This window comes from Nicotiana sylvestris, chromosome 1 (assembly GCF_000393655.2).
Source record: "Nicotiana sylvestris chromosome 1, ASM39365v2, whole genome shotgun sequence".
Taxonomy (NCBI): Eukaryota; Viridiplantae; Streptophyta; class Magnoliopsida; order Solanales; family Solanaceae; genus Nicotiana; species Nicotiana sylvestris.
In genome coordinates this window covers 20,454,342-20,598,520 of record NC_091057.1, presented here as the reverse complement: position 1 = coordinate 20,598,520, position 144,179 = coordinate 20,454,342, and the positions used below count along the sequence as shown (strand labels likewise).

Sequence of the window (144,179 nt, the reverse complement as noted above, 5' to 3'; positions counted from 1 at the left end):
TTTGCTAAAACGGCTCCTCCCTAATTCTAAGCAATTAACTGTACATTTATTGAGGGCCCCGAAATCTATACATTTCATTAAGCGAGGCTCATCTCATTTATTTTAAATGGACAAATCTTAAAGCGACTACATTTTTTCTATAAAAATTAGTCTCTAAAATAAAGAAAGAAAAATCCTAATTAATTACTAGCTTTTATAATTTTAAGAAAACATGACATGCTAATTGCTTGGTTAATACAAATATTGATGAAAAAAAAATTACTCTTAATTTCGAAATTTAAAATAAAATAAAAATTCAACAACTAATATTCAAAATAAACAAATATAGCTAGATTAAAACTCAGCATTGTTATTATTATTTTTTTTAAAAAAAAATATTATTGAGATTAATTATTCACAATCATTTGAAACTAGATTTAACCATAATTACTAAAGCTTATTAGAAAGTTTATTAGACTTAAACGTTCTTCTAATCTTGCTTAAGCTCAAGTCATGCCTTAATGCCTAATTTACGATGTTTAATTTAAATTCATGTTTTAACTAAATTTAGCTACTTGTTCATGATCAACCTACAATCTTGAAGCCTTCATAGCTAGTGAATTAACCTGTTTTGCCGAACTGATTTATTACAGACTAACTTATGATATTATTTTCTTATTCCAGCTATTATTTAGTAATTCATGAAATAGCTTAAATACAATCAACAAAAGAAACAAAGAAAAAAAACGAAATTAAAACTTCAAATTTTCATTCTTCATATGTATTCATGCTTCATATTTCGGATTACAATAACCAGCTTTTCAGTTGTGTACCTGATATTGGAAGCAAAAGAAAATGAATATGAGAATCAGCAGCAGCAGTAAAATCAGTACAACACAGCAACAATAGCCCAGCAACAGTAACAAACCAGTGGAGTAGTAATCCAAAAAAAAAACAAAATCTTCCAGCTTTGATGAAACAACAATTAATTCTGATTTCAAACAACAAAAGAAAGCAGAATATTTTTTTTTAGTTTTTATTTTTATTTTTTGAAAGCTTAAATATTTTTCGGAATTTTCTATCTCTTAAATGTTCAGCCCTTTTCTCTCTCTTATTTTCAGATTTGTTTCTCTCTCTCGTATCTGTGTATTTTTTCTCTATCTCTCTGTCTATATTTTTTGATTTCAAGACCTCACATATATAACCCATCCCATAAACCTTTCAATTAATTAAAATCCATACTTTTCTCTACCCAACCCATTATCTTTCCACTCATCCCCATTACATTAAATAAACATATCACACCACCCCATTTCATTTTGTCCCCCATGCTTCATTTAAAATAATGCAAGATTCCCCTTTAAATTAAATCTTGTCCCCCCTTTATATTAAATAATCATATCACAACCCACCCCATTTCATTTTGTCCCCCATGCTTCAAATAAACAATTACAAAATGTACAATTCCTAAACTACCCCTTCCGACCTTACTGAAATTACCAAACTACCCCTGAACGTATTACAAATTTACCAAACTACCCATCAGCTATAACACATCAATTAATCAAACTTAACCAAAATATAGACAATATGATCAATTTCTAACAATGTTCAAACAACAATATGAACACGGATGAACATCATAACAACAATATCACATGAACATGATTTTAACAACATTTCAACAACAAATCACATGAACACAAATTGAACAACCAAGAACAACTAAAATTTGATTGAACAATATTTTTAGCAACAACAAACCTATTTTTCGGATTTAAACAACAACAATCAAACAAGTATATTTAGATTCTTAAATTCAATAATATTGAACTTAAAATCAACTCTAACAACATTACAACAAACAATTCTTATATTAAACTTTAAACAAGATTATGAGACCAATTCAAGAAATAATCACAAATGATAAACAAGAAATAAGAAAATCAAACTATACAAATTTCGGATTCAAGATCAATCAAATAAAGTATGAACATGAATGAAAAGATTCAACCACAATAACAAACTTTATTCAAATTTCGAATTGAACTTAAACAAAACAAATAAACATATTCAAATCACTAATCTTCAAATAATCAATTAATCTTTCTTAATTAAATCCAACAAAAAAAAATATAACAAAGATACATGATCATGAATGAAATCTATATTAAACAAACAATGGATTCAAGCGATTTAAACTAAATCTAACAATATTAAACCTAAACTAACAATTCCTTTTTTTGCAAAAATTAAATTAACATGAAATAAACTGAAAATCAATTAATTAAATTTTCATTTGAATCTGAAAATTAAACCAACCAAACATATAAACAAACTAAAAAAAAATTATTTCAATGATGAACAAACAAAACAAGAATTGAATCATTTATCGATTTTGGATCCGAAAAATATCAAACAAATTACGGGCAAAAAATGAAACTCAAAAACCCACTAACCGGATCGAAACAATGACGAACTTGAACGGAAACAAATCTGCCCGGAAACAAATATCGCACCAAAATCATTTGACGCCGAAGACGATCACGAACGGACAAACGAAGAGCTTGAAGGAGAGGTAGCAGACAACCGTGAAAGCGATGCCGGACGGGGCAGCAGCAATGCAAAACGTGAGCAGCAGTAGATGCTGGACGAAGCAGTCACGCAGCATCATGAAGTGAGGAAGAAGAAGAAGCAACGATCAACGTGAACTTGAAGAAGAAGAAACACTCGCGATCTTGAAGAAGAAGAAGAAACACGGGCGGCGGGTGTGTGTGTGTTGTGTTGCCGTGGTTGTGTGTGTGTATGTGAAGGAGAAGAGGTGGGGGAAGGGAAGCCATGGATGGGGTGTTTGGATGCTTGAAGAAGAAGAAGAAAATAGAGAAAGAGAAGGGGGGGGGATGAGAGAGAGGGATTTTTTAGGGTTTTCTTCCTTTTCTTTTTTTTTTGTTTTGTTTTGTTTTGCTTTGTTTTTTTTTTTGAAATGCAAGATAGGGGGTGTTGGGTTATGGACCGGGTTGACCCGGTTTGAAATGGACTGGGTCGTTTGGGAAGATTGGGCCATTTTTTGGGCCTGTGGCTTGAAATCGAAGAAGAGGCCCAATTCCGACTTTCTTTATATTTTCGCTCTCTTTTCTTCTTTTTATTTCTCTAAAACTAAATTATAAAAATACTTAAATTATTATTAAGAACTAAATTAAGTTATAAAAGTGCAAATTAACTTCCAATAACAATTAACGCACAATTAAGTAATAATTAAGCATAAAATTGTATATTTGGACATTAAATGCTAAAAATGCAAACGATGCCTATTTTTGTAAATTTTTATTTTTTTGTAAACAAACTTAATTACTAACAAATTATAGAATTAAATCCTACATACAAAATGCGATATATTTTTGTATTTTTTATTAATTTAGCAAATAAACATGCACAGACAAATACAAATAATTATTCAAAATATCACAAAATATCACAAAATTGCACACCAAGGAAAATTATTTTATTTTTGAATTTTTGGGGAGTAATTCTCATATTGGGCAAAAATCACGTGCTTACAGCTGCCCCTCTTTGCCCGAAGACACGTAGGGTTTTCGTGCAAAGATAAAGCGAGCGATTTTTGCCCATCCGAGTACTCCGTGTGAAGCATTTTTGAAAAAGATTTGACCGAACCTTTGCTTCAAAGGTTTCCTACATATCCTGGGCTAAACAGGAATCAGGTCAATGTAGTTCGGGAAGTTTTTGGTAGCTGGGACTACCGTGGGACTGCATTGTTACTGTTGTTGCATGCTATTACTACTGCTTACCGATCTCCTTGTTACACCTTGCTTAAAAGAAAACAAGAAGCTAGGCTATACTGCAATTTTTCTTGTTGCCTTGCTTTCTTGTCTGCTTGCATTTTTTCCGGTGCTTTTCTTCCGATGCTTTTCTTCCTTTCGACACATGCACTTGAGTTTTTGCTGGGACCTCTTATTGCAACCTTCTGCTTCCTGATGCTGGGGATTTTTATTGTTTTCTGCTGGGGATTCCTGTTGTAACCCTCTGTTTTATTGTCCTGTGACTTGATCTTGAAATGTATGCCTCTGTTCGATGGGCGGGCTCCCAACTTTAATACTTGAAAATTAATGCTGAATGTGTTCCTCTGTTATATGGGCGGGCTCCCAACTTCAACACTTGAAATGAAAAGACTGAAATGTATGCCTCTGTTATCTGGGTGGGCTCCCAACTTCAACGCTTGAAATATAAAGACTGAAATGTATTCCTCTGTTCTATGGGCGGGCTCCCAACTTCAACACTTGAAATAAAAAGACTGAATGTATGCCTCTGCTATCTGGGCGGGCTCCCAACTTCAACGCTTGGAATGTAAAGACTGAAATATATGCCTCTGTTATCTGGGCGGGCTCCCAACTTCAATGCTTGAAATGAAAAGACTGAAATGTATGCCTCTGTTCTATGGGCGGGCTCCCAACTTCAACTCCTGAAATGTAATATCTCTATTCTCCAGGCAGACTTCTGACTTTTAAAATTTAAACTATGTGTCTCTGTTCTTCAGGCGGACTCCTTACACCAAACTTGAAAAGTATGTCTCTGTTCTCCAGGCGGACTCCTGACTTTTAAAATTTAAGCTGTATGTCTCCGTTCTTCAGGCGGACTCCTGACGTCAAACTTGAAAAGTACGTCTCTGTTCTCCAGGCGGACTCCTGATTGCTAAATTTGAAATGAATGTCTCTATTCTCCAGGCGGACTCCTGACTTTTAAAATTTAAACTGTATGTCTCTGTTCTTCAGGCGGACTCCTGACGTCAAACTTGAAAAATATGTCTCCGTTCTTCAGGCGGACTCCTGACGTCAAACTTGAAAAATACGTCTCTGTTCTCCAGGCGGACTCCTGACGTCAAACTTGAAAAATACGTCTCTGTTCTCCAGGCGGACTCCTGACAACTTGCATTTATCCTAATTAGTGCTTGTTTTTCCCTCCTGGAGAATTCCTCTTCAACAACTAATTTTTCTCCCCCTGCTTAATCAAAGAAAATTTCGTCAGTTTAAAACAGTGGTTAGTTGATGGCATTCTTGCTGAAAAATCCTTCCACTGCCTTGCTTTGTGTTGACTAATTTCCACACACTGACCCTGAACTGCTTGACTTTCTGACCAACTTTTAAATTTCCCAACCTCTGGCGACCTAAATGCTTTACACCCCTGCTGTTATTTCACTTTTCTGACCTTTTATTTGAGCTTTCGCCTTTCCCACGACATTTCCCAATCATTTCACCGATGAAACTTCCGTTAATTCCCTGTATTCCACTTGACATTAAGTTGTTTTTGACATGCTCTGACCACGTTGTGCTTTACAATTCTAGAAGCTGGTAGTGAACTTTGAAGTCCTTTCTGCTTGCATCGAACAAAACTGGCACTGAAACATCTCAGCTAGATAAAAACCCTCAAAAGAAAAATGAAATGATTTTTGAGTTAAGGATAAGAAGAATCCAAAACCAGATGACTGTTTGAAAAGAGAAAGAAAAGAAACTTATCTGAACGAGACAACTAGTACCAATGGTCAAGACATGCATTTTGGATTAATCAGCCCAATCTGTCCAAACAAACAACTCTCAATTGCCGTACCTCATTGCCCAGAACTTCCATCACTTGTTTGATTTATCTAGACCTTAACCTTGTTTCCCTGCGGTACCGCGAAACGGTTTCTATCAACATACCTTTCTCAGTTTTCCATTTCTTATCTCACCTTCGCCTTGAGGTGCCCGTAAAGGTTTTCACCAACAAGACTCTCTCATTTATTTTTCTCTCAGCTCCCGTCGCCTTACGGTGCCCGTGAGGGTTTTCACCCATAAGACTCTCTCATTTATTTTTGTTCTTCTTGCTCGAACCAGAGTGTTGCCCCTATCGTGGGTTATTCCTACCTGTTCATCTTGGCATTTCTCAAAACTGATCATAAGGTCTTTCTTCGGTCCGTAATGTAGGCTTTTGGATTGATTTAGAAAGAAAGGTATAAAAGGCTCAAAACAATTCCAATGGGTTCAAATTACAACTTTCGGAATCCAACTTTCATAACAATCACCACTTCTGCCCCAGTTTCTTGCTTGGGGATTTTTGGATTTCTATTTGGTATGACTGAACCTTGGAGTAAGGCTGCCTACGTACCCTTTCGGGATCAAGTCAAACGTAGTTCACTTCATAGAGACTACGTTGTTATGTTTTCTCTTCTTTCCCTTTTTTTCATTTTTCCTTCTTTTCTTTTCTTCTTTTCTTTTTTTTTCTTTTCTCTTTTTTTTCTTTTCTTTCCTTTTTTTTCCTTTATGTTCGACACTTGTGTTCTCTGATAATGCCGATGATTCCGAAAGAGGTGCATGAAAAATAAGTAAGGCTCGAAGGGGATAACAAGGGATATGAGTGTTTGGATAGCAGAACAAAATGCCTTCATCATTTCAATCTTTAAGATATGCCAAATACGAACAGATACATTTAGAAAAATAAAGAAATCATACATAATATCTCTTGACCGCATCGGAATTGATGGTCATTTCTACACATTTTCCTTCCGCATCTGTCAAATACAATGCTCCATTAGACAACACTCTGGTTACTACAAATGGTCCTTGCCAGTTTGGGGCAAATTTTCCTTTTGCCTCAGACCAATGAGGCAAGATCCGCCTCAGTACTAATTGCCCTACTTCAAATTTCCTTGGACGTACTTTTTTGTTGTATGCTCTTGCCATTCTTCGTTGGTACAGTTGGCCATGACACACTGATGCCAATCTTTTCTCATCGATCAAACTCAACTGTTCAAAACGGCTTTTCACACATTCATCATCATTGATTTCAGCCTCTGCAATGATTCGCAGAGATGGGATTTCCACTTCTGCGGGTATTACCGCCTCGGTACCATATACCAATGAGTAAGGAGTCGCCCCTACCGAGGTACGCATGGTGGTGCGATATCCTAACAATGCAAAAGGCAATTTCTCGTGCCATTGTCTAGATCCTTCAACCATCTTCCGGAGTATTTTCTTTATGTTCTTATTGGCCGCTTCAACCGCACCATTTGCCTTGGGACGGTACGGAGTAGAGTGCCTGTGAGCAATCTTAAACTGCTCACATGTCTCCTTCATCAAATGACTATTAAGATTAGCCCCATTATCTGTGATGATTACCTTTGGGATCCCAAACCGACATATGATATTTGCATGCACGAAGTCAACTACAGCCTTCTTGGTCACAGACTTGAATGTCTTCGCTTCCACCCATTTGGTAAAATAATCTATAGCTACCAAGATAAATCTGTGCCCATTTGATGCTGCTGGATCAATTGGCCCAATAACATCCATGCCCCATGCAACAAAAGGCCATGGCGCGGACATCGTATGTAATTCTGATGGTGGAGCATGAATCAAATCTCCATGTATTTGGCATTGATGACACTTACGCACAAAACTTATACAATCTCGCTCCATCGTGAGCCAATAATAACCTGCTCGAAGAATTTTCTTTGCTAGAACATACCCACTCATATGCGGTCCGCAAACTCCGGAATGCACCTCAGTCATGATAGTTGTGGCCTGCCGTGCATCTATACATCTCAACAAACCGAGCTCTGGCGTTCTTTTGTACAGTACTCCTCCACTAAGGAAAAACCCACTTGCCAACCGTCGAATTGTTCTTTTCTGATCACCGGTGGCCTGCGTTGGATACACTCCCGCTTTGATGTACTCTTTGATATCATGGAACCATGGCTCTCCATCGATTTCCTCTTCTATCATATTGCAGTAAGCATGTTGATCACGGACTTGAATCTGCAATGGATCAACATAGGCCTTATCTGGATGGTGCAACATTGATGCCAAAGTAGCCAAAGCGTCAGCAACCTCATTATGAATCCTTGGAATGTGTCTGAATTCTATGGCCTGAAAACGCTGGCAAAGCTCATGCAGACATTGTCGATACGGTATAAGCTTCAAGTCCCGTGTTTCCCATTCCCCTTGAATCTGGTGTACCAGTAAGTCCGAGTCACCCATGACCAAGACTTCCTGTACACCCATATCCACAGCTAATCTCAATCCCAATATACACGCCTCATATTCTGCCATGTTGTTTGTACAGTAGAAACGAAGCCGAGCTGTAACAGGGTAATGCTGACCTGTTTCCGAAATAAGTACTGCTCCTATTCCCACACCCTTCATATTTGCAGCCCCATCAAAGAAAAGTTTCCATCCCGACTTCTCAGCTTGTTCTAATTCTTCAATGTGCATTATCTCTTCATCAGGGAAATAAGTTTTCAAAGGCTCATAATCTTCATCAACGGGGTTCTCAGCCAAGTGATCGGCTAATGCCTGTGCTTTCATGGCAGTCCGTGTCACATAGACAATGTCGAACTCTGTAAGTAAGATCTGCCACTTTGCAAGCCTTCCTGTGGGCATGGGTTTCTGGAAAATATACTTCAACGGGTCCAAGCGAGATATAAGGTAAGTGGTGTAAGATGACAAGTAATGTTTCAATTTCTGTGCCACCCAAGTTAGGGCACAACATGTCCTTTCCAGATGAGTATACTTGACCTCGTAAGATGTGAACTTCTTACTGAGATAGTAGATAGCCTGCTCCTTTCTGCCCGTAACATCATGCTGCCCCAGTACACAGCCGAATGAACTGTCCACAACTGTCAGATATAGAATCAAAGGTCTCCCTGGTTCTGGTGGGACCAGCACGGGTGGGTTTGACAAATACCTCTTTATCTTATCAAAAGCCTCCTGGCATTCATCAGTCCATTTGACCGCGACATCTTTCTTTAACAATTTGAAAATTGGTTCACACGTTGCCGTGAGCTGAGCAATGAACCTGCTGATATAGTTCAGTCTTCCCAACAAACTCATCACCTCGGTTTTGTTTCTTGGAGGTGTCAACTCCTGAATAGCTTTGATCTTTGACGGGTCTAATTCAATACCCCTCCGGCTAACTATAAATCCCAACAACTTCCCAGATGGCACCCCGAAAGCACATTTCGCAGGATTGAGCTTAAGATTGTATCTACGAAGCCTTTGAAAGAATTTTCTCAAATCTCTGGCATGGTCAGATTGCTGTCTAGACTTAACGATCACATCATCCACGTATACCTCAATTTCTTTATGTATCATATCATGGAAGATAGTTGTCATGGCCCTCATATAAGTTGCCCCAGCATTTTTCAAACCAAACGGCATGACCCGATAACAATACGTTCCCCACGGCGTGATGAATGCCGTCTTTTCTGCATCTTCCTTATCCATTAGAATCTGATGATAACCCGCATAACAATCCACAAAAGAGCCAATATCATGTTTGGCACAATTGTCGATCAGTATATGGATGTTGGGCAGTGGGAAATTATCTTTTGGGCTTGCTTTGTTAAGGTCTCGATAATCGACGCACACCCTGGTCTTGCCATCTTTCTTTGGCACAGGCACGACATTGGCTAACCAAGTGGGGTACCGTGTAACCTGAATGACCCTTGCCTCAAACTGCTTGGAGATCTCTTCTTTGATCTTCACACTTATGTCTGTTTTGAACTTTCTCAACTTCTGCTTGACAGGGAGGAGTGCTGGATCAGTGGGCAATTTATGAACCACCAAATCGGTGCTTAGACCCGGCATATCATCATATGACCATGCAAAAACGTCTTTGTACTCATGCAATACTTTAATTATCTCCTCCTTGAGTTGTGGATCCAAATGAACACTTATTTTAGTTTCCCGTACGTTATCTTGGTCCCCTAGATTAACTGCTTCTGTGTCATTTAGGTTAGGTTTGGGTTTTTCTTCAAAGTGGCTTAATTCTTTACTAATTTCCTCATAAGCTTCATCATTATTACAATCCATCCCATCATCACACTCGACCTCTTGTATTATTACTTCTGAATTAGATTGGCTTTTAAAGCTGGGCCGAAGATTCCTCATGCATGTCATGTCATTGATATCAGCATAAAGAGAACTGTACAAAGAAAAGAAACGAAAATGGAAAGAGAATTAGGGACGAAGAAAATTGCATTTCATTAAACGTAAAGACAACAAGGTTTTAACTCATCCAAACGGACGGAACATAACAACTGGATTACAAACCCTGGAATAATCCAGGTGACAAAAAGGAAAACAAAACCCACTACCACGACTCCCTCCGAACTGGAAGAGGAGTAGCTTCCCAATTGCTGATGTTAGCACGTGGTCCGATGTACTGTATGTCTGCTCTGCTTGACCCTTCCCCGGCCTCAACCATGTTTACTTCAACAAATACTTTCTCAAACACCTTATCCAAATTCCCATCCGCCTCAACTAACGAACCCGATATCTTTGCCAATGACTGTTTCTTGATATTCGGCCTGACGAAGGACCTGGACAATCGAGGAATTGGTTTAGGGAGCACCCAAGCTTTCTTCTTCAATTTACGGGCCTTTCTGATATCTGCCGCTGTTGGTTTGAACCCTAACCCGAAGGTGTCCAAATTTTTGGGCAAAGACACAGGTTGAGTAATGCCCTGCAGTTCAACCCCCAAACCCTTCCCGGGCACGAACCCGTTATTCAACATTTCTGACACTACCATGACGGTCGTAGCTGACACCCTAGGACATGGCATGCTTTTACCCTCAAGCAACCTGCTCACCGGAACCGTGTCGAGAATCTGATACACCCATGGCCCCTTATCATCTTCGGTCTCTATAAAGGGTACAATGGCATCATTCACGGCGCATGTGGGATCTTCCCCATGTAACACAATTTCTTGTCTGTCCCACTCGAATTTGATCATTTGGTGCAGTGTGGAGGGCACGACTTTTGCCGCATGAATCCACGGTCGACCCAACAAAAGATTATAGGATACTGCAGCATCCAACACCTGAAATTCCATCGTGAACTCGACTGGGCCAATAGTCAATTCGAGTACAATATCCCCTACTGTGTTTGTTCCCCCTCCATCGAACCCTCGAACACAAATGCTATTTTTGCGGATTCTATCCTCATCAATCTTTAACTTGTTCAATGTGGATAACGTGCAAATATTAGCGCTCGACCCGTTATCGATTAGTGCCCGAGTAACCATTGAACCTTCACATTTGACCGTCAAATAGAGAGCCTTGTTGTGTTCTGTGCCTTCCATAGGCAATTCATCATCAGAAAATGCTATCCTGTTCACTTCAAAGATCTTGTTGGCAATTGTCTCTAAATGGTTTACTGAGATTTTGTCAGGCACATGAGCCTCATTCAATATCTTCATTAAAGCTCGGCAATGCTCATCAGAGTGAATTAATAATGACAACAACGAGATTTGGGCCGGTGTTTTTCTCAGTTGATCAACAATGGAATAATCTTGTCCTTTCATCTTTTTCAGAAACTCTTCTGCTTCCTCTTCCGTTACAGCTTTTTTAACTGGCACTGGATTGTCTTTTGCGCCCTTAGCTTTTCTCAACTCTTCAGGGGCGAAACAACGTCCTGACCGGGTCAGTCCCTGTGCTTCACAACTTTCTTCCTCAATTTCCTTTCCTTTGTATGTCACCACTACTTTGTCATATTTCCAGGGTACGGCTTTGCTATCAACCATGGGTAACTGGACTACCGGTTTTATGACAACCGGCTCTATATAGACTCCCTTCACGACCACCACGGGCATGGATACTGACCTTGGTACCACTATCTTGACTGGCTCCTGCTTTTTCTCGGCCACAAACGATCCCTTTCCCATTACTAGCACTGGCTTGTCTTCTACTGCTTTTAACTGAACCACTGGCCTTGCACTCACTGTCTTTTCTTTGGTTTCCGTAGAACGAATCACCATAACCACCTGCGAAGGTTTCTTAGGCTCTTCCCCCTTATGTATCAGTTCGATCATGTTGGCCTCATAATGCGCTGGTAACGGATTTTGATTGATGTTCGGGGCCTCTGGAGCCTGTACCTCAATACGACGATTATCAATGAGCTCTTGGATTGCGTTTTTCAACTTCCAACATTTTTCAGTATCGTGCCCCGGCATCCCTGAGCAATACTCGCAGCTAACAGAGTGGTCCAGGTTTCTGGGAAGAGGATTTGGTGCTTTGGATTCAACTGGGGTCAACATCCCCAACTGTTTCAATCTGTGGAAAAGAGAAGTGTAAGATTCTCCCAGCGGGGTAAATGTTTTTTTGTTTGGGGCCTTCTCATTTCTAAAAGCTTGGTTTGGGCGGAAGCTGGTTCCTGGTCTGTTAGCCCTGGGAGGTGGATAGGTGTTTTGTGGGTGTGGCTGTGTATTTTGGGGACTTGGTGTACGCCATTGCGAGTGCACTGGGGGTTGAGTGTAGGTCTGGGCATGGTGAATAGAAAATTGTGGTTCTGGTGGTGGATAATAGTGTTGCGGTGGACCATATGAGGTATATTGATAGTTTGGGTGATGGGGTCTGGGTTGGTTGTAGTAGAGTGGACGGTTATTGTGCCTGGACCAAACATTAGCTTCAACTGCAGCAACTTCTTCTTTCTTCTTCTTTCCCAGCACACCACCAGTACCGCTTTGGATGGCCTGGGTGGTTGCTTTCAAAGCCGAGTAGCTCAAGATCTTGTTAGATTTCAATCCTTCTTCAATCATGGCTCCCATCTTTACCACTTCATTAAACGACTTCCCGACAGATGTCACTAGATGACCAAAATAGGTAGGTTCCAATGTTTGCAAGAAGTAATCTACCATCTCACTTTCCCGCATGGGAGGATCAACCCTTGCAGCTTGTTCCCTCCAGCGGAAACCAAACTCTCTAAAACTTTCCCCAGGCTTCTTTTCTAGTTTCAACAATGACAGACGATCAGGGACTATTTCGAGGTTATATTGAAAATGGCCGATGAATGCCTGGGCCAAATCATCCCATGTATACCATCGGCCGGGGTCTTGCCTCGTGTACCATTCTAGCGCTGACCCGCTCAGGCTTTGCCCGAAATATGCTATCAACAACTCATCTTTTCCCCCAGCCCCTCTCATTTTGCTACAAAAACCACGCAGATGGGCTACTGGGTCACCGTGCCCCTCATATAAGTCAAACTTTGGCATTTTAAACCCCGCAGGCAACTGTACATCAGGAAAAGGGCACAAATCTTTGTATGCGACACTAACTTGGTTTCCTAAACCATGCATGTTCCTGAAGGATTGCTCCAGGCTTTTGACTTTACGAATCACCTCCTCTTGTTCTGCATTCTTAACCGGTTTCTCAACTTCTCCCGGGATTTCAAAATGGGGAGAGGAGGTATATGGCTCAGGCGCTTTGAAAGTGGGTTCGGGAGGGTAATATTGGGTGTCGTGAGCTTGGAATAGCGGCTCACTGGATGATCTATGTAGTGGAGCTGGGGGAGGTGCCACAAAGACGGGAACATTTGGTGGAGGAGGGTTTTGAGTGGGAGGTGGAGCTTGGGAATCATAAGCCTCTCTTCCCTGATAATAGTGATGGCTTGGGAAACTTGTTGAAGGACCGGGAGAGGGGTATTCCGGCGTGTGTACTGGTTGGAGGGTAGGAGTAACGGGTAGTTCTTGCCCCTTCTGGGCTCTAGCTAAGGCTATCTGCATTTCATTCATTTCTAGCCTCATTTTTTCCATTTTCTCCAGGGCTTCCTTCAGCATCTGATTGGCCGTTTTTTCTGACTCAACGCTGTTGTCTGACCCAGTCATGCTTTCTGGTATAGGACCTTTTGATCTTGTTTGATAATGGTACGGTGCCAGTACGCTCTAACAACTAACTGATATTGGAAAAACAACAAACTTGTCAGTGTTAGAGTCTTAACAGATATTGTAATTGCACGTTAATCATTTCTAACATGCTTTTGCTCTGACCTCATGCATCATCCCAGCTTATTTTTGCTCGCATATATTCTTTTTTTTTTTTTAAATTACGGTCGAATCTTATAGAGATTGCCTACGTATCGTGACCCCGCACGAATCAGACCAAGCGTAGTTCGTGCAGATAAATGTAAAAATATGGGTGGAAATAAAATGCTCAACTTTCATTAATAAACAGACTCTTACAAACTCGACATCTTTTGTTTTGGAAAGAAACTAACAAACGTAATCTGAAAGCAAACAAAAACTCTAAGCTGCAAACATACTCAATCCGGACGTACAAAAGACTGACTCGACATGGTAGACACTCAAAGACACGGACTATGCATATTCTAGTGCTTCAAACTTAGGTATCCGCGGGGCGTCGTTCGGCCTCGCCGCGGGTCTAGGATCCAAATCCCTTTCAAGCTGCTCTAACTCATTCATGGTTCGCTTCACATAGATCATCACTGCTGAGATAAAAGTAGTACGGGTCATGTCTTCACAAACCCGACATCTCCTGACAATAGCATGAGCAATGGCTCTAATCCTGTCTTTTGTTTGCTTCTTTTCTATGAGCAAGCGTCTTATCTGATCGCTGCACGTCTTTAAAGCTCGGGAGTCTTGCAAGTGCTGGTCTTGCAGCTGTTGCACTTCTGCCTCCATTTGGGCTAACAAGTTGTAACAATGTCCGCTCTCAGTTTCGAAGTCTCTAGCCTGCCTAACCGCTCTACCTTCAAGGGCAACTACTTTTCTCTTTAAATTGGCAACAATTTTCTCATGGTCCCTCTTCAACTGATTCAAGTATTGGCGACGCTCTTCGGTTCTTGTCGCCCATTGTGCTTTGAGTTCTGCCATGACATTTTCAGCTTTTCCTAGCTCATCCCGCCATTCTCTGACTTCGCTTTCCAATCTTTTTACCAATTGTTCATCGGATCGGCTCCTCGGTTGCTTATCGATGGTTATCTTCAACTGTCGGACTTGGGCTTTAAGAGCGTCATTTTCTCTGGCTAGTCTATTCATTTCACCTTGATCCTCGGCAACCTGTACACTGCTCTCGAATTTCAGACTCTCGACTTGTTGCTTTAATTTACCAATCTCAACCCGATAGCTTTCTTCCTTTGCTAACCAATCCCACTGCTCTTGGGACGACTTGGCGAAATCTTCGAGATGAGGTCTTTTAGCCGGTCTTCCATATGCCACGTCACCTCTGAACCATTCGTGATACCCTGGAGCAATTTCCCCTCTGACCCTATCAGACACACAAGTGTTTGCCATCAGATATTGACACTCACTCCAAATTTGACGAACCTCTTCCTCGGGGAATCGACCGTCAGGACTAATTTCGATCACTTGGGTACTTAAATCTTCATCTCTCGGTATTACTTGATATCTACCGAGTTGCCTCAGAACCCGATATGGTGCATAAGGTTGTATGCTTTTGAGTCCCATTAACAAAAAATGCGGTCGGGCTGCTGGCATATATATGACTTCCTCGACAGACAACCATCCAAGCACCCACTGTATCTGGCTAGCCTCGAGGTTCCGAAATAATAATGCCCAAGCTGTGACTCCTTCAGGTAGACCAACCCCTTTGATTCTCGTACAAAATTCCCCTATACAAGTTTTCTCAGCCGAGCCATAACTCAATAACTGAGAGCGCGGGCACAAATGCTCAATCATCCATATTTGCAACAATAAGTTACATCCCTCAAAAAATTTGCCCCCAGCTTTGCACGCAGTGAGAGCTCTGAAGATATCAGCCACAATCATAGGTGCTAAAGTGCTTTTCCCCATGGTTTGCAAAGTACTGACGACGCCTGCTATTTTCAAATCAATATTACCATCTTTCCTTGGGAATATTACGAGACCCAAAAAAGCTACCATAAATGCCACTCGCCTGTGTTTCTCCCATTTTTGTCGGCTATTTCTGCTGCAAAGCTTAAAGTCTGGATTATTGAACCCGCCCACATGTCCATATCTATCATACACGAAGCGGAAACTGCAGAAACCCTTTGCAAAATCTGGGTGATGAACTGTCCGGGGTACTTTCAAGGAATCCAGGAATCGATGTATGGTAATGGCTCTAGGAGCAATCAAGTATTTGAATCTCAATGGAGCTTGGTCACTTCCAATGTACCCCGCTATTTCTTCTATTGTTGGGGTGAGTTCAAAGTCTGAAAAATGAAACACATTATGTGCCGAATCCCAATGGGCGACCAATGCCCTGATGATATCCCCCCGAGGCTGAATGTCTAATAAATCCGGAAGGTCTTTCAAATATTTTCTCACTTCGTCTTGCCCTTCTTTGCCCAAATCATTCCACCACAATTGCAGCTCAAAAGGGATTTTGGTCATTATTGAAAAAGGCTCATTTATTGTTGTGCTCATCCTGCACATTTATTAAAGCGTTTAAGCAAAAGAAAACTTTTATTTAACTCCAAAAACTACTATCTATATTATCGACTCAAAATTAACCCTATATTTTAAATGAAGAACTCAATTCTTAATTCTAATATTTTTAGATAAAAGACCCGATATTGCGACACGGCCTTCCTGCGCCTCAGGGGCAAAAATTTTAAGGCTGTGAAGGTCAAAAATCAAAATACGACCAAAGGTGGTTGTTTATGCAAAGTCAGCCCTTCGGTGCCCCGTTTGGGAATATTTGGCTATTTATGACATAACAACATCACCTGACTTATTTATGACTCTTTTTTTATCGTTTTTCAAATTAGGAAACTCACTATTGCAAACACAGCCTTTCAACGTCTCGGGGACGAAGATTTTTAAGGCTGTGTGGGTCAACTGGACCAAATCTTAAATATGACCCAAATGTGGCTGTTTATGCAAAGTCAGCCTTCCGGCGTCCCCTTCGGGAACATTCAGCTATGTCTTCATAAAACAGCGTCACCCGACTTCTTAGAAATTTGACATATATATTTTGCTATTATTAGCAAAAGGGGAGGTTGGACACCACCCGACTTATTTATGGCAAAATTAAAATTCTTGACATGTTTTTTTTTTTATTTATTTATTTGTTTTTTGGCTTTTTTTTAGCAAAAAGGGGGTTGGACCCGATGAGGGTTGCCTACGTATCTCACATCCGGTGAGAATCAAACCCGCGTAGTTCGGTCAAATTAACCGAACTATTTTAAAACATGACTCTTTTTCATTTTTATTTTTTTCCTGGCAAGACAATCTATTTTCCTTTTCTATTTTTGAAAAAGACAAAATAACGATTTTTTTTTCATTTTCAACAAACAATAAAACAATCTATTTTTCCGAAAAAAAAATAATAAAAGACTTTTTTTTATATATTTTTTAGTAAAACAAAATAAAATATTTTCCCTTTTTTTTTTCAAAATTTCGGCAGAGTTTCGCCAGTAACTGGTCATTGATTTTTTCTATAATAATCAATTAACTCCCTAACTGATATATTCTTTTTCCCTTTTTTTCTTTTTTTTTCAATTTTCCAACATTCCCGAGATTCAGAAACCGGTCAACATGCAAGTTCGGAACAAATATATGTACAGAGCAAGTAGGATGCATCAGAATGGTCTTTTCATTTCAGGTTGCTAGTCCTAGACGGACCCAACCCCTGTGTTGAGTCCCCTAAGTCATATGTAACGTGATGCAAATAATCGTTCCTATTAGGGATCCGGCATGAGGTTTCGTTATACTAGGTTTATAACCTGGGTATATGTTCTAGACTGTGTACCCGAGCGGACAACTCGAGTCGAGGAGGGGGCAACTTACCGGGAACCAAAAGGCCATCCGGCTTCGTAACTTATCCGTCCTCTTTCTTATTTCAGGTATTGACACTAACAGAATAGGGAGCCTCGACCAGCGAGCTTCTCCCCGGAGGTAAGAAGAGAAGGGTTTCGGCACAGTTTATATACAGTTCAGATAATATCAAAGCGGTAAAAGACAACATTTAGTATGTTATGTCAGAACATGCAATATATATCAGATAATAAAGCCAAATATAACAATTATTCTAAGCTCGAATTCTTGAACCCTGAACTAGTGGTTCTGGGTCGTTATCCTCAGCAGAGTCGCCAGAGCTGTCACACCTCCTTTTTCCGCCCTCGCGAGGGTACAGGAGTTTTTTCCAATTAAAGGACAGTCGAAACGGGATTTATTTCTTTATTTCAGAGTCGCCACTTGGGAGATTTAGGGTGTCCCAAGTCACCTATTTTAATCCCGAATCGAGGAAAAGAATGACTCTGTATTACAGTCTGCGCACCAGAAATCCAGATAAGGAATTCTGTTAACCCGGGAGAAGGTGTTAGGCATTCCCGAGTTCCGTGGTTCTAGCACGGTCGCTTAACTGTTATATTCGGCTTGATTATCTAATATAATACGTATTATAAACTTATGTGCAAATTTTATCCCTTAGCCGCTTTTATTATTCTTTTTATTTATTGTTAGTATTTTACGAAAAATTGCAACATTGTGAAAACGTATTTCAAATCACGTCGCAATCAATTGCACCCGTGGTTATCGACACATTTCGACTCCGTTGAGATTTAGATTTGGGTTACATAAATGCACACCCGTATTTAAGGAAATAACATTATTAAATACGCGTCTAGAGCGACTAGCGTGTCATTATTTTGGGTAGGGCCGTGAAATTTGCTAAAACGGCTCCTCCCTAATTCTAAGCAATTAACTGTACATTTATTGAGGGCCCCGAAATCTATACATTTCATTAAGCGAGGCTCATCTCATTTATTTTAAATGGACAAATCTTAAAGCGACTACATTTTTTCTATAAAAATTAGTCTCTAAAATAAAGAAAGAAAAATCCTAATTAATTACTAGCTTTTATAATTTTAAGAAAACATGACATGCTAATTGCTTGGTTAATACAAATATTGATGAAAAAAAATTACTCTTAATTTCGAAATTTAAAATAAAATAAAAATTCAACAACTAATATTCAAAATAAACAAATATAGCTAGATTAAAACTCAGCATTGTTATTATTATTTTTTTCAAAAAAAAATATTATTGAGATTAATTATTCACAATCATTTGAAACTAGATTTAACCATAATTACTAAAGCTTATTAGAAAGTTTATTAGACTTAAACGTTCTTCTAATCTTGCTTAAGCTCAAGTCATGCCTTAATGCCTAATTTACGATGTTTAATTTAAATTCATGTTTTAACTAAATTTAGCTACTTGTTCATGATCAACCTACAATCTTGAAGCCTTCATAGCTAGTGAATTAACCTGTTTTGCCGAACTGATTTATTACAGACTAACTTATGATATTATTTTCTTATTCCAGCTATTATTTAGTAATTCATGAAATAGCTTAAATACAATCAACAAAAGAAACAAAGAAAAAAAACGAAATTAAAACTTCAAATTTTCATTCTTCATATGTATTCATGCTTCATATTTCGGATTACAATAACCAGCTTTTCAGTTGTGTACCTGATATTGGAAGCAAAAGAAAATGAATATGAGAATCAGCAGCAGCAGTAAAATCAGTACAACACAGCAACAATAGCCCAGCAACAGTAACAAACCAGTGGAGTAGTAATCCAAAAAAAAAACAAAATCTTCCAGCTTTGATGAAACAACAATTAATTCTGATTTCAAACAACAAAAGAAAGCAGAATATTTTTTTTAGTTTTTATTTTTATTTTTTGAAAGCTTAAATATTTTTCGGAATTTTCTATCTCTTAAATGTTCAGCCCTTTTCTCTCTCTTATTTTCAGATTTGTTTCTCTCTCTCGTATCTGTGTATTTTTTCTCTATCTCTCTGTCTATATTTTTTGATTTCAAGACCTCACATATATAACCCATCCCATAAACCTTTCAATTAATTAAAATCCATACTTTTCTCTACCCAACCCATTATCTTTCCACTCATCCCCATTACATTAAATAAACATATCACACCACCCCATTTCATTTTGTCCCCCATGCTTCATTTAAAATAATGCAAGATTCCCCTTTAAATTAAATCTTGTCCCCCCTTTATATTAAATAATCATATCACAACCCACCCCATTTCATTTTGTCCCCCATGCTTCAAATAAACAATTACAAAATGTACAATTCCTAAACTACCCCTTCCGACCTTACTGAAATTACCAAACTACCCCTGAACGTATTACAAATTTACCAAACTACCCATCAGCTATAACACATCAATTAATCAAACTTAACCAAAATATAGACAATATGATCAATTTCTAACAATGTTCAAACAACAATATGAACACGGATGAACATCATAACAACAATATCACATGAACATGATTTTAACAACATTTCAACAACAAATCACATGAACACAAATTGAACAACCAAGAACAACTAAAATTTGATTGAACAATATTTTTAGCAACAACAAACCTATTTTTCGGATTTAAACAACAACAATCAAACAAGTATATTTAGATTCTTAAATTCAATAATATTGAACTTAAAATCAACTCTAACAACATTACAACAAACAATTCTTATATTAAACTTTAAACAAGATTATGAGACCAATTCAAGAAATAATCACAAATGATAAACAAGAAATAAGAAAATCAAACTATACAAATTTCGGATTCAAGATCAATCAAATAAAGTATGAACATGAATGAAAAGATTCAACCACAATAACAAACTTTATTCAAATTTCGAATTGAACTTAAACAAAACAAATAAACATATTCAAATCACTAATCTTCAAATAATCAATTAATCTTTCTTAATTAAATCCAACAAAAAAAATATAACAAAGATACATGATCATGAATGAAATCTATATTAAACAAACAACGGATTCAAGCGATTTAAACTAAATCTAACAATATTAAACCTAAACTAACAATTCCTTTTTTTTGCAAAAATTAAATTAACATGAAATAAACTGAAAATCAATTAATTAAATTTTCATTTGAATCTGAAAATTAAACCAACCAAACATATAAACAAACTAAAAAAAATTATTTCAATGATGAACAAACAAAACAAGAATTGAATCATTTATCGATTTTGGATCCGAAAAATATCAAACAAATTACGGGCAAAAAATGAAACTCAAAAACCCACTAACCGGATCGAAACAATGACGAACTTGAACGGAAACAAATCTGCCCGGAAACAAATATCGCACCAAAATCATTTGACGCCGAAGACGATCACGAACGGACAAACGAAGAGCTTGAAGGAGAGGTAGCAGACAACCGTGAAAGCGATGCCGGACGGGGCAGCAGCAATGCAAAACGTGAGCAGCAGTAGATGCTGGACGAAGCAGTCACGCAGCATCATGAAGTGAGGAAGAAGAAGAAGCAACGATCAACGTGAACTTGAAGAAGAAGAAACACTCGCGATCTTGAAGAAGAAGAAGAAACACGGGCGGCGGGTGTGTGTGTGTTGTGTTGCCGTGGTTGTGTGTGTGTATGTGAAGGAGAAGAGGTGGGGGAAGGGCAGCCATGGATGGGGTGTTTGGATGCTTGAAGAAGAAGAAGAAAAGAGAGAAAGAGAAGGGGGGGGGGGGCGGATGAGAGAGAGGGATTTTTTAGGGTTTTCTTCCTTTTCTTCTTTTTTTTGTTTTGTTTTGTTTTGCTTTGTTTTTTTTTTGAAATGCAAGATAGGGGGTGTTGGGTTATGGACCGGGTTGACCCGGTTTGAAATGGACTGGGTCGTTTGGGAAGATTGGGCCATTTTTTGGGCCTGTGGCTTGAAATCGAAGAAGAGGCCCAATTCCGACTTTCTTTATATTTTCGCTCTCTTTTCTTCTTTTTATTTCTCTAAAACTAAATTATAAAAATACTTAAATTATTATTAAGAACTAAATTAAGTTATAAAAGTGCAAATTAACTTCCAATAACAATTAACGCACAATTAAGTAATAATTAAGCATAAAATTGTATATTTGGACATTAAATGCTAAAAATGCAAACGATGCCTATTTTTGTAAATTTTTATTTTTTTGTAAACAAACTTAATTACTAACAAATTATAGAATTAAATCCTACATACAAAATGCGATATATTTTTGTATTTTTTATTAATTTAGCAAATAAACATGCACAGACAAATACAAATAATTATTCAAAATATCACAAAATATCACAAAATTGCACACCAAGGAAAATTATTTTATTTTTGAATTTTTGGGGAGTAATTCTCATATTGGGCAAAAATCACGTGCTTACAGCTGCCCCTCTTTGCCCGAAGACACGTAGGGTTTTCGTGCAAAGATAAAGCGAGCGATTTTTGCCCATCCGAGTACTCCGTGTGAAGCATACTAAATTCCTACCTACACCATCAATATTTGAAACACATGCCATTGCCTTCTCATCATCATTATCGCTAATGAGAAGAACAACTAAAGGCACACTTTGCCAGGTACTGTGTCTTGGTTATTCTTGGTGGAAGTTCTATTGCATGTCTAATAACGTCATCAACCTCTTCTAATAATCCTCCGGCAATCTAAAATTCCAAAACATAAACTAAAAGTTCAATTCATATCCTAAACCTTCAATTCATATCCACAAAAGTTCAAGTCATATCCTAAAGGTTCAACTCATATCGTAAAAAGTTCAAGTCATATCGTAAAATTTCAATTTATATCGTACAAGTTCAATTCACAAGAACAAAACCTAAAAACTAAAAGTTCATCAATTCTTATCCTACGAGTTTAAACATAAACTAAAAGTTCAATTTATATCCTAAAGGTTCAATTCATATCCACAAAAGTTCAAGTCATATCCTAAAATTTCTATTTATATCCTAAAAATTCAACTCATATCCTAAAAGTTTCAATTTATATCCTACAAGTTCAATTCACAAGAACAAAACCTAAAAACTAAAAGTTATATTCATATCCTACGAGTTTAAACATAAACTAAAAGTTCAAGTCATATCCTAAAGGTTCAATACATATGCTAAAGGTTCAATTTATTTCCTAAAAGTTTAACTCATATCCTAAAAGTTTCAATTCATATCCTAAAAAGTTCAAGTCATACATAAAAGCTTCAATTTATATCCTACAAGTTCAATTCACAAGAACAAAATACAATGAAACTAAAAGTTATATTCATATAAAATGTTAAATAACGATAAATACAACCTAAATCCTAGGTTTCTATAAAATACAATGTTAAATAATCAATTGAAACACTAGTCATTTGAAACTAATTCATAGCTAATAAACAAAATATTATAAGCTTACACAAAAGATATAAATTGTAATTATAACCTAGAATTTTTAGGAGGTAGAGAAGGAGAGAGACGCAGCAGCGGCAGAGGTGACGGCGACGGGGCGGCGACAACTGGGCGGTGGTCGTTGGTGGCGTGGGTGGGTCCTCTGGTGCTGGGAGTTGGAAGGGGGGGGGGTTTGAGTGTGAGAGAGAAAAGAGAGATTTTGGGAAATTTTTAGAAAGAATGGGAGGGGATCCCGGTTTTGACACTCTGGAATTAAAAATAGCGACCACAGTTGGTCGCTATTTTGGTAGGTAAATCAGTTTTGAATTTTTAGAAATAGCGACCAAAGTTGGTCGCTATTTCTAAAAAAATTATATTACTCTTAATTCAATTTAAAATTATATATATATGTAGTATAAATTTAGGATTTTAATTCAATTTAAGCTATATATATATATATATATATATATATATATATATATATATATATATATATATATATATATATATATATATATTCGATATAATACTACCTAATACACTTATACTTAGTGCATAGTATAACGTAAGTATATATATATATATATATATATATATATATATAAAGCTATATTCTATACAGTATGACCTAATACACTTATACTCAGTGCATAGTATAGCGTAAGTATATATATATATATATATATATATATATATATATATATATATATATATATATATATATAAAAGCTATATTCGATATAATACTACCTAATACACTTATACTTAGTGCATAGTATAGCGTAAGTATATATAGTATATATATATAAGATATATTCGATACAGTATTACCTAATACACTTATACTTAGTGCATAGTATAGCGTAAGTATATATATATATATATATATATATATATATATATATATATATATATATATATATATATATATATATAAGCTATATATTCTATACAGTATGACCTAATACATTTATACTCAGTGCATAGTATAGCGTAAGTATATATATATTATATATATAAGCTATATTCGATACAGTATTACCTAATACACTTATACTTAGTGCATAGTATAGCGTAAGTATATATATTATATATATAAGCTATATTCGATACAGTATGACCTAATACACTTATACGCAATGCATAGTATAGCGTAAGTATATAGATATATATTATATATATATATAAGCTATATTCGATACAGTATGACCTAATACACTTATACTCAGTGCATAGTATAGCGTAAATATATATATATATATATATATATATATATATATATATATATATATATATATATAAGCTATATTCGATATAATACTACCTAATACACTTATACTTAGTGCATAGTATAGCGTAAATATATATATATATATATATATTATATATATATATATATATATAAGCTATATTCGATATAATACTACCTAATACACTTATACTTAGTGCATAATATAGCGTAAGTATATATATATATATATATATATATATATATATATATATATATATATATATATATAAGCTATATTCGATACAGTATTACCTAATACACTTATACGCAGTGCATAGTATAGCGTAAGTATATATATATATTATATATATAAGCTATATTCGATACAGTATTACCTAATACACTTATACTTAGTGCATAGTATAGCGTAAGTATATATATATTATATATATATAAGCTATATTCGATACAGTATTACCTAATACACTTATACTTAGTGCATAGTATAGCGTAAGTATATATATATTATATATGTAAGCTATATTTGATATAATATTACCTAATAGACTTATACTCAGTGCATAATATAGCGTAAGTATATATATATATATATATATATATATATATATATATATATATATATATAGAGAGAGAGAGAGAGAGAGAGAGACATGCACGATTCATAGTACTATTCATCCCTTGTATTACAAAAGTATTAACGGCTTATATTTATATTATTTAGATAGTAAATACAAAAGTGATTTTTAATTTTGATCATTGTTGACCTGAATAGAGACCAACTCTGGTCGCTACTATATTTAAATCAGATTTAATTATATTTCATATAATATTTAAATTAATAATATAATTATTAAAATTGTATAACTGGGCCCCATTTAAGCGACCAAAGTTGGTCGGTATCTGCCTACCCTTTAAGTAGCGACCAACGTTGGTCGCCATTTTTATATTATATATATTTATATTTTATAATTTTTTTAAAATAATAATATAATTATTAAAATTTTGTAGGTGGGTCCCACTTTAGCGACCAACATTGGTCACTAATCTCAGTAAATATTTGACCAAGAAAGTCTGACCAGTCCAGTCAACATTTTGACTAATATAGCAACCAAGTAGCGACCAACCTTGGTCGCTATTTTGTTTCTTTTATTTATTTTATTATTTTCGCTAGTTTAGCGACCAACTTTGGTCGCTTTTTCCCACAGACCAATTTTGGTCGCTAAAGTTTGGTCGCTTTTTTCCGGATTTCTAGTAGTGTAGTTCAATTTATTCTTGCTTTGCTCTCTAACAGTTTGTCTAGACATTATGTTTATTTTGATATACATGACAGTGCACACTTTTGGTTTTTCATGTATTATTTGTGATCATTGGATCAATAAAGTTGGACTATGAATGACTTATATTAAGTTCATTCATAAAGTTGTTAGACATTGTTAGAATATATTGTGCATTGTAATACATGGAACAAAGTGTTTGTTTAAAAGCATGACAGCCATGATTCGTGTAATAATATATTCTAGTTAAAGTGATTGTTGCATAACTTTTAGTTGAGTGATAAAGTTTATGGCCATATTATATGTTTATCTCTCATAAAGGATTATATGATTTTAGTATGTGGGCCAAGTGGGAGAATGTTAGAAATCACCGTCACTTCTAGAGACTTCTAGTGTGACTCACATATAAGGTAATAAATTATTTACCTTGTCTCTGAAAGGAAATAATATATCAGATAATATTCTGTAGTTATGCATATATTGTAGTTTCTTTGATGGAAAAATATTACCATATATTAGGAGTCCCTAGAGTAATTATAATTTATGGAGAAGTCCTTAAGGCTAAAATATTTGCCTAGGAGTCCCTAGCCTACCTATAAATACGCCGATGACTCCATCAATCTGCGATAGACACAGACTAAAAGGCTTTCTAGGTTTTCTGCTAAAGATTTTAAAGACAATTCTCTACATCACTTAAACAAGTATGGCTGAAGATATGTTCCTATTAATATTCCGCTGTGTTGGCTCTGTGTTTGTAATCTAATTTCAACAAAGGGTGCGCTCATTTTCATGAATTTGGATGATCCCAATCAAGTACCCATTGAATCTCTTGGAAAGTCATTTCTGTGTGCTTCACCTCTCCCTCTCTCACACTCCCATTATTTAACCACTATTTTCCCTGACTTCTCCTCTAGCTTCATTCTCATATCAAACTACAACATATATAGCTGCCCAAAAAGAAAGCAGGAAATAGAATTATTTCTTCTTCCTCCTCCTTCTCCTCCTCCTCTTCTTCTATTTTTCTTTAGCTTTTTGCTTCATTTTCTAAAGAAGAGCAACCAAAAAAAAAGTGAGAAAGATATTGAATAAACATGTCTTGTCAATATTACTTAACCACGACGACCTCTTCTCTCAGAATATTCTCCTTCACCCCCCGCCGTTACGCACCGAATTCTTCTGCAAGTCAACCTCATGAGTTCTTTAAAAGTGAGCTCTAGTTTTACTACTCTATCTCCTTCTTCTTTTTCTTAATATTAATTGTTGTTCTTTTTTCTTTGGGGTAGGGGTTAGCTTTGATTTTATTAAACCTCGCCTCCACCTCCACCCCCACCCCCATCATTTTTTTGTATCGCTTTGGTTTATGAAGGTTTAACTTTCACATTGATGCATTACTGAAAAAACCATGCATCCTGTATATTATTGTCCTTAGAATACTAGTATATAGGGTCGATTTTTCAACTGAGAATTACTAGAAGTACTATTGTTAGAAAAAATATTGGAAGTTTAAGTACAAAACAATTACTTACAGCCAACGGGTGTTCTACAGAACAAGTACTTTTCAGTTCCAATCTGCAATGCAATGCGGTTTCAAGACCTCGCGCACAAGGTATCGACTAGATTTTTTTCCCTTTCTTTTTGATCTGTATTTTTATTTTATTTTTTGACAAAAACAATGACAATATTGATTTGTTAAAAAATAAAAACGTAGAATACAAAGAGGTGTTTAAAAATGGTTTGGCAGTTATCAAGCGGGACGACAACGTGGAAGAAGTAGACAGTGCAGAAGAACAACAACAAGAAGAAGAAACACAAGAGGTGGTTCGGCCAATAAAGAAAATCTCTTTTTCCCTTAAGTCTAAATTATGACGAGCCAAAACTTTATTAAAGAGATTCAAGAAAATACTAAAATATCATAAGTGGAATGTGAATCTGTGACATATATAACGCAATCCCTTTACCGCTACACTAGTATATTCTCTTATGACAAAGAGATTCACTCCCTCCGTTTCAATTTATGTGAAGTTATTTCCTTTTTGATCTGTGCCAAAAATAATGATCCCTTTTCTTATTTGGAAACAATTTACTTTTATGCAATGATTTATAGCCACACAAAATATATATGTGCCTCATTTTACACCACAAGTTCAAAAGTCTTCTCTCTTTTTTTAAACTCCGTGCTCAGTCAAATAAGCTCACATAAATTAAAACGGAGGGAGTAAAAAAGAATAGCTTATGAGTTATTTGCATCGTGCTTAATTTTTCCACGAAGGATTCCATTGAATCGCCTTTACTGCACCTAATTCCTCCCCTATATATATATATTCTTTTACACTAGCTAGATACAGTATTTCACCTATGAGATACTGCATCTAACTATCTATAAAAAGTGAGATTCACAATATGAAAAATAAAACTTAGTTACCTGCTACAATATATTAAAATACATATATATGACATAAAAATTATTTACGCTTTCATAAGTACGTTTAATTACATTCTATTTTGAGTACACATATTCTTGAATGTCTTTGTTTATAATCGGAAAATGATGTTACGTAAAAGGTGTACAGATCAAATAAGATAAAGCAACATATTTATGCCGTCCGGTTAATGTTGCAAAGTATGGATGATGGAGAGATAAGTATATCAGCTTATGACACAGCTTGGGTTGCTCTTGTGAAAGACATTAATGGAAGCGATACTCCTCAATTCCCTTCAAGTCTTGAATGGATTGCCAACAATCAACTTGCTGATGGTTCGTGGGGTGACAAGTCCATCTTTTTGGCTCACGATCGAATCATCAACACATTGGCCTGTGTTATTGCTTTGAAATCTTGGAATTTGCACATTGACAAAAGAGAACTAGGTAATGATGTCACTGCTTACTACTTTATGTTATCATTCATCATTATTTGATTATATATATAGTACTTTCTTTTGTTTTTGGATAGGAATGTCGTTTATCAGAGAGAATTTAAGCAAGATTGGAGATGAAAATGCTGTGCATATGCCAATAGGATTTGAAGTGGCGTTTCCTTCACTAATTGAGATTGGAAAAAAGATAGGCATTGATATTCCGGATGATTCTCATGTCTTGAGAGAGATATATACCTGAAGAAATCTAAAACTTACAAGGTATACATATATATATATATAGTCAAGCATATCTTAAATCTGCTACTCTTGAGCAGGAAAATTTATTTATGTTTGTGTCACGATCCGGATTTCCTATCCTCGGGAGTCGTAATGGTGCCTACTAGTGTGAGCTAGGCAAGTTGACTGTTTGAACAAATTACCTTTTTGCCCATCTTATATTCTTTAACAATTATGAAGCATTAACTTTTAAACAGCGGAATTTAAATTAAGCGGGAGAAAAAAAATAAACTAGCTGAGCATGAATCCAATACAACTGTTTAACCAAAAACTTCCCAGAACTGGAGTCACAGTTTCACAGACGGTCTAAGAGTACTACAAATAAAGTTTGAAAGAAATAAATACAACACTGTCTCTGGAAATACATGAAAGAAACAGGAATAGTAGGTAGAAGGAGACGTTAAGGCTTGCGGACGCCTCCAAGACTACCTCGGATCGCTTGATGAACCAAGAACAATAATCTCACTACGGTTTGAAGTCTACAACACTGGGGTCTGCACAAAAAGTGCAGAGTGTAGTATCAGCACAACCGACCCCATGTGCTGATAAGTGCCTAGCCTAACCTCGGCGAAGTAGTGACGAGGCTAGGACTAGACTACCAAATAAACCTGTGCAGTTTAACTATATACAGCAGAAAAGAAGACCAGTAATATACAGTCAAGTATGGGAGGGGGTAACATGCTGCGGGGACATTGAATAATAATAGAACAGCAATAAATAAATATTAGATCACCACAGTTCAATTGAAAATAGGAAGGGGAGATCATGCTGCGGGGTACAACAAGTATCAATTGGAAACCCACAATTAAATGTAGAGAAACCGTAACTCAGTTATCAATAAAAATCAGGAAAACAAAGATAGGTGCACGGCATTACCCTTCGTGCTTTAACACTCTCTCACCAAAACAATATATGCATCACCCTTCATGCTTTACACTCTTCCTCACCCAAGAAACAAACACAAGGCAAATAGGGTAATGAAATCTATAACATCGAAATAAAATCAAGTACCAACAACAAATCAGTAAATAAACGTAAAGGACAACATAACTCAATTATCAGCAAGAATAAGGAAAATCAAGGACAAGTGCACGGCATCACCCTTCGTGTTTTTACTCTCGTCCTCACCATAAGAATCAACATAAACTGCACGGCACCACCCTTCGAGATTTTACTCTCATCCTCACCATAAAATTAATGTAATAGGCACTGAATGGTACATCGTGCAACACGTCATCACCCTTCGTGCTTTACACTCTTTCCTCACAAATCATACACGGCATCACCTTTTGTGCTTTAATACTCTTCCTCACCCAAACAACAATCACAAGAAATAAGGGCAAGGAAATAAATGAAATCACAATAACACCCCGGCAAGGGAACAATAATACAACAATCAAATCCCGGCAAGGGAGACAATATCAAAACAATAACATCCCGGCAAGGGAGACAATATCATGATTTTCTCTCTCCTTTCTTCTTTCACATTTACTTCACAACTTGAGCCAATGCTCTATAATGTTCAACAATTCTATTCTTAACTTGAGCCAATGCTCTACAAATGTTCAACAATTCAATTCTCAACTTGAGCCAATGCTCTACAATGTTCAACAATTCAATTCTCAACTTGAGCCAATGCTCTACCATGCTCAATTAACAATAATACTTCCACAAGTCATATTCCTCAATAGAAATTATCATATAGAGCATGAACAATACGAAACAGAGTCACATTAATCATAGTATAAGACTCACGGGCATGCTTGATACCAACGTATAAATACTCGTTACCATGCCTATACGTCGTACTCAACAAATAACACATAGCAAATAGGACATAACTCCTAATCCCTCAAGCTAAGGTTAGACCAAACACCTACTTCGATTCCCCGAACACAATTCACGTCTCAACTATCGCTTTACCCCTTGATTCCACCATAAATTTGCTCGTATCTAGCCACAAGTTACTTAATTACATCAATAAATGCTAAATGAATCAATTCTAATGCATGAAAATGAGTTTTCTAATGTTTTACCCAAAAAGTCAAAAATTACCCCGGGCCTACGTGGTCAAAACCCGAGGTTCGAACCAAAACCCGATTACCCATTCCCCCACGAACCCAAATATATAATTTATTTTCAAATCGGACCTCAAATCGAGGTCCAAATCCCCAATTTTTGAAAAACCTAGGTTCTACCCAAAACACCCAATTTTCCCATGAAAATCATTGATTTTGAGTTGAAATCATGTGAAGAAATGTTAATGATTGACGAAAACAAGTTAAAATTGACTTACAATCGATTTGGAAGAAGAGTTGTCTTTAAAATATCGCCCAAGAGTGTTTTGGTTTAGAAAGAGTGTGAAAAAGGGGAGATTTTTGGCTAAGTATAAAAATTGCAGGTTGTAGATATGAGAATTGCGACCAGGGTTCGCAATTGCGAACCCCAACCTCTACTTTGTTCGCATTTGCGAACAAAAATTTCGCATTTTCGACCAAGTAGATTTTCCGGTCTTCTTCGCATTTGCGATAGACTTCTCGCAAATGTGAAATCGCATTTGCGATAAAAGAGTCGCATTTGCGACTAAGGCAGTAGCTGGACGGAATCGCATTTGCGATGGGAACCTTGCATTTGCGAGATAGTGCTGGCCTGGGCTAGTTTCCATCTGCGACATAGCCTTCGTAATGCGAAGCCTGCAATACATCAGTTCAAAATCTACAACATCCTAAGTCAAAATTCCACTCCGTGGCCCATTCAAAACTCACCCAAGCCCTCGGGGCTCCAAACCAACCATGTACACCAACCTAAAAACATAATACGGATTTTCTCGTGCATTCAAAGCGCTAAAATAACATCAATAACTATAAAATTAGCATCAAAATCATGAAATTTCTTAAGAACTTCAAACTTGCCAAATTACTCAAATAAGGTCCGATTCGCATCATTTCAAATCCGTTTCTTACCAATTTTCACAGGCTCGACTCAAATCATATATAAGACCTGTACCGTGCTCCAGAACCAAAATAAGGGCCCGATACCAATGGTTTCAAACATATTTCTCTTTCAAAAACTCTTAATTAATTCAGGAAAATAATTTCTTTCAAAAATTCATTTATTGGGCTTGGGACCTTGGAATTCGATTCTGGGTATACGCCCAAGTACCATATTTTCCTACGGACCCTCTAGGACTGTCAAATTACGGGCCCGGGTCCGTTTACCCAAACTGTTGACCGAAGTCAAATTGATTCATTTTAAAGTCAAAAATTTATTATTTTTCATAGATTTTCACATAATGGCTTTTTGGCTACGCACCCGGACTGCGCAAACAAATCGTGGTGATGCCGAAAGAGGTTTTTAAGGCCTCAGAATGTAGAATTTACTTTTAAAACAAGTGATGACCTTTTGGGTCATGACATCCTCCACCTCTAAAACAATTGTTCGTCCTCGAACGAACAGAAGAGAGAAGTACCTGAGTTAGGAAAAAGATGGGGATAACGGCTCCGCACATCTTACTCGGGGAAAAGCGGGTTGTCCTCTCTGTCACACCTCCTTTTTGCGCGCCCCGCCCCGAAGGGTAAAATGCGAGGGAGTTTTTTCCAATTTAAGTGACAATATTCGAAATGAGATTATTTATTTAATTCAGAGTCGCCACTTGGGAAAGGTTTGGTTTTTGGTGTCCCAAGTCACCGGTTTATCTTGAATCCCAAATCGAGGAAATTTTCGACTTTTCCAAATGAAGTCTGCGAACCAGAAATTCTAAGTAAGGAATTCTGTTGACCCGAGGGAAGGTGTTAGGCACCCTCGAATCCCGTGGTTCTAGCACGGTCGCTTAAATTGTTATAATGGCTAAATATCTGATTTAAATACATGTTGTGACTTATGTGCTTTTATTAAGTTTAAACCGCTTTTATTATTATCATTTATTTTTATAGAATTGCAACGTCGTGAAAATGCATCTCGAACCACGTCACAATCAATGCACCCGTAGTTGTTAACACATTTCGACTCCGTTGAGATTTGAATTTGGGTCACATAAATGCGCACCCGAATTTAAGAATGTAATTTAATTAAGTCGCGCCTAAAAAGTCTAACGCGTTATTATCTTTGGGGAAGGCAGTGGAATTCACTAAACAGTCCATCCCAAATTCTAAGTATTTATTATGATCAATTATTGAGGGCCCCGGCGATTTGTGATTCATTTGGCGAGGCTCGTCTCATTTTTATTTTAAAGGATAAACCTATAGTGACTATATTTTCTATTAAGTTCGTCTCTAAAATAAAAGAAAATCTCTTAATTATTTACATGCTGAAAACGTAACTTATTAGTTATTAGTTTACGGCTAATGCGATTGGAAAATTGCGATCGAGTTTGTACAAAGAAAAACTGCTTTCATTTTTATATTCTATTATTTACTAATGCTGGAACATGAGAGGGATACACAATAATATCAAAGCCGATTAACTATTCTTCAAGTAATTTAAACTAGCATTATTAGATGAAGAAATCATACATATGCAGCCTCATTACTCATTAATTAATCGACTACATTTTTATACAAAGAGAGGAAAATTAATATTCAAACACAGATCCAAACAAAAGAATTCAACAGGAACAGGAGCCTGATTAATATTTCATTTTTTCGCTTCAAGCCAAGAGTGTACAAATGTGTACCTGGAAACAGCAGTACAAGAACAAAAGAAGTAGGAGTCAGCAACAGTAATAACGCGGCAACAGCAGGTTCAGCAACACCGCAAAACCAGTAACAACCAGTAGAATAACCCAGTAACAGATTGAAAACTCAGCAGTGCAAAAGTACAATCGCAGTCAAAGCAGAAGAGAGAAAAGATACGAGATGCAGTAGTTTCTGACTTTTGAATAACACTCGAAGAAAAGCAAACAGAATTGTTCGAGTGAAAGTTCAAATTGTCTTTCTCTTTTACTATCACAAACTCTCTCAAGTATAAAAGTATGTCAACTCTCAAGTGTAAAAAGAATCTGTCAACTCTCTCTAAAAATCCTCTCAATAATATTCAACTCCTTTTCTCTCCCCCAAAAATCCCTCTCAAAACTCTCAAGTCCCTTAATGTCAAGAAATGACTCTATATTTATAGCAAGACCTTGTCTTGAATTCCTAAACCCAAATTATTCCCCCAATGGCATGCTTTGTCCCACTATCAAATGTCTTCTTTATTTTAAAACTTTGTCCCCCATGCTTACATTAAATAAATGCCACATTACCAACCCATTACAATATGTCCCCCATGCCTACATTAAACAAGTACAAGATTCCTCAACCCATTACAATTTGTCTTCCATGCCTAACATAAACAAATACAATATTCCCCTCCATTACATTATGTTTTGTCCTATTATGTTAAACAATTATATCAAACACCACCCCATTATATTTTGTCCCCCATGCTTAACATAAAGAATTGAAATAATGTTCAATTACCAAACTACCCCTCCGACCTTATTGCAATTACAGATCTACCCCCGAATGCAATGCAATTTACCAGATTACCCCCATCAGCTCTAAACACTCAATTAATCATAACTTGACCAAAATATGATCAAGATGACCAATTTCTCAACAATCTTCAACAGCAATTATATGAACACCATGAACAACACAACTCAAAATTAATGGAATGAATTAACCATATCGGGAACCAATCCTGGTTAATTTAGACCATGAATGTATGAGCAAGAACACAACAATACAAACAACAAAAATACTAAATTAACAAATCAAAGACAAACATAAACTCACATTAAATCACTGGATTTAATCATGAACTTCAAACAAAGATGAACATGAATTAAATCTATTTTTAGCAACAAACATGACGGATTCTAACGATTCAAACAACATTAATATTTTCTGGAAAATACATAACACATGAAACAAATTGAAGAAATAATTAATTAAATTTCAATTTGAATCTAACAAACATTAAACTAACAAATATTCACTTCAACAATAATACAAACATGAAATAAACATGAAAAACAAGTAATTAATCTTTCATTTGGAATTTGAAAAATTAATTTAACAAACAACACATGAACATGAACTAAAAATTAAATATCTAAACATAGACATGAACAAAACAAAAATTTGCCGATTTCAGATTCGAAAATATCCAAACGAAATACGGACAAAATAAAACTCAAAAACTACTAACCGAATCGACACGAATATGTATGGACTGTTTTGATGAACCTCGACCAAAGCTCGACCAAAGCTCGACCAAACGTCGACGAACACGAACCTAAGAAACAAACGAAACCATATCGAGGCATTATCAGCAGTTGGGGGGGGGGGGTTCGTTTGGTTACGTGAAAGAGCTGGGGTGCGGGCAGCAGTGATGGGCTTGACTTGTTCATCAATGGAGGGAAGGCAGTAGCAATAGTAACGACGGTGAAGCTGCGGCGACATGGACGATGAGGACGAAGGAAGCTGAAGCAGCAGCGCGGAATGGAGGAGCTGGAGGATGAAGCACCAACTGAAGAAGATGAAATAGTAGCTCGGAGGAAGATGAAGTGAGGCAGAACAGGAGCAGCCGGAGGTCGACGACGGGGAGCAGCCATGGCGGACAGCAGTAGCTCGGAGGTGACGCGTTCTTGTTCGTTTTCTGGGTTTTTGCCGGAGAAGAAAGTGACACAGCAGCAGCATCAACAGCTGCTACTCGACAGGGGGGTCCGATGGTTCGAGCATTGGGGGTGCGAGGGGTCGTTTGGGCAGTGGCGTTTGGTGGTTGTTTGGTCGTCGACTGGATAGTGACGACGAGGGGGAAGCTGGTGGTTGACGGGGACTGTTTGGTCGAAGGTGTTTGGACGTGAGGGAGGTGATGGGTGGTGGACGACGACGGGGAGGCAGTCGACGCAGCAACAATGGTCGACGCAACAATGGCGGAGAAGAAGAAGAAGGTGAGGTCCAGGAAGAAGAAGGTGGAACGGGAAGCAGAGGAAGTAGTGACAATGGCGGATTGCGGAGGGTACGCGAAGAAGAAGATGATGGTGAGGTAGCCATGGGAGGTCTTCATTTGGGTGATGGAGAAGAAGACAACCAAGGGGGGGGGGAGGCGGATCATTTCCTTAGTTTTTTAGGGTTTTGTCTTGTTCTTTTTGTTTTGTTTTTGTGTTTAGACCAAAAAATGAAGAAAGGGGTTGGGTATTGGATTAATGGGGCGGACCGGGTCTACCCGTGTGAAATGGACTGGGTCGTGGACAATTGTTTGGGCCTGGGGTTGAAAATTGAAGAAGTGGCCCAATCCGATTTTTATTTGTATTTTTGTTATCTTTTCTTCTTTTATTTTCTAAAACTAAATTATAAAAATACTTAAATTATTATTAAGAACTAAATTAAGTTATAAAATCGCAAATTAACTCCCAATAACAATTAACGCACAATTAAGTAATAATTAAGCATAAAATTGTTCATTTGGACATTAAATGCTAAAAATGCAAAAGATGCCTATTTTTGTAATTTTAATTTTTGTAAAACTAATTTAATTACTAACAATTGTAGTATTAAATCCTACATGTAAAATGCGACATATTTTTATATTTTTTATTAATTTAACAAATAAGCAAACACAGACAAATACGAAAAATATCACAAAAATACTCAAAATTGCACACCAAGGAAAATCATTTTATTTTGAATTTTTGGGAGTAATTCTCATATAGGGCAAAAATCACGTACTTACAGTTGCCCCTCTTTGCCCGAAGACACGAAGGGTTTTCGCGCAAAGATAAAGTGAGCGATTTTTGCCTATCCGAGTACTCCGTGTGAAACATTTTTTTGAAAAAGATTTAACCGAACCTCTGCTTCAAAGGTTTCCTACATATCCCTGGCTAAAGGGGAATCAGGTTAATGTAGTTCGGGAAACTTTGGGTAGCTGGGACTACCATGGGATTGCAATGCTTGTTGTTACTGCTGTTGCTGTTGTCACCGCTGCTTTACTGACCGCCTTATTACAACCAAAGAAAAATTGAAACTGAACTAAACACTTATATGCATGTCAACTGCTAGTTACAAGATTCCTATCTATGATTCTTTTGCGACTTGATCTTGGGTCTTAGCTGATTCTGCTTGTAGACTCCGATCTGAATCTTGATGCTTGCAAGTTGTAGGCGCCTATTTATTTCTGCGATACTGAATAGGACGGGGTTGGTAGAACTCGGGACCTTGATCAAACCTTTGAACGATTCGCCTTTCGCCTTTCCGAATATCTCGGGACATCTTCTTTTTGTCTTTTTCTTCTTAGATTCTAGGTTGAGACTCATCTCGTGGGTCATTTCGATCCGTGTGGCTCGAGGTTAGACCTGCGGAAAAACAAACGAACGAAATTTTTTGCCCCAGTTTTACTAGGAAAATTTCATGAATTATTCGCCAAGAAGTTCATAAAATTGATGAAGGAAGATATGAATGCTTAGTTCAGGGTTGGAGCCCTAATACCGACTAGCTGGGGAGAAGTTCAGTTTTAGAGTTGAAACTCTAATACTGACTAACTGGGGAAAAGTTCAGTTTAGGGTTGGGGCCCTAATGCTGACTAAAGGAAAAGTTCAGTTTAGGGTTTAAAACCCTAATGCTGACTAAAGCAAAAGTTCAGTTTAGGGTTTAAAACCCTAATGCTGATTAAAAGGAAAAAGTTCAGTTTAGGGTTTAAAACCCTAATGCTGACTAAAAGGAAGAAGTTCAGTTTAGGGTTTAAAACCCTAATGCTGACTAAAGGGAAAGAGTTCAGTTTAGGGTTTAAAACCCTAATGCTGACTGAAAGGAAAAAGTTCAGTTTAGGGTTTAAAACCCTAATGCTGACTAAAGGAAAAAGTTCAGTTTAGGGTTTAAAACCCTAATGCTGACTGAAAGGAAAAAGTTTAGTTTAGGGTTTAAAACCCTAATGCTGACTAAAGGGAACGAGTTCAGTTTAGGATTTAAAACCCTAATGCTGACTGAAAGGAAAAAAGTTCAGTTTAGGGTTTAAAACCCTAATGCTGACTAAAAGGAAGAAGTTCAGTTTAGGGTTTAAAACCCTAATGCTGACTGAATGGAAAAGTTTAGTTTAGGGTTTAAAACCCTAATGCTGACTAAATGGAAAAAGTTCAGCTTAGGGTTTAAAACCCTAATGCTGACTGAATGGAAAAAGTTCAGTTTAGGGTTTAAAACCCTAATGCTGACTAAAGGGAAAAGTTCAGTTTAGGGTTTAAAACCCTAATGCTGACTGAAAGGAAAAAGTTCAGTTTAGGGTTTAAAACCCTAATGCTGACTGAAAGGAAAAAGTTCAGTTTAGGGTTTAAAACCCTAATGCTGACTAAATGGAAAAAGTTCAGTTTAGGGTTTAAAACCCTAATGCTGACTGGATGGAAAAAGTTCAGTTTAGGGTTTAAAACCCTAATGCTGATTGCATGGAAAAGCTCAGTTTAGGGTTTAAAACCCTAATGCTGGCTGAATGGAAAAAGTTCAGTTTAGGGTTTAAAACCCTAATGCTGACTAAAGGAAAAATTCAGTTTAGGGTTTAAAACCCTAATGCTGATTGCATGGAAAAGCTCAGTTTAGGGTTTAAAACCCTAATGCTGGCTGAATGGAAAAAGTTCAGTTTAGGGTTTAAAACCCTAATGCTGACTAAAGGAAAATTCAGTTTAGGGTTTAAAACCCTAATGCTGATTGCATGGAAAAGCTCAGTTTAGGGTTTAAAACCCTAATGCTGGCTGAAAGGAAAAAGTTCAGTTTAGGGTTTAAAACCCTAATGCTGATTGCATGGAAAAGCTCAGTTTAGGGTTTAAAACCCTAATGCTGGCTGAATGGAAAAAGTTCAGTTTAGGGTTTAAAACCCTAATGCTGACTAAAAGGAAAATTCAGTTTAGGGTTTAAAACCCTAATGCTGACTGCATGGAAAAGCTCAGTTTAGGGTTTAAAACCCTAATGCTGGCTGAATGGAAAAAGTTCAGTTTAGGGTTTAAAACCCTAATGCTGACTAAAGGAAAAATTCAGTTTAAGGTTTAAAACCCTAATGCTGATTGCATGGAAAAGCTCAGTTTAGGGTTTAAAACCCTAATGCTGGCTGAATGGAAAAAGTTCAGTTTAGGATTTAAAACTCTAATGCTGACTAAAGGGAAAATTCAGTTTAGGGTTTAAAACCCTAATGCTGACTGAATGGAAAAAGTTCAATTTAGGGTTTAAAACTCTAATGCTGACTAAAGGAAAAATTCAGTTTAGGGTTTTAAACCCTAATGCTGACTACATGGAAAAGGTCAGTTTATGGTTTAAAACCCTAATGTTGGTTGAATGGAAAAAGTTTCAGTTTATGGTTTAAAACCCTAATGCTGACTAAAGGAAAATTCAGTTTAGGGTTTAAAACCCTAATGCTGACTGCATGGAAAAGCTCAGTTTAGGGTTTAAAACCCTAATGCTGGCGGAATGGAAAAAGTTCAGTTTAGGGTTTAAAACCCTAATGCTGACTGAAAGGAAAAGAGTTCAGTTAGGGTTTAAAACCCTAATGCTGACTAAAGGAAAAATTCAGTTTAGGGTTTAAAACCCTAATGCTGATTGCATGGAAAAGCTCAGTTTAGGGTTTAAAATCCTAATGCTGGCTGAATGGAAAAAAGTTCAGTTTAGGGTTTAAAACCCTAATGCTGACTAAAGGAAAAATTCAGTTTAGGGTTTAAAACCCTAATGCTGATTGCATGGAAAAGCTCAGTTTAGGGTTTAAAACCCTAATGCTGACTGAATGGAAAAAAGTTCAGTTAGGGTTTAAAACCCTAATGCTGACTAAAGGAAAAATTCAGTTTAGGGTTTAAAACCCTAATGCTGATTGCATGGAAAAGCTCAGTTTAGGGTTTAAAACCCTAATGCTAGCTGAATGGAAAAAGTTCAGTTTAGGGTTTAAAACCCTAATGCTGACTAAAGGAAAAATTCAGTTTAGGGTTTAAAACCCTAATGCTAACTAAAGGAAAAAGGTCAGTTTAGGGTTTAAAACCCTAATGCTGACTGACTGGAAGGAAAAGTTCAGTTTAGGGTTTAAAACCCTAATGCTGACGAAGGGAAAGGTTCAGTTTAGGGTTTAAAACCCTAATGCTGACTAAAGGAAAGATTTCAGTTTAGGGTTTAAAACCCTAATGCTGACTGAATGAAAAAGTTCAGTTTAGGGTTTAAAACCCTAATGCAGACTAAAGGAAAAGTATTTCTTGTACCCGTGTACCTTCTTCTTTGGGTGACACCTACTTCTTGCACGGTTGTCTTGGATTATATCTGTTTCAACTTTTCAGACAAATAACAATTGTTAGTTCGGAAATGACGGTCGGTTTGGTGACCTTGATCGTTCTTGTTGCTTTGTTGCGTCCTTATTTCCGTCGCGAAGTCCCGCCGTTGATTGGATTCAAATGGCGAAACTCTTTTGACTGCTCAGGCTTTGTATTTCCAGATTCTGTGATGATTTGCCTCGTAAGGCTCTCTTTTATTTTTCTTTTCTCTTTTTTTTGTGTCCCATCTTGCTTGGAGATTCTCAACGGGGATTTTATTGGGGATACTCTGTGGGGATTTGTACAAATGGAAGCTCTGTGGGGGAATATTTACAAAGTGGATTCTTTGTGTGGATTTTTGTACAACGGGGCATGCTGGGGATTTGTTTCAAAGCGGGCTTTCTAGGATTTGTTGGGGTAAGCTTGTTGAGGAATTTTTACAAAGGGAATCGCTGGGGATGTGCTGGGGAAATTCCAACGGGGATTTTTTTTTATATTGGGGAGACTCTGTGGGGGATTGTACAAGGGGAGACTCTGTGGGGATTTGTACAGAACGGACTTGCTGGGGATTTGTTAGGGCAAGCTTGCTGGAGAATTTTTACAAGGGGAGGCTTTGTGGGGATTTCTTTTTTTTTTTTTTTTAACTTCGTGGAGGCGATTAACCACGTGAAACCCAAACCTTTCAACTTCAATTGCCTTTATAGGCTGCCATGACCAGTCGAGGTCGTCTTGATGCCCCCTGCTGAGGCTGGGTGCCCTTTGCAGATTAGCGTGTATCCAACGAAAGCCCTGTAAATCAGTCTTGCCATCCTTTCTTTGTCTTGGTTTTGGAACAGTGTTAGACCAAAAGGGATTCAAAGAGAAACAAATAATTAAATGGAGAATGAGTTTAAAACTAGAAGTGTCCTTTTCGGGGAAAGGAGAGAAGGACTTATCCGGAGTACATGCAGACTTCAATGAACATGACATGCCTTTTGGACTGGATGCCTGATCTGTGTAAACCGTCTGACTCCCAAAAATTTATCACAACTTTGCCTTGAACACCGAGGAACCTTGCTAGGACTCTGTTGATGACGGTGGTTGTGAGGATCTCATTTTCGGTCATGGGCGCCCTTTGTGGGTTTTCACGAGCTGGCATTTTCATTTCGTTTCTTACCATCTCCTTATAGTGCCCGGGTAGGTGTTCACTAAAAAAGACTTCTCATTTTAATTTTCTCTGCTTAGCGTCGCCTTACGGTGCCCGTGTGGGTTTTCACCAATAAGGCTCTCTCATTTTATTCTTCTCATTTTGTTGTATCAGACCCAAATAAATCCATCCTCCCATTTTGAACCGCTTTGCCGATTGATTAGAAGGACTTGAACAAGGTTTGGGGTGAAAAGAATTTGGATTGAACTACAACTTTGGAACCTTTTGGGCGGGATTATTGCTGAATCGTTATAACTTCTGCCCCAGTTTCACTTTTGGGGGACTTCTTGGATTTTTGTTTTGGTGTGACTGAACCCCAAGGAGAGGTTGCCTATGTATCCTTTCGGAATCAAGTCAAACGTAGTTCAGGCCACTTTTGTTTTTGGATTTTTTTTCTTATTTGCTTTTTTGTATATATATTTTCTTATTTTTCCAATTCTTTCTTCTTCTTTTTTTTTCATTTTTCTTTTTCATTTCAATTTTTTTTTTCATTTTATTTTCAATAATATTTTCAGGTTCCAAAGAGGGTAATCAAAGAAGAGTAACCAGCTCAAATGGGTTTTGCAAAGGGTTGATAGTGTTTGGGTAGCGAGAATGAAAGCCTTCATCATCTCAACCGGAAAAGATTTTATTATATAAAGGATCCAACATAGTACCTTTTGACTGCATTTGCATTGACAGTTATTTCAAGGACATTTCCTTCGATGTGTCCCAAGTACAACACACTCTTTTTGGCAGTACTCTTGTTGTAATATATGGACCTTTCCAATTTCGGGAATCAATTTTCCTTCAGTTGTTCCAACTCTTTGTCTTGTTTCCTTAAGCTATTCTTCATTGCGACCCAATTCTTGATTCATTATTTCGAGATCTGACAGAGTTTTAAGATCCGGGCATGAAGTCCGCAAGCATGTCATATTATTGAAATCTGCATTTAACAGAACTAAAAGAGAATGAGAAAATTGACAAGATTTTAAGAAAAGAGACATTCTGGGAAAATGAAATATCGATTTCATTTGATTTTTTTTTTGATTTTTTGATTTTTTTTTTAATTTTTGAAGGTAGAAGGGTTTACATCGGAAAGTAAGAAAATAAAGTAAAACATCTGGATCACACCCTGAGATAATCCAGATGCAGAAAGGATAGCAAGATTGGCTACCGAGACTCCCGTCTGATGAGGAACTTTCAGGCTTGACAATCATTTTTTCTTCTGTCTCGGCAATGGCTGCAATAGCCTTCAGTGCCGGATCAAATTCCTCAGCTTCACAGATCATTCCATCTATTGGCCCATTTGTGAGAGTAGGCAGGGGAATGTTCATCATATCAGGAACCTTTTCGTCCCGGTGAACGATTCTTTCAGCTTCAATCAAGTGCTCAACTGCTATTTTGAGGGTCCAATGACCAACAGTCCTTTGTACCGTGCCCCACTGCTCCAGAGTGGCATTCACATCTAGTATCAGCTCGATGCGGGGAGGGGGGACTCGGTGTTTGGCCGATTTGGGGCCACTGGCTGCAGCAGACTTCGCCTGACTAGCTTTTGGAACAAGCCTGAGTATGATTCACCAATAGAGGTGAACTGATTCCTTTTGAAAGACTCTCTTGGGTGAGGATTGTACTGATGAACATTTGATTGGGGGATTATATGGAGCTTGGTAAGGATGGGCGTTTCTGGGAGGTGGAGCTCAGTTTTGTGTATAATGTTGTGGCCGCGTGCAAGGCTGCTCATCACTGCATACCAACAAAACCAATCACCTGAACAGAACCTGGATAATTTACTCACACACACAACCTTGTTAGTTTTGAAGCATTTAACAAATAGGAAATCGCACGATGGGATGCAATGCACCTAAACAGTTAAACGCTTTTACCATGTGTTTGAACGGGTTGCATGTTTCATCCTGACCCTAAACTAGCCCTCTTCACCATGTACCTCTTTTCTTTTATTCTTGCCTCTCTTTAGTCACTCTTGATCTTGTTTTTGCCGCTCTTTTATTTTTTGCACTCTTTTTTTTCTTTTTTCCTTTTTTTCTATTTTCTTTTTCACTCGATTTTCTTTTTCCTTTTCTTTCAGTTTGTTTTTTTTTCTCAATTTATTTTGTAGCTATGATCGAATCCGATGGAGATTGCCTATGTATCATGACCCCGCATGAATCAGATCTTGCGTAGTTCGGGCCAAATGAAAGGTAAAAGTAATGAAACATTTTCTTCATAATATAAAATTGGGTTTCAACACTCACAAAATGCAACCGAACGGTTATTTTTTGCAAACGTGGCCCCTTCCAAATTTCACATGAATTTTGAGGCCGAGGAGGATCATTTTACAAACTTGTCCGTTCTTTTACGAAAATAACCTTTCGACAACTGAAAGATACTCTAAGGCTACTTCGGCAAGAACAGTTTAAGACGCGACTGAAGCTGGCTCGGCTTATTATGACAAAATTCAAACGGTATTCACCCGACCGCTGACTCTTTTTTTTTGGGTTTTTTTTTTCAAATTACAATAAAAACCTGGTGTTGCAAACACGGCCCTTCAGCGCCTCGGGGCGAAGGTTTGTAAGGCTGTGTGGGTCAACTGGATAAAAAATACTAAACAAGACCCAAAGGTGGCTGTTTATGCAAAGTCAGCCTTCCGGCGTCCCTTTCGGGAACATTCGGCTATTTATGATAAACAACATCACCTGACTTATTTATGACTCTTTTTATCGTTTTCCAAATTAGAAAACTCAATATTGCCAACACGGTCTTTCAACGCCTCGGTGACGAAGATTTTAAGGCTGTGTGGGTCAACTGGATCAAACCTTAAAAAATGACCCAAAGGTGGCTGTTTATGCAAAGTCAGCCTTCCGGCGTCCCTTTCGGGAACATTCGGCTATTTATGACAAAACAGCATCACCTGACTTATTTATGACAGATTTAAAATTTGACATATATTTTTGGCTATTTTTAGCAAAAGGGAAGGTTGGACACCACCCAACTTATTTATGGCAAAATTTAAAATTTGACACGTTTTATTTATTTATTGATTTTTGGCTATTTTAGCGAAAGGTGGGGTTGGACCCGATGAGGGTTGCCTACGTATCTCACATCCGGTGAGAATCAAACTGGCGTAGTTCTCGCCTCGAAAATGGAGTAACTAAACTAACCTTTTTTTTTGAATTTTTGAAAGGAATGCTTTTAAAAGAAGAAAGAATTATTTTTTTTGATTTTTGTTTTATTTTTTAAAGAAAGACTTCTAAAAAATTTATTTTCTTTTGACTTGAACTTTGGGAATTTTTGTTTATATATATATATTTTATATATATATATATATTTAAACGAAAAAGAAAATGTGTTTGGTTGATTTTTTTTTTCATTTGTTTCACCTTTTCTACGGAAGAAAGAATGTATATTTTTTTATTTATGATGTTGCCTCTTACATTTTGAAAGAGGGACTTTTAAGAAAATGATGTGGAATTTCTGAGTTTTATTTATTTACAAAAGCACTTCTAAAGAAAAGTCCTAATATTTTGGAATTCAATTTTTCAACTATTTTTTTTGAACATTTTACAAAAGAGAGACTAAAAAGCAAAGAGTATTTTTTTTTGGATTTTTATTGCTGATTTTTAATTCTTATTTCATTATTTCACATGAAAGACTTCAGAAAGAAGGAGACTATTTTTATTTGAGTTTAAAGAAAACTTCTATATTAATTTTTTTTTTTTTTTTGTATTTTCTAAGGAAAAATTTATAAAGAAAGAACTAAAGGGAAATATTTTTTTTTTGGATTTTTGAAAATTGGGGCCGGAACCGATGAGGTTTGCCTACGTATCTCACATCCGGTGAGAATCAGACCCGCGTAGTTCGGTCAAATTAACCGAATTATTTTAGAACAAAATTCTTTCCTTTTATTTTTCAACAAACAACTTCCCAAAAATAAAAGACTATTTTTCTATCTTTTTCTTTTTCTTTTTCTTAGTAAATAAAACATTTCCCCCTTTTATTATCCCCTTTTATTTTGTTGATATTTTTCAAATACTCCAAAGTCAGGCAGCATGCATGTCCGAGACAAATAAATGCACGGAAACAAATAGGATGCAACAGGATGGTCTTTTCATTTCAGGTTGCTAGCCCTAGACGGACCCAACCCCTGTGTTGAGTCCCCTAAGTCAAATGCAACATGATGCAAATAAGCGTTCCTACTAGGGATCCGGCATGAAGTCAAGTTATTCTAGGTTCGTAACCTGGGTATTTGTTCTAGACTGTGTACCCGAGCGGACAACTCGAGTCGAGGAGGGGGCTACGTACCGGGGACCCGCGAGATCGTCCGGCTTTGTAACTTGTCCGACCTCTTTCTTATTTCAGGTATTGACACTAACAGAATAGGGAGTCTCGACCAGCGAGCTTCTCCCCGGAGGTAAGAAGAGAAGGGTTTCGGCACAGTTTATATACAGTTCAGATAATATCAAAGCGGTAAAAGACAACATTTAGCACGTTATGCAAAAACATGTAATAAAGATCAAATAATAAAGCCAAATATAACAATTATTCTAAGCTCGAATTCTTGAACCCTGAACCAGTGGTTCTGGGTAAATTTCCCCAGCGGAGTCGCCAGAGCTGTCACACCTCCTTTTTGCGCGCCCGGCCCCGAAGGGTAAAAATGCGAGGGAGTTTTTTCCAATTTAAGTGACAATATTCGAAATGGGATTATTTATTTAATTCAGAGTCGCCACTTGGGAAAGGTTTGGTTTTTGGTGTCCCAAGTCACCGGTTTATCTTGAATCCCAAATCGAGGAAATTTTCGACTTTTCCAAATGAAGTCTGCGAACCAGAAATTCTAAGTAAGGAATTCTGTTGACCCGAGGGAAGGTGTTAGGCACCCTCGAATCCCGTGGTTCTAGCACGGTCGCTTAAATTGTTATAATGGCTAAATATCTGATTTAAATACATGTTGTGACTTATGTGCTTTTATTAAGTTTAAACCGCTTTTATTATTATCATTTATTTTTATAGAATTGCAACATCGTGAAAATGCATCTCGAACCACGTCACAATCAATGCACCCGTAGTTGTTAACACATTTCGACTCCGTTGAGATTTGAATTTGGGTCACATAAATGCGCACCCGAATTTAAGAATGTAATTTAATTAAGTCGCGCCTAAAAAGTCTAACGCGTTATTATCTTTGGGGAAGGCAATGGAATTCACTAAACAGTCCATCCCAAATTCTAAGTATTTATTATGATCAATTATTGAGGGCCCCGGCGATTTGTGATTCATTTGGCGAGGCTCGTCTCATTTTTATTTTAAAGGATAAACCTATAGTGACTATATTTTCTATTAAGTTCGTCTCTAAAAATAAAAGAAAATCTCTTAATTATTTACATGCTGAAAACGTAACCTATTAGTTATTAGTTTACGGCTAATGCGATTGGAAAATTGCGATCGAGTTTGTACAAAGAAAAACTGCTTTCATTTTTATACTCTATTATTTACTAATGCTGGAACATGAGAGGGATACACAATAATATCAAAGCCGATTAACTATTCTTCAAGTAATTTAAACTAGCATTATTAGATGAAGAAATCATACATATGCAGCCTCATTACTCATTAATTAATCGACTACATTTTTATACAAAGAGAGGAAAATTAATATTCAAACACAGATCCAAACAAAAGAATTCAACAGGAACAGGAGCCTGATTAATATTTCATTTTTTCGCTTCAAGCCAAGAGTGTACAAATGTGTACCTGGAAACAGCAGTACAAGAACAAAAGAAGTAGGAGTCAGCAACAGTAATAACGCGGCAACAGCAGGTTCAGCAACACCGCAAAACCAGTAACAACCAGTAGAATAACCCAGTAACAGATTGAAAACTCAGCAGTGCAAAAGTACAATCGCAGTCAAAGCAGAAGAGAGAAAAGATACGAGATGCAGTAGTTTCTGACTTTTGAATAACACTCGAAGAAAAGCAAACAGAATTGTTCGAGTGAAAGTTCAAATTGTCTTTCTCTTTTACTATCACAAACTCTCTCAAGTATAAAAGTATGTCAACTCTCAAGTGTAAAAAGAATCTGTCAACTCTCTCTAAAAATCCTCTCAATAATATTCAACTCCTTTTCTCTCCCCCAAAAATCCCTCTCAAAACTCTCAAGTCCCTTAATGTCAAGAAATGACTCTATATTTATAACAAGACCTTGCCTTGAATTCCTAAACCCAAATTATTCCCCCAATGGCATGCTTTGTCCCACTATCAAATGTCTTCTTTATTTTAAAACTTTGTCCCTCATGCCTACATTAAATAAATGCCACATTACCAACCCATTACAATATGTCCCCCATGCCTACATTAAACAAGTACAAGATTCCTCAACCCATTACAATTTGTCTTCCATGCCTAATATAAACAAATACAATATTCCCCTCCATTACATTATGTTTTGTCCTATTATGTTAAACAATTATATCAAACACCACCCCATTATATTTTGTCCCCATGCTTAACATAAAGAATTGAAATAATGTTCAATTACCAAACTACCCCTCCGACCTTATTGCAATTACAGATCTACCCCCGAATGCAATGCAATTTACCAGATTACCCCCATCAGCTCTAAACACTCAATTAATCATAACTTGACCAAAATATGATCAAGATGACCAATTTCTCAACAATCTTCAACAACAATTATATGAACACCATGAACAACACAACTCAAAATTAATGGAATGAATTAACCATATCGGGAACCAATCCTAGTTAATTTAGACCATGAATGTATGAGCAAGAACACAACAATACAAACAGCAAAAATACTAAATTAACAAATCAAAGACAAACATAAACTCACATTAAATCACTGGATTTAATCATGAACTTCAAACAAAGATGAACATGAATTAAATCTATTTTTAGCAACAAACATGACGGATTCTAACGATTCAAACAACATTAATATTTTCTGGAAAATACATAACACATGAAACAAATTGAAGAACTAATTAATTAAATTTCAATTTGAATCTAACAAACATTAAACTAACAACTATTCACTTCAACAATAATACAAACATGAAATAAACATGAAAGACAAGTAATTAATCTTTCATTTGGAATCTAAAAAGTTAATTTAACAAACAACACATGAACATGAACTAAAAATTAAATATCTAAACATAGACATGAACAAAACAAAAATTTGCCGATTTCAGATTCGAAAATATCCAAACGAAATACGGACAAAATAAAACTCAAAAACTACTAACCGGATCGACACGAATATGTATGGACTGTTTTGATGAACCTCGACCAAAGCTCGACCAAAGCTCGACCAAACGTCGACGAACACGAACCTAAGAAACAAACGAAACCATATCGAGGCATTATCGGCAGTTGGGGGGTTCGTTTGGTTACGTGAAAGAGCTGGGGTGCGGGCAGCAGTGATGGGCTTGACTGGTTCATCAATGGAGGGAAGGCAGTAGCAACAGTAACGACGGTGAAGCTGCGGCGACATGGACGATGAGGACGAAGGAAGCTGAAGCAGCAGCAAGGAACGGAGGAGCTGGAGGATGAAGCACCAGCTGAAGAAGATGAAACAGTAGCTCGGAGGAAGATGAAGTGAGGCAGAACAGGAGCAGCCGGAGGTCGACGACGGGGAGCAGCCATGGCGGACAGCAGTAGCTCGGAGGTGACGCGTTCTTGTTCGTTTTCTGGGTTTTTGCCGGAGAAGAAAGTGACGCAGCAACAGCATCAACAGCTGCTACTCGACAGGGGGTCCGATGGTTTGAGCATTGGGGGTGCGAGGGGTCGTCTGGGCAGTGGCGTTTGGTGGTTGTTTGGTCGTCGACTGGATAGTGACGACGAGGGGGAAGCTGGTGGTTAACGGGGACTGTTTGGTCGAAGGTGTTTGGACGTGAGGGAGGTGATGGGTGGTGGATGACGACGGGGAGGCAGTCGACGCAGCAACAATGGTCGACGCAACAATGGCGGAGAAGAAGAAGAAGGTGAGGTCCAGGAAGAAGAAGGTGGAACGGGAAGCAGAGGAAGTAGTGACAATGGCGGATTGCGGAGGGTACGCGAAGAAGAAGATGATGGTGAGGCAGCCATGGGAGGTCTTCATTTGGGTGATGGAGAAGAAGACAACCAAGGGGGGGGGGGGAGGCGGATCATTTCCTTAGTTTTTTACTTGTTCTTTTTGTTTTGTTTTTGTGTTTAGACCAAAAAATGAAGAAAGGGGTTGGGTATTGGATTAATGGGGCGGACCGGGTCTACCCGTGTGAAGTGGACTGGGTCGTGGACAATTGTTTGGGCCTGGGGTAGAAAATTGAAGAAGTGGCCCAATCCGATTTTTATTTGTATTTTTGTTATCTTTTCTTCTTTTATTTTCTAAAACTAAATTATAAAAATACTTAAATTATTATTAAGAACTAAATTAAGTTATAAAATCCCAAATTAACTCCCAATAACAATTAACGCACAATTAAGTAATAATTAAGCATAAAATTGTTCATTTGGACATTAAATGCTAAAAAATGCAAAAAAATGCCTATTTTTGTAATTTTAATTTTTGTAAAACTAATTTAATTACTAACAATTGTAGAATTAAATCATACATGTAAAAGGCGACATATTTTTATATTTTTTATTAATTTAACAAATAAGCAAACACAGACAAATACGAAAAATATCACAAAAATACTCAAAATTGCACACCAAGGAAAATCATTTTATTTTGAATTTTTGGGAGTAATTCTCATATAGGGCAAAAATCACGTGCTTACACTCTCCACTGAACACAAGCAGAAGGAAAACTCTTCGATCTCAACTGACGATCCTGCCGGTCTAGAATAGCTACCGGCTCCTCCTCGTAAGTCAAGTCCTTGTCCAACTGGACAGTGCGAAATCTAACACGTGGGATGGATCGCTGTGATATTTCCAAAGCATGAACACATGAAACAGTGGATGTACGGCTGATAAACTCGGCGGCAACGCAAGTCTGTAAGTGATCACTTCTAACTCCACACTACTAAAAAGTAGGAAGAGAGAGTTGCAATAGATTTTACCCAATATGAGGGTCGGGATCGATTTCCACAGGGAGCTAGGAATGGAGTCTATTATCTATCTAGACAAGAAGTGTGTACTTGTTCCAAATGTCACTTCCATACATTTTTGGGTTTTTAGATTATAAACTACTATTACCAAACTATTAATTGAAACTAGATTATGCTACGAGATAATTGTTAAGTTGTATCTAATGGGAATAAGCGCACTAGGGTCGTGACATTACCTAGGTGGCTAATTGACAGGTAGAAGTTACTAAAGTTCGATTGACATAATTGGGGCTTATGCTATAACCGTTGCACAATTTTACCCACTCTCACACCTCTCGGTAGAGAGAGTGATTTTGCCCAATTGACTCTCTCGAGACCAAACGGGTAGGCAAATTAGCTCAAGCAACTAGGGTTCAAGTGGGGTAATTACTCTATTGAGGTTTAACCCTTTAATTGGGACTATCAATTCTCTTGAGTCCATCCCAATTCCTTATTGGGTCAATTTTGGAGACTTAGGCTTTCTTTCTCAAGAAGAGCCAAGTCAACTTAGCACAAACCAATGTTTGCAACCACCAATTCATAGATTAAACCATAAAATTGACCCAAATAACAAACACCAATAGTTAATCTAACAATAGATGGCAACACCTATTAATTACCCACACTAGGGTTGAGCAGGTTTAGCTACTCATGCTTGAAGAAAAAAATAAAGAAATAGATGAAGAACAAGGCATATTAATTAAATGCTAATGTAAATGCAGAGAATCTATCATTAATTTGAAGCTAAGATGCCAAAAATGGCTACAAATGAGGTTCCCACGAGCGCAACTCAGCTCTGATATATCGGATGACCTAGAAATGGTAAAATGTTCTATTTATACTAGGCTGAAAAAACTGGACAAAAATACCCCTATGGGGTCAGCGCGGGCCGCGTAAAATTGACCGCGTCCGCGCTAGGCTCTTGGACTTTAATTCTGGGCTCTCTGAACTTGGGCTCCGTGGACCGCATAGAATGGACCGCGGCCACAGAGGCAGCTGGCGCGGTCCGCAAAACAATTACCGCGGACCGCGTTAGCATTTTCCATCTCTCTGACTATCTCTTCCGTGGACCTACCGCAAAAACTTCACCGCAGGCCGCGCAATGTGGACTGCGGCCGTGTTACCTGAGGACTGGTTTTTGTCATCTCTCTAAATACCTCTTCCATGGACCACAAAAAAGGCAGTGCGGTCCGCGGCGGGCCGTGCAGTGTGGACTGCGGCCGCGTCGCTTGAAGCCTGATCCTGCCATCTCTCTAAATCACCTAGTGCGGCCGCATTCCATTTTGTATGGTCCGCACTAGGTTTGTTTGCCCTCAGTTTACTTTGTCTTTGACACTTGAGCAGGTTTCACTCCTTTTGAGCCGATCTTTGACATTTCGGCACTTTGTCGATCAAACCTGCAATCAAGCACAACTTATGAGCCTTTTGAGACTATTTTGTAACGATTTATAATCAAAACATAGGCAAGAAGGAGCATGAAACTCATTAAAATCCCTGCTTATCAACTACCCCAAACTTAAGCCTTGGCTTATCCTCAAGCAAACAAAATAAGACCCACCCCTTAAGGGAAAATCCAAGTATTTCCAACTATTCTAAGGTAACCTCAACAAGCATCAATTGGTACTAACAATTGCCCTCAATACAGATGAATCATTAACAACATTTAAACTTTGAAAAACTATGGATCAAGTGTGACACAAGAGCATCAAGAGTTGACTCATTACATCAAAGAACTCTCTCAATTTACTTTGACCATTGTGGAACCCAAACTCACACATCCTCAACTCTCCCTAAGAAGACCTCACCTTTTAGAGTATTAGCACACAAACCGAGGTTAGTGGGAATTCACTCATCTCTCTCAAGGAAAGGCCACAAGTCCGGCTCTAAGTACCATATGCTTGCCCCTCATGTAAGTATCCACTAATGTAAGCGTCCTTCAACTCAAGATCATATAGGTCTTTTGAGGAGTCAATGTGAAGGCTTTTGGTTCAGGGTAGGAAAAGTTTGGTCTAAACGGGTTTCATCTTTCCTTAAGCACTACTTTTGATTCATTTGGCACAATTTTCTTGACTCTTTGCGTATCTCACTTCTTTTTAAAGGGTTAGAGAAACGTAATGTCACTCTTTTTATTGCACTTCAAAGAGTTTCTCCTTTTTCAACTTTTTCCACACCTTTTTCTCTTTTGTTTTTTTGAATCCCTTTTTATTCTTTTTTCACATTGGGCTTTCTTTTTGTCTTTTTCTTTTCTTTTCTTTTTTATTGCCTTCCTTTTCTTCGCTTTAGTACCTTTTACCACTTGTTCCTTCCCTCGTCTCTCTCCCAAACTTAGACTTTTGCCATTGCTCAAGGGAAGATCAAATGCCAAAAGAGGGTATATTTTAGAACGGATATAAACTTATAGTATTGGTTCTTGAAAGAAAAAGATTTAAGGCTCAAAAGGGTTAACTAGGGATTATATCATTGGTGGACTATGGAGTTGTTCAACTATCATTTGGATTAAGGAGAGACTATAATCACTTCTCAAGCCAAATTTCACTCAATATTTCGCCTCAACATAAATTCAGGGCAAGTTCTAGACCATTGGCTCGGAACTTGGACTCACAATTCAATTTCTCACCACACAAGCTCAAGGATTGCTAAAGACATAGAGTCGGGGCCCACAACAACCTTAGACATGATTGAACCCACAATAGTCCCGAAAGACCACATGATAATTGTTTGGTCAACACAAGAGTCTCAAGGTCACGACTTTCACCATCCTAAACACAACAACTTGTCTTTGATCATGGGATCAAAGGCAAATGTGTTAGGCCCAAATGAAGCTTTGCTTGAGCTACCCTTAACTATAAGCTACCAAAAATAAAAACAAAAACAGACTCAAACCCTTAAGAAGGTTGTCACGCCATCCATCATCGGGAAGAGCCACCCGGTTCACACAATATTCCACCTTTGGAAAGAACCGTGGCATTAAGAAAACCAAAGGCTTATTGAAGCGCCAAAAACGAAACAAAAAGCTACGAGCCTATCTAAAAAGCTAAAAACGAAAATAGAATGAATATGTACAATAGGGGATTTGAATATACAACGGGGGATGAATATATACAATAATGTAACTTTTTATACAGACCATATGAAAGATAAAAAGTGCGATAAAAATAACAAAACGTAAAATTATATACAGATCAGAGATGAAAATCAAAAAGACATAGAATGTAACAATATATACAGTCATCCAAAACAAAAATATAGGGCGCACCCCCTCAAATAAAAGCTGACATTGTCCCTAATGCCAACTAAACAAATAAGCACCAAAAAACATATACGGAAAGGATATGGGAACTCCCTAAGCTATGTTCGTCTGCATGGGATCATCAGTGGTCCCCGGGTCCTCTGTATGCGCGGGAACCTTAGACTGGTTGCCGGTCTCCTGGTGCTCAGCTGCTGGGACTGGGGCCTGGACCTGGATGGGCTGAATATCAGAAACATCCTATGGCTGATTGGATGAATCCTCCGGTGGGTCCGCCAACTGGATGATCGCCTCATCTGCACTAGGGAGCTTCCTCTTCTTCTTTGGAAGCCTCTGTGTCTGCTCCTGCTGTGGCTCTGCTGCTGGTACTGCTGCTGGAGTTGGATCCTCAAATAGCAAGTCTAAAGGTAGCTGGTCTGCCTTCAGTTTGTCAACATCCGCCCTCAGTGCCTTCATAGACTCCTTGGAAGCCCGTGTTTTGCGCAGCTTCTTGTGTTCCCTGGCAAGCTCATTCAGGGCCTTGCCATGTGAATCCACTGCCTTAGCCAAGGCAGCCTGAGAATCAAGGAGCTTTTGCTGGTTGGCAAGAATCTCCTTAAGTGAATCCTCGATAGACTAGGGCACCTGCACTGGCTATGGTGTCGACTGAGCCGCAATGGTGGAGGTCAATGTGGACAACTTGGACGAAGCAGTCCCCATCCAGTTGTTCAAGCTATGAAATGTCTGGCTCAGCTGGTGGGCAATGATAGGATGGGCCCGGGAAGATGGAATCCCCGGGCCAGCTGAAGTAGAGGGACCAACAGTAGTGGAAGGTCCGGGAGGCATGTCAGCAACTGTGGAAGCAGGCTTAGTGGAGGGCTCTACCACAACCGGCTCTTCAGACTGGCCTGTTGGGGCAGAAGCAGACAGCTTGTAGTTCTTGTCCTTGAGGTTGTCTGACCCCTTCAAACTATACCGCAAAAACGGAGCCACCGGTCTCCACCTCCAGGTCTCGGAAATACATAGTGAGGGTGCTAGGAAAAGGGTAGTTCCGGTCATGCTCAACCCCCACTGCAGAAATGATGCGGGAAATCACATTGCGCAGGTTGATAGGGCATCCCGCCATAATAGATGCAACAAGAACAGCCCGGGCAAGTGGAACAGTCTGATTATGGGTAGTGGGGTCAAGCCGACTACACACAAAATTCAACGCCCCTAGCCTCAAAGTTAAAGGTCCTCCGAAGTATTTTGACCCCTGATTGCAACCACTCTGGAACCATACCCGGGATTGCCAGGTATGAGGCTAACTGTCACACCTCCTTTTGGCGCGCCCACCCCGAGGGATAAACGCACAAGGGAGTTTTTCCAATTTAAGTGACAATATTCGAAATGGGATTTGTTTATTTATTTCAGAGTCGCCACTTGGGATAGGTTTGGCTTTTGGTGTCCCAAGTCACCGGTTTATCTTGAATCCCAATTCGAGGAAAATATTTGACTTTCCAAATGAAGTCTGCGAACTAGAAATTCTAAGTAAGGAATTCTGTTGACCCGAGGGAAGGTGTTAGGCACCCCCGGATCCCGTGGTTCTAGCACGGTTGCTTAAATTATTGTAATGGCTAAAATATCTGATTTTAATACATGTTCAAAACTATAGTGCAATTTTAATTATTTACCGCTTTATTATTATTTTATAAAGGAATTGCAATGTTGTGAAAACGTGTCTCGAACTACGTCGCAATCAATACACCCGTGGTTGTTGACACATTTCGACTCCGTTAAGATTTGGATTTGGGTCACATAAATGTGCACCCAAGTTTTGGGAGATAACATTATTAAATACGCGCCTAAAGATACTAACGCTTTATTATTTTGGGAAGGCCGCAAATTCTCTAAACGGCATGTCCCGAAATCTAAGCATTTAAAATAACCATCTATTGAGGGCCCCTCAATTTATGCATTTTATTTGGCGAGGCTCGTCTCATTTTATTAAAGGTCGATCCTAAAGTGACTACGATTTCTACTCTACCTCTTATCTCTAATAATAAAAGCAATATCCTAATTAATAAATGAGTCGGATTGTACCATGTTAAACTATATATTGCAATCTTTAAATCAGGCCTCAAATCAGATTATTCCCTCATGGCCTATGTCATCAAAGCTTTAATCACAGTCAACTTTGTTATCAATCCCAAACAAGAAATACCCAACAACAAAATCATTCTAACAACATTACTCAAAAGTAATTCAATATCAATCTATGAGGACATTGCAAACACGAGCAATTAAACCCAAATAACAAGAAAAAAGCAAAGTAAACATGATATATTCCATGAAAGTATAAACCAAATCTTCACAAATAATTAAAACAATAACATAAAGGATAAGGAAGAAACCGACCTTAAAAGAAGCTTTCTTTATATTTAGCCTTTGTTCGGAGGTACAAGTAAGCAACAGAAATGAGAAACTGAATGGAAAATCAACGAAACAGCAACAACGGAAACAACGAGCAATATACTCGGAATCGTGGATCGGACTACGAACGATATCAGAACCTCTTGGCCAAACACGAGCATCTCATTGCAACTCCGGTTTTGTTTCGATTTTTCTTCTTCTTGAAGTAAAATCTAATCAAAGTGAAAAATGGATATAGCTCTCCAGTCTTATGGTGTGAGATTGTTCTCCATATTATGAGTGTTTGTGTGGCAGAGAATTCTCAAGAATGAGGGGGTCTACGCCATTTTTAGTTCTTTCTACCGCTGTATATTCCTTGTATGCAGATGTATATCGTGTATATCCTATGTATATTTATAGTATATCTAGTGTATACAGAGTGTATACCGCCCCCTTTTAGCTCTAGAGACTAACTTTCTATCCTCTTTCTTCTCCCTTTGGTGATGGATTTGAGGGGATTTTATGGCTCTTTTTGGAGTGGCCGAAAATGGAGATATGACAGTCACTTTTTTTTTTACTTTTCATCCCTTTTGTGTGTTGTTTTTTGTGTGTTTGTGGAGTGTGAGTTGTAAAGTGTAGAGAGTGTGTGTGTTCATGTGCTAGCATGTGTTGGCATGTGTTGGCATGTGTTAGCATGTGTTGGCATGTGTTAGCGTGTGTTTTCATGTGTGTCTCGACTGAAAATGTTTTGGGCTAGGTCCGAAAATTAGGCCTAAAATGGATCTTTTGAATCCAAATGTTATTCTTTCCCCGCAACCGAGAATAAAAACACGATCCTATTTACTGAGAGTGATGATTAAAACAAAACTATTTTGGATATTTTTCAAGATTAAAATGACTACAAAACATTAATGAAACTATTTTTTTTTGTAATTTTCGTTTTTATATAGAGATAAAAATATAAAGTACTATTTTTGTAATTTTAAGGATTAAAAAGACTACAAAATATTAATGAAATTATTTTTTGTAATTTTCGTTTTTATATAGAGATAAAAATATAAAGTACTATTTTTGTATTTTTAAAGTTTATGAGAAATACATGAACTAAAATTTATATATCCTTTTTTTTGTAATTTTTCATTTTTGTGACGAAAATAAAGTAAAGAAGTCAAAAGTAGTTGAAATAGCTATATTAGGCCTAAATTAAATATTTACGCTAAAAATGTGAAAATTCTCGGGGAGGGTCAAAAATCACACGTCTACACTAACCACGGGCGAACCTCCTCGCCCATTGCCAACTTTTCATTGTAAAGGGACTCATCTTCGTCATTGAACCCCAGGTATTCATTTAGCGCCTTCCCAGTAAATACCACATTTTTGTTTCACATTTTGGTCACCTTAGTATCCTTCAAGATGTGGGCCACATTGCTATAAAACTCCTTGACCATGTGCTCATTTGCCTTCACACAATTATCTTTGAAGTGCTCCCAACCCATTCGAGCTTGAAACTGTCTATGTACATTGGGGTGTAAGGGTAGAAGGTCTCTGTCAATGAAGCTCCTCTCAAAAATCAACTTTCGTGCCGGCCACCATTCCCTAAACTTGTGGAACGCCACCTGGCTGACGAATCTATCTTCCCAAACAGCGGGATTTTTAGTCCGGTCAACACCCCCAACCTGAGGCACACCACCTCCAGGTAACTCCCCATATCCCTCATCACCTCTATCACCCTCTCCAGATATTGACGCTATGGGAGAGGTAGAGTATTCATCCCACTACCTACCGCTGAGCCCTCAGACGACCTAGAAGAAATGTTGATTGAAGCTTGAGCATCAGGGGAAGAGGGAGGAGTGTCTCTATGTATGGCGCTCTCCGGATACGGGATGTATAGAGGGACTGAATCTGAAGAGATCTCCCGGGAGGACTCGTACTCACTCCCCGAGTTGTCAATGGCTCTGTCAGCCGCTTTGATTTCTTTTCTCATGTCCTTTATGTTTTTTCTAGCCTAGGGAGTGAGTTTTACCATCCTTTGCTTCCCTCCTCGGAAGGAATTACCTCGGACGGGTTGTTTCGAGCCTTTGCCTCTTTGTTTGACCATTGTTTACAAGCAAAAACATCTAGCTTTGTTAGTATCAACACAGATAGTGAAAGAGATGTGGAGAATGAATTACAGAACAGAAGCCACAAGCTGCAGAACATGTTGCAGAAACAATGCACCGCGGCCTGCGCAAAAAGGAGTGTGGCCGCATTGAGTGCACCTCGGACCACACAAAAGCCACCGTGGTCCGCATTGGGGTAGGGTCTAGAAAACAACTCCTTTGAATTTCTCCACGCGGTCCACACAAAGTGGTATCGCGACCACAGTGGGCCAGCGCGGACCACACTAAGTGCAATGCATCCGCGCTGGGCACAAGTCAACTTTCAGACACATGAGTACCGCCGTCCACACAAAATGGTACTGCAGACCGTGTTAGGGCACCGCGGACCGCACAAAAGCTACCGCGGAGGGTACTTAGTTCAGGCATTGAGTTAGGGTTTCCAATTTTTGCAATTTTATTCAAGTTTTCACCTACTAAAATTACCCAGTCATTATGCACATTAAGCACCCTAGAAACTAACACTTAAACCAACCTAAGCTAATAAAAAAAGAGAAAATAGGACGAAAAAGAAGTTACAGGCTAATAGTAATAAAATAAAAACAAAATTAATCAATTAAACGAACAAGGAATGAGTAAAATATTACCAGATGTGAAGATGAAATGCAATTAGTCAGTCTAAGCAAGAATTACTGTCACAAGAGAGTATGAACAGTAGCTTTTAGGTCTCTCAATGTTAAAATTTCGAAAAGTGGAAATGGTGACCCGTGAGCTCTATTTATAGAAAAGGATGTGTGACCCAGTCTTACCTACTAGCGCGACTGCACAAAACGGACCGCGAACCGCGCTGGGTTTATTCAGAAGAAGCTTGAGAAGGCAACCTCCGCGGTCTGCACAAAACCAGACCGCGGCCGCAAAGGTCCACCGCAGACCGTACTAAATGGAATGCGGCCGCGGTGGCAAACTTCAGAGAGTGCCTCACTTGGCCTTCACCAGTGTGGACCGCACAAAGTGCAATGTGGCCGCACTGGCAAACTTCAGAGACTGTTCAATTTTTTCCAAATTGTTTTGCACTGCATCAACAAAATCCCTACAACATCTCACAAACAATTAGCTCAAAAATAAATCCTAAACTACAAAGAAAATCAGAGAAAACAAGAAGAAAAAGACATGGGTTGCCTCCCAAGAAGAGCCTGATTTAACGTCGTAGCACGACGCATGTTACCATCACATCACTTTAGATGAAGAAGCGCCACCACGTGGCTATCATCAATTTTTCCAAGATAATGCTTGACCCGGTGCCCATTAACTCTGAAAACTTTACCATTTTTGTTCCTTAGATCAAGAGAACCAAATGGGGTCACAAACACAACTTCAAATGGCCCACTCCACTTTGATTTGAGCTTACCCAGAAACAGACGTAACCGAGAATTGAACAAGAGAACCATATCTCCAACCTTGAACTCCTTACCCCGAGCATATTTGTCGTGAAGGTACTTCATTTTGTCCTTATACAAGGATGAACTTGAGTAGGCATGGAATCTAAACTCATCGAGCTCATTGAGTTGTTCAACACGAAGATTTGCCACAACATCCCATTACAAATTCAACTTCCTCAAAGCCCACATGGCCTTGTGCTCTAACTCAACCGGAAGATGATAAGCTTTCCAAACACCAACCGATACGGAGACATACCAATCGGAGTTTTGTAAGCAGTCCGATAAGCCCATAGAGCGTCATCCAACCTTTTTGACCAATCAGTCCTATTAGCATTGACAGTTTTTGACAAGATGCTCTTAATTTCTCTATTGGAGACTTCCACTTGACCACTAGCTTAAGGATGATAGGGGGTAGAAACCTTATGATTGACACTGTACTTGGAAAGCAACGTGTCAAAAGCCTTGTTGCAAAAGTGAGACCCCATCACTAATAATCGCACGAGGAGTGCCAAACCTTGTGAAAATGCTCTTTTTAAGAAACACAACAACACTCCAGGCTTCATTATTAGGCAAAGACATGGCTTCAAACCATTTTGAGACATAATCAATCGCCACGAGAATGTAAGTATTCCCACAAGAGCTAACAAATGGACCCATGAAATCGATGCCCCAAACATCAAAGATATCCACTTCAAGAATCGTATTGAGAGGCATCTCATCCCTTTTTAAAATTCCACCCGCTCTTTGGCACTCATCACATCTCTTCACCAAATCGCCTACATCTTTGAACAAGGTGGGCCAATAGAATCCACAACTAAGAACTTTCGAGGCGGTCCTTACCCCACCATTGTGGCCACCATAAGGTGAAGAATGGCAAGACTCTAATATACTCAATTGTTCTTCCTCCGGGACACATCTACGAATCACTCCATCCCTGCAAATCTTGAACAAGTATGGCTCATCCCAATAGAAATCCAAACTATCCCGCTTGAACTTTTTCCTTTGGTTAGAAGAGAGCTCACACAAGATTATTCTGGTTACAAGGTAATTGGAAACATCGAAAAACCATGGCATATCCTTCATTGACACCGCAAGGAGTTGTTCGTCGGGAAATGAATCATTGATCTCAAGGCCGTCACAAGGCCTCCCCTTCTCCTCCAAACGAGACAAGTGGTCCACCACTTGATTCTCACTACCTTTCCAGGCAATAATTTCTAGATCAAACTCTTGAAGAAGTAACACCCATCTCATCAATCTCGCCTTGGAGTCTTTCTTGGTCATCAAATACCTAAGGGCGGCATGATCAATGTGCACTATAACTTTGGCCCCCATAAGGTAAGGTCAAAACTTTTCCATAGCAAACACAATAGCCATCAACTCTTTCTCGGTGACTGTATAGTTCCTTTGAGCCTCATTCATAGTCTTTCTTGTGTAGTACACCGGATGAAACATATTGTTGATTGCCCAAAACATCCCCAACTGCAACGTCACTAGCATCACAAATGAGCTCGAAAGGCAAGCTCCAATTTGGTGCGGTAATGATAGGGGTAGAAGTCAACTTGAGCTTGAGAAGCTCGAATGCTTGCATACAACTCTCGTCGAACAAGAACTTTGCATCTTTCTCTAGCAACTTGCACAAATGGTGTAACACTTTAGAAAAATCCTTTATGAACCTCCGGTAAAAACCCGCGTGCCCAAGAAAACTCCTCACCCCTTTGACAGAAATCGGGGGAGGGAGCCTTGAAATCACCTCTATCTTGGCTTTGTCAGCCTCAATTCCTTGCTTTGAGATTTTGTGACCCAACACTATACCCTCTTCAACCATGAAATAACATTTTTCCCAATTGAGTACGAGGTTTGTGTCTTCACACCGGGCCAATACTCTATCCAAATTTTTCAGACACTCATCAAAAGAATCCCCAACCACACTGAAATCATCCATGAAAACCTCCAAGATATTCTCTGCCATGTCGGTGAAAATAGCCATCATGCAACGTTGGAAGGTTGCCGGAGCATCACACAATCCGAATGGCATCCGAGAGAAAGCGAATGTGCCATAGGGACATGTAAAAGTTATCTTCTCTTGGTCCTCTGGGGCAATTAAAATTTGATTGTACCCTGAGTAACCATCCAAGAAGCAATAGAAAGCACGCCCCGCAAGACAATCTAGCATTTGGTAAAGGAATGGCAATGGGAAATGATCTTTCCGGGTCACCTTGTTTAGCTTACGGTAGTCCATACATACTCTCCACCTAGTGACCGTGCAAGTAGAAATGAGTTCATTGTTGTCATTGGTCACCACAGTCATACTACCCTTCTTCGGTACACATTGCACTGGAGAAGTCCAAAAACTGTCAGAAATAGGATAAACCACACCGACGTCTAACCACTTGATAACCTCTTTCTTCACCACTTCTTGCATCGCCTCATTTAATCTTCTTTGATGCTCCAAGAAAGGCTTTACATCCTCCTCCAAGATGATTTTGTGCATGCAAAATACGGGGCTTATTCCCCGAATGTCAGCTAAAGTCCATTCAATTGCCCTTTTTTGCGTTTGAAGCACCACCAAAGTGGCCTTAACCTGCATGTTAGTAAGGCAATAAGAAAGAATAATTGGTAAAGTAGAATTTGAACCCAAGAATTCATACATGAGGTGTGGAGGAAATAGCTTCAACTCCAACACTGGTGGCTCCTCAATTGATGGCTTTGTTGGTGGAGTTTTCCGATTTTCAAGATCCAAAGACAGTTTCCTCGGCTCATAAGAATAAGAGCCCATCCCATGTAGGACATTGACACATTCCACTCTACTAGCATCATCATTGACATCCATATTTAAGAGCACTACTTCAAGAGGATCTTCCACGTTGATCATAGCACTGGTATCATCCACAATTACTGCTGTGACAAGGTCTACAAATTAGCATACCTCGGTGCTATTGGGTTGCTTCATAGATTTACAAACGTGGAAAACGACCTTTTCATCTCCCACTCAAAGAGTGAGCTCACTCGCTTCAACATCAACCAATGCCTTCCCCATTGTAAGGAAAGGTCTGCCCAAGATAATAGGAACCTCATAGTCCACCTCACAATCCAAAATCACAAAGTCGACCGGCAATATGAATTTGTCCATCCGGACAAGCACATCATCAATAATGCCCAAAGGTTGCTTCATCGATCGATCTTCCATTTGAAGTCTCATTGAAGTTGGCCTAGGTTGCCCAATACCCAAAGTTTTGAAAACCGAGTAGGGCATCAAACTGATACTAGCTCCCAAGTCACAAATAGCTTTGGCCAAATCCGCACTTCCAATGGTGCAAGGAATGGTGAAGGCATCGGGATCTTCAAGCTTCGGGGCCATTGAATGCACTATAGCACTAACTTGGTGAGTCATTTTTATAGTTTCACAATCCATAGAACGCTTCTTTGTGACCATGTCTTTAATGAATTTTTCATAGCCCGACATTTGTTCAAGTGCCTACACCAATTGCACATTAATAGATAAGCTCTTCATCATATCAATGAACTTTTTAAACTAATTATCATTCTTCTGTTTCGTGAGCCTATGAGGATAAGGTGGAGGTGGCCTTGGTAAAGCAGCCTTGGCTTTTGGCATAACCGGCTCGTGCATGTCAATCACGTGTTCCCTGGATGGGTTCACGGCATCTTGGGTTTCTACCTCAGCCTCACCAATATCAATTCTCACATCATTGTTCACATTCTGTTCAACCACATCTTCAACAATTAAAGGTACATCATTATCCCACAACTCAACATCTTCATCCACAACTTGCTTTTGCTTTGAGGCATTCACATCACTGCCTCTCCCACTTCTTGTTGTAGCCGCCATCACATGATTGTTATTTCCACCCTTCGGGTTCACTACCGTATCACTTGGTAGAGCACCCTTCGGGAGATTATTCAACGGCTGAGAGATTTGGCCTAATTGCACCTCCAAGTTTCGGATAGAGGTGTTGTGAGAAACTTGTCACACCTCCTATTTCCGCACCCGCGAGGGCGCAAGGGAGTTTTTTCCAATTAAAGGACAATCGAAACGGGATTGGTTTAATTATTTCAGAGTCGCCACTTGGGAGATTTAGGGTGTCCCAAGTCACCAATTTTAATCCCGAATCGAGGAAAAGAATGACTCCATATTACAGTCTGCGCACCAGAAATCCGGATAAGAATTCTGTTAACCCGGGAGAAGGTGTTAGGCATTCCCGAGTTCCGTGGTTCTAGCACGGTCGCTCAACTGTTATATTCGGCTTGATTATCTGATTTTATACAAGTGTGAACTTATGTGCAAAATTTAACTTTTAACCGCTTTTATCATTTACTGTTTTTATCAAGAATTGCAACGTTGTGAAAATGTATCTCGAACCGCGTTACAATCAATGTACCCGTGGTCGTCGACACACTTTGACTCCGTTGAGATTTGGATTTGGGTCACATCAATGTGCACCCGAGTTTAAGGAAATTAAATTATTAAAGGCGCGCCTAAAGCGACTAGCGTATCATTTACTTTGGGTAAGGCCGTGGAATTTTACTAAACGGTCCATCCCGAAATCTAAGCAATTTTTAAGGCAAATATTTATTGAGGGCCCCGCAATTTTGTATTTTTATTTGGCGAGGCTCATCTCATTCTATTTTAAAAGGAATTTGCGACGTCATGGACATGCATCTCGAACCACGTCACAATCAATGTACCCGTGATTAGAAACACATTTCGGATCCGTCGAGATTTGGATTTGGGTCACATAAATGCACACCCGAATTTAAGAAGGTAAAATTATTAAGTACGCGCTTAAAGAGGCTATCGCGTTATTATTCCGGGAAGGTCGTGAGATTTGCTAAACGACCCACCTTAGGGACTGAATGCTTCAACATATATATATATATATATTTAACAAGGGCCCCGCAATTTGTGCGTTTTCTTTATTTATTTATTTTGTCGAGGCTCATCTCGTCCTTATTTTAAAAGGATATCCTATAGCAACTACGTTTCTTGTTGCGTTTGTCTCTACTAATTGAAAACAGTAGATAGCCCTAATTAATTACATGCTTGCAAGTTATCTATACAGAGTTCCGAGTGCTTGCACAAAATCAGGAGCACGGCCACATACACAGTCGGCCGAGCAAAATTAAGGGCCCAAATCCAGCCCATGCGTGATGGACCAGACCTGGGCCATTGTTCGTTCGATGCAGGCCTGCTTGGTCTGTTTCGACCCGGGCTCGACCTTCGTGAGGTTGAGATTGCAGTCTCCGTGTTCTTTGTCTTAAAACATGATTTACCAGTTATATGAAGCAGTTTATCAGAAAGGAAAGAACTTAATTAATAGAGTACGATTTTCATGCTTGGCCTACATTAAAGGACATATTACAAAGTAAAACTAAGTCTGAGATACAACCTATTTCATTAGGAATATTTTTCACCTATCAGCATACATATGTAAACTATCATTCAGGTAATCTATATTGATATACACTGGGCATACAGGCTACTTCTATTGTCAACACAAGAATGAAAATTATTATACAGTACATGATATATAATGTAACAATCTATGTATGAAAGTCAACTTCAGGTCTTTTCTTTTTGTATTCATGCTCAAGGTTCCAATTACATTTGACAGTGCATTGGTTGTGTACCTGGTATGGAGGACAAAGAAGAAAGGAATGATCAGCTGTGCAGTATTCAATAAACACAGCAACAGCAGATACACAGCAACAAACCAACAACCACAAGTGTTTTCCACAGTCCACAGACAACCAGCGACAATTTCCAGAACAAAGAAAACCAGCAGATGGTCGAGCACCAAACAAGTAATCCCAGAAAAGAGTAATGAAACAACAGAAGTAACAAAGTTCCCAATGCAGCAACACCAGCAGTTCAACAATCACAAGCAGCTCAATCAGTGCAAACAACAGAACTTGGCCAAGACAGTTTGACCAATATGAACTCTTATGTAGCTTTCAGACAGTGTTTGGTTACAGTGTTTACTGGAAATTTCCTTATGTTTTCAGTTTTCTTTAAACTCACAAGACCTCTCTCAAGACTAAAATTTCCAGCCCCTTTTAAGTTCTGAAATGGCCTATTTATAAGCCAAACAACCAGTGCAGTCAAGCTGCCTGGATTCTGCCAATTTGCAGACTGCCCATACCCTTTAAACCCATGCCTAAGCATCTTTTGATGCCAGCCATTTGTTCCCCACGCCTGGCTTATTCTTTAATCAAGAGTTATGAGCTCATTTTAGTATTCATTTTAAACCCCATACTCTTGTGTCTTGTTCCCTATTGGTATTAGTTTAATCCCAAATTAGTACCCTACTTGTCAGCTCATTTAAACTAATCATTTTTGTTCTTTTCAAACCCCAGACTACCCTTGTTAAACCCTGATTATTACTATCTCGACCCTCTGCAATAATGGGTCATTTTGGACTTCTGAAAAATTTAAAATCGAAGCTGCCCTAGACTGAATCTTTTAGTTGTTTTGTAATGCAGTTTATAGGCTAATCTCAGGCAATGTCGAGCATTCAGTCGGTGACATGGTTCATTTAGTCATGTGAAATTATTAGCTTATTTGATCCATTAGTTATAGAGAACTAATCGACGACGTTTATCGAGTCGACTATACTAATTATAACAGGTAATAATCAGTCGTTCAAATAAACAAACACATACAGGGACCTAAAGGGCTTCGGACAACTTTGGTCAATCACTGGGAACCTATATAAGTTATTTATGCGACGACTATCCTAATCGGACATGCTTATCACAGGATACATTCAAATCATACACAGAAAACAATCGACCAAATAAAAAGGTCTTTGACAGAGATGGAAGAAATTAAGAAAACTATCAGAAAATAACAAACAATCACAACAAAGCATGCTAACGACTTAATTAGCAGTTGAATAAAACAAAAAGGAAAAGAAAAACTTACCGAAAAATGTTTAAACCAAACTGACCCAAAACTGACTCAACTTTGACCATTTGAGGTCGAACAAACTTTAACCAGGGTGTTCTCACATGAGAACACCTTGGTTAAGGTCTATTAGACCTCAGACCCCTGTCAAGACTGGCCGGATTCCACAGGTTCATATGTTCTAGGGTCTGGATTTTCAGATCTGGTTTTTTAGAAGTTGTGGGTAGATTCGGACCAAACCAAGCCTGGTTTGGTCACGAGGGGGTCAGGGGAGTGTCTGGTATGAAAATGGTGAGGTTTGGTATAGTTCCGGGTTCGACTCGAATCTTCAAATGAAGATTCGAGACGAAGGAAGCTGATTCGAGGCTAGGGGGTAACAAATCCATGTTCAGGAGAGTGAGGGGGTCTTAGGGTTTTCAGGAGGTGGTCACCGGCGTTCATGCCGCCGGGTTCTGGTGAAAGGGAAACTAGCGCGGCTGCTAGGGTTTGGGGGGTTTCAGTGTTGAAGACGATGAGTGGAGGGGGGTTCGAATAGGGGGCGTGGGGTACTATAGAAAGCTTATATACGATCTAGGGGTTTAGATCCTGGCCGTTAGATCAAATGAGATCTATGGCCAGGATCTATTCACTTAGGGAAGACGGTGTCGTTTTGGATTTGATAGTGGGTGAGACCGGGTGAGGCTGGATCGGGTCAAAGTTTGACGGGTTTAGGGGGCATGGCCTAGGTCCGTTGGATCAAGGGGTTGGACGGCTTAGATTAATCTTCCTGAAACGACGTCGTCGAAGTGAAGTGATCAACCTGATCAGGACCGTTTGTTTGAGTCAGATCAACGGTTCTGATAAGGACGCTGATACGGCGTCGTTTGAATCAGTGCTTGGGCAGGCCTGACTTGGACTGGGTCCTTGTGCCGGTTTTGGGCCTATTTTTATTTCATTTTCTGGGCCCAAATCAATCTTTTCTTTGTTTTCTTATTTTAAAACAAAAATGAAATAACAAAAATAAATAATAAAACAAATGAAATTAAAACAAATAACCATGTGACACTTCAACACAATTATCACACCAAATTAAAATATTTAAGTAAGTTAAATCACAACCTAGAACGAACGACGCCTATATATTTTTTGAATTTTCGTTCTTTTTAACGACCGAATTATGATTTTGATTACCCTGACAGACATGCTTTGTATTTTGATCGGTAAGATTAAATGCAAAATGGGCATACCCACAAATGACTAACAACACATGTCACGCAAAGATCGAAAAATTGTACAGCGAAACCATTTGTCACTATTTTTATTTTCTTTTGGAGTGATTGCTCGTGAAGCAAAAATCACGTGCTTACAGCTGCCCCTCTTTGCCCGAAGACACGAAGGGTTTTCGCGCAAAGATAAAGCGAGCGATTTTTGCCCGTCCGAATACTCCGTGTGAAGCATTTTTTGAAAAAGATTTGACCGAACCTTTGCTTCAGAGGTTTCCTACATATCCTGGGCTGAACAGGAATCAGGTCAATGTAGTTCGGGAAATTTTGGTAGCTGGGACTACCGTGCGATTGTAGTGCTTGCTGCTGTTGTGCGTTGTTGCATGCTGCTGTAGGATGCTACCGCTCACCGTTCTCCTTGTTACATTGTTCTGAAAGGAAAAACAAAAAGCTATGCTAGACTAGGGATCATGAGATCTCATCTATCTTCAACTTGTTCTTGTCACCTTGCTTTCTTGTCGGCTTGCACTTTCCTCCGATGCTTTTATTTTGTGAACTTGGGGGGATGACACTGGTCTTTTGAATGCCAGTTTTCATCACTTTGTTTGATCTTCTGGGAACATGGTCCTCTTCTTTAAGCCTTTCCATGGTTTCTTCAGTGGTGTGGCTTTCTTCATCAAAATTGTTATGCCGGGCATGCTATAACGTTCCCAAGCTGCTTCTTTCAAGACGCGTTCCTTCTTCCTTTTGAATCGCGCACTTGCCTTTGCAGCCTTCTACTTCTTGGTGCTGGGGATTTTATTGTTTCCTGCTTGGGGATCTCTGTTGCAACCTTCCGCCTTCTGGTGGGGTTACTGATTCCAAAATCTGTAATATAAGACCAAAAGTTGCTTAAATGCAAAATTATGAAATGCATGCCCGCATTTTACTGGTGGGCGACCTAGAACTGAAAAGTATTCCCGCATTTTGCTGGTGGGCGACCTAGAGCTGAAAATTATTCCTGCGTTTTACTGGTGGGCGACCTAGAGCTGAAAGTATTCCCGCATTTTACTGGTGGGCGGCCTAGAACTTAAATATATTCCCGCATTTTACTGGTGGGCGACCTAGAACTTAAATGTATTCCCGCATTATACTGGTGGGCGACCTAGAACTTAAATGTATTCCCGCATTTTACTGGTGGGCGACCTAGAACTTAAATGTATTCCCGCATTATACTGGTGGGCGACCTAGAACTTAAATGTATTCCCGCATTTTACTGGTGGGCGACCTAGAACTTAAATGTATTCCCGCATTTTACTGGTGGGCGACCTAGAACTTAAATGTATTCCCGCATTATATTGGTGGGCGACCTAGAACTTAAAGGTATTCCCGCATTATATTGGTGGGCGACCTAGAACTTAAATGTATTCCCGCATTATACTGGTGGGCGACCTAGAACTTAAATGTATTCCCGCATTATACTGGTGGGCGACCTAGAACTTAAAGGTATTCCCGCATTATACTGGTGGGCGACCTAGAACTTAAATGTATTCCCGCATTATACTGGTGGGCGACCTAGAACTTAAAGGTATTCCCGCATTATACTGGTGGGCGACCTAGAACTTAAATGTATTCCCGCATTATACTGGTGGGCGACCTAGAACTTAAAGGTATTCCCGCATTTTACTGGTGGGCGACCTAGAACTTAAATGTATTCCCGCATTATACTGGTGGGCGACCTAGAACTTAAATGTATTCCCGCATTATACTGGTGGGCGACCTAGAACTTAAATGTATTCACGCATTATACTGGTGGGCGACCTAGAACTTAAAGGTATTCCCGCATTATACTAGTGGGCGACCTAGAACTTAAATGTATTCCCGCATTATACTGGTGGGCGACCTAGAACTTAAATGTATTCCCGCATTTTACTGGTGGGCGACCTAGAACTTAAGTATATTCCCGCATTATACTGGTGGGCGACCTAGAACTTAAAGGTATTCCCGCATTTTACTGTGGGCGACCTAGAACTTAAAAGTATTCCCGCATTATACTGGTGGGCGACCTAGAACTTAAAAGTATTCCCACATTATACTGGTGGGCGACCTAGAACTTAAAAGTATTACCGCATTATACTGGTGGGCGACCTAGAACTTAAAAGTATTACCGCATTATACTGGTGGGCGACCTAGAACTTAAATGTATTGAAATTGTTTCCCCGTTTTTTTTTTGAGAAAACTTCTGACAATCGGCAGAAAATTTCCTGCCCCGGGTTTTTTGGTGATTTCCCTGGCGTTGCGTTTTGCTGCCATTATCAATCCTTTGTTTTCCTGCAGCAGACAAAAGGATTCAGTTAGTTTCAATCGTGGTGGTAGAAGGCGTCTTTCTGGCGGATGATTTTTCTCTCTTTCCCTTTTCTTGCTTTATGCCTCCATAATTGGTCGGTGGACAAAATTGCTTGCTGGGGGTTTCTAGCCTGCTGGGGCTGGTTTTCAATTTATCCCCTTTCCTGCTTTCTCTTTAAGCACATGCTGTGGGAGTCTATTTTTCATTCCCGAAGCCACTCCCTTTAGGAGCTTACTTCCTCTAAAACTGCCAGGCACGATCATTGCATTGCCTGGGACCGGCTTTTAAGACTGTTTGTGTTATCCTGCATTGGATGAATTCCCCTTCGGTCTCTGGTAGTAAGCTTTGAAAAATCCTTTTCAAGACAACTTTTAGGAAGATAAATAAAAGATAGAAAAAGGAGAAAATCTTTCTGAACCAATATTTGGTGGGAGAAGAAACTCAAAAGAACTTATCTGGAGGACATGACTGGTCCCCGTGATCCTGACGTGCACCATAGATTCCCGACCCAGTCTATTTGTATCAATCGCTTTGCCCGATAGTCTGGCTTGCTGGGGATGATAAATGAGTGTCCATTTCGTTGCGAATGTGGTAGCTTTTGTTGATCTGTCTTGTCGCCTCATAGTGCCCTTCGAGGGGTTTTCACTAATGAGACTCTCTCTTTTCTCTCATCTCCCGGCGCCTTATGGTGCCTGTGAAGGTTTTCACCAATAAGACTCTCTCATTTCATATCCCTCATCTTACATCGCCTCTCGGTGCCTGTGAAGGTTTTCACCGATAAGACTCTCTCATTTTATTTCTTTCGAGGAATCGGGGCGTTGTAGATACGACCCTCTCTTCTGGAGATTCCTTTGACCATCAATTCATTCCCAGTCTTACGATCCTCTTCTTTGCTGGGGATCGGTGTATTATTCTCGGCCTTATTTGCCTGACTTGGCATCTCTTGGACATTGATCGGGAGGTCTTTTGGACGTTGATGTTGGTTTTGGTGTGGGGTTAAAGAAAGGCTATAAAAATGAAAATAATTTGATGGGTGATGTGCTACAACTTTTGGAATCAAACCTTTGTTGGAACTTAAAACATAACCTCTGCCCCAGTTTTCTTGCTTGGGGAATTTATTTTTTACACTTATGTTGCGCTATGTGCGTTACGCACACTGTGCCTATTATGCACACTATGTACATTATGCATCCTATATTCACTATGATGCACACTATGACCGAGCCGTGAGGCGCCTACGTATCCTCTTCGAGGAATCAGGTCAAACGTAGTTCCCACGGTTTTGTATTTCTTATGATTTTATCTTCCTTTTTTCTTTTTCCTTCTTTTCATTTTTCTTTTTCTTTTCTTTTCTTCTTTTTTTTCATGTCTTTTCCATTAGTGATTCCAAAAGAGGGGTATGAAAGAATAACTTAAGGCTCAAAGGGGGAAGCAAGGGTTAAAAGTGTTTGGATAGAAGAAAGAATTGCCTCCGTCATCTCATTATCCAATAAATGCCAAATACAAACAAATAAACCAAAAATTGCCATAATTAAAGAAATTACGCATAATATCTCTTGACTGCATCTGAATTGATAGCCATGTCGACACATCTACCCTCGACATCTGTCAAACACAAAGCACCGTTGGACAATACTCTGGTCACGATATAAGGCCCTTGCCAATTTGGGGCGAATTTGCCTTTTGCCTCGACCTGATGTGGGAGGATCTTCTTCAATACCTGCTGCCCTACTTCAAACTTCCTGGGGCGCACCTTCTTATTATATGTTCTCGCCATTCTCTTTTGGTATAGCTGACCATGGCACACTGCTGCCAATCTTTTCTCATCTATCAAGCTCAACTGTTCCAATCGAGCTTTGACCCATTCATCATCATTAATCCCGGCTTCAGCGACAATCCGGAGGGACGGAATTTCGACTTCCGCTGGTATTACGGCCTCAGTTCCGTACACCAACAAATAAGGAGTTGTGCCTATGGAAGTTCGGACGGTAGTGCGGTAACCCAACAAAGCAAAGGGTAATCTCTCGTGCCATTGTCTGGACCCTTCCACATGTTTCGCAGTATCTTCTTGATATTCTTATTGGCTGCTTCGACTGCTCCATTCGCCTTGGGACGATATGGGGTGGAATTGCGGTGTGTAATCTTGAATTGTTGGCATACCTCTCTCATCAGGCTGCTATTAAGATTCGCACCGTTATCCGTGATGATCACTTTTGGGATCCCAAATCTGCAGATGATATGGGAATGCACAAAATCCACCACTGCCTTTTTAGTTACTGACTTGAAGGTTTTAGCCTCAACCCATTTGGTGAAGTAATCAATGGTCACTAGAATGAATCTATGGCCGTTGGATGCTGCTGGTTCGATAGGTCCAATGACATCCATGCCCCATGCTACAAACGGCCAGGGTGCTGACATCGTATGTAACTCTGTTGGCGGAGAATGAATCAGATCTCCATGTATCTGGCACTGATGGCATTTCCTCACGAAAAGTGATACAGTCGTGTTCCATGGTGAGCCAATAACACCCTGTTCGAAGGATCTTTCTTACCAATACATATCCACTCATGTGTGGCCCACAAACTCCAGCATGTACCTCTGCCATAACCGTTGTGGCTTGACCGGCATCTATGCATCTCAACAATCCCAAATCCGGGGTTTTTTTGTACAACACTCCTCCGCTGAGGAAGAAACCATTCGACAAACGCCGAAGGGCTCTTTTTTGGTCTCCAGAGGCATGTTCTGGATATATCCCCATTCTGAGGTATTCCTTGATATCATGAAACCAGGGTTCGCCATCTGCTTCTTCTTCTATGGCATTGCAGTAGGCGTGCTGATCACGGACCTGGATGTGTAGAGGATCAACATACATTTTGTCAGGGTGGTGCAGCATTGATGCTAAGGTGGCCAAGGCATCCGCAACCTCATTGTGAACTCTCGGGATGTGTTTGAACTTCACCGATCGAAATTGCTTGCTCAGATCATGCAAGCATTGTCGGTATGGTATGAGCTTTAGATCTCGTGTTTCCCATTCACCCTGAATTTGATGTACCAAGAGGTCCGAGTCTCCCAAGACCAAGACGTCTTGGACATCCATGTCAGCAGCCAAGCGCAGACCCAGAATGCAAGCCTCATACTCGGCCATATTGTTGGTGCAATAGAAGCGTAGTTGAGCCGTAACAGGATAATGCCGTCCTGTTTCAGAAATGAGTACTGCTCCTATTCCAACCCCTTTCGCGTTTGCAGCTCCATCGAAGAAAAGCTTCCAACCCGGTTCCTCAGGCAATTCCAACTCATTTGTATGCATTACCTCTTCGTCAGGAAAATACGTTCTTAAGGGCTCGTATTTTTCATCAACGGGATTCTCTGCCAAATGGTCTGCCAGCGCCTGGGCTTTCATGGTCGTCCTCGTTACATAGACGATATCAAACTCTGTGAGCAGAATTTGCCATTTTGCCAACCTTCCCGTGGGCATAGGTTTCTGAAAGATATACTTCAATGGGTCCAAACGGGATATGAGATAAGTAGTATACGAAGACAGGTAGTGTTTCAACTTCTGAGCTACCCAAGTTAGGGCGCAACATGTTTTCTCGAGTTGAGTGTACTTGACCTCATGTACTGTGAATTTCTTGCTAAGATAGTAGATGGCCTGCTCCTTCCTTCCTGTCTCATCATGTTGCCCCAGCACACAACCAAATGAATTTTCCAGGACCGTCAGATAAAGAATTAAGGGCTTCTCTGGCTTATGCGGGACCAATACGGGTGGATTAGACAGATACCCTTTGATTTGGTCGAAGGCCTCCTGACACTCTGTCGTCCAACCTACCGCAGCATCCTTTCTCAGCAGCCGGAATATGGGCTCACAAGTTGCGGTGAGTTGAGTGATGAACCTGCTGATGTAATTGAGTCTACCCAACAAACTCATTACCTCTGTTTTGTTCCTTGGCGGTGGCAAATCTCGGATGGATTCAATTTTGGATGGGTCTAACTCAATCCCCCGTCGACTGACGATGAATCCTAGCAGCTTTCCTGATGGAACCCCGAATGCGCATTTGGCCGGGTTAAGCTTGATATCATACCTCCGGAGTCTTTGGAAAAATCTCCTTAGGTCTGCTACATGGTCCTCCTGACGCCAAGATTTGATGATCACATCATCGACGTACACCTCGATTTCTTTGTGTATCATGTCATGAAACACAGCAGTCATTGCTCGCATGTACGTTGCCCCGACGTTCTTTAACCCGAATGGCATTACCCGATAGCAGTAGGTTCCCCATGGCATAATAAACGCTGTCTTTTCCGCATCCTCCTCATCCATTAGGATCTGATGATAACCCGCATAGCAATCTACAAAGGATCCGATCTCGCGCCCAGCGCAATTATCGATCAAGATATGGATGTTGGGCAATGGAAAATTGTCCTTGGGACTTGCTTTGTTGAGGTTGCGGTAGTCGACGCACACCCTGATTTTTCCATCCTTCTTTGGGACTGGTACCACATTGGCCAACCACTCGGGATATCGAGTGACCCGAATGACCTTCGCCTGCAACTGCTTAATCACTTCTTCTTTGATCTTTACACTCATTTCTGTTTTAAATTTCCTTAGTTTTTGCTTGACCGGAGGGTATGCCGGGTCAGTGGGCAATTTGTGAACCACTTAAATTGGTGCTTAATCCAGGCATATCATCATATGACCATGCAAAAACATCTTTGAATTCCACGAGGGTTTTGACCAATTCTTCCCTGACATTCGGCTCAATGTGGATGCTGATTTTGGTTTCTTGGACGTTATCAGCGTCTCCTAGATTTACAGCCTCAGTGTCATTTAGGTTAGGCTTGGGTTTTTCTTCAAATTGGCATAGTTCTCGGTTTATCTCTTCGAAGGCTTCACCTTCATCGCATTCAGATTCATCATCACAAACGACCTCTTGCATCATTGAGTCAGATTCAGATTGATTTATTAGACTAGGTCGAAGATCCGCTGTGCATGCCATGTCATTAGAACCAGTAAAAAGAGAACTGTTCAGAAAGAAAAAGAACAAAACAAAATTAAAATGGGACAAAAGAAGAGAACTTTATTAAACTTGCGGGATAAAAGGGTTCACACTTTTACAAAAACCAAAGTAAAATTTGGATTACACCCTGGAATAATCCGAACAAAGCAAAACAAACAAAACATAAATCAAAGTCTACTACCAAGACTCCCCTCGGACAGGAAGAGGAGTAACAGTCCAATTGTTGGTTTTGGCCTCAGGCCCCATAAACTGTATCTCTGTTCTGCTGGAACCTTCTCCAGCTTCCACCATACTGACATCCGCGAACAGCCTCTCAAAACACTGATTCAGGTCCTCATTTATACCGATCAATGGTCCTAGAATCTTTGGGACCGGTGACCCCTTGGCACTTGCTTTGACAAAAGACCTCGAGAGACGTGGCACCGGCTTAGGCAGAAACCAGACCCTCTTCTTTATTTTTCGCGCTTGTTTCCTATCTGCTGCGGTTGGTTTGAACCCCAATCCGAAAGTTTCCAGATTTTTAGGAAGGGAGACAGGTTGGACAATCCCTTGAAGCTCGACTCCCAGGCCTTTTCCTGGCACAAATCCATTACCCAGCATTTCTGAGACCATCATGACTGTTGCGGCAGCTACCCTAGGGTGCGGGATGATTTCTCCTTCAGAAATTTTGTTGGCCGACCCTGTATCGAAAATCTGGTAGACCCAAGGACCTTTGTCATCAGCGGTCTCTATGAAAGGTACAATGGTTCCGCCCATGGTGCACGTTGTATCCTCGCCGTGTAACACGACCTCTTGTCTTTCCCACTCGAACTTCACCATCTGATGTAGGGTGGAAGGCACCGCTTTGGCTGCATGAATCCAGGGTCGTCCCAACAGCAGGTTATAAGATACTGTGGCGTCCAACACCTGGAATTCCATGGTAAACAAGACTGGACCAATGGTCAGTGCAAGTACAACATCCCCCACAGTAGCTGTTCTGTTACCGTCGAACCCTCGGACACAGATGCTATTCTTGCGGATTCTTCCGCGGTCGATCTTTAACTGGTCCAGAGTGGATAATGGACAAATATTGGCGCTTGAGCCGTTATCCACCAATACTCGAGTTACCACCGAGTCTTCACATTTGACAGCTAGGTATAGAGCTTTGTTATGCTCCGTACCTTCCACCGGCAGGTCATCATCTGAGAATGTTACCCTGTTCACCTCGAAAATCTTGCTGGCAATGGTTTCCAGGTGGTTTACAGAAATCTCACTGGGTACATGAGCTTCGTTCAATATCTTCAACAGGGCCCGACGATGCTCCTCAGAATGGATCAGTAATGACAACAGTGAGATCTGGGCCGGTGTTTTTCTCAGCTGTTCGACCACAGAATAGTCTTGTACTTTCATCTTCCTCAGGAACTCCTCAGCCTCTTCTTCGGACACAGGTTTTTTGGTTGCAACTAGGTTGGTTCTTCTTAGCTCTACCGGAGCAAAACATCGACCTGATCGAGTCAGTCCTTGCGCTTCACAACTAACTTCTTCTACCTGTTTTCCTCTGTACATCACCACCGCCTTTTCATATTTCCAAGGCACAGCCTTGCTATTAATCATCGGCAGTTGGACTACAGGCTTTATGGTGACCAGTTCTCTATGCGCCTCCTTTAACACAACAGCAGGTGCGGGCGGAACCCCTGATATTACCAACTTGTTTGGCTCGGGTTTGCTTGTTATGGCGGACGGGCTCTTTCCCAATATCACTACTGGCTTGACGCTTTCTCCCTGTGACTGTACCCTCGTTCCCCCACTGGTTGAGACTTCCTTCGGGGTGGCTTGGATCATCATCACTGTTTGTGAGGGTTTTTTCAACTCTCCTCCCTCATACACCAACTCAATCATGTGAGTTTCGTGGTGCGCTGGCAGTGGGTTTTGGTTGATGTTAGGAGCTTCTGGTGTCTGGACCTCGATCTTATTGGTGTCGATAAGATCCTGTATGGCATGCCTTAACTTCCAACACTTCTCGGTGTCATGCCCGAGCATCCCTGAGCAGTATTCACAACTTATTGATCGATCCAAATTCTGAGGTGGGGGATTTGGTTCTCGAGTCTGGACAGGACTAACCAAACCCAATTGCCTCAACTTGTGGAACAAAGCGGTGTAGGTTTCTCCCAACTCCGTGAAAGTTCTCTGTTTCCGCAACCTGTCATTCCTAGCATCTGGATTTCCCCGAAAGCTTGCCCCTGGAGGGTTTCTATATGCCCTTGGTAGAGGGTAGGTGTTTTGTGGTGGCGTATATATGTTCTGGGGAACCGGCGCGCGCCATTGCGGTCGAACCGGAGGCTGAGTGTATGTTTGGGCCTGGTGTACAGAACAATGTGGTTCCTGAGGCGGATAGAAATTTTGCGGTGGGTTGTGTGGGTAGTTTGACCTGTGAGGTCTGGGTTGGTTGTAGTGTGGCATGCCAGCCCTGGACCAACTGCCTGCCTCGATCGTGGCAACCTCTTCTTTCTTTCTTCTCAGCGCACCTCCCGTGCCGCTTTGAATATCCTGGGTTGTGGCCTTGAGTGCTGAATAGTTTAAGATTTTGTCAGACCTCAGACCTTCTTCTATCATGACCCCTATCTTGACCACCTCGTTGAAAGATTTTCCAACCGTTGTCACCAAGTGACCAAAGTAGGTTGGATCCAATGTTTGCAAGAAATAATCCACCATCTCTCCCTCTCTCATGGGAGGATCAACTCTAGCTGCTTGTTCTCTCCAGCGGAACCCGAACTCGCGGAAAATTTCCCCGGGTTTCTTCCCAGTTCTCAATAATGTGAGACGGTCAGGGACTATCTCGAGATTGTACTGGAAATGACCTGCGAAAGCCTGTGCCAGATCATCCCAAGTATACCACCTACTGGAATCCTGCCTGGTATACCATTCTAGTGCAGATCCGCTCAGACTTTGGCCGAAATAAGCTATCAGCAGCTCATTCTTGCCGCCAGCCCCTCTCATCTTGCTACAAAATCCCCGCAAATGTGCCATGGGATCACCGTGTCCTTCATATAAATCAAACTTAGGCATCTTGAACCCAGCCGGGAGTTGGACGTCTGGGAAAGGGCACAGATCCTTGTACGCTACGCTGACTTGGTTGCCCAGCCCGTGTAAGTTCCTAAAGGACTGCTCCAGGCTTTTGAACTTTCTCAGTACTTCATCCTGTTCAGGGGCCTTAGCCGGGTTTTCAATCTCTGCCGGCACTTCCAAATGTGGATTGTAAGCTTGTGGCTCGGGTGCATGGAATGTAGGCTCAGGGGGATAGTATTGTGTATCGTGAGCCTGAAACAATGGCTCACTGGTCGTTCTTTGCAAAGGGGCTGATGTTGGTCCCACAAAAATGGGAATATTGGGTGTTGGGAGAGGTTGATGGGGTGGTGGAGCTTGGGAATCATGAGGGCTTCTTTCTTGATGATAAAGGGGATTTGGGCGGCTTGTGGAAGGGCCGGAGTGAGGGTATTCTGGCATGTGTCCCAGTGTTTCAGGGCTCTTTTGTGTTTTGGCTATGGCTAGCTGCATTGCATTCATCTCTAGTCCCATCCTTTCAATCTTTTCCATCGCTTCTTTTAACAACTGGCTCATCGGCCTCTCTTCCTCATTACTATTCTCTGAAGTAGTCATGCTTGTTGCTATCGGTCCTTTGGATCTGGTTTGATAGGAGTGTGTTGCCAGAGTTCTTTAACAACTAACTTGTCTGGATCAGACAACAACAAACTTTGTTAGCGTTAGAGTTTAACAGATTTGATCATAACACATAGAGGATGCAATGCTCCTAGGTAGTTAACCGTTTCTACATGCTTTGCATCAAACAACATGTGTCATCCCGGCTTGCTCATTTGTCCCCTTTTTAGTTATTTTTGTATTTTCTTTTCTTTCTTTATTAAAAGCGGTCGAATCTTATGGGGATTGCCTACGTATCACGTCCTCGCGCGAATCAGGCCAGGCGTAGTTCTGCCTCAAAGTAAAGACACATAGAAATTCTTTCGGAGTCACTTAATTTCATTATCAAAATTTGCTATTACACATTGCTTCAAACAAAAATAGCAACAATACAGACTCCACGGTTTTAAACTTGGTTTGAAGAAAAGAAAACAACATATGGGAAAACAACAAAACAAAACGAACAGGACTCGACCAAAGACTAATTTTCCAACTTAGGGACCCACGAGGCATCTTTCGGCCCTTTTGCGGCCCTAGGTGTAAGGTCTCTTTGCAAGCTCTTCAACTCGTTCATTCCGGTGGACGCAGCCCATGATGGAGACAATGAGGGTTTTCCGAGGTGTTTGCTCGCATGCCAGGCATTTCAGGTAGATGTAATGCCCGATTTCGTCAATCCTTGCTCGAACGTTATCCCTTTCAATGAACACCTGCCTGATTTGTTGGTTCTTCAATCCCAGTGCTTGGGCATTGTCGGCAAGTCGATCCCGGAACAACTCCATTTGTCTTTCCATGCAGGCCATTGCATCGTAACAATGCCTTCTGTCGGCCTGGGCATCTCGTTCTTGTTTGATGATCCAATCATGTAGAGTGGAGTTCGTCTCTCTTAATATCTCGATGTTCATTTCATAGTCCCTGATGACCTACTACAGACGCTGCCTTCGGGCGGTTGTACCTTTTGCCCATTTGACCTTCATCCTTGCTATGCAAGCCTCTGATTGTTCTAATTCTTCTTGGCTCTGGATGACCTGATTTCTCAAACTGGCTACCAATCTTTCGTCGGAGCGACGCTTCTGTCGGTCGATGTTATTCTTACTGGCTTGGCGAAGGCGGGCCTTCAGGGTTTGGTTCTCTTGGGCTAGCTTGTCTTTTTCAGCCTGCTCCTGGGCGACTTGCACGTTGTTTTCGAATACAATCCTTTCAACTTGTCGCTTTTAGCTTCCTGATTTCAACTAGGTAACCTTCCTCTTTTGCGAGCCAGTCCCATTGTTCTTGTGATGACTCAACAAAATCTTGGAGGTGAGGCCGTTTGGTTGGCCGTTCCACAATGTTCTTCTTGTTATGCCAAGCAAGATAGGCCGGCGAGACTTCGCCCCTAGACATATCACCTACCCGAGTATTTGCTGTCAGGTACTGGCATTCACTCCATATGCAACGAACTGTCTTTTCAGGAAATTGGCCGTCACTGCTGACCTCGACTGCATAAGTGCTGAGATCTTTGTCCGGGTGTACTACTTGACATCTTCCTAACTGCCTCATCACCATGTAAGGGGCATAAGGTTGAATACCTCTAAGTCCCATCAAGAGGAAGTGAGGACCAGTGGCGGGCATGTATATGATTTCTTCCACAGAAAGCCAACCCAAAGTCCAGTTTATTTGATCTGCGGTGATGACCCGGAGATAGGATATCCATTCTTCAAACCCTCCCGGTGATCGGAAACCTGAAACCCTTAGGTTATAACCCTCGATGCAGCCCCCATTTGTAGACATGTAGCGCATATACTGAGGATGGTGACACAAGTGTTCGATCATCCACATCTGTAATAACAAGTTGCATCCCTCGAAGAAGTCTGTCCCGGCCTTACAAGCCGTGAGGGCGCGGTACATTTCTGACACTACCATAGGAGCAAGGATGCTTTTATCGTTGGTAATCAGGACCTTAACGACTCCAGCCACCTTTAGATCGATATTTCTATCTTTTCGGGGAAACACCACAAGGCCCAAAAATGCCACCATAAAAGCGAACCGCCTATGCTCATTCCACTTTACCAGATTTCCCCTACTGCAAACAACACTTTCTGGATCATTAAATCCTCCTATGCTCCCGTACCTCTGGTATATGAATTGTAGGGTAGAAAAACCTCTATCCAGTTCAGCGTATGGGACTCCCTTGCTTATCTTCAACAGATCCATGAATTTGTGTGAATTCACAGCTCTTGGAGCGATCAGGTATTTGTGTCTCAAACCTTCGGTGACGTCCATGTAACCCGCCATTTCTTCTAAGGTTGGAGTGAGTTCAAAATCCGAGAAACGGAATACGTTGTGGGCCGGGTCCCAAAATGTAACCAAAGCTTTGATGATGTCGCATCGGGGCCGGACACTCAATAAATTAACCAGACCTCCCAGGTGCAACTTGATCTTGTCTTGCTCTGACTTTTCCAGATCCTCCCACCATAATCGCACCTCCAGAGGGATCTTGCTCCTAACCGTTACTGGAAAACTTGGACTTATGCACATTCTGCATGTTTATTGGGGTGGTTAAGCAAGGATCCAGACTCATTGGATTCAAATACCAAACTGACACACCTTTGCTTTTCTAAAAAACGAAATTTGGTTGTCTCTGAAAAGCATGATGTCACCTTGACTATTTAAAACTTTTGTTCTTTTGGATTGTACCCATATTTTTAAAAAATAAGTTGAGCCCGATGAGGGTTGCCTACGTATCTCGCACCCCGCGAGAATCAAACTGACGTAGTTCGGGCATAAGCTGAATTTTGGAGACACCCTATTTTCTCTTAAAAATACGTCAAAGACTCTCATATTTTTGGAGATGTAAAAATACGTCAAAGACCCCTACGTATCTCGCACCCCATTTTTTTTTTTAAAAAAAACAAATTAATAAGACACACATTTTCTCTTTTTTTTTTTCAAAATTCTGGCCGAGTTTTAACTATTTTCTGGGTATTAGTTTTTTTCTTCAAACAATAAATAATTAACTCCCTAACCATTATTCTCTTTTTTTTCACAACATTCCCAATATTCAGAAGCCGGTCAGCATGCAAGCCTTGAAACAAGTAAATGCATAAAGCAAACAGGATGTAGCAGGATGGTCTTTGTTCTCAGGTTGCTTGTCCTAGACGGACCCAACTCCTGTGTTGAGTCCCCTAAGTCAAATGCGCATGATGCAAATAAGCGTTCCTACTAGGGATCCGGCATGAAGTCGTGTTATACTAAGCTGTAAAACCTTAGGTGTTTGTTCTAGACCTGGCTTACCCGAGCGGACAACTCGAGCCAAGGATGGGAGCTGTGTACCGGTAACCAAAAGGCCATCCGATTTTGCAACTCCACCGAATCCTCGTTCTATTTTGGTATATGACACTAACAGAAAGAAGTCACGACCAGCGTGCACTCCTCAAGAGAGAGAAGAGAGGGGTTTCGGCACAGTTTTATATTTACAGTTCAAATAATATAAAAGCGGTAAAAGCAGCATTTAGCACATTAGGCTCAAAACATGTAATAATCAGATAGTAAATAAAGCCAAATAATAACAATTATTCTAAGCTCGAATTCTTAACCCTGAACCAGTGGTTCTGGGACAAGAATCCCCAACAGAGTCGCCAGAGCTGTCACACCTCCTATTTCCGCACCCGCGAGGGCGCAAGGGAGTTTTTTCCAATTAAAGGACAATCAAAATGGAATTGGTTTAATTATTTCAGAGTCGCCACTTGGGAGATTTAGGGTGTCCCAAGTCACCAATTTTAATCCCGAATCGAGGAAAAGAATGACTCCATATTACAGTCTGCGCACCAGAAATCCGGATAAGGAATTATGTTAACCCGGGAGAAGGTGTTAGGCATTCCCGAGTTCCGTGGTTCTAGCACGGTCGCTCAACTGTTATATTCGGCTTGATTATCTGATTTTATACAAGTGTAAACTTATGTGCAAAATTTAACTTTTAACCGCTTTTATCATTATTATTATTATTTTTACAAGGAATTGCAACGTTGTGAAAATGTATCTCGAACCGCGTTACAATCAATGTACCCGTGGTCGTCGACACACTTTGACTCCGTTGAGATTTGGATTTGGGTCACATCAATGTGCACCCGAGTTTAAGGAAATTAAATTATTAAAGGCGCGCCTAAAGCGACTAGCGTATCATTTACTTTGGGTAAGGCCGTGGAATTTTACTAAACGGTCCATCCCGAAATCTAAGCAATTTTTAAGGCAAATATTTATTGAGGGCCCCGCAATTTTGTATTTTTATTTGGCGAGGCTCATCTCATTCTATTTTAAAAGGAATTTGCGACGTCATGGACATGCATCTCGAACCACGTCACAATCAATGTACCCGTGATTAGAAACACATTTCGGATCCGTCGAGATTTGGATTTGGGTCACATAAATGCACACCCGAATTTAAGAAGGTAAAATTATTAAGTACGCGCTTAAAGAGGCTATCGCGTTATTATTCCGGGAAGGTCGTGAGATTTGCTAAACGACCCACCTTAGGGACTGAATGCTTCAACATATCTATATATTTAACAAGGGCCCCGCAATTTGTGCGTTTTCTTTATTTATTTTTTTTGTCGAGGCTCATCTCGTCCTTATTTTAAAAGGATATCCTATAGCAACTACGTTTCTTGTTGCGTTTGTCTCTACTAATTGAAAACAGTAGATAGCCCTAATTAATTACATGCTTGCAAGTTATCTATACAGAGTTCCGAGTGCTTGCACAAAATCAGAAACACGGCCACGTACACAGTCGGCCGAGCAAAAATTAAGGGCCCAAATCCAGCCCATGCGTGATGGACCAGACCTGGGCCATTGTTCGTTCGATGCAGGCCTGCTTGGTCTGTTTCGACCCGGGCTCGACCTTCGTGAGGTTGAGATTGCAGTCTCCGTGTTCTTTGTCTTAAAACATGATTTACCAGTTATATGAAGCAGTTTATCAGAAAGGAAAGAACTTAATTAATAGAGTACGATTTTCATGCTTGGCCTACATTAAAGGACATATTACAAAGTAAAACTAAGTCTGAGATACAACCTATTTCATTGGAAATATTTTTCACCTATCAGCATACATATGTAAACTATCATTCAGCTAATCTATATTGATATACACTGGGCATACAGGCTACTTCTACTGTCAACACAAGAATGAAAATTATTATACAGTACATGATATCTAATGTAACAATCTATGTATGAAAGTCAACTTCAGGTCTTTTCTTTTTGTATTCATGCTCAAGGTTCCAATTACATTTGACAGTGCATTGGTTGAGTACCTGGTATGGAGGACAAAGAAGAAAGGAATGATCAGCTAGGCAGTATGCAATAAACACAGCAACAGCAGATACACAGCAACAACACAACAACAAACCAACAACCACAAGTGTTTTCCACAGTCCACAGACAACCAGCGACAATTTCCAGAACAAAGAAAACCAGCAGATGGTCGAGCACCAAACAAGTAATCCCAGAAAAGAGTAATGAAACAACAGAAGTAACAGAGTGCCCAATGTAGCAACACCAGCAGTTCAACAATCACAAGCAGCTCAATTAGTGCAAACAACAGAACTTGGCCAAGACAGCTTGACCAATATGAACTCTTATGTAGCTTTCAGACAGTGTTTGGTTACAGTGTTTACTGGAAATTTCCTTATGTTTTCAGTTTTCTTTAAACTCACAAGACCTCTCTCAAGACTAAAATTTCCAGCCCCTTTTAAGTTCTGAAATGGCCTATTTATAAGCCAAACGGCCAGTGCAGTCAAGCTGCCTGGATTCTGCCAATTTGCAGACTGCCCATACCCTTTAAACCCATGCCTAAGCATCTTTTGATGCCAGCCATTTGTTCCCCACGCCTGGCTTATTCTTTAATCAAGAGTTATGGGCTCATTTTAGTATTCATTTTAAACCCCATACTCTTGTGTCTTGTTCCCCATTGGTATTAGTTTAATCCCAAATTAGTACCCTACTTGTCAGCTCATTTAAACTAATCATTTTTGTTCTTTTCAAACCCCAGACTACCCCTGTTAAACCCTGATTATTACTGCCCTTGACCCTCTGCAATAATGGGTTATTTTGGACTTCTGAAAAATTTAAAATCGAAGCTGCCCTAGACTGAATCTTTTAGCTGTTTTGTAATGCAGTTTATAGGCTAATCTCAGGCAATGTCGAGCATTCAGTCAGTGACATGGTTCATTTAGTCATGTGAAATTATTAGCTTATTTGATCCATTAGTTATAGAGAACTAATCGACGACGTTTATCGAGTCGACTATACTAATTATAACAGGTAATAATCAGTCGTTCAAATAAACAAACACATACAGGGACCTAAAGGGCTTCAGACAACTTTGGTCAATTACTGGGAACCTATATAAGTTATTTATGCGACGACTATCCTAATCGGACATGCTTATCATAGGATACATTCAAATCATACACAGAAAACAATCGACCAAATAAAAAGGTCTTTGACAGAGATGGAAGAAATTAAGAAAACTATCAGAAAATAACAAACAATCACAACAAAGCATGCTAACGACTTAATTAGCAGTTGAATAAAACAAAAAGGAAAAGAAAAACTTACCGAAAAATGTTTAAACCAAACTGACCCAAAACTGACTCAACTTTGACCATTTGAGGTCGAACAAACTTTAACCAGGGTGTTCTCACATGAGAACACCTTGGTTAAGGTCTATTAGACCTCAGACCCCTGTTAAGACTGGCCGGATTCCACAGGTTCATATGTTCTAGGGTCTGGATTTTCAGATCTGGTTTTTAGAAGTTGTGGGTAGATTCGGACCAAACCAAGTTTGGTTTGGTCACGAGGGGGGTCAGGGGAGTGTCTGGTATGAAAATGGTGAGGTTTGGTATAGGTCCGGGTTCGACTCGAATCTTCAAATGAAGATTCGAGACGAAGGAAGGTGATTCGAGGCTAAGGGGTAACAAATCCATGTTCAGGAGAGTGAGGGGGTCTTAGGGTGTTCAGGAGGTGGTCACCGGCGTTCATGCCGCCGGGTTCTGGTGAAAGGGAAACTAGGGCGGCTGCTAGGGTTTGGGGGGTTTCAGTGTTTGGTGAAGACGATGAGTGGAGGGAGGTTCGAATAGGGGGCGTGGGGTACGATAGAAAGCTTATATACGATCTAGGGGTTTAGATCCTGGTCGTTGGATCAAATGAGATCTATGGCCAGGATCTATTCACTTAGGGAAGACGGTGTCGTTTTGGGTTTGATAGTGGGTGAGACCGGGTGAGGCTGGATCGGGTCAAAGTTTGACGGGTTTAGGGGGAATGGCCTAGGTCCGTTGGATCAAGGGGTTGGACGGCTAAGATTAATCTGCCTGAAACGGCGTCGTCGAAGTGAAGTGATCAACCTGATCAGGACCATTTGTTTGAGTCAGATCAACGGTTCTGATAAGGACGCTGATACGGCGTCGTTTGAATCAGTGCTTGGGCAGGCTTGACTTGGACTGGGTCCTTGTGCCGGTTTTGGGCCTATTTTTATTTCATTTCCTGGGCCCAAATCAATCTTTTCTTTGTTTTCTTATTTTAAAACAAAAATGAAATAATAAAAATAAATAATAAAACAAATGAAATTAAAACAAACAACCATGTGACACTTCAACACAATTATCACACCAAATTAAAATATTTAAGTAAGTTAAATCACAACCTAAAACGAACGAAGCCTATATATTTTTTGAATTTTCGTTCTTTTTAACGACCGAATTATGATTTTGATTACCCTGACAGACATGCTTTGTATTTTGATCGGTAAGATTAAATGCAAAATGGGTAGACCCACAAATGACTAACAACACATGTCACGGAAAAACGACAATTTGTACAGTGAGGCCATTTGTCACTATTTTTTGTTTTCCTTTTGGAGTGATTGCTCGTGAAGCAAAAATCGCGTGCTTACAAAACTAACTGTGCATCGGAATCCGCATTCCTCTTCATCATCTGCTCGAACATCATTTCAATTCTACCCATATCATTACCGGAAGAACTAGGACCCTGAGAAGAGAAAGGGGGTGTATTGCTCGGTTGTTGGTACATTGGGGGCCTTTGAAAGCCCATCCCCCTGTTGCGTTGGTTTCCATTGTTGTTCCACCCACCTTGATTGTTGTTGTTGCCCTAATTATTGTTATTACCATTCCAATTCCCTTGGTTGCCTTGATTACCCCAATTGTTATTTTGGTTGTTGTTATTCCAATTGCCACCACCTTGTTGTTGATTGTTGTTATTCCAATTACCTCTGCCTTGTTGTTGATTGCCCCAATTTCCTTGAGGTCGCCATTGTTGGTTGGAAGAGTTGCTTTTATTGCCTTGATAGTTGTTGACATATTGAACCTCTTCACTTTGGTCATCATAACACTCATTTGAAAATCCACTACCATCATTGTCATATTGTTCACAATACCCTTGAGATTGTTGCCCTCTTTGCCTTCTCTTAAGCATAGTGACACCTTCCATTACGTTGACTTGGCGCGGATTTTGGATTTGTTGTAACTGTACCTTCACCAATTGGTTCATAGTAGTAGTAAGTTCGGCAATAGCTTGACCATGATCGTGCAATTCCTTGTGCAAATGGATGACCGTAGGGTCAACTTGGGGCACATTCGCTCTATTTTGCCATGCCGAAGAAGTCTTGGCCATTTCATCAAATATGTCACATGCCTCGTCATAAGAAATTTACATAAAATTGCCCCCGGCCAGTTGGTTCACAATGCATTGATTTGTCGTGTTGATGCCCCGATAAAAGGTTTGTTGAATCATCGCCTCGGTCATATTGTTATTCGGGCACTCTTTCACCATAGTCCTACACTATTCCAAAATTTCATGTAGTGGTTCCGTTGGTTCTTGCTTGAAAGCTAATATTTCATCCCGAAGAGCTGCCATATGACTTGGTGAGAAACATTTCCCAATAAATTTATCCGCCAACTCATCCCAAGTTATGATGGAATGGTTGGGGAGTCTCTCGAGACAATCTAATGACTTTCCCCGAAGTGAGAACGGGAAAAGTCTCAATCTCAGCACATCCTCGGATACATTCGTCTGTTTGCTCCCCCAGCATGTATCTACAAACCTCTTGAGATGTTTGTAGGCATTTTGATTTGCAGCGCCTGTGAAGTACCCGCACTACTCAAGTAAGGTCAACATCACATTGGTTATCTGAAAGTTACCCGCCCGAATTCGGGGTGGGACAATAGCACTTGGGTAGCCCTGGTTCAGTAATACTCTAGGAGCCACTCTTGGGGGAACCGGGGGAGGGTCTGGAATATTGTCATTTGGAATAGCATTTGCATTCCTGCCTCTCCATTAACCTTGGGGTGCAAGAGGGACCTCATCTTGTTCAAGATTATCTACCTCCTCCCCCACTACCATATTTCCAAGAGGATCATTAGCGTTGTTTAAAGCCATGTTGGTACCTGAGTAATGACACAAACAAGACCGTTAGCTCCCCGACAACGGTGCCAAAAAAGTGATAGCTTCCAACTCCACACTACTAAAAAGTAGGAAGAGAGGGTCGCAATAGCTTTTACCCTATATGAGGGTCGGGATCTATTTCCATAGGGAGCTAGGAATGGAGTCGAGTATCTATCTAGACTAGAAGAGTGTATTTGTTCCAAATGTCACTTCCATACATTTTTGGGTTTTTAGATTATAAACTACTATTACCAAACTATTAATTGAAACTAGATTATGCTACGAGATAACTGTTAAGTTGTATCTGATGAGAAGAAGGGCACTTGGGTCGTGACATTACCTAGGTGGCTAATTGACGGGTAGAAGTTACTAAAGTTCGATTGACATAATTGGGGCTTATGCTATAACCGTTGCACAATTTTACCCACTCTCACACCTCTCGGTAGAGAGAGTGATTTTGCCCAATTGACTCTCTCGAGACCAAACGGGTAGGCAAATTAGCTCAAGCAACTAGGGTTCAAGTGGGGTAATTACTCTCTCGAGGTTTAACCCTTTAATTGGGACTATCAATTCTCTTGAGTCCATCCCAATTCCTTGTTGGGTCAATTTTGGAGACTTAGGCTCTCTTTCTCAAGAAGAGCCAAGTCAACTTAGCACAAACCAGTGTTTGCAACCACCAATTCATAGATTAAACCATAAAATTGACCCAAATAACAAACACCCATAGTCAATCTAACAATAGATGACAACACCCATTAATTACCCACACTAGGGTTGAGCGGGTTTAGCTACACATGCTTGAAGAAAAAAATAAAGAAATAGATGAAGAACAAGGCATATTAATTAAATGCTAATATAAATGCAGAGAATGTATCGCTAATTTGAAGCTAAGATGCCAAAAATGGCTACAAATGAGGTTCCCACGAGCGCAGCTCAGCTCTAATATATCTGATGACCTAGAAATGGTAAAATGTTCTATTTATACTAGGCTGGAAAAACTGGACAAAAATACCCCTACGGGGTCAGCGCGGGCCGCGTAAAATGGACTGCGGCCGCGCTAGGCTCTTGGACTTTAATTCTGGGCTCTTTGAACTTGGGCTAAGTCGACCGCGTAGAATTAACCGCGGCTGCGGAGGCAACTGGTGCGGTCCGCAAAACAATGACCGTGGACCGCGTTAGCATTTTCCATCTCTCTGACTATCTCTTCCACGGACCGCATAAGAAGGTAGTGCGGTCGCGGAAACTTCACAGCGGACCACGCAATGTGGACTGCGGCCGCGTTACCTGAGGCCTAGTTTTTGTCATCTCTCTGAATAACTCTTCCGCGGACCGCACAAAAAGGCAGTGCGGCCATAGAACCTCCACCACGGGCCGCGTAGTGTGGACTGCGGCCGCGTTGCTTGAAGCCTGATCCTTCCATCTCTCTGAATCACCTAGTGCGGCCGCATTTCATTGTCTTTGACACTTGAGCATGTTTCACTCCTTTTGAGCCGATCTTTAACATTTCGTCACTTTGTCGATCAAACCTGCAATCAAGCTCAACTTATGAGCCTTTTGGGACTATTTTGTAATGATTTATAATCAAAGCATAGGCAAGAAGGAGCATGAAACTCGTTTAAATCCCTACTTATTAGTAAGCCACCTCTCCAACTCGATCAAGAATCTCAAACAGGCCAATGAACCTAGGGCTAAGCTTGCCCTTCTTCCCAAATCTCATCACGCCCTTCATAAGCGACACCCGAAGCAATACCTGCTCACTGACCATTAATGCCAAATCTTGAACCTTACGGTCGGCATAACTCTTTTGCCTAGATTGAGTTGTACGAAGCCTATTCTGAATAATCCTGACCTTGTCCAAGGCATCCTGAACCAGATCCGTACCCAACAACCGAGCCTCCCCCAGCTCAAACTATCCAACTGGCAACCGGCACCGCCTACCATACAAAGCCTCATACGGAGCCATATGGATACTCGACTGGTAGCTGTTGTTGTAGGCAAACTCTGCTAAAAGCAAAAACTGATCCCACGAGCCTCCAAAGTCAATGACATAAGCTCGGAGCATATCTTTCAAATTTGAATAGTCCGCTCGAACTGCCCGTCCGTCTGAGGATGAAACGCTGTGCTCAACTCAACCCGTGTGCCCAACTCTCGCTTAACTGCTCTACAGAAATGTGAGGTAAGCTGCGTACCTCAGTCCAATATGACAGACTCGGGCACACCATGAAGGCGAACTATCTCCTGCATATAGATCTCAACTAACCTCTCGGAAGAGTAGGATACTGTCATAGGAATGAGATGTGCTGACTTGGTCAGCCTATCTACAATAACCAACACTGCATCGAACTCTCTTTGAGTCCGTGGGAGTCCAACAACGAAGTCCATAGTGATACGCTCCCACTTCTACTCAGGAATCTCAATCTTCTGGAACAAACCACCAGGTCTCTGATGGTCGTACTTAAACCTGCTGACAATTCAAACACCGAGCCACATATGCAACGATGTCCTTCTTTATTCTTCTCTACCAATAATGCTGCCACAAATCCTGACACATTTTCGCGGCACCTGGATGAATAGAGTACCGGGAACTATGGACCTCATCTAAAATCAACTCTCGAAGCCCGTCCACACTAGGCACACAAATTCGACCTTGCAATCTCAAAACTCCATCATCACCTAAGGTAACTTGCTTGGCACCTCTGTGCTGCACCATGTCTCTGAGGACACATAAATGAGGATCATCATACTGCCAATCTCGGATACACTCCAATAATGAAGAACAAGCGATGGTGCAAGCTAACATACGGCTGGTCTTAGAAACATCCAACCTCACAAATTGATTAGCCAAGGCCTGAACATCTAAAGCAAGCGGTCTCTCACTGACCGAAATATAAGCAAGACTGTCCATACTGGCTGACTTCCTACTCAAAGCATCAGCCACCACATTGGCCTTTTCTGGATAATATAAGATGGTGATATCATAGTCCTTTAATAGCTCCAACCACCTTCCCTGCCTCGAATTTAGTTCCTTCTGCTTGAACAAATACTGCAGAATCTTGTGATCCGTGAACACCTCACATGCCACACCATACGGATAATGCCTCCAAATTTTCGACACGTGAAATATGGCTGATAACTCCAAATCATGAACCAGATAGTTTTGCTCTTGAATCTTTAACTGCCGCGAAACATAGGCAATGACCTTGCCATCCTGCATCAACACCATACCGAGTCCAATACGAGATGCATTACAATAAACTATATAAGGCCCTGAATCTGTAGGAAAAACCAACACCGGTGCCGTAGTCAGAGCTGTCTTGAGCTTTTGAAAGCTTGCCTCACACTCATCCGAACATTTGAACTGGGCACCCTTCTGGTTCAACCTGGTCATCGGGGCTGCGATAGATGAAAACCCATCCACAAACCAACGATAATAGCCTGCCAATCCCAAGAAACTCTGAATCTCTATAGCTGATGTTGGTCTAAGCCAGTTCTTGACTGCCTCAATCTTTTTCAAATCAACCTGAATACCTTATACTGATACAACATGACCCAGGAATGCAACTGAACTTAACCAGAACTCACACTTCAAAAACTTGGCATACAACTGACTATCCCTCAAAGTCTGAAGAACCACTCTAAGATGCTGCTCGTGCTCCTCCCGGCTACGGGAATAGATCAAAATTATTTTCGATGAAGACTATCACGAACGAATCCAAGTAAGTCCTAAACACTCAGTTCATCAAATCCATAAAAGCGGCTGCGACATTTGTCAACCCGAATGACATCACTGAGAACTCATAATGCCTGTTCCGAGTGCAGAAAGTTGTCTTAGGGACATCGGATGCCCTAATCCTCAACTAATAGTACCCAGATCTCAAGTCAATCTTCAAAAATACCTTGGCACCCTGAAGTTGACAAAACAAATCATTAATCATCGGCAATAGATACTTATTCTTGATTGTAACCTTGTTCAACTACCGCTAATCAATACACATTCTCATCGATCCGTCCTTCTTCTTAACGAACAACACCATCACACCCAAGGCAAAACACTCTGTCTAATGAAACCTTTCCCAAGCAAGTCTTGCAACTGCTCATTCAACTCTTTTAACTCAAGCGGGGCCATACGATACGGCGGGATAGAAATGGACTGGGTGCCCGGAGCCAAATCAATGAAAAAGTCAATATCCTTGTCGGGTGGCATACCCGGCAGGTATGTAGGGAATACCTCAGGAAACTCATGAACAGCGGGCACAGAATCAATAGAAGGAACCTTAACCCTAGAATCACGGACATAGGCCAAATAGGCCAAACACCCCTTCTCGACCATACGTTGAGCATTCACATTTGAGATAACACTGTGGGTAGAATGGCCAAGAGTCACTCTCCACTCTAAATGAGGTAAACTCGGTAAGGCTAAGATCACAGTCTTGGTATGACAGTCCAAGATAGCATGGTAAGGTGATAACCAATCCATCTCCAATATGACATTGAAATCAACCATGTCTAGATGAAGCAAGTCTACACGAGTCTCAAGACCCCCAATCACAACTATACTAGAACGATAGACTCGATCTACCACAATAAAATCACCCACCAGTGCAGACACATAAACATGAGCACTCAAAGAATCACTAGGCATGACCACATATAGTGCAAAATAAGATGACACATAGGAGTACGTAGATCTGGGATCAAATAAAACCGAAGCATCTCTGTTACAAATGAGAATAGTACCTATGATAACTGCATCAGAAGCCTTAGCCTCGGGCCTGGCTGGAAGAGCATAGCATCAGGGCTGGACCCCACCATCCTGAACTACATCTCTGGGATGGCCTGCTGCTGGCTGGCCTCCACCCCTAGCGGCCTGAGCTCCACCTCTAATACCTCTACCTCCACCTCTAATACCTCTACCTCCACCTCTAACTGATTGAGCGGGCTGAATGAGTCCCTCAATGAACCTCCTCTCTCTCTCCCTCAGTGGGAAGTATAAGAAGAGCATGACTGGTCAAATCATTAAACCTGGTCTCGTACTGAGTAACAATCATAGAACTCTCCTGGAGACGCACAAACTGCCTCAGGTAGATCTCTCTCTGAGTGATGGGGAAAAACTTCTCCTGAAATAGCTGAGTAAACTGCTCCCCAGTCAAAGTTGGTGATCCGGCTGGTCTAGCCAAAAAATAATCTCTCCACCAAGTCTTAGTAGATCCAGACAAGCGAAAAGTAGCAAAATCGACCCCGTTGGTCTCAACTATCCCCTGAGAACCTCGTGACAACTGTCTAGATAATCCTGGGGATCCTCAGAAGATGCACCACCGAAAGTAGTAGTGAAGAGCTGGGTGAAACCTATCCAACCTCCACAAAGCCTCCGAAGATGTAGCTGATTTAATATCGGTTTGTGCTGTTGTTCGACTGAAGAAGCGGTACGTGACCTCACCATTCACGAAAGGACAAGAGTAGAGGTTTCAATTTAGCATTGAGAGAACAAAATCGCACGACAGGAAAGAATAGTTGTGAAGTATTTCCTAACTCTATAGCCTCTGGGAGATAAATACAGACGTCTCTGTACCGATCCCTCAGACTCTACTAAGCTTGTCTGTGAACTGTGAGACCCTTGTAACCTAGAGCTCTGATAACAACTTGTCACGACCCAGATTTCCCACCCTCGGGAGTTGTGATAGCGCCTACTAGTGTGAGCTAAGCAAGCCGACTGTTTGAACAAATTACCTTTTTCCCCATCTTATTTCTTTAACAATTATGAAGCACTAACGTTTAAACGACGGTATTTAACTTAAGCGGGAGAAAAACAATAAACTAGCTGAACATGAATCCAATACAACTGTTTAACCAAACACTTCCCAGAACTGGAGTCACAGTTTCACAGATGGTTTAAGAGTACTACAAATAAAGTTTGAAAGAAATAAATACAACACTGTCTTTGAAAATAAATGAAAGAAACAGGAATAGTAGGTAGAAGGAGATGTTAAGGCCTGCGGACGCTTGCAGGACTTCCTCGGGTCGCTTGATGAACTAGGAACAACAATCTCACTATGGTCCGAAGTCAACAACACTGGTGTCTGCACAAAAAGTGCAGAGTGTAGTATCAGCACAACCGACCCCATGTGCTGGTAAGTGCCTAGCCTAACTTCGGCGAAGTAGTGATGAGGCTAGGACCAGACTACCAAATAAACCTGTGTAGTTTAACTATATACAACGGAAAAGAAGACCAATAATATGCAGTCAAGTATGGGAGGGGGTAACGTGCTGCGGGGACATTGAATAAAAATAGAAGAGCAACAAATAAATATGAGGATAACCACAGTTCAATTGAAAATAGGAAGGGGAAATCATGCTGCGGGGTACAACAAGTATCAACAGGAAACCAACAATTAAATGTAGAGAAATCTTAACTCAGTTATCAATAAAAATCAAGAAAACAAATATAGGTGCACGGTATCACCCTTCGTGCTTTAACACTCTCTCACCAAACAAATACACGGCATCACCCTTAGTGCTTTACACTCTTCCTCACCCAAACAAAAAACACAAGGCAAATAGGGTAAGGGAATCTATAACATCGAAATAAAATCAAGTAACAACAAAAAATCAGTAAATAAACGTAAAGGACAACATAACTCAATTATCAGTAAGAATCAGGAAAATCAAGGACAAGTGCCCGGCATCACCCTTCGTGCTTTTACTTTTGTCCTCACCATAAGAATAAACATAAATTGCACGACACCACCCTTCGTGCTTTTACTCTCATCCTCACCATAATCAATGTAATAGGCACGGAATGGTACATCGTGCGGCACGACATCACCCTTCATGCTTTACACTCTTTCCTCACAAATCATACACGACATCACCCTTCGTGCTTTAAAACTCTTCCTCATCCAAACAACAATCACAAGAAATAAGGGCAAGGAAATAAATGAAATCACAATAAAATCCCAACAAAGGAACAATAGTACAACAATCAAATCCCGGCAAAGGAGAAATAACATCCCGATAAGGGAGACAATATCATGATTTTCTCTCTCCTTTCTTCTTTCACACTTACTACACAACTTGAGCCAATCCTCTATAATGTTCAACAATTCTATTCTTAACTTGAGACAATGCTCTGCAAATAATCAACAATTCAATTCTCAACTTGAGACAATGCTCTACAATGTTCAACAATTCAATTCTCAACTTGAGCTAACGCTCTACCATGTTCAATTAACAATAATACTTCCACAAGTCATATTCCTCAATAAAAATTATCATATAGAGCATGAACAATACGAAATGGAGTCACATTAATCATAGTATAAAACTCACAGGCATGCTTGACACCAATGTATAGATACTCGTCACCATGCCTATATGTCGTGCTCAACAAATAACACATAGCAAATAAGACACAACTCCTAATCCCTCAATCTAAGGTTAGACCAAACACTTACCTCGATGCCACGAACACAATTCACGTCTTAACTATTGCTTTATCCCTTGATTGCACCACCAATTCGCTCGTATCTAGCCACAAGTTACTTAATTACATCAATAAATGCTAAATGAATCAATTCTAATGCATGAAAATGAGTTTTCTAAAGTTTTACCCAAAAAGTCAAAAATTACCTCCGAGCCCACATGGTCAAACCCTGAGGTTCGAACCAAAACCCGATTACCCATTCCCCCACCAACCCAAATATATAATTTGTTTTGAAATCGGACCTCAAATCGAGGTCCAAATCCCCAATTTTTGAAAAACCTAGGTTCTACCCAAAACACACAATTTTCCCCATGAAAATCATTGATTTTGAGTTGAAATCATGTGAAGAGATGTTAATGATTGAAGAAAACGAGTTAAAATTGACTTACAATTGATTTGAAAGAAGAGTTGTCTTTGAAAAATCGCCCAAGAGTGTTTTGGTTTTGAAAGAGTGTGAAAAATTGGAGATTTTCGCCTAAGTATAAAAATTACAGGTTGCAGATATGGGAATTGCGACAAGGGTTCGCAATTGCGACAAGGGTTCGCAATTGCGAACCCCGACCTCTGCTATGTTCGCATTTGCGAACAAAATATCGTATTTGCAACCAAGTAGATTTTTCAGTCTTCTTCGCATTTGCGATAGACCTCTCGCAAATGCAAAATCGTTTATTCGAGAGAATTTAAGCAAGATTGGAGATGAAAATGTTGTGCATATGCCAATAGGATTTGAAGTGGTGTTTCCTTCACTAATTGAGGTTGGAAAAAAGATAGGCATTGATATTCCGGATGATTCTCATGTTTTGAGAGAGATATATGCTAGAAGAAATCTAAAACTTACAAGGTGTATATATATTGTCAAGTACATCTTAAACCTGCTACTCTTGAGTAGGAAAATTTATTTATGTTTGTGTCACGACCCGAATTTTCCACCCTCGGGAGTCGTGATGGCGCCTACTAGTGTGAGCTAGGCAAGCCGACGGTTTGAACAAATTACCTTTTTATGCATCTTATATTCTTTAACAATTATGAAGCACTAACTTTTAAACAGCGGAATTTAAATTAAGCGGGGGAAAAACAATAAACTAGCTGAACATGAATCCAATACAGCTGTTTAACCAAAAACTTCCCAGAACTGGAGTCACAGTTTCACAGACGGTCTAAGAGTACTACAAATAAAGTTTGAAAGAAATAAATACAACACTGTCTCTGGAAATACATGAAAGAAACATGAATATAGGTAGAAGGAGATGTTAAGGCATGCGGACGCCTGCAGGACTACCTCGGGTCGCTTGATAAACCAGGAACAACAATCTCACTACGGTCCGAAGTCTACAACACTGGGGTCTGCACAAAAAGTGCAGAGTGTAGTATCAGCACAACCGACCCCATATGCTGAAGTGCCTAGCCTAACCTCGGCGAAGTAGTGATGAGGCTAAAACCAGACTACCAAATAAACCTATGCGGTTTAACTATATACAACGAAAAGGATGAACAGTAATATACATTCAAGTATGGGAGGGGGTAACATGCTGCGGGGACATTGAATAATAATAAAAGAGGAACAAATAAATATGAGGATCACCACAGTTCAATTAGAAATAGGAAGGGGAGATCATGCTGCGGGGTAAAACTAGTATCAACAGGAAACCAACAATTAAATGTATAGAAACCGTAATTCAGTTATCAATAAAAATCAGAAAAGCAAACACAAGTGCACGACATCACCATTCGTGCTTTAACACTCTCTCACCAAAACAATACACGGCATCACCCTTCGTGCTTTACACTCTTCCTCACCAAAGCAACGAATATAAGGCAAATAGGGTAAGGGAATCTATAACATCGAAATAAAATCAAGTAACAACGGAAAATCAGTAAATAAACATAAGGACAACATAACTCAATTATCAGCAAGAATTAGGAAAATCAAGGACAAGTGCACGACATCACCCTTCGTGCTTTTACTCTCGTCCTCACTATAAGAATCAATATAAACTGCACGGTACCAACCTTCGTGCTTTTACTCTCATCCTCACCATAAAATCAATGTAATAGGCACAGAATGGTACATCGTGCGACACAGCATCACCTTTTGTGCTTTACACTCTTTCCTCACAAATCATTTACGGCATCACCTTTCGTGCTTTAACACTCTTCCTCACCCAAACAACAATCACAAAAAATAAGGGAAATAAAATAAATAAAATCACTATAAAACCCCGGCAAGGGAACAATAGTACAACAATCAAATCCCGGAAAGGAAAACAATATCAAAACAATAACATCCCGACAAGGGAGACAATATCATGATTTTCCCTCTCCTTTCTTCTTTCACATTTACTTCACAACTTGAGTCAATGCTCTATAATGTTCAATAATTCTATTCTTAACTTGAGCCAATGCTCTACAAATGTTCAACAATTCAATTCTCAACTTGAGCCAACGCTCTACTATGCTCAATTAACAGTAATACTTCCACAAATCATATTCCTCAATAGAAATTATCATATAGAGCATGAACAATATGAAACGGGGTCACAATAATCATAGTATAAGACTCACGGGCATGCTTGATACCAACGTATAGATACTCGTCACCATGCCTATACGTCATACTCAACAAATAACACATGGCAAATAGGACACAACTCCTAATCCCTCAAGCTAAGGTTAGACCGAACACTTACCTCGATGCCACGAACACAATTCACGTCTCAACTATCGCGTTACCCCTTGATTCCACCACTTATTTGCTCGTATCTAGCCACAAGTTACTTAATTACATCAATAAATGCTAAATGAATCAATTCTAATGTATAAAAATGAGTTTTCTAAAGTTTTACCCAAAAAGTCAAAAATCGTTCCCGGGCCTACATGGTCAAAACCCGAGGTTCGAACCAAACCCGTTTACCCATTCCCCCACGAACACAAATATATAATTTATTTTGAAATCGGACCTCAAATCGAGGTCCAAATCCCCAATTTTTGAAAAACCTAGGTTCTACCCAAAACACCTAATTTTCCCCATGAAAATCATTGATTTTTAGTTGAAATCATGTGAAGAGATGTTAATGATTGAAGAAAACGAGTTATTGACTTACAATCGATTTGGAAGAAGAGTTGTCTTTGAAAAATTGCCCAAGAGTGTTTTAGTTTTTAAAGTGTGAAAGATGGGAGATTTTCGGCTAAGTATAAAAATTGCAAGTTGCAGATATGGGAATTGCGACCATGGTTCGCAATTGCGAACCCCGACCTCTGCTATATTCGCATTTGCGAACAAAATGTCGCATTTGCGACCAATTAGATTTTCCAGTTTTCTTCGCATTTGCGATAGAAGAGTCGCATTTGCGACTAAGGCAGTAGCTGGGGGGAATCGCATTTGCAATGGGAACCTCGCATTTGCGAGATAGTGTTAGCCTGGGCTAGTTCGCATTTGCAACATAGCCTTCGCAATGCAAAGCCTGCAGGCCTGCAATACATCAGTTCAAAATCTGCAACATACTAAGTCAAAATTTCACTTAGTGGCCTATTCAAAACTCACCCGAGCCCTCGAGGCTCCAAACCAACCATGCACACCAACCTAAAAACATCATACGGACTTGTTCGTGCATTCAAATCGCTAAAATAACATCAACAACTATGAATTTAGCATCAAAATCATGATATTTCTTAAGAACTTCAAACTTGCCAAATTTCTCAGATAAGGTCCGATTCACATCATTTCAAATCCGTTTCTTACCGATTTTCACAGGCTTGACTCGAATCACATATAAGACCTGTACCGAGCTCCGGAACCAAAATATGGGCCCGATACCAATGGTTTCAAACACTTTTCTCTTTCAAAAACTCATAATTAATTTAGCAAAACAATTTCTTTCAAAAAATATTTTCTCGGGCTTGGGACCTCGGAATTCGATTCCGGGCATACGCCCAAGTCCCATATTTTCCTACAGACCCTCCGGGACCGTCAAATTACGGGTCCGGATCCGGTTACCCAAAATATTGACCGAAGTCAAATTGATTCATTTTAAAGTCAAAATTCATTATTTTTCACAAATTTTCGCATAATAGCTTTCCGACTACACGCCCGGACAGCGCACACAAATTGAGATGATGCCGAAAGAGGTTTTTAAGACCTCGGAATGCAGAATTTACTTTTAAAACAACTGATGACCTTTTGGGTCATCACAGTTTGCACTAAGCTAAACAAATTAATCGTAGGAGATTAATTAATTAAAGTGACATTTCGTCTCACTAAACATGAATAAGAGACATGAATAAAAGTTTATGAAAATGTCATATATATCTTGCATGCATTTATGAGTTCACCACATACAAGTATAAGTAAGTTTTTCCCTGACTTATCTCGTCTTACCTTTCTCCTTTTCTTTGTCGAGAAAGAAACAAAGGACTCATTAGTAGAAATTCCTATTACTACACATATATGCTCTCTTCGTCCCCTTTTATTTGATTTTCTTTTATTTATTCTCAGAAAAATCAACATATTTTCTTAAATATCTACATGCACCAGTTCCATAAAGCCATTCGTGTATATCATAGTACTCATATCAATATGACATCTAAGCGTATCTTATAGTAACCAATACTTTAACATTCACCAACTACACTCTATTATTATTTAAGAATTTTAACTTATATATACTCATAATATAGAAGGACTTTTTCAAAATTAAATATTTTTAGAAGTATGGTTGTATCGGGAAAAATTAAGTTCATATATGGAATTGATTATAAGATGACACGTCATGACACGTGGACTGGTCAAAGGATGATGGTTGGCAAAGAATAATCATAGAGGCACGAGTTTCAACAGGCACGGAGAGATATTCAGGAAAAACAAGAAAGATAGATGCTCAAACCTCTTTATGATTGAAGAGAATGAATCTGATAGCAAAAAAGGTATAGATACGTATTGTCAGGCTTAAATACGGAAAACGTTAGGGAATCTGTATTGAATCAAATATGATTACCAATTATAATGTTACATTAAATGTCATTAATTGTCAATAATGGCTCTATTATGGTATAAACAAAACGTATTACCTAGAGATAGCTATAAAAGGAGAAGACTAATTATTTGTAAGGACATGAAATACTATTGGAATATATTGATTTACTTTGCTTTTATATTCAGTTGTTATTTATCAATTATTCTTATTTCTATTTGATTATCAGTAGCCCGAGTTCTTCTAAAATAGGCTTTGGCTGAAATTCCGATATTTAGTTAAACAAATTGGTTCCGTTACCAGGAATCTGATAATCATTTGCTTTCTTAATCAATTCTTTCATCAAAAAACCTACCATATCGAATGTCAATGACAATAACCAACTCAATTTACCACTACAAGATCCACAACATCAAGTGAATGATGCGGATAACAGGTCCCCACCTCCCTCGCCGCATGATTCACAACGACAGTCTCGAGAGGGGACTCCAGATGGCTCTGAAGCAAACAACGGAGTTGCGAACCAAAACGGATCTGAGGCAAAACAAAATGATAGAGTTGCGAACGAGCAAACACTCGATGATGCTCTGAAACAACTAATTGCTCAACAAATCAACAATGCTCTCCGGGCTTTTACCAGCCAGTTGCCAGTTGCACCACCAACACCAACTCCGAATCACAATACTTTGGAAAACTCGCGTTCTGGTCTCGTTAATTCAGGCACTGGTGGAACTCCTAGCGAGTCTCGTGATGGCAAACCAGGTAACATAGTTAATTGTGATTTATAAAATTTAGTTAAAACCTTGCATAAACAGCTCAAGGAGCAAAGCAATCGCATAGAGCAAATACCTGGAGTACCGCCTGTAATCAAAGGAATAGATATGGATAAATATTCACAACAACCTTGGAAGCCATGTGCTGCTTCTGTGCCAATTCCGAAGAAGTTTAAGATGCCTGATATTCCAAAATATGATGGCACAACTAATCCACGAGACCACGTGACTGCGTTCACAACTGGAGTGAAAGGCAACGATTTAATCAAACAAAAAATTGAATCAATATTGGTCAAGAAATTCTGTGAAACGCTCACCAAGGGAGCATTGACATGGTATACTCTCTTACTCGAAAATTCTATAAATTATTTTGTTGAGATTGCAGATTCATTTATCAAAGTGCATTCGGGAGCTTAAAAAGTCGAAAAAAGAATGGAAGATATTTTCAAAATAAAGCAAGGAGATTCCGAGCTCCTTAGAGAATTTGTGGATAGGTTCTAGCGTGAAAGGATGACGTTACCACGCATACCTGATAACTGCGCAGCTATGGCTTTTGCCAGTAATTTGAATGAGAGTAGCTCAGAAGCCACGAGACGACTCAAGGAAAGTCTGCGCGAATTTCCAACAACAACCTAGAATGATGTTTACAATAGATACAGCACGAAACTAAGGATAGAAGAAGATACTATATCCCGGTCTCAAAAAGAGGAGAAGGTGAGTTCAAGACGTGCAGAAACCGAAAAAAGGTTCGGTAAAAATAGATACAAACCTTACATGGGCCCAACAGGAAAAAACTCACAATCAAAGCAGGACAATTCAAGGTATGATCATAGATCGAGGAATAGGGAGTCGGGTTCATCATCGAGGTTTGGAAACAATCGCAATGCATGAGAGACACGAGATGATGATTGAAGTTTGAAGGCAAGATTTGGCGGTTACAATTTTAATGTTACCACTTCAAATTTAGTAGCAGTATTAAAGAGCATGGTGATAAGGTGCGGTGGCCAAAGGAAATGAGATCAAATCCAAATAGGCGTAATCCTAATCACTGGTGCGAGTTTCACAACGATCATGGTCATAAAATGGCAGATTGTAGATTGCTATAGGGTGAAGTAGACCATTTATTAAAGCAAGGGTTTCTGACCGAACTATTCAGTGAAAAAGGTAAGCAAGCATACATGAAGAACAGGCAGGATCCCCCTAAACCTCCTTCTCCAAAAAGGACTATTAATGTTATAAGTGGGGGCGAAGAAATTAACGGTGTAACATATACGACGGCTAAGAAAGTTTCAAAAGTTACAGTTACACACGGGAAGTGGATTCGATATATTTTGGAAGAAGAAAGTATTACATTTGATGATGCAGATGCGGATGGCGTGTTAACTCCAAACAACGATGCACTGGTAATATCTCTACTTGTACATGATACTAATGTGAAACGAGTTTTGATTGATCCAGGTAGTTCCGTGAACATCATTTTGCTAAGAGTATTAAACGAGATGCAAGCTGAAGATAAGCTTGTACCTAAGGCACATGCTTTATCTGGCTTTGACAATTCAAGCATTGTGACAAAAGGGGAGGTTATAATTACAATATTTTCGGAAAGGGTTGTCAAAGATACGAAATTTCAGGTGGTAGAGATGGTGTAAGCACGTGATTTTTGCCCTATATGAGAATCACTCCCAAAAAATTCAAATAAAATGATTTTCCTTGGTGTGCAATTTTGTGAGATTTTGTGATATTTTTGGATAATTATTTGTATTTGTCTGTGTTTGCTTATTTGTTAAATTAATAAAAATACAAAAATATGTCGCATTTTGCATGTAGGATTTAATTCTACAATTGTTAGTAATTAAATTAGTTTTACAAAAATTAAAAATTACAAAAAATATGCATCTTTTGCATTTTTAGCATTTAATGTCCAAATGAACAATTTTATGCTTAATTATTACTTAATTGTGCGTTAATTGTTATTGGTAGTTAATTTGCGCTTTTATAACTTAATTTAGTTCTTAATAATAATTTAAGTATTTTTATAATTTAGTTTTAGAAAATAAAAGAAGAAAAGAGAACAAAAATACAAAGAAAAATCGGATTGGGCCACTTCTTCAATTTTCAAACCATAGGCCCAAATAATTGCCCAATCTTCCCCATGACCCAGTCCACTTCAGACCGGGTCGACCCGGTCCGCCCCACTAACCCATTAGCCCAACACCCCTTCTTCATTTTTGTCCTAACACAAAACAAAAAAGGAAAAACAAGACAAAAAACCCTAAAAACTAAAAAAAGTCATCCGCCTCCCTAAAGCTTGGCTTCTTCTTCCCCAAGCTCAAAAACACACAACCATGGCAGCCTTTCCACCTCCTCACGCCCAGAACAAGCTCCAACACCATCGTCGCTACCTCGTCGAGCTCGAGCATGAGCTCGCATGGTCGTTGGTCGCCATGTCTTCATCTTCTCCGTCAACCTTCTCCAAAACGGCCTATTTATCCTCCTCCGCGTCACTATTTCTGCTTCACCTCCAGCTGCTACTGCTTCTGTTTCAAACTCGACGACCATGGTTTCTTCAGTTGGTGCTGCTGCTCTTTCTTCTTCCTCGACCTCACCTTCGTCATCTTCTCCGCCATTGTTGCGTCGACCATTGTTGCTGCGTCGACTTCCCCCCCGTTGCTGCGTCTTCACGTTCCAACAGAACCAGTCGACCAAACGACCACAATCCCGTCCAAACACCCAGCTCCACCATGTCGACGAACAGTTCGTCGACCACTGCTCCGACACGTCGCTACTGCTGCCCGTGTCCAGCTGCGACGAGCAGCCAAGGCTGCTCCAAACGGATGTTGATTGCTCCAGATTCGGCGTGGACATGGCTACCATCGCATCGCCTCAATGTCGGGCAGCTGTCCGTCGACCTCCCCGTCGACTTTGTCGCCGCTGCTTCTCCTTTTCCTCCATTGATGCTGCGTTGAACCTCCATTGCTAATGTTCGACGTTGATTCAGTCAATTTCTTAAAGTCGAGTTCGTTGTTGAGTTAGTCGTTGAGTCCGGACAGATTTATTCCCATTTGAGGTTCGTCGAAACAGTCCATACAATCTCCGGTTAGTAGTTTTTGAGTTTTATTTTGTCTGTATTTTGTTTTAATATTTTCGAATCTAAAATCGGCAAATGTTTGTTTTGTTCATGTCTATGGTTAGATATTTGATTTTTGGTTTTGTTCATGTTCATATGTTTTGTTAAATTAATTTTCAGATTTCAAATGGAAGTTAATTAGTTGTTTTTCATGTTTATTTCATGTTTGTATTATTGTTTAGGTAAATGTTGTTAGTTTAATGTTAGCTAAATACAAATTGAAGTTTAATTAATTATTTCTTCAATTTGTTTCATGTATTTTATGTATTTTCCAGAAATTGTTAATATTGTTAAGTTCAAGTTTAAATTCATAATTGTTTCTTCTTAGGTTTTGTTTTGTTATTTGCCTAAAAGAATTTAGTTGTAATAGGGAAGTATGTTGGTTTTAATCATTTGAATCCGTCGTTTTTATTTTTAGATTTAATTCATGTTCATATTATGTTTGGTTGATCTTGAATCCGAAATTTGTATAGTTTGATTTCTTGTTTATCATTTATGATTATTTCTTGAATTTATTTCATAATCTTGTTTAAGTTTAATATAGGAATTGTTGTTGTAATGTTGTTAGAGTTGATTTTAAGTTCAATATTATTGAATTTAGAAATTTGAATATACTTGTTTGTTGTTGTTGAATCTGAAAATAGGTTTGTTGCTGAAAATATTGTTCAATCAAATTTTTAGTTGTTCTTTGTTGTCCAATCATGTTCATGTGATTTATTGTTGAAATGTTGAAGAAATCATGTTCATGAGATTTGTTGTTTGAATTTGTGTAGAAATTGGTCACATTGGCTATATTTTGGTTGAGTGTGATTAATTGATTTGTTATAGCTGATGGGGTAGTTTGGTAATTTCAGTAAGGTCGGAGGGGTAGTTTAGGAATTGTACATTTTGTAATTTTTTATGTGAAGCATGGGGGACAAGATGAAATGGGGTGGGTTGTGATATAGTTATTTAATATAAAGGGGGGACAAGACAAATTTTAGTGTGGGGGAATCTTGTATTTGTTTATGTTAGGCATGGGGGACAAAATATAATGGGGTGGTGTGATATATTTATTTAATGTAATGGGGATGAGTGGGAAGATAATGGGTTTGGTAGAGAAAATGGGTTGATTTTAATTGATTAAAAGATTTATGGGATGGGATATAAGGAGAAGTCTTGAAATCAGACAAAACGGACAGAATAGAGAGAGAGAGAGAGAGAAAAAAAACGGACAGAGAATAAGAAAAAAAAAGAGTTGAATATTTAAGAGAGAAAAATTCCGAAAAATATTCAAACTTTCAAATAAAAAAAACTAAAAAATCTTCTGCTTTCTTTCATTGTTTGAAATCAGAATTAATTGTTGTTTCATCAAAGCTTGAAGCTTTTGTTTTTGGGATTACTACTCCACCGGTCTGTTACTGGGTTGTTACTGTTGCTGGGCAGTTGTTGTTGCTGTATTGTTATTACTGTTGCTGATTCTCATCTTCATTTTCTTTTGCTTCCAATATCAGGTACACAACTGACACGCTGGTTATTGTAATCCGAAATATGAAGCATGAATACATATGAAGAATGAAATTTTGAAGTTTTAATTTCGTTTTTCTTTATTCCTTTTGTTGATTGTATTTAAGCTATTTCATGTATTACTAAATAATAATTGGAATAAGAAAAATAACATAAGTTAGTCTTTAATGAATCAGTTCGGCAAAACAGGTTAATTCACTAGTTATGAAGGTTTCAAGATTATCAACAGTAGGTTAATCATGAATAACTAGCTAAATTTAGCTAAGACATGAATTTAAATTAAATTTCGTAAATTAGGCATTAAGGCATTTGAGTTCAGGCAAGATTAGAAACTTCGTTTAAGTCTAAAAGACTTTCTAAAAAGCTTTAGTAATTATGGTTAAAATCTAGTTTCAAATGGTCGTGAATAATTAATCTCAATAGTTTTTTTATAACAATGCTGAGTTTTAATCTAGCTGTATTTGATTCTTTTAAATATTAGTTGTCAAATTTTTATTTTATTTATAATTTCGAATATTTTTAAATAAAATTCCTTTTCATCAATATTTGTATTAATCTAGCAATTAGTATGTCATGTTTTCTTAAATAAATAAAATAAAAGCTAGTAATTAATTAGGATTTTCTTTCTTTATTTTAGAGACTAATTTTTATAGAAAAATGTAGTCGCTTTAAGATTTGTCCATTTAAAATAAATGAGATGAGCCTCGCTTAATAAAATGTATAGATTGCGGGGCCCTCAATAAATGTACATTTAATTGCTTAGAATTCGGGAGGAGCCGTTTTAGCAAATTTCACGGCCCTACCCAAAAATAATGATACGCTAGTCGCTTTAGGCGCGTATTTAACAATGTTATTTTCTTAAATACGGGTGTGCATTTATGTAACCCAAATCCAAATCTCAACGGAGTCGAAATGTGTCGATAACCACGGGTGCATTGATTGCGACGTGGTTTGAAATACGTTTTCACAATGTTGCAATTCTTCGTAAAATAATAACAATAAATAAAAAATAATAAAAGCGGCTAAAGGATAAAATTTGCACATAAGTTTATAATACGTATTATATCAGATAATCAAGCCGAATATAACAGTTGAGCGACCGTGCTAGAACCACGGAACTCGGGAATGCCTAACACCTTCTCCCGGGTTAACAGAATTCCTTATCCGGATTTCTGGTATGCAGACTGTAATATGGAGTCATTCTTTTCCTCGATTCGGGATTAAAATTGGTGACTTAGGACACCCTAAATCTCCCAAGTGGCGACTCTGAAATAAATAAACAAATCCCGTTTCGACTGTCCTTTAATTGGAAAAAACTCCTTGCACCCCACGGGGGCGGAAAAAGGAGGTGTGACAGCTCTGGCGACTCTGCTGGGGATTAGTTTTTGGACCCAGAACCACTGGTTCAGGGTTAGAATTCGAGCTTAGATAAATTGTTATATTTGGTTTTATCTGATTTTTACATATTTGAGCCTAATGTGCTAAATGCTGCTTTTACCACTTTGATATTATTTGAACTGTACATATGAATTGTGCCGAAACCCTTCTCTTCTTACCTCCCGGGAGAAGCTCGCTGGTCGAGGCTCCCTATTCTGTTAGTGTCAATATCTGAAATAAGAAAGAGGACGGATTAGTTACGAAGCCGGATGGCCTTTTGGTTCCCGGTAAGTTGCCCCCTCCTCGACTCGAGTTGTCCGCTCGGGTACACAGTCTAGAACATATACCCATGTTATAAACCTAGTATAACGAAACCCCATGCCGGATCCCTAGTAGGAACGCTTATTTGCATCACGTTGCATTTGACTTAGGAGACTCAACACAGGGGTTGGGTCCGTCTAGGACTAGCAACCTAAAATGAAAAGACCATTCTGATGCATCCTACTTGCTCTGTACATATATTTGTTTCGAACTTGCATGTTGACCGGTTTCTGAATCTCGGGAACGTTGGAAAATTGAAGGAAAAAAAAAGAGAAAAAAAAGGGAAAAGAATATATCAGTTAGGGAGTTAATTGATTATTTTAGAAAAAATCAATGACCAATTACTGGCGAGACTCTGCCGAAATTTTGAAAAAAAGAGGAAAATATTTTATTTTGTTTTACTAAAAAATATAGAAAAAAAAGAGTCTTTTATTTTTGGAAAAATAGATTGTTTTATTGTTTGTTGAAAATGAAAAAAAAAATCGTTATTTTGTCTTTTTCAAAAATAGAAAAGGAAAATAGATTGTCTTGCCAGGAAAAAATAAAAATGAAAAAGAGTCATGTTTTAAAATAGTTCGGTTAATTTGCCCGAACTACGCATGGTTTGATTCTCACCGGATGTGAGATACGTAGGCAACCCTCATCGGGTCCAACCCCTTCTTTTGCTAAAATAGCCAAAAACAAATAAATAAGCAAAAAAAAATGTCAAAATTTTAATTTTGTCATGAATAAGTCTGGTGATGCTGTTTTGTCAAGACATAGCCGAATGTTCCCGAAAGGGACGCCAGAATGCTGACTTTGCATAAACAGCCACCTTTTTGGTCATGTCTAAGATTTGGTCCAGTTGACCCACACAGCCTTAAAAAATCTTCGTCCCCGAGACGCTGAAGGGCCGGGTTTGCAACACCAGGTTTTTATTATAATTTGGAAAAAGAAAAAAAACAAAGAGTCAGCGGTCAGGTGAATACCGTTTGGGCTTTTGGTCAAAATAAGCCGAGCCAGCTTCGGCAGTGTCTTAAACCGTTCTTGCCGAAATAGCCTTAGAGTATCTTTCAGTTGTCGAAAGGCTATTTTCGTAAAAGAACGGACAAGTTTGTAAAGTGTCATAAAATAATCCTCCCCGGCCTCAAAATTCATGTGAAATTGGGAAGGGGCCACATTTGCAAAAATAACCGCTTGGTTGCATTTGTCAAACGGAGAAAGGGAGCTGGCCTTTTGTTTTTGAGTTTGTTTGATTTTCGAGTTTTTAAGTCATCCTTAAACCTCTGAAACCCAGTTTGTTTTATTATGAAAATTGATAAAAAAATGTTTATTATTGTTTATCTTTTATTGGTCCGAACTACGCAAGGTCTGATTCATGCGGGGTCATGATACGTAGGCAATCTCCATAAGATTCGACCACAACAAAAAAAAAGGAAAAAATGAAAAAATGAAAAAAAAATCAAAAAAAAAATCAAAAAAAAAAAGAAAAATGAAAAAAGAAAAGAAAAAAGAAAAGAAAAGATGTTGTTAATAATGAGGACCGACTGAGTTCATTCTAACCTATTTTGTTTTGAATCACAAGGAAAGTTAAGGTGGTTGGTTTGTGGTAAGCCGGAAATACAAGACCCAAAAGCACACTTTGCGGGGATCAGGCCTGATAACAGAAGCACTCAAATCATATTGGGACTTGTTGACTAAAGTTGATGATATTGAAGCTGGCAATGGTCTGGACAATACTGATGCGAAGCTCAGTGGCTAAGATGCCAATTTTGATAAAGTAGGAGGACGCTCCGTTCCTTGGTTAGCAAGAGAGAAGCTTGTGGTGGCATATTTTGTTGTCATTTCTATTGTCTGGATTATTCTTAGGGTTGTAATCCGGATATTGTCTTGTGTCAAACCTTCTTATCTTTTCATTTCGTCATAGCGGTCTGTTTAAGTTTTGTCCAGTTTGTTTAAAATTTTATTATGGTTTGTTTTGTTTGTCTTGTCATTCAAACCATTTCACCGGTAATCTAATGCAAAATCCGGTCCTTCTTATTTCCAGTTTTCTTTTGTTTAGTCCTTTTATCATTTTTTGTTCAGCGCCGATTCTCGTGACATGACATGCGCACACAGTTCGGGCCTAATCTTAAAAGTTAATCATAAAACCCCGGAAAGGTGATCACAACGGTTAAAGGAAATAAGTACGGTTTGAGATTGTTCGGAGCTCGAGTCATGTGGAACTAGGGCAAGTTAAACACAAAGAAAACCGTTAAAAGCAAAGATTCGCCAAATTGGCATGAGGGTCGTTCATAATAATGAGAATGAGAGTGTCGCCCAACGGTGCTTTAGAAGTGACAAATGAACAAACAGATATTGAATATAATTGTCAAGTCCAGCACCATCGGAAGAGACTATAAATCTATTGTTTAATTGTGTTGTTTGCACTTGGCATGTTTTAAAGACTGGAATGACGAAGGCATTTTGTTCTGCTACCTAAACACTTTATCCTTCGTTACCCCTTTTTGAGTCTTATTTATTTTCTTTCATACCCCTCGTTCGGAATCAGTAGCAACGAAAAAAAAAGAGAAAGAAATAAAACAACAAAAAGAAAAAAAAAAGAGAAAAAAAAACAGAAAAGAAAAGAAAAATGATAACAAAAAAAACAAAGGAAAGTCAAATGAAAAAGAGGAATTGGGAACTACGTTTGACCTGATTCCTCAAAGAGGATACGTAGGCGCTTCACGGCTCGGTCATAGTTTTGAAAAATGAAAAAAAATCAATCTATTAAGATATCCCCAAGCAAGAAACTGGGGCAGAGGTTGCGTTTGTTGTAAATAAATCTAGTTCCGAAGGTTGTAATTAATAACCCAAAATCGATGCATTTTTGAGCCTTTAATACCCTTTCTTTCTAGCCCTATCCAAAACCCACATTACGGTCCAAAGAAAGACCTTCTGATCAGTCTTCAAAAGATGCCAAGTCAGACAAATGAGAGTCTTACTGGCGAACATAACATTCTGTTCCACAGCAGAAAGGACTCTAATCTCCAGCAGAGAGAGTCATACCGGCAACACTCCAAATCCCCAGCTGGAAAGTGATACAAATGAGAGAGTCTTATCGGTGAAAACCTTCACAGGCACCATAAGGCGATGAAAGCTGAGAGAAGAACCAAAAATGAGAGAGACTTGATAGTGAAAACCCTTCGGGCACTACAAGTCGAATAAGATTGAGAATCAGATGGGGAATCTCCAATTGAAGATCTTGAAAGATGATTGACGGTAGAGGATAGGCCACATGTACATGTCATGACCATTAGAGTCGGTATCGGCGTTTGATAGGTTTTTATTTATAGTTTTTTTTAAAAAGAGTCTTCTTTTTCCTTTGTCTTTTATTCTGTTCCTTTTTATCTTTCTCATTGCATAGAGAATTCCCCAATAGAGTCTGTCTGGTCAGAACAAGTGTGAATTGACTTCAAAATATGCCATCAGCTTTCCGATTATGCAAGATAAGATCTGACTAGTACATCCAAGTGGTATAGTCAGCGAGGAACAAGCGCGAGGCCAGTGTCAAAAATATATATCCCCAGCAAAAGGCCTGTGAACAAAGCAAGGAAAGCAGTGAGCAGGATTTGGGAAATTCATACTAGACTAAAAGGTCGGGGAAATGCCAGTTTCCGAGCTATGCCACAAAAGAAGAGGGATATCCCCAGCAGGAAGGGATTATCCCCAACAAATAATATCATCTCCAACAAGTTGATGAACGCAGAGCAAGGAAGGAGAAAGGGAAAAGCCATCCCAGTAGGAGTATCACAACCAACCACCATGTTTTAAACTAACAAATTTTGTTTGATTTGAAGCAGGTAAAGGAAATGGCATTGATGCCAGAACTGCATGCCACAAGGGATATTGTCAAACTGGGGCAGAAAATTTTCCTTTCATTTAGAAAATTTTCCGGAAATCAGGTACCCATTTGGGGAAAAATAAAGATAACACCAGTCTCAAGGGAAGTGGTCTTAGAACCAGTGCTGCCCCCAACATAATAAGTTCCAATGGAGGAAGATGCTTCCCAGCAAAGGGATGAAACTTGTGCTCAGAAAAGCAAAAAGCCAGTATCATTCCCAACAGCCTTCCGAAGAGTGAAGTACTAGTTCTGAAGGAGTCAGAATCCCCCAGCAGTGTTATCTTCGACAGCGTTATCCCCAGCTGATAATATTTTATCCCCAACAGGTAAGTAAATAATTCCCCGACAGTGTTATCCCCAGCAGTTTCGAGGAGTCCAACACAAGTTTGGTAAAAATCGGTATACTCAGCAGTTCCTTTCGGGTAAAGGCAAAACGAGTCTTAAGGGAGGTAGTCTTCGAAGGAAGAAGCTATGCAAAAAAAAAAACACAAAAACAAAAAAAAAGAATAAAAAAGAATAAAAAATAATAATAAAAAAAAGGGAAGCAGTTTGCAGAGGAATGAAACATCCTACTTAAAAGGAAGTAATTTTGGAAGGAGTAAGATAACATATTTACTCAGCAAAGTTATCCTCAGCAGTGTTATCCCCAGCGGATCATCGAGATGTAGAAGCATCCTCGACAGAGTCTCGGGCAACCCAGAGTGGGTAAGGAAAAGGGGAAGAGACATCCCCATCAAAATAATCCCCAGCAGTTTCAAGGGAAGACAACACAGGTAAGCAAATAATTCAGGAAGAAGGAAATGGTTCACGCATAGGAGACGCACTTCCTAAGCGAAGATTTCATTAATAGGAGACGCACTTCCTCGTTTGAAATCATTAGAGTTTTACCCATAGGAGATGCATTTCCTCCTAAGTTTAGAGTTTTACCCATAGGAGATGCATTTCCTCCTAAGTTTGGTTTTTACCCATAGGAGAGGCATGTCCTCCTAAGTTTAGTTTCACCCATAGGAGATGCATTTCCTCCTAAGTTTAGAGTTTTACCATAGGAGATGCATTTCCTCCTAAGTTTAGTTTTTACTCATAGGAGAGGCATTTCCTCCTAAGTTTAGTTTCACCCATAGGAGATGCATTTCCTCCTAAGTTGTTGTTAAAATCCTAGTCTGATGAACCCTCTCCCAGGATCAAAATCTTAGTCTGATAAATTTTTCTCCTAAGATAGAGACCTAGTCTGATGAACCTTCTCGTAGGATCAAAATCTTAGTCTGATGAATCTTTCTCCTAAGATACCAAAAAAAAGACCTAGTCTGATGAACCTTCTCCTAGGATCAAAATCTTAGTCTGATGAATTTTTCTCCTAAGATAGAGACCTAGTCTGATGAACCTTATCCTAGGATCAAAATCTTAGTCTGATGAATCTTTCTCCTAAGATACCAAAAAAAAGACCTAGTCTGATGAACCTTCTCCTAGGATCAAAATCTTAGTCTGATGAATTTTTCTCCTAAGATAGAGACCTAGTCTAATGAACCTTCTCCTAGGATCAAAATCTTAGTCTGATGAATCTTTCTCCTAAGATAGAGACCTAGTCTGATGAACCTTCTCCTAGGATCAAAATCTTAGTCTGATGAATTTTTCTCCTAAGATAGAGACCTAGTCTGATGAACCTTCTCCTAGGATCAAAATCTTAGTCTGATGAATCTTTCTCCTAAGATACCAAAAAAAAAAAAGACCTAGTCTGATGAACCTTCTCCTAGGATCAAAATCTTAGTCTGATGAATTTTTCTCCTAAGATAGAGACCTAGTCTGATGAACCTTCTCCTAGGATCAAAATCTTAGTCTGATGAATCTTTCTCCTAAGATACCAAAAAAAAAGACCTAGTCTGATGAACCTTCTCCTAGGATCAAAATCTTAGTCTGATGAATCTTTCTCCTAAGATAACAAAAAAGACCTAGTCTGATGAACCTTCTCCTAGGATCAAAACCTTAGTCTGATGAATTTTTCTCCTAAGATAGAGACCTAGTCTGATGAACCTTCTCCTAGGATCAAAATCTTAGTCTGATGAATCTTTCTCCTAAGATACCAAAAAAAAAAAGACCTAGTCTGATGAACCTTCTCCTAGGATCAAAATCTTAGTCTGATGAATTTTTCTCCTAAGATAGAGACCTAGTCTGATGAACCTTCTCCTAGGATCAAAATCTTAGTCTGATGAATCTTTCTCCTAAGATACCCAAAAAAAGACCTAGTCTGATGAACCTTCTCCTAGGATCAAAATCTTAGTCTGATGAATTTTTCTCCTAATATAGAGACCTAGTCCGATGAACCTTCTCCTAGGATCAAAATTTTAGTCTGATGAATCTTTCTCCTAAGATACCAAAAAAAAAACCTAGTCTGACGAATTTTCTCCTAGGATAATTTGAAAAAAAAACAACGTTTGAATTTTAAAAAAAAAAGAGTCATTTTTAGTTTTCTTAAAATTATCAATGTTTAGTTTTCCTAAAGCCAGACGCCCACCTGTATAACGAGAGGCATACATTTCAGTCTTTACATTTCAAGTGTTGAAGTTGGGAGCCCGCCCATAGAACAGAGGCATACATTTTAGTATCACATCTCAAGTGTTGAAGTTGGGAGCCCGCCCATAGAACAGAGGCATACATTTCAGTCTTTTCATTCCAAGTGTTGAAATTGGGAGCCCGCCCATAGAACAGAGGCATACATTTCAGTCTTTTTATTCCAAGTGTTTTGAAGTTGGGAGCCCGCCCATAGAACAGAGGCATACATTTCAGTCTTTTCATTTCAAATGTTGAAGTTGGGAGCCCGCCCATAGAACAGAGGCATACATTTCAGTCTTTACATTTCAAGCGTTGAAGTTGGGAGCCCGCCCAGATAACAGAGGCATACATTTCAGTTTTTCATTTCAAGTATTGAAGTTGGGAGCCCGCCCATACAACAGAGGCATACATTTCAAGATCAAGTGAGAGGACAATAAAACAGAGGGTTACAATAGGAATCCCCAGCAGGAAACAATAAAAATCCCCGGCACCGGGAAGCAGAAGGTTGCTACAAGAGGTCCCAGCACAAACTCAAGTGCATGTGTCAAAAAAGAAGAAAAGCACTGGAAAAAATGCAAGCAGACAAGAAAGCAAGGCAACAAGAAAAATTGCAGTCTAGCCTAGCTTCTTGTTTTCTTTTAAGCACGGTGTAACAAGGAGATCGGTAAGCAGTAGTAATAGCATGCAACAACAGTAACATTGCAGTCCCATGGTAGTCCCAGCTACCAAAACTTCCCGAACTACATTAACCTGATTCCCCTTTAGCCAGGGATATGTAGGAAACCTTTGAAGCAAAGGTTCGGTTAAATCTTTTTCAAAAAATGCTTCACACGGAGTACTCGGATGGGCAAAAATCGCTCGCTTTATCTTTGCACGAAAACCTTCGTGTATCCGGGCAAAGAGGGGCAGCTGTAAGCACGTGATTTTTGCCCTATATGAGAATCACTCCCAAAAAATTCAAATAAAATGATTTTCCTTGGTGTGCAATTTTGTGAGATTTTGTGATATTTTTGGATAATTATTTGTATTTGTCTGTGTTTGCTTATTTGTTAAATTAATAAAAATACAAAAATATGTCGCATTTTGCATGTAGGATTTAATTCTACAATTGTTAGTAATTAAATTAGTTTTACAAAAATTAAAAATTACAAAAAATATGCATCTTTTGCATTTTTAGCATTTAATGTCCAAATGAACAATTTTATGCTTAATTATTACTTAATTGTGTGTTAATTGTTATTGGTAGTTAATTTGCGCTTTTATAACTTAATTTAGTTCTTAATAATAATTTAAGTATTTTTATAATTTAGTTTTAGAAAATAAAAGAAGAAAAGAGAACAAAAATACAAAGAAAAATCGGATTGGGCCACTTCTTCAATTTTCAAAACATAGGCCCAAATAATTGCCCAATCTTCCCCATGACCCAGTCCACTTCAGACCGGGTCGACCCGGTCCGTCCCACTAACCCATTAACCCAACACCCCTTCTTCATTTTTGTCCTAACACAAAACAAAAAAGGAAAAACAAGACAAAAAACCCTAAAAACTAAAAAAAAGCCATCCGCCTCCCTAAAGCTTGGCTTCTTCTTCCCCAAGCTCAAAAACACACAACCATGGCAGCCTTTCCACCTCCTCACGCCCAGAACAAGCTCCAACACCATCGTCGCTGCCTCGTCGAGCTCGAGCATGAGCTCGCATGGTCGTTGGTCGCCATGTCTTCATCTTCTCCGTCAACCTTCTCCAAAACGACCTGTTTATCCTCCTCCGCGTCACTGTTTCTGCTTCACCTCCAGCTGCTACTGCTTCTGTTTCAAACTCGACGACCATGGTTTCTTCAGTTGGTGCTGCTGCTCTTTCTTCTTCCTCGACCTCACCTTCGTCATCTTCTCCGCCATTGTTGCGTCGACCATTGTTGCTGCGTCGACTCCCCCCCCCGTTGCTGCGTCTTCACGTTCTAACAGAACCAGTCGACCAAACGACCACAATCCCGTCCAAACACCCCGCTCCACCATGTCGACGAACAGTTCGTCGACCACTGCTCCGACACGTCGCTACTGCTGCCCGTGTCCAGCTGCGACGATCAGCCATGGATGCTCCAAACGGATGTTGATTGCTCCAGCTTCGGCGTGGACATGGCTACCATCGCATCGCCTCAATGTCGGGAAGCTGTCCGTCGACCTCCCCGTCGACTTTGTCGTCGCTGCTTCTCCTTTTCCTCCATTGATGTTGCGTCGAACCTCCATTGCTACTGTTCGACGTTGATTCAGTCAATTTCTTAAAGTTGAGTTCGTCGTTGAGTTAGTCGTTGAGTCCGGACAGATTTATTCCCATTTGAGGTTCGTCGAAACAGTCCATATAATCTCCGGTTAGTAGTTTTTGAGTTTTATTTTATCCGTATTTTGTTTTAATATTTTCGAATCTAAAATCGGCAAATGTTTGTTTTGTTCATGTCTATGGTTAGATATTTGATTTTTGGTTTTGTTCATGTTCATATGTTTTGTTAAATTAATTTTCAGATTTCAAATGGAAGTTAATTAGTTGTTTTTCATGTTTATTTCATGTTTGTATTATTGTTTAGGTAAATGTTGTTAGTTTAATGTTAGTTAGATACAAATTGAAGTTTAATTAATTGTTTCTTCAATTTGTTTCATGTATTTTATGTATTTTCCAGAAATTGTTAATATTGTTAAGTTCAAGTTTAAATTCATAATTGTTTCTTCTTAGGTTTTGTTTTGTTATTTGCCTAAAAGAATTTAGTTGTAATAGGGAAGTATGTTGGTTTTAATCATTTGAATCCGTCGTTTTTATTTTTAGATTTAATTCATGTTCATATTATGTTTGGTTGATCTTGAATCCGAAATTTGTATAGTTTGATTTCTTGTTTATCATTTATGATTATTTCTTGAATTTGTTTCATAATCTTGTTTAAGTTTTATATAGGAATTGCTGTTGTAATGTTGTTAGAGTTGATTTTAAGTTCAATATTATTGAATTTAGAAATTTGAATATACTTGTTTGTTGTTGTTGAATCTGAAAATAGGTTTGTTGCTGAAAATATTGTTCAATCAAATTTTTAGTTGTTCTTTATTGTCCAATCATGTTCATGTGATTTATTGTTGAAATGTTGAAGAAATCATGTTCATGAGATTTGTTGTTTGAATTTGTGTAGAAATTGGTCACATTGGCGTTGAGTGTGATTAATTGATTTGTTATAGCTGATGGGGTGGTTTGGTAATTTCAGTAAGGTCGGAGGGGTAGTTTAGGAATTGTACATTTTGTAATTTTTTATGTGAAGCATGGGGGACAAGATGAAATGGGGTGGGTTGTGATATAGTTATTTAATATAAAGGGGGGACAAGACAAATTTTAGTGTGGGGGAATCTTGTATTTATTTATATTAGGCATGTGGGACAAAATATAATGGGGTGGTGTGATATATTTATTTAATGTAATGGGGATGAGTGAGAAGATAATGGGTTTGGTAGAGAAAATGGGTTGATTTTAATTGATTAAAAGATTTATGGGATGTGATATAAGGAGAAGTCTTGAAATCAGACAAAACGGACAGAATAGAGAGAGAGAGAGAAAAAAAACGGACAGAGAATAAGAAAAAAAAAAGAGCTGAATATTTAAGAGAGAAAAATTCCGAAAAATATTCAAACTTTCGAATAAAAGAAACTAAAAAATCTTCTGCTTTCTTTCATTGTTTGAAATCAGCATTAATTGTTGTTGTTTCATAAAAGTTGGAAGCATTTGTTTTGGGATTACTACTCCACCGGTCTGTTACTGGGTTGTTACTGTTGCTGGGCAGTTGTTGCTGTGTTGTACTGTTATTACTGCTGCTGATTCTCATCTTCATTTTCTTTTGCTTCCAATATCAGGTACACAACTGACACGCTGGTTATTGTAATCCGAAATATGAAGCATGAATACATATGAAGAATGAAATTTTGAAGTTTTAATTTCGTTTTTCTTTATTCCTTTTGTTGATTGTATTTAAGCTATTTCATGTATTACTAAATAATAATTGGAATAAGAAAAAATAACATAAGTTAGTCTTTAATGAATCAGTTCGGCAAAACAGGTTAATTCACTAGTTATGAAGGTTTCAAGATTATCAACAGTAGGTTAATCATGAATAACTAGCTAAATTTAGCTAAGACATGAATTTAAATTAAATTTCGTAAATTAGGCATTAAGGCATTTGAGTTCAGGCAAGATTAGAAACTTCGTTTAAGTCTAAAAGACTTTCTAAAAAGCTTTAGTAATTATGGTTAAAATCTAGTTTCAAATGGTCGTGAATAATTAATCTCAATAGTTTTTTTATAACAATGCTGAGTTTTAATCTAGCTGTATTTGATTCTTTTAAATATTAGTTGTCAAATTTTTATTTTATTTATAATTTCGAATATTTTTAAATAAAATTCCTTTTCATCAATATTTGTATTAATCTAGCAATTAGTATGTCATGTTTTCTTAAATAAATAAAATAAAAGCTAGTAATTAATTAGGATTTTCTTTCTTTATTTTAGAGACTAATTTTTATAGAAAAATGTAGTCGCTTTAAGATTTGTCCATTTAAAATAAATGAGATGAGCCTCGCTTAATAAAATGTATAGATTGCGGGGCCCTCAATAAATGTACATTTAATTGCTTAGAATTCGGGAGGAGCCGTTTTAGCAAATTTCACGGCCCTACCCAAAAATAATGATACGCTAGTCGCTTTAGGCGCGTATTTAACAATGTTATTTTCTTAAATACGGGTGTGCATTTATGTAACCCAAATCCAAATCTCAACGGAGTCGAAATGTGTCGAGAACCACGGGTGCATTGATTGTGACGTGGTTTGAAATACGTTTTAAGCGATGTTCACATTTCTTTTAAAAACAATAATAATAAAGCGGTTAAAAGATAAAATTTGCACATAAGTTCATATTTGTATAAAATCAGATAATCAAGCCGAATATAACAGTTGAGCGACCGTGCTAGAACCACGGAACTCGGGAATGCCTAACACCTTCTCCCGGGTTAACAGAATTCCTTATCCGGATTTCTGGTATGCAGACTGTAATATGGAGTCATTCTTTTCCTCGATTCGGGATTAAAATTGGTGACTTGGGACACCCTAAATCTCCCAAGTGGCGACTCTGAAATAAATAAACAAATCCCGTTTCGACTGTCCTTTAATTGGAAAAAACTCCTTGCACCCCGCGAGGGCGAAAAAAGGAGGTGTGACAGATGGAAATAGCTTACAATATGATTCTCGGAAGACTGTGGATTCACGATATGGATGATGTGCCATTTACCTTACATCAAGTTATTAAATTTCCATCACCATGGAGAATACATCAAATTCGTGGGGATCAACAGACATCCAGGAACATCAACTCTGTAGCAGATTCAAGTACAAAAAATGAAGAAAAGTAGCAATTACAGAATCGAGTTAAGGAACCACGACACAAGCGTCAACTGAACAGGGGCGAACAGATGTAGACTCAAGGCCCGATTCCATTCAAGAACCAGAAGAAAATGAGAATATCAAAACAAGGATTGAAGAACTAGAGGCTGTAGAACTATTCATACAATGACCTGAAAGGAAAGTCTACATTGGGGCCAACTTAAGCCACGACATGAAAGGTAAGTTGATTGAATTTTTGAAAACTAACGTGGATTGCTTTTCCTGGTCCCATTCTGATATGACAGGAATACCCCCGGAAGTAATGACTCACAAGTTAAATGAAGATCCATTGTATCCACATATCAAACAAAAGAAGAGAAAGCAAGGATCTTTCAAAAATCAGGTGATTCAAGATGAGGTTAAAAAACTTATAAAAATTGGGTCTATCTGCGAGGTAAAGTATCCTAATTGGTTAGCCAATACTATAGTAGTACCAAAAAAGAATGGTAGATGGCGAGTTTGTATAGACTACACCGACCTTAACAAAGCTTGTCCTAAAGATTCTTTTTCGTTACCATATATATATCAACTGATTGATGCTACTGTAGGACATCAATTGTTAAGCTTTTTATATGCATATTCAGGGTATAATCAGATCAAAATGGATCTTCTAGATGAGGAAAAACTTCATTTATAACAGACAGGGGGACTTACTGTAATAAAGTAATGCCCTTTGGCCTCAAAAATGATGGTGCCACGTATCAAAGGTTGGTGACCAAAATGTTCCAGGAACATTTAGGAAAAACTATGGAAGTCTACATAGATGATATGCTTGTCAAATCTCAACAATCATGGGATCATATACCGCACTTGTCTGATACATTTCAGATCTTACAAAAATTCAATATGAAGCTGAATCCCGAGAAATGTGCATTTGGCATTTCATCAGGTATATTTTTGGATTTTCTTGTTTCTAACCATGGTATTGAAGCAAATCCCGTGCAGATTAAAGCCATTGAAGAAATTCCTGACACGCTTATAAGTAAGAAAGAGGTGCAGAGACTAACGGGAAGAATTGCAGCCTTGGGAAGATTTATTTCCAAGTCATCAGAAAAATATTTTAAATTCTTTTCAGCTCTTAAAAAGCAAGATCAGTTCGAATGGTCCGGGGAGTGTCAACAAGCACTCAAAAACCTGAAGGCATACCAGTCAAATCCACAGTTGCTCGCAAGACCAAAGGATGGGGAAAGGTTGCTTATCTACCTAGCTGTTTTAGAAGTAGCGGTGAGTGCTGTTTTAGTTCTTGAAGACCAAGGTAAATAGTCTCCAATTTATTATGTTAGCAAATCATTATTAGATGCAGAGACACGGTATCCTCATAGAAAAACTTGCACTTGCATTAATCATGACATCTAGAAAGCTAAGGCCTTATTTTCAATGCCACCCTATTTCCGTAGTAACTGCTTATCCATTGCGTAATATATTACACAAACATGAGTTATCAGGTAGGTTAGCCAAGTGGGCCATAGAATTGAGTGAATACGACATCACATATCAACCCAGAACCGCAATAAAATCTCAAGTGTTAGCAGATATTTTGGCTGATTTTAGCCAAGGGATACAACTAGAAGCTGAAAAAGAACTACAAGTGTTCAACGGGTCTAATCCAGGAACTTGGACCTTATTTACTGATGGCTCATCAAATGTGAAGGGGGCAGGTTTAGGAATTATTTTGGTACCACTTACAGGTGAAACCATTCGACAAGCCATAAAATGTCATCCTATAACTAACAATGAGGCAGAGTATGAAGTTGTGATTGCAGGTTTAGAACTTGGCATTGATCATATCGTAATCGAAAGCGATTCACAGCCCGTAGTTAATCAAATGCTGGGGACTTATATAGCCAGGGAAGCACAATGCAGTAATACTTAAAGAAGGCACGTGATTTGGTTAGGCAATCCCAAACCTGGAAAGTTGTGCAGATACCAAGAGAGGAAAATGTCGAGGCAGACGCCCTAGCCAATCTCGTATCTGCGGCGGACGTGACGAATAATGAAAATGCTTCTTTAATTCATTTGTTTCATTCAGTACTCGATCCAGACAAAAATGAGATAAATTTCAATAACTTAACCTAGGATTGGAGGAATGCGATTGTCACTTTTTTGCAGTATGGATCGTCCCCGAAGACAAGAAAAAGGTTTACATGCTTTGTAAAATGGTTGCTCGATACTGTTTAAAGCAAGGCAATCTTTATAGAAAAATATTCGGTGGTCCTTTTGCAAGATGCCTTGGGCCTTCTCATACGAAATATTTAATGAGAGAAATACACGAGGGGCATTGTGGAAATCACGCATGAGGAAGATCATTAGTAAAAACCATGATTAGAGCTGGCTATTATTGGCCCAAAATGGAAGAAGAAGCGGAAAATTTCATGGATAAATGTGATAAGTGCTAAAGATACGGTAGCAATATGCATAGACATGTAGACTTGCTACATCCGGTCGTTACACCGTGGCCTTTTATGAAATGGGGGATGGACATTGTGGGTCCACTACCACAACCAAAAGGCAAGGTAAAATTTTTGCTAGTACTCACTAATTACATTACTAAATGGGTGGAAGCAGGTGCTTTTAAATAGGTACGAGAAAAGCAAGTCAGAGATTTCATTTGGCGAAATATTATATGTCGATTCAGTGTACCAAAGAAAATCGTGTGTGATAATGACCCGCAATTTTTTCATTGTCAACAATGAAATCATTGTCAACAATTTGAAGAAACGATTGGAAGAATCCAAAGGCAATTGGACAGAGTTGCTGCCTGGTGTGTTATGAGCGTACTGCACGACAACAAAAACAAGTATGGGTGAAACACCGTTCTCATTGGTATACGGAGCCGAAGCCTTAATTCCAGTGGAGATAGGGGAGCCAAGCACGACGTATACACAAGCGACTGAAGAATCCAATAAAGAAGAAATGTGAATAAACCTTGATCTACTTGAAGGAAAAAAGGAAGCTGAATTAATAAGAATGGCAGCACAAAAACAAGTCATGGGACGATATTATAATCTGAAAGCTTGCCTAAGATACTTCAATATTGGGGACTTCATACGCAAGAAAGTTTTTCAATCCACGAGAGCCGCTAATGCAGGAAAATTAAGTCCAACTTGGGAAGGACCTTACAAGATTCACGGTATCGTAAGAAAATGAGCATACGAGCTGGAAACAATGGATGACAAGATATTACCTTCACATTGGAATGTTGTTCACCTGAAGAAATACTATTTCTAAGGAGTACACACGGCTAGGTATCCTCATTTTAAAATTTTATTTTTGAATTGTTAAAATCTTACTAATGATTTTAGATGATAGGCAAAAAGCTAACCCGTACTAAATGATGAATCATGACCTGCAAGGCACGTGGAAGAATATAAATTCCAGGTCTAGGGTTACAACTATTCTAATAGAAATTCAGACGGGTTAAGCAGTCTTCATCTATAATCGCACCTCCGAGTCCCGTATGTTTTTTTCCTTTTCAGGAAAAGGACAAAATGAGAGGAGTAATCAAGTGCTTGAGACTTCATACTTCAAAGCTCAAACACTTGGGGACTATATAAATACATAGACATATATGTAAAGAAGGCAAAGAAGATCGAGATATAATTATATGTAAAGAAGGCAAAGAAGATTGAGATATAATCAAAGTTCAAGTCAAAGCCCGAAAAGTCTACTCATTGAATGAGTCAAGTGCAGAGCAAAGTTATGAGCCAAGAACATAAAGCCAAAGAAAACCTTATCATAGTTAGGTTAAAGGCAATATATAGAAACGGGTTATGAATAAAAACCTCGTATTTTATTTTCTTTTTTGAAATCTGTTGTATAGAAAATAGTTACGAAAAAGTCATAGAAGTTATTTAAATGTATGTAAGATGTTATTGACAAAGTTCAAATAAAAACTTTATCAAAGTTATTTCAAGAAACATGTGTGTTCCTATTTCTTTTATAAAATTCATGTTTTTAACATTCATGAAGTTAAGAAATCATTTTATGAAATAAAAGTGCAAATTATTCAAATGAATCCTTGAATATAAGGGCAAGAATGAGCAAAACAGAAAAATAACTAAGTCAGAATGGAAAACTTCTTAATATTGAAAAGTTTAGACTAAGTATGAACTTAGTCATAAACTATTAGTCGTTTATACAAAACGCCCCAAAAAGGTCTGGGGACTTGTTGTTTTAAAAAAAACTAAACCCCCAAATGGGACCAAGGGTTATAACCACATTCCACCAAAAAAAAAAGCCTTAAAATTTGTCACTGAGGAGTCGAAGAAGGAACCAAAGCAGGGTCACCAGCAGTAGTAGATTCAAGTTGGGTTGAAGGAGTTGGAACATTCACCATACCCATATCATCTTCAATATGTTCAGAAGTTTCAGCCACGGGAGAAGGAACTTGGCCTTGCTGAGTCTTTTCAATAGTTTCTTGTATTTTAGCTAATTCAGCCTCCAAGTTAAAGCTCTCTTGGCTAACTTCCACAAGGGTATCATGGCGAGTATTTAAAATGCCCAACTCACTTCAATTGCGGTCTTGTCCTCAAGAATCTCGTAATCTTTCTCCCATTCAGCAATTTCACTTTTAAGCTTTTCATTCTCAGCCAAGACAGAATTGTAAGAATTTTAAAGAGAAGCACGTGAACTTTCTAAGGAATGGACCTTATCAGAAGACTCTCGGAGGTCTTCTTGAGTCTGAGTCAAAGTTTGCACAAGTTCATCGGCATACACTTCTTTCTCACTTAAGAGAGCCCTCAACTCTCTAATCTCTTCACTAGCCTTGGAGAGTTGCTCGGAAAAAGATGTTTCGAGGAGATTCTTGTCTTTTCCAGCTTGGTTTGAGGAAGCTTTTTCAACTGCCAATTCTGAAGTTAAAACTTTCAACTACTGCTCTAAGGTGCACTTGCTCTCTTCTAACACTTCCATGTCAATTTGAAGGCTTTCATATTGCTCTCTCCAGTTGTCCGCTTCAACTTGATAGTCGTGCATTAACTACTCCGTGTAGGAAACCCTCTTCATCATTTCTGTACGAACGAGGTCAATCTTAAAAAAAGAGGAAGGTTAAGAACCTTAATAGAAGAAAGGAGTAATAAAGCATTAAAAGGAATACCTTTAATGATGACTGCACTATGTCATTCATCCAAGTCAAAGAGTTGTGACTCTCAAGCTTGGCTCTCTCGATTGGACCAATCAGGGGTTTCAACCACACATCAGTCCGACCTGATTTTCTTAAAAGATTACCATCGGCAGGAACCTCGATGATAACTTGTTTCATAACTTCACTTCCACTTGAGAAACCAACCTCAGTATGAGGAACAGTTGTAGGGGGAGCTGTGGAAGGAGTCAAAATAGCCTGGGGCGGATCAGCAACAGTCACAACTAGAAGAGAAAATGCCACAGAAGCAGATATGCAAAATGAGGCAAGGGGAACTTCATCAGAAACTGGACCCAAACTTTCACTACAAAACCCACGAGCAAAAAGCTGACCAACAGGATCACAAGTAGCCGCGGGAGTATAGTCATCGGAAATCATCAATGAGGCTTCAACGGGCTCAGTTAGAGGAATAGAACGAGGGGGAGATGCTTCATCATCTGGAATAATGCGTCTTCTAGCTCGTGGCCTTTTTATCAAAGAACCTCGTCTTGTTCTTCCTCTTCTTCAGAGTCTTGATCAGCATAAGCTTTCCTTTTCGATGAAGAACAAAAAATTATTTCTTGGGCTCTTTCCACATAAATTCTGGAAGCTATGACGACCTCAGCGCTTATGCCTCTAATGGGAAACCCTAACAAAAAAAAGGGTTAAAGTAATTTCTAAGGAAAGAAGTAAACAGAAATGCAAAAGATATAAAGAAAAAAGCACTTACCGTGAGTTTTCACTTTTCAACCAAACCAATGAGAAAGGTTTTTCCAGGACCTACCATCCATCGGAGCAATACTTAACAGCTTTCCTACCCAACCACGGAAATGGAGAATTTCATCTACAACTCCTATGGTTGTTGAAAAAGAAGAGGAAATTAAAATGACAACCATCAAAATTGAGAAAAAGGTATGGGAAAGTTATAAAAAGAAAACTCACGTGCAAAATTCCACTTCTCAGGAAATGGAACATTCTCTTCACCCACTAAACCAACAGTGGGAGTAGCAACAAACCTGGCATACCAGCCACAGTCCTTATCGTCTTCTGGGTTGACCAGAACTCTTTTACTTCTCGCTACTAAAGTAAAAATTCCTTGACGAAAGAGTTTGGGAAAATAAAGATGGATTAAATGGAAGAAAGTAAAAGGCATGTCAGCCATGTTGGCCAAATGCCTCAAACAAGCAACAACCCTCCACACGATGGGGTCAATCTGTCCTAAGCAAACATCGAAAAATCGATAGAATTTGATGATAACAGGGTCAATAGGAGGTATGAAATTCAATGTGAAAGGATATGTATATACGAAAGAAAACCCAGTCAAATAAGAAGTGATTCTTTGGTTTTCATTGGGGATTATAATGGGGAAATCATGGCTCCAATGACAATCTGTATGAACAACAGAAATCAAACCTTCAGTGATTTGAGTCGGGTAAATATCATCACGATCTAATAAAGACATAGAAGAAACTTGGTTTCTAATGGACTCTCTATCATTGTAAAAAGATAGTTCAGCAGGAACAATTTCATCTACCAAAGGTTCACGAAGAGGTTCAGTGGGTTTTTTATTTTTAGATGAAGACCTTTGAGAAAGAGAACCTCTGGTTCTAGAAGGAGGAGTAGAACTTGTTGAAATAATAGAAGGGCCTCGTGAAGAGGAAGATCCTAAACTACGAAGTCTTCCTCCTCTCCTACTTCTGACAGGAGCGAGATGAAGGTTATAAATGATGGGGACTCTCCGAGGGTTAGGGTTTGAAGAAAACATAGTAGTACGAGGAAGAAGAAAATAAGAATTGGATATTCTAAACTTTTTGTGAGAAAGACAAGGGTGAAAAGTTATATTTATACTCAGAAGCAACCGTCATAGAAAAAGGTGCAATGATGGAAACGTCCTGTCGTTTCGTAATTTGTGAAACCGTAAAAAGCCTTAAAAGACGCTAAAAAGTTGCAGAACCAACCAGGAAATGCACGTGTTACAAACATTAAATGGAAGTGACAAATGAAGCATCAGTTCCAGAGAAGAATTAATGGCGGCAAATATTCCCGCTTTAATGAGATCAACTTCCCAAATATTCTATTGATGAATAAATGGCAAGTGGGGGGACTATCTGTATTGAGAAAATTTAAGTTCATGTATGGAATTGATTGTAAGATGACACGTCATGATACATGGACTGGTCAAAGGATGATGGTTGGCAGAGAATAATCAAAGAAGCACGAGCTTCAACATGCACAGGCACATATTTAGGAAAAACAAGAAAGATAGATGCTCGAACCTCTTTATGATTAAAGAGAACGAATCTGATAGCAAAAAAAGTATAGATATGTATTGTCAGGCATTAAATACGTAAAACTTTAGGGAAACTGTATTGAATCAAATATGATTACCAATTATAACGTCACATGTAATGCCATTAATTGTCAATAATGACTCTATTATGGTAGAAACAAACGTATTACCTAGAGATAGCTATAAAAGGAGAAGACTGATCATTTGTAAGGACAGGAAATACTATTGGAATATATTGATTTACTTTGCTTTTATATTCAGCTGTTGTTTATCAATTATTCTTATTTCTATTTGATTATTAGTAGTCCGAGTTCTTCTAAAATAGGTTTTGACCGAAATCCTGATTTTTGGTCAAACAATGATAAGTAAGATAAATTACATATTACAATGTGTTAAATTAAATTTTGCAATATGCCAATATATTAGTCTTACCTTTCTTTTGTGAATTATCCCAAAATATTGTCTAGGTTCCTTGAAGAAAAGTTTGCATTCTTTTACAGACCCTCGAAAGATCCAATGGCTCTACTTTTACACTTTTCAATAAAATTCTATATTTTATTGTGCTCTTCTCAACAATAAGAAAACCAAATATCTCCAATAAGTTTCTCAACTTATACTCATCATTCTTATTTTCAATTATTTGCCAAATGAACAATCAAATTAGGACGGATGAGGCTATTCCTCTTTCGCTTTAAATGCAATAAAAGTAGTGATTATTAATTTTCTCCCTTTTCTTTAATTTATCGATAGGTTCGTGTATCTTTAGGCGATAGAAAGTGGAACTCCTTTTAAGTAATATTCCATGTTATATGTGATATATATATATATATGTGAGTAATGATTATGTGTGCGCACTAGGATACCAAAAGAGACAATGCACAAAGTGCCTACAACGTTACTCCACAGTTTGGAAGGGATGCAAGATTTGGACTGGCAAAAGCTACTTCACTTGCAGTGCGCTGATGGGTCTTTCCTCTTTTCTCCATCCTCCACTGCCTTTGCACTTATGCAGACTCATGATACTAATTGTCTCAATTATCTCGCAAACACTGTTCAGAAATTCATTGGCGGAGGTACGTATTCAACCAAGTTTATCACGACGAGGCCTTTTACCTCTAAAGCAAAAAATGTTTAATAGTCTTTGCTAGAGGGCATAATAGATCACATTCATTTTAAGACATTTGACTCTAAATTTTGATTCGTCTCCATCTTTTAGTATATTTACACTACTAAAATTTCGGTCAAAATTGTCCGTGGCTAGGTCGGTCAAAAAATCGACCAAAGTCGGTCGGTATTTGAAAATATTTTCTTTTTAAAATTTCTTTTACAAAAACAACCGAATTCAATCATTTTTTTTTGTGCGCCAAAATGCGAGAAATTATTTTTGCGTCATGGGAAGTTTATTTTTCAAGATCGACTAACTTCAGCCGATTTTTTTAAAATAAATTAGATTTATATTTAGAAAACTGACCGAAATCGGCCGGCTATCTCAGTCGGTCATTTTAATTTATTTTGTTTTAACGAAACTGACCAAAATCGATTGGTTATTTTCGCACAAAATGCGATTAAAGAGTATAAATAAAATTAAAGAAAGTCTTAAACCAAAAAGCATCAATGGTCTAGTGGTAGAATCTATACTATATTAAAAGCACGAAGGCCCTTAGCGAAATGTCGTTCGCCTTTTTTACCCTTTTAAAATAATGTTCACACTGGACAAAATAGTCTTTCCATTATTTTCCTAATATTTAGAAATATTATTTAATTATTTTCCTATATTTAGGAATAAAGATTTAATTAGTTTCCTACTATTTAGGAATAGTCATTTAATTAATTCCCTATTATTTAGGAGTAATCATTTAATTATTTCCTAATATTTATAACTTTTATGTTTTAATACCTTTATGTTCTAGAATTTCAAGTACATTGAATTTACACTATGAAAGTTTTGTTCATGTTCAAGTTCATTCATACGTTGGAGTATCAAATTTCTCTTTTTAGGTTTAGAAGGGCCTTTTTTAGTTAATAAAATTTTGACATATTATTCACACGCAGCTCAATTTGACATATTATTCAAATTTCAAATTCATTCATACGTTGTACTCCTTTTAGGTTTAGAAAAAAACAAAACACTTTGAACTTCTTTTTGATTTAGGAGTATTTATTTTTTGATAATATTTTCTTTGTCTATTTGAATTATACACAATTAAACCTTATTTCAATTATATAAGCGACTACTTCTATTAAAGAAACAACGATTTCATATTTTATTATCAAAACTTTGTGTTGTTCGGGTATTGATCAAAAAGATTTGTATTAGTAGTTGAATTTTGAATTTACGTATTTGTATTAGTAGTTGAATTTATTTACAAGCTAATTTGAATTTTGCATTCACGTATATTATTTTTAAAAGTTTGTTCTTATTAATACGAGGGTCATGCGCTATATTAAAAATATGAAGCCGCTTAGCAAAATATTGTTCGTCTTTTTTACCTTTTAAAAATAAGAGGGTGTTTGGTTAAGCTTATAAGCTGGTCAAAGTGGCTTATAAGCACTTTTTGGCTTATTTACGTGTTTGATAAAATTAAAAGTGCTTATAAGTTAAGTACTTATAAGCCAAAAATAAGTCAAAAGCCATAAGTTGGTCTCCCCCAACTTATCAAATTTCAGCTTATAAGCACTTTAAGTTTGACCAAAATATTTACTATTATATCCCTAAAATACTTCTTTTTAAAACAAAACTCTTCGTATACCCAGTTCTTCAGGTACATATTATTAATTTCAGCACTTTTATCCAAACACATAACTGCTTATTTTTTAAATTAGTTTCAGAACTTAAAAGTGCTTTTCAGCACCTAATGTTTATTAGCTACTCTAAATCAGCTAAGCCAAACGGGCTCTAAGTTTCATACTAGACAAATTAGTCATTTAATGCTTTCCTAATATTCAGGAGTAATTTTTTCCTTATTTTAACTACTTTGTAAGAATTTCTATATAAGATTTTAAAAGTTTAGTATTTTACCTAAAAAAATTTCTTATTCGGACTTTGTAATATAAATATAATATTTTTTGAAAATTTAGATGGGAGAGCATTCTCGCCTATATTCCTCAATGAAGTATCTATTTTTTTAAATAACTCTTATGTAGTTATTTCTAATTTTGAAGCTTAATTTGGTAGATTTTAGTGTTCCCTAATAAGGATGCAATATCAAGAAAATAAAAGACTATGAAAAATAGGCAAAGTTGTTTCTGACAAGAAAAATGCCACAAACAATGATTCTTCGGCCTTTTGTCATTATATTTTAAATTTTTAATCACATAAGAAAAAAAATTTCCCTCTATTTTTCTTTCATATAACCTATTCACGGTTAGTAAAACTCAATTTACAAGTGTTTTTTAAAATTTGATTGATATTTACTCATAACTATTTTTGAAATTTGATTCCGTAAGTGTTTCGACAATATTTTTTTAGATAATATCTATTATTAGGTTTACAAATTGGAGTTATTTTCATAAAATTAATTTGTAAGTGTTTCTTTAAATTGAAAGCTTAACTGATAATTTATATTTTTTTTTTGCTTGGATTTTTGAAGACACTGTACCTCTTTCATCTTTATTTCATTACTCAAATAATTTATAATAAAATATTTATGTAATTTTTACTATTTTATACTTATTAAGATAGGATACACGCGCAACGCGCGTACACTTAGACTAGTAGTATTAGATGATGCTTTTATTAATTATATAATTTAGAAAGATCAACAGAAGTCGATCTTTTTTTGGTCGTCGTTTTTCTTTTGGGTCGGGTGTGGAATACTATCGTAAGAATTCGACCGCTACGAGTTGATCGTTTTTCTAATGCTACGTTGACTGTTGAGTTTTTTTTTTTGGCTAATCATTTAGTTCCGAATGTATATCCGGTGGACTTATTTGAGCACATTTGGATGGTTGATCGATTGGAAAGACTTGGAATTTCTCGGTATTTTAAGGCAAAAATTAAAAAATGTATTGATTATGTCAATAGGTACGTAAAAAGTACACCTACAAATATATTTGAGCAAGTTAGGAGAAATTTAAGGATTAGTATATATGATACAAGACTATTGTTCATTTGCAGACATTAGACAAATAAAGGAATCGGTTGGGCTAGAAATTCCAGAATTCAAGATATTAATGACACGGCCATGGCTTTTAGACTTTTAAGGTTGCACGGCTACGTAGTTTCTGCTGGTTAGTACCTAGTTCAGTAAAATCTACATATGTCTTGTTCCCTCTATATAATAAAATCCCAGGCCATTGTTTTAGCAATAAGTTTAAGCAAAGACGTCTCAATAAAATTCGTGACCTAAATTAATATTTTAATAAGGGGCGTTAATTTTTTTCTTTGTATGTCTATAATATAGTTATCTTACGAAATATAATATATATTACATTGGTTTCTTTTTTTTTCTTTCTTTCTTTTTGTTTATAGTGTAGTTATCTTACAAAATATAATATTTAATATCTACATCGGTAAGAAATTCAAGTTAATAAAATGTTAGCCACGTATTTACAATTCGTCACCTTGGATCTTATTGTAAAAAATATTATTCATCAATATGAAGATTTGTGTATCTTAATTCAAAGTTCTAAGATATTTCTATTGTTAAAGAATAGATAGTCTTTCTTTCCATTTTTATAAAGATTTTATCTCTTTTTTTTTTTATTTTTATAAACTTCAATATTGTCTAAACGAAAATAAGATAGTAAATCCACAACTAAAAAAAAATTTGGGACTCCAAAATTTAGGAGGCCTAAAGCAAAGGCTTTACTAGCTTCCCCTTGAGTCACCCCTGAGTTTAAGTTATATGCATAATGCTGTAAATAAATTTTATATCAATTGCATAGTTTACATAATTTGGTAGATTCTTACTTTACTTTTCAGGTTATCAGTTCAAATTAATTTTTATCACTAATTACCTATTGTTCCAGATTTATTTTATTTATATAAAATGTACATATGTAACATAAGCTATAAGTTTGGCGAACAAAGTATATCTTTGGCGTAGGCCCTATATATGTGTAAGAAAGTCAATATTAAGTTTCGAACTCAATTATTAACTTTGAGGTTGTTGTCTTAGAATTCAGAACCTATAATAGATCCGCCTCTGTATTTATATAAAACTTAAACTCGTTAGTAATTAATGCTTTCTTCCCAACAGATGTATTAAAAAACTTTGAGAGCAGGGGTGAATTTTTCTGCTTCGTGGGACAATCGAACCAAGCAGTGACTGGAATGTATAATCTGTTTAGGGCTTCCCAGTTGATGTTTCCTGGAGAGAAGATACTTGCTGATGCCAACAACTTTTCCTCCAATTTTTTGCAAGAAAAACGAGCTCAAAATCAACTTATAGACAAGTGGATCATCACCAAAGATCTTCCCGGAGAGGTAAACAATTAATATTAATATTGAGGGCCATTTAGTTTAGAAAATTTAATAGTTTCCAAAGAAACCAACAATATTAAAGAACAGATCAGAAATCAAACCAATTGTTTATGAATTTTAAATTAAAATAATGTAGTATTTCACAAAAAATCAACATAAGTAAATATATATGCTCCAAAATCATTCTCCCAAAAGCTAATCCGATCGAGTGAGATTTGTTATAGTGGCTGATCGAGTCTGTTGACCAATAATTGATAATTAGCTGGATGTTAGAGTCTCTTGGAGAGTAAGTAGAAATACTATTAATCCTCCTGCATAACTTTTTAACAACATTAATTGTTTTTCAAAACTAGCTTTTTACAGATTAAGCCAATCCAAGCGCCCCCTTGATTAATTGGTTTCTTATTTTGTAATATAATTTGTTTTGTGTGTGTGTGTAACAGGTAGGCTATGCATTAGACATACCGTGGTATGCCAATTTGCCTCGGATAGAAACGAGGTTCTTTCTGGAACAATATGGTGGTGAAGACGATGTGTGGATTGGCAAAACCTTGTACAGGTACTTTTTGCAATTAACTTTTCTCAAATAAAAATAAAATTGCTTCCTTCTCACTTTTTTCCTTCATTTTTTTCTACTTTATTTAATTTAAAAAGGTAAAATATACTTGTGATATTCTCCACACTTTTTTCTCTTTCTTCAAATAAAATTGTCTAACTACTTGCAAAGGTTGTGCTTTGTCTGCAGTCTTCACGATTGTTTTGTTTTGTTCAATCGGGAGAACGGATTAAACTACTCTTCATTGTCTATTTAATATGGTATTCTTTCCTTTAAGACTTGTCTAAAAAAGAAGATACATTTTTATACTTGAAAGTTTTTTAAATTTAAATTTCTTATTGTATCCTCACTGATATACTTTATACGCATAAAAATATTATAAATATTTAAAATCATAAGTGTAAAATACTTTTTATATAGGCCAAGATCCTTTTTTTTTTTTTTTTTTTTTTTTTGTCAATTCGATCAAGCACCCTTGTATAAAAAGAGGAGGGAGGGAGTACTAAAATAGAGTGTCTACAATAGAAAGTTGTCAGAAAACTTTAAGTATAGGGCTGTCCACAAAGATAAGGACAATTAATAAGCTCTAGAAACCCATCGTCTTTTTCGTGGAAACTAACCTACGACCGTAATATTGTTCGGCGATGTTGAAGCAAGTTGTCAACATGCGATAGTGATGTGCTTTTTTGGTGAAAGATCTGCTCAGTGTGTTAACACCTTCATCATAACTCAATAGTTGGCCTACGTACGTACCAATGAACTCCTGAAAAGTCCTAATTATTGTATACTGCGTCGTGTGCATTCAAGGAGTGCGTGTGTGCATTCTAGGAGTGCGTGTTCTATATTAGGAATTTCTCTAACTTCAATTCAAGATGGAGGGACTTATCCGACCCTTACATCCCCCGGTGATTTTACTTTTGAGCTAGCGGTTTCCTACATTTGCAATAACGATAAATATAAGTATCTAGTCATAAAAAGTGATTAGTAACCTGAAAAATAAAGCTTACAGTAGTATTTGCTATAACGGATTAAGATAGTGTAAAAAATTTACGCTATAAATGCATATAAGTACTCCTTCACTTTTCAGGATGCCATTTGTCAATAATAATACCTATCTGGAGCTAGCAAAATTGGATTACAACAATTGCCAAGCAGTGCATCAGCATGAGTGGAGAAACATTCTCCAGTAAGTCTTACTTATATTGAGTGATCATGCAACTTCAATAGTGATCAGGTTAGTCGTAAATTGTAATAAGTCGATGCATACAATTTCATTAATGAGGACGAAATGAACTGGTCAAGAGGTAGCTAGATTCTCTTGAGGACGAAATGAACTGGTCACTAGCTATAGCTAGATCTTCTTGATTCTTACCATAGGAAAATCTCGGATTTAGATCAATCTGCTCAGAATGAGTATTATCTTTATATATGCATGCATACATTTTAATTTTTTCTTTTGCATATATTTGTATTCATAATTCGAGTAGAAAGCAACAGGTTCAGCTGAACCCACCAAACCTACCTTGATTCTCCTCTAATTCTTGCATGGTTGCATGCACGCAGGTGGTACAGAGAGTGTGGATTAGGAAAGTTTGGATTTAGCGAAAGAAACCTATTGGTGACGTACTATTTGGCGGTGGGGTGTGTATTTGAACCAGAAAGGTACAGAGAGCGGCTGGTTTGGGCCAAAACCGCTGCTATTATGGAGACTATTAAACGCCACTTTGGCAGTTCCCAAATCTCTGGGGAACACAAGACGGCTTTTCGTCATGAATTCGCACATTGCAGCAGCAGCCACCTACACTGCCTGAACTCTAATACTAGGTGAAATTCATCGCTACGATGCCTAATTCCTACTAAAAATACAAAAAATATACGTATATCAGTTCATGCATGTATGCCATAGACAGTGGCGTACGCATAATCTTTAATAGGCAATGTCACAATCGACCAACTAATAAATTACTATAATGACAAGCGTTGTTATTTTCTATTCGTATCCCCTTTATTTTCATTTCCCACGGTAGAGATTTGGATATAGAATCTTCAAATATTTTAAGATAAAAATTTATATATTTAGAAACTATTAAAAAAATTACTACTATAAGTCACTATACTTACTACTACAAAATATGGTCAAAAAAAGATTCTTTTGACTTTTCAAATAGGCAGAAAAACTTGGTTCCAACATGATTTTATTATATAGAACTTCATGTTTTTAGTTTTTTTTTTTCATATGTATACATAATTCCTGGTTAAAAGAAGGTGTTCAGTTTAATGCAAACCCGTTCTCAATTTGATTGTGGTCCTAAGGTTACTGTTCTAGACGTACGTACTATTCATGTATTTACTAATAAAAGGGTGAACCGTTTTTTTTCCTTTTCAATTGTGTGAGCTACTTTTGTGTTGTTTTGAACTGGAGAATGGCAGGTGTAGGACAGAACAGAGACTCGTCGGGACTCTACTCGGAACCCTAAACCATCTCTCACTGGAAGCATTGGTGAATCATAGCAGAGACATCCATCAACACTTGCGTCATGCTGTTAGTCCTACTTGCTATATTTTCTGTAGAAGTTCAATATTGAAATATATATGGTTTACGACAAAGAAACCTTAGAAAAAATATTGTTAATGTCATGAACGTGTACAGTGGGAAAAGTGGCTGGTGATATTGGAAGATGGAGGCGAGGGAAAAGGAGATGCAGAACTCCTAATTCGTACGTTAAATCTCTGTGCCGGCATGTCAGATGAACTATTGTTGTCGCATCCTATGTATCAAAAGCTCCTCAACATCTCCAATAATGTTTGCCACCGTCTCAGTCTTTTCCAGCAGCATTCTAAGGTTAGATGATAATTAATATGCTGCCAAATTTAGATCATATAGATGTTGTTTAACTTATATGACCTACAGTACTCTAAGAAATGTTTGCACTATTAGGTCTCATGGGCGTATGCATGATTTTTAGTAATTGGTGTCAACATTTAAAGAAGTAAACGAGCGAATATATTACTATAACAACATCATATTTTTAAAAAAACACAATTAAAGTATACTATTACAAATCTCCATCGACGAGTTTTTAGTTTTGAAATTTATCCATAATAGACTCATAAAGAATATTACTCTTATTAAATACTTCATTTTTAATCCAAAATAGACTCATTAGGTAATGAATCGAACTTTTTTAAAAAAAGGAAAGGAACCAGTTGGCTCCAGCAGCAGTGCCAACAAAGCTCTAGCACTATTTCTTGTAGTAGATACATTCTTAACGTGTATACATGAGCATATCTTTAAGGAGGTCAAATGTGCATGTTGGGTTACAATATAATTCGACGGGTTAAAGATCGCCGAATTAATGAACGGGTTGGATATTATATTGGTACAGAATGCTGAGGATCAGAGGATTGAAAAGCAGCTGGAAATATCGACATGCATGGAGATAAAAGATGACATGCAACAACTAGCTGAGCTCGTGCTATCCAAATCTGATTGTTCAGATGAAGATCTAGATGCCAACAACAAGCAAAACGTTCCTTAATGTAGCCAAGAGTTTCTATTATGCTGCTTATTGTAATCCAACAACAGTCAATTTCCACATTGATAAAGTACTTTTTGAAAAAGTACTTTAATTTAATCATTCTAGGGTATATCAAGTTTGTGTTGGTGCATTATTCTGATCTTATATGTATTTCTACACAAAAGACAATAGTACGTATTAGAAGAAAAAAATGTAGATGTAAAAGAGTTTAACTTCTTTTTACTAAAAATGTTCATGAATTTTATATTATTTAGTCATTTAAAAAATAACTGCAGCTAACTATTCATAAAAAGTAGAATTGGTAACATGAAAGCTAAGACAAATTACTGGCTATACCAAGTTAAAATACACGAAATCAAGAATTGTCTAAGAAAATTGGAAGGTTGATATTACTAAAACAAGGTAAACTAATGGGCAAAAAGGAACAATATCTTTTGATCCAATATATCATTCAAAAAATAATGTTACCATACTTAAAGAGGTTTTTGATTCAACAAATTTGTGTAGTGGTACATTTGGGAAAGAGCATTTAATTTGTGTTTGGATTCTTTTGCCAAAAAAGGTCCAACTCAAGTGAGGTAGATGGTAAAAGAGCTTGTCCCTCTAAGCCCATCACATTCGAAAATGGCAGGCAAAGTGATCAGAAGATAGCACATCAAGATCAACCTCAGAGTGGAGATGAAATATATATAGATCAAAATATTAAGATCTTGTTTCCCGTTTGGGACAAGCAAGGATCAATTAGACAAGACATATATGTAATTTTGTATACACCCTACTAGATACTATTATTAGTACTAGGGAATTTACCAACCTTTAAAAGTTTTCTTTTTTTCTCTCCAAACAACTTTTAAATTTTCGAAAATAAAAAAAAGAACAAAGCAACAATCAGATAATGGGGTATCTGCAATAAATAATTACAACGAAACTCCATAACCTTTTAAGTATATATTGTTTCAACAACTTCAAAATTTAGATGTATAATAAAGTTGAGTATTCTCTTATTCTCAAGTTTCTGACGAAAAAAGAAAAAAAAGGAAAGAAGAGGATAAAGAATGGGAATACGAAATGATGTTTGCCTTGAAAACGAAAAGAAGAGCCATTGGCTTGACTAGAGGGGCCACAAAAGATTTTTAAAAGATTCCCTCGAAGCATGAGCAAGTGCAAAGCAAAAGCAAAGTGAATTTCTTTTACTATATGGTTAATGCTGTATGGTGGGCCGGGCTGGGACCGGGACCGGATCGGGTCTGCGGTCCTAATGGGCTAAACGGGCCTGGCGGGCCGGTCCTTAATGGTGCAAAAAGTCCGTGGCGGGCCGGGTCACATTAAATAGCCCACGAGCCCGAGATCGCTAAGCCCGGGACCGACTAACGGGCATGGGCCGGTCTTACCGGGCCTTTAACGGCTATTTTTTTTTTTTAAAAAAATCTTTTTAAAGATAGCAACGGTCAAAAATTTAAAAAGTAGCCATTGGGCTGCAATTTTGATCGTTTGGAACTTTCAAAAATAGTCATTTGGCCCCCAAACTTTATTTTAACCCCAAACTTTATATAATTACATTTTTTTCCAATTCTTAATTATAAATACCCCCTCATTCTTTCATTTTTACTCACCAATTCATCAATCTCTCTCAATCTCTCTACTATAATTGCTTATTTTATTGTTAAAATTTCGTGAAAAATTGTGAAGTTGGTGAATTGAAGTATTCAAGTCTTCAACGATTTTCAATTTTAAAGAAGTTGTTCGGCAATTCGGTAAACTCGTTTCAACTCTTAAGTTTTAAGAATATATTTTTGTGTGTTTTAGTTTGCATAATTGTAATTAATATGACATCTTTGATAAAAATGTTTGGTGGTAAGGGAAATGCTAAAACTGGTGAAAGTAGTGGCCAACCTACTACCCTTCCCCCGGCTCCCTGACCCAGACCTGGTAGACGTCCTGATGCTCATACTATTCTTGATAGTGATAACCCCTGTTTTCAATTTTTCGATAGTCAATTTTGCCATAATGTTGCACCAGGTGAAAATTTAGATGATGAAACTATGAATGCTCTTTATCCTAATCAAACTATCTTTGAAAATGATAAGGAAAATGAGGATGAAGATGAAACCCAACCGGATTTAGATGATACACCTACTAGTCCTTTTAATAACCCAACTGATGTACCGTCCGACCCACCTGTAGAAACCCCTAGTTTTAATAGACAACCTCCTAAACGCCTAGAAACATCATTAGTTTGGAATTTTTTTACTCAAGTAAGAGAACAAAATAAGGCTAAGTGTAAAACATGTGGGAAATTACTGGCGCATAAATATACTGGAGACCGTAGCAGCACAGGTATTTTGATTAGGTACATAAAAACACACCCTAGAGATAAAGTTAGATATTTATAAATGAAAGCGCAGCTAGAGGGAACACATGTAGATTCTGATGTTAACCCTAGTACAGGTTCAAATCTAGTTCAACCAGGAATTAACACTGTGACCGGAGGTATTTTATATTACGATCCAAATAGAGATCGTGAAGAATTAGCAAAGATGGTTACCGTTATGTGCTTACCCTATTCTTTTCCTTCTAATCCTAATTGGGTGCATTATATTAGAAGAGTTTTTAATCCTACTTATAAAGGTTGGCCTCGCGCAACAGTTAAGAGCGATATTTATAAATATAAACATGAATATGAACAATATTTGCGGTATTTATTTACTCATATAACTAATCGGATTTCTATTACTACTGATATTGGTAGAAGTGGTAATGATTGTGATTATCTAACTGTTACAAGTCATTGGATAGTTGAGGAGTGGACAATGCAAAAACGCATTATTGCGTATAGAATATGAGGGAGAGCTTGGAAAAATCTGTACTGTTCAGAGATTGGATTCGGAAAGAAGAAACTTTGGAATTGCGGAATCACAACCGGCGATAGATGAAGCTTATGAAGAAATGATGGCGGAACTTGCGGAGGATGCTGCTTCGCCCGGAAGTGGTGATGAACAAGCTTCTTTTCCACCACCACCAATGCAACCTCCTCCGAACCTTGAAGGATTTATGAGATTTGTTAGAGATACAATGCAGATTATGGTGTAACTTGTACTTTGGCACATCTTCTTTAAGTTTTTTCCCTTTTAATGGTGGTATTAGTACCTTGTTGTGCTCATTCCATTGGGGGGAGGAAGACTAAGAAAGATATGCCATTTTTGGTAATAAAAATTATAAGACATGCTCTTGAATATCTTTTTGCAATATTTTTTGGTCTTTAACTTGCAATTATTTATAAGCTATAATATATATACATAACATAAAGTATATACTACAAGAAAATATATAAGGGAATATATATACATAACATATAATATATACTACAAGAAAATATATAAGGGAATATATATACATAACATAACATAACATAATATATATATATATATATATATATACTACAAAACATTATACGAAATTATATTTGGAAATATATATACATAATATATATATAGTATACTATACTAGTATACTATATATATATATTATACTATACTAATATACTATATATACTACAAAACAAGATTTTTCAAAATTCAAAATGAGGCCCCCACCCCCAATGACCACCAACGGCCATATTGCACAAATAGCCGTTTTTTTTCAATTTACAAAACTAACCTTATCTAACACTATAAATACCCCCATCCCTCTTCTTCATTTCAATATTCAATACTCATTTCTCAATCTCTCAATATCCAATTTTCAAGACTTCAAGTCTCAATCTTAATTTCAAGTTACATCATGCCTCGTTCGGAAAGAGTGCGCTTATTTGTTTCGCACTACTATGAAGTGCTTGAAGAAAATGAAGAAGGCCAAATATTAAAGTGCAAGAACTGTGGAAGAGTCTTAAATTTTCGTTCAGGGTGTACCACAGGCATTTTAAGGAGGCATATAACGTATTGTGTTGATGGTATTTATCCGCAAATTCGTCTTTAAAATTTTTCAACAATTTGTGTTATTTTAAAATTATTAGACATATTTATGCTTCATGTTGTACTTTCTTATTAATTTATTATGCATGACAATTTAGTTGAATGCTCATGCTTTAATCCTGCATTCAAACACTTTAATTTTATCAATACTCCATAGAGTCTTGATAAAAGAAGAGTATGCTTTTGTATAGAGGCCAAAAATAATAAGTTAGCGTCTCTAGCTCCATAGCAAAGCTTTACACATCATGTAATATTATGAGCTAGACAAATATTACATGAGTATTGTCATGGGCTGTTTTTCAGACACGCCCCATGACTCCTTGGCCGCGCCCCATGGCGGCCTAGCAAGCCTCACAATGCCTAGCTCCATGGTCGACCCCGTGGTCTTGGCTGCTCCAAGTGACAAGCGTGCATGCGCCTCTGTCGCCCCACCAATGCCTCTCGCCAGTGTCCAGTAGCTGGCCAATGACAACAGCGTCACGCGCCCTGACAATGCCGCGCGCGCAGATCCTGATGCCTCACCAGCGCCCACCTGCAGGACCATTCTAGCAACGCCTTGCGCACAGACCCTGATGCCAAGCGCCAGTGCCCAGCCTCAGGCCAACACAGCAAGTGTCGTGCGCGCCCACAGCACCGCGCGCGCAGACCCTGACCCGCAAGACAAAGTTGCTGCCATCGGACTTAGTTCTACATTGTAATAAACTAAGTCCTTTTCATTGTAATTATAGGCTAGTTTACATCATTTTCATTCAGTGTGCTTCTACAGCTTTATTAGGACTAGTCTTGCAACTTTGGTTTATTCTTTTTAAGCATTATTAGGAGGGATCAAGCAATCAAACATTTTCAGCAATCAATTTTCTGTACTGATGTCTCTCCCCCTCGACGCTGCATCTTTTGTAATCAGCATTTCATTCATCAATAAAATCATCATCATTCAAAACCCAATTCTCTCTCAGCTTCCACAATTACTCGTGACATTGGTTTTCCCGCACGACACTGACTCATCTAGTCTAGCGTGCAGAGGGGACCTCATTGGCGGACAACAACCGCACTGACATCGGTTGTTTAGCCTTACGTTTCCCTTCCAAAGAACATCAGGAAGGCATTGCGTAACAGTTGGTATCAGAGCCTAGGCTCGACATCGGATGAGGGAACATATTTGCCATCATCACCATTTCTGACCATGGTGAATCATGGGGAGCGTCTAGCATCCCTAGAAGAGACGGTTGACCGATTACGACCCATCGTGGATATAGTGCCTGATCAAAACAACAACCTAGTGCAAAGGTTGGATGACCTGGACCGCCGAATGTGGTAGGCAGAAAATGACATTGCAAATATCAGTCGTGACTCTAACGATGACCGACAAACGACAGCCATCGAAACTACCAATATTCATGGCAAATGTGAGGACCTCCAACAGGAGCGTGCCGACGATTTACCCATCGGCAACAAGAGGCAGACAGACTAATTGCCATGCAACAAACCATAGACGACTTGACAGGCAAGCTCAATGTTGTCAATGCTGCCCTACAGAGCCTACTTCGAGGAGGCGACAACCACATTAGGGGTGCAACAAACCTCACCCTTATTCCACAAAAGTTTAAGATACCGGAGCCAAAGCCATACGACGGATCCTGGGATGCTAAAGAAGTGGAAAACTTCATCTTCGACATCGAACAATACTTCGATATCGTGGGCCATTTGGAAGAATCCAAAAAGGTAGCGACTGCTGCCATGTATCTTCAGGGCGATGCCAAACTTTGGTGGCAGGTCAAATACGAAGCCATCAAGGCCCGTGAAGATACTCTCCAGACATGGGATGAATTGAAGGTAGCCATACGCCTGCAGTTCTTCCCCGAAAATGTGGAATACAATGCAAGGAGAAAGCTACGAGAACTCCACCACACCAAATCTGTGCGGGAGTACATGCGCAAATTCTCCGCACTCATGCTAAAAATACGCGACATGGGGGACAAAGACAAACTCTTCGCATTCATAGAAGGTTTGAAACCTCATGCCCGTATGGAACTACAGAGACAACGGGTAGACACCCTGCCCAAGGCCATTCAAGCTGTAGAATGCCTTGGCGATTATCATTTGGGAACTCAGAATGACAGGCCCCAACCGTCGGTCCGAGGGGGATTCAACGGGAACCATCCCAGCAATGGTGGCCCAAGCAAAAGTGGGAGAGATCGGAGTGCATCTAAAATTAAGACTCCTCCCTCCAGCAGCAACAATGCTGCATCCATCAACAACAATCAGGGGAGAAAGCCTCCCTCAGAATGTCGTCATTGTGGCGGGGCACATTGGAACAATGAATGCCCAAACATAAAGGTCAATGCTCATCATACTATTGAGGATGAGTCAGACGTATCAGACACATCAGAAGAAGACCAGGTAGGCGCCTTCAATGCAATTGTTGGCTCTATCTCGCATGCCTTAGCGGGGACCAGTGCATGTCCTCCTAAGAAAATCTCAGTCCCAATCACCAAAAAAGGGAAGGAAAAGATGGACAAGAGACCGCCTAAACAAGTGAGGACCCTAATGTTCGTCGAAGTGAAAGTGAACGGCAAGCCCCTTCACGCATTGATAGACACGGGTGCCACCCACAACTACTTGTCGTCAACTCAAGTAGAGCGCCTGGGTCTTATTGTGCAAAAGAGCAAAGGTCGCATCAAGGCTATCAACTCACCACCCTAGACATTGGGTGGAACAACTACAAATGTCCAAGTGAAACTGGGCCCATACAAAGGAAGTATCGACTTGTGCATCGCACTCATAGATGACTTCGACATCATAGTGGGTTTGGAGTTCATGAGGTAAACCAACACCATACCGGTACCATATACCAACATGCTCCTGATGATGGGAGGAAATGGGGCCAAGCCCTGTACCATACCATGCTTTCCCATAAAGATGGCCGCTGAAAACATCTCGGCCATGCAGTTGGAGAAGGTAGTCAACAAACATGAACCCTTAGTTCCGGTTACCCTTCGTAGCAACAATCAGCCATCATGTCATCGGCCTCAAGAGATTGGTGACGCTCCTCAGCGTGTGAAGACTTGTCAGCCATGCCACAAGGACAAGTCGGATCACTCATCCCAGAAAGGACCCTCACAGCTAATACATGTCCCTCAGAGACCATGGGAAAGTATTTCCCTCAGATTCATCACGGGATTGCCCCAAGTCAGTAATCTTGTATCTATCATGGATGTCATAGATCAATTTTCAAACTATGCAACCTTCATAGCAGCCCCGCAAAACGCATCAGTAAAAGATACAACTCGACTCTTCTTCTTGCACATTGTCAAACATTGGGGCCTGCCCAAAGACATTGTTAGTAGGCGCGACTCACGCTTCACTAGCAACTTTTGGACCCATCCCAGACAGACCAATTCGATGACATGCTGGAGGAATATCTCTGCAACTTTGCAACCGAATCACAGAAGCATTGGGTGAAGCTCTTGGATGCTGCTCAACTATATTTCAATTCTCAAAAGAGCCATCATACAAACAAGAGCCCTTTTGAAATTGTTACTGGACAACAACCGCTTCTCCCGCAAACGGTGAATGTATTAACCATGCCGAAATCTCCTCGAGCTGCCAACTTCTCGAGCGAATGGGAGCGTAACATAGGGATAGTGCAGAGCTATCTCGTCAAAGCCCAAGAGCGGGAAAAAAGGTTCACCGAACAAAAGCTTTGCTTTGCCCAACATCAAACAGGGGACAAAGTAATGCTATGCATCCCAAAGCGATACTTGTTTGTAGAGAGGACCCATGACCCTCGCCTGCAACAAAAATACATCGGGCCCCTGCCCATCGAAAAACGTATTGGGAAGTCCACATACCAGGTGAAAACTCCATCCTGGTGGAAGATATATCTAGTCTTCCATGTCAGCTGCATGAAATCATTGTGTCGCTACAACAACAAGCTCACAGAACAGAGGGGCGCGGACCTCCCATCCAACAACCACCAGAAGCATCATCATCATCATCATAAGGCTCCGAGGACGG

At 38.8% G+C, this 144,179-nt stretch overlaps 1 pseudogene; it reads left to right on the top strand.

Annotated features, from left to right (window-relative positions):
* The first annotated feature begins 26,175 nt into the window (after nucleotides 1-26,175).
* On the top strand, nucleotides 26,176-136,259 carry LOC104230173 (ent-copalyl diphosphate synthase 1-like; annotated as a pseudogene).
* The last annotated feature ends 7,920 nt before the right edge of the window (nucleotides 136,260-144,179 follow it).